Genomic DNA, 144,179 nt, shown 5'->3' with positions numbered 1-144,179 from the left:
TATAGATAACAAAATTATTGTATTCCTGCCTTCTATTATCTTTCTTCATTTTTAATTTTAAGTACAAAGATTTCTGTTGCTGTGTTTTAATCCATACATTCTCTTTGAATTAACCTTCTTCCTCTATCTTTGGCAGCATCTCTCTCTCTTCCAAGGATTTCAAAATGTTTATTAAATTCTTCACGTTCCACTCTTTCATTAAGACAGTAGTTGCCAGGAAGAACTGCTTGCTTTCCTGTAACCCAAATGGGATTACACAATGCCACTCTCTGGAGGTGTTAATAGTTTGAAGATACTTAGTTCTTAAATTAAATAAGACAACAAATTTATAAATATTTCTGAATGTTCAGTTATCCTCTTGAAGATTAAGACACATCAGCTCTGTGAACCTCAGCTTCCTCATCTCTAAAGTGACGGGGTTAGAACACACAATCTCTAGGGTTTCTTTTAACTCTAATATTCTGGATCTTAGGCTGTGGGATCAGAATGCCTCAGTTTGAATCCTGATTATTTCTCTACCACTTTAGGAAAATTACTTAACCTATCAGTTAATGAGGATAATAATACCTGCCTAATAGGTCTTACTATAAAAACTAAATAAGTTGGGCTTCCCTGGTGGCACAGTGGTTGCGAGTCTGCCTGCCGATGCAGGGGACACAGGTTCGTGTCCCGGTCCGGGAAGATCCTACATGCCGCGGAGCGGCTGGGCCCATGAGCCATGACCACTGAGCCTGCGCGTCTGGAGCCTGTGCTCCGCAACGGGAGAGGCCACAACAGTGAGAGGCCCGCCTACCACAGAAATAAATAAATAAATAAATAAGTTAATGCATGTAAAGCACATTGGACAGTGCCTGGCACATAAGTATCCTTTAATAATTATTCAAGTTATTTTATAATATTCTCATTTTATAAGTACATATTCATTTAACTTTTCATGTATTTATTTAACAAATATTTATTCAACACCCTACTACTTTGTATAGGTATTGGGGATAAAAAAAGTCACATAAGACATTATTACTAGCTTCAAGGATCCTAGGGTCTCATGGAGAAGAAAATCATGTAAACTTATAATTACAGTTCAATGCAGTGAGAGCCTTAATAGAAACAAGCTTGGGCATGTGGGGGGTGGTTTGAGGGAAGGCTTTGGGGATGGATGAGATCACGTCTAAGTTAAATCCTCAAACATGAACTACAGTTAACCAGAGTTAGCAAGGGCACAGGGCAGCAGCTGGTGTAGGGACTGAGGGATGAAAGGAGTGAGGAGGTCCACATAGAGGATAGAATATCTTGGGCAAAGACTCAGCATAGAGTATATAGTGTGGTAGTTGGTTCTGCATGTCTGGAGAGGAGGACGCATGTGGCAAGTGGCAGACAAGCTAGTGAGGTAGACAAGCTGGTAGCTAGGGGCCAGCATTTCAGAGAGGAGTAGACGAAGAGAAATCTGGGGAGGAGACTGAGAAGGAGAAGCCCGAGCTGGAGAAGGAGAATCAAGGACAGCATGCTCAACTGCCTAAGATGGAGCAGAAAGATAGTTACTTTGTTCCTCTTTTTTCTGCCTTCCTTTGGATTAAGTGTATTTTTTATGTTTCTGTTTTAGCTCCACTATTGATTTATTAGCTATACTCCTTTGTTTCGCTGGTTTTCCAGTGGTTATTCTAAGGCAGGGTTGACAAATCTTACTCTAAAGGTCCAGAGAGTAAATCTTTTAGACTTTGTGGGCCATACAGATATGAAAATAAATGGGCTTGGCTGTATTCCAATAAAACTTTATTTATAAGACAGATGGCAGGTCAGATTTGGCTCACAGGCTATAGTTTGCCAACACCTGCTCTATGGTTTACAATATACATCTTTAACTTATCACAACATACCTTTAAATAATATTATACCACTTGAAAGTATCTTTTAAGAACTATGCCACAGTTCACTTCCATTTCTCTCCTCTCTTACCTTGTGCTATTGTGGTCATATTGTCATAAATGTTACCTGTACATTTTATAACCGCCATAGTACACTGTTATTGTTTTTGCTTAATGTCAATTATCTTTTTTTAAGGATTTTTTAAATGAGAAAAATTATTATTTTTTATTTCTGCACATATTTACTATTCCTACTGCTCTTCATTTCTCTACCTAGGTTCAAATTTCCATCCAATATCATTTTCTTCTGCCTCAGCTGGGATGGGGATAGTTGGAAGTGTTAGAGGCTGATCAGACATTTGTCTCTTTCCTCACGTGTCTCCTTCATTTGGCTTCCTCACAGCAGGGCAGTCTCAGGGTAGTCTGAGTTTTTACATGAAGGCTGGCGTCCCCAAGAGAGAGTCATTTCAGAGACCCAGGAAGAAGCTTCTAGATATTTTATTTCCTAGGCTTGGAAGTTATGCAGTTCCATTTCCATCGCAATCCATTGGTCAAAAAGTGAGTTACAGAGTCAGCTCAGATGAGGGCTATGCTGGCCTTGAGTTTATCAGGTGTATGGTTTGTAGGGTAGGGGTTGAGGGTAAGGGGAGTGGTATATCCTTAAAGACAAAGTACCATAGCTCAGGGACAATAAGGATTATTGTCTTCAGGACTGTCGAGGAAGACAATTCGCTGAAGAGGTGGGACTTAAATAAGGCTTTGATGGATGTGTAGGTTCTCCCTAAGGAAAGAAAAGTGCTCATGGTGAAATGAGCATATCCTCTCAAGAGGATCTGGATTTGAATCCTGCCTCTTCCATTTACTAATCATCTATCTTCAGGTTCAAAACCTTACTGGTTAGTTTAAAGGTGGGGTTGGGAATAGTGAAAATATAACCAAAAAGCCTGGATTCTAGCAGGGGCACATTAAAAAAAAAGCAGGGGGAACTATTATTATTACTCATGAAAGGATGGTATTCCAAGCTGTGTAAAAATGAGAGCCAAAACATATACAGAAGGCATAGCAAGTGAACTCCAACACTGTCAGTGTGTTCAGAACAAGTCTGTTCCTTTATATATACTGTGCATTTTTTCCCCTGGTTGCTTTTAAGATTCGTTCCTCAATATGCAATGTTGTTGTTGTTTTTTGACTGCTCTCTTCTTTTTTTTCATGGCTTTCAAGATTTTTCTCTTTATCTTTTTTTTGGCAGTTTCGCTATGATGTGGTTTGGCTTTCATATTAGTTTCCTATTGCTGTGGTCACCAATGATGATAAACTTAGTAGCTTATAATAACACAAACGTATTATCTTACAGTTCTAGATGTCAGAAGTTCAAAAATGGGTTCTATGGAGCTAAAATCAAAGTGGTGACAGGGCGGCCTTCCTCTAGGGGCTCTAAGTGAGAATCCATTACTTGCCTTTTTCAGCTGCTAGAGACGGCTTGCGTTCCTTGGCTCCTGGCCTGTTCCTTGTATCACTTTAACCTCTGTCTCCACTGTCACATCTTCTCTGACTCTCTCTTGCATCAATCTCATAAGATCCATCGTTATCATATTGAGTCCTCCAAGATAATTCAGGATAATCTTCCATCTCAAGAACCTTACCTTGCAAAGTGATGTAAGGTAACATATTCACAAGTTGTGGAGATTAGAACATGGATATCGTTGGTGGACCATGATTCTGCCTACCAAAGTGTTGTTGTTTATTTCATGTTGAACATCTTCCATCTATGGGTTTATAATTTTCACTAAACCTGGCAAAATACGTTTTTTTAAAATTTTTGAATTTTATTAAATTTATTTTTTTATATACCAGGTTCTTATTAGTCATTAATTTTATACACATCAGTGTATACCTGTCAATCCCAATCTCCCAATTCATCACACCATCACCCCACCACTCCACCGCTTTCCCCCCTTGGTGTCCATATGTTTCTTCTCTACATCTGTGTCTCAATTTCTGCCTGCAAACCGGTTCATCTGTACCGTTTTTCTAAGTTCCACATATATGCATTAATATGCGATATTTGTTTTTCTCTTTCTGACTTACTTCACTCTGTATGACAGTCTCTAGATCCACCCACGTCTCAACAAATGATCCAATTTCATTCATTTTTATGGCTGAGTAATATTCCATTGTATATATGTACCACATCTTCTTTATCCATTTGTCTGTCGATGGGCATTTAGGTTGCTTCCATAACCTGGCTATTGTAAATAGAGCTGCAATGAACATTGGGGTGCATGTGTCTTTTTGAATTATGGTTTTCACTGGGTATATGCCCAGTAGTGGGACCGCTGGATCAAATGGTAATTCTATTTTTACTTTTTTAAGGAACCTCCATACTGTTCTCTATAGTGGCTATATCAATTTACATTCCCACTAACAGCACAAGAGGGTTCCCTTTTCTCTACACCCTCTCCAGCATTTCTTGTTTGTAGATTTTCTGATGATGCCCATTCTAACTGGTGTGAGGTGATACCTCATTGTAGTTTTGATTTGCATTTCTCTAATAATTAGTGATGTTGAGCAGCTTTTCATGTGCTTCTTCGCCATCTGTATGTTTTCTTTGGAGAAATGTTTATTTAGGCCTTCTGCCCATTTTTGGATTAGGTTGTTTGTTTTCTTAATATTGAGCTGCAAGAGCTGCTTATGTATTTTGGAGATTAATCCTTTGTCCATTGACTCATTTGCAAATATTTTCTCCCATTCTGAGGGTTGTCTTTTGGTCTTATTTATGGTTTCCTTTGCTGTGCAAAAGCTTTGAAGTTTCATTAGGTCCCATTTGTTTTTGTTTTTATTTCCATTTCTCTAGGAGGTGGATCAAAAAAGATCTTGCTGTGATTTATGTCAAAGAGTGTTCTTCCAATGTTTTCCTCTAAGAGTTTTATAGTGTCTGGTCTTACATTTAGGTCTCTGATCCATTTTGAGTTTATTTTTGTGTATGGTGTTAGGGAGTATTCTAATTTCATTCTTTTACATGTAGCTGCCCAGTTTTCCCAGCACCACTTATTGAAGAGACTATCTTTTCTCCATTGTATATTCTTGCCTCCTCTGTCCTAGATTAGTTGACCATAGGTGCATGGGTTTATCTCTGGGCTTTCTATCTTGTTCCATTAATCTATGTTTCTGTTTTTGTGCCAGTACCATATTCCCTTGATTACTGTAGCTTTGTAGTATAGTCTGAAGTCAGGGAGTCTGATACCTCCAGCTCCGTTTTTCTCCCTCAAGACTGCTTTGGCTATCGGGGTCTTCTGTGTCTCCAAATTTTAAGATTTTTTGTTCCAGTTCCATAAAAAATGTCATTGGTAATTTGATAGGGATTGCACTGAATCTGTAGATTGCTTTGGGTAATACAGACATTTTCACAATATTGATTCTTCCAATCCAAGAACATGGTACATCTCTCCATCTGTTGATATCATCTTTAATTCCTTTCATAAGTATCTTATAGTTTTCTGCATACAGGTCATTTGTCTCCCTAGGTATGTTTATTCCTAGGTATTTTATTCTTTTTGTTGCAATGGTAAATGGGAGTGTTTCCTTAATTTCTCTTTCGATTTTTCATCATTAGTGTATAGGAATGCAAGAGATTTCTGTGCATTAATTTTGAATCCTGCAACTTTACCACATTCATTGTTTAGCTCTAGTAGTTCTCTGGTGGCACCTTTAGGATTCTCTTTGTATAGTATCATGTCATCTGCAAACAGTGAGAGTATTATTTCTTCTTTTCCCATTTGTATTCCTTTTATTTCTTTTTCTTCTCTGACTGCTGTGGCTAGGACTTACAAAACTATGTGGAATAATAGTGCTGAGCGTGGACATCATTGTCTTGTTCCTGATCTTAGAGGAAATGCTTTCAGTTTTTCACCATTGAGAATGTTTGCTGTGGTTTTGTTGTATATGGCCTTTATTATGTTGAGGTAAGTTCCCTCTATGCCCACTTTCTGGAGAGTTTTTATCATAAATGGTGTTGAATTTTGTCAAAAGCCTTTTCTGCATCTATTGAGATGATCATATGGTTTTTATTCTTCAATTTGTTAATATGGTGTATCACATTAATTGATTTGTGTATATTGAAGAATCCTTGCATCCCTGTGATAAATCCCACTTGATCATGGTGTATGATCCTTTTAATGTGTTGTTGGATTCTGTTTGCTAGTACTTTGCTGAGGATTTTTGCATCTACATTCATCAGTGATATTGGTCTGTAATTTTCTTTTTTTGTAGTATCTTTGTCTGGTTTTGGTATCAGGATGATGGTGGCCTCATAGAATGACTTTGGGTGTGTTCCTTCCTCTGCAATGTTTTGGAAGAGTTTGAGAAAGATGGGTGTTAGCTCTTCTCTAAATGTTTGATAGAATTCACCTGTGAAGCCATCTGGCCCTGGACTTTTGTTTGTTGGAAGATATTTAATCACAGTTTCAATTTCATTACTTGTGATTGGTCTGTTCATATTTTCTATTTCCTCCTGGTTCACCCTTGGAAGGTTATACCTTTCTAAGAATTTGTCCACTTCTTCCAGGTTGTCCATTTTATTGGCATAGAGTTGCCTATAGCAGTTTCTTACGATGCTTTGTATTTCTGCGGTATCTGTTGTAAATTCTCCTTTTTCATTTCTCACCTTATTGATTTGACTCCTCTCCCTCTTTTTCTTGATGAGTCTGGCTAATGGTTTATCAATTTTGTTTATCTTCTCAAAGAACCAGCTTTTAATTTTATTGATCTTTGCTATTGTTTTGTTTCTATTTCATTTATTTCTGCTCTGATCTTTAAGTTTCTTTCCTTCTGCTAACTTTGGGTTTTGTTTATTCTTCTTTCTCTAGTTCCTTTAGGTGTAAGGTTAGATTATTTATTTGAGATTTTTCTCGTTTCTTGAAGTAGGCTTGTATAGCTGCAAACTTCCCTCTTAGAACTGCTTTTGCTGCATCCCATAGGTTTTGGATCATCGTGTTTCCCTTGTCATTTGTCTCTAGGTATTTTTTGATTTCCTCTTTGATTTCTTCAGTGATCTCTTGGATATTTCATAACGTATTGCTTAGCCTCCATGTGTCTGTGTTTTTTACGTTTTTTCCCCTGTAATTCATTTCTAATCTCATAGCATTGTGTTCAGAAAAGATGCTTGATATGATTTCAATTTTCTTAAATTTACTGAGGCTTGATTTGTGACCCAAGATGTGATCTATCCTGGAGAATGTTCTGTGCGCACTTGAGAAGAAAGTGTAACCTACCGTTTTTGGATGGAATGTCTTACAAATATCAATTAAATCTATCTGGTCTATTGTGTCGTTTAAAGCTTCTGTTTCCTTATTTTCATTTTGGATTATCTGTCTATTGGTGTAAGTGAGGTGTTAAAGTCCCCCACTATTATTTTGTTACTGTCGATTTCCTCTTTTATAGCTGTTAGCAGTTGCCTTAAGTATTGAGGTTCTCCTATGTTGGGTGCTATATATTTATAATTGTTATATCTTATTCTTGGATTGATCCCTTGATCATTATGTAGTGTCCTTCCTTGTCTCTTGTAGCATTCTTTATTTTAAAGTCTATTTTATCTGATATGAATATTGTTACTCCAGCTTTCTTTTGATTTCCATTTGCATGGAATATCTTTTTCCATCCCCTCACTTTCAGTCTGTATGTGTCTCTAGGTCTGAAGTGGGTCTCCTGTAGACAGCATATATATGGGTCTTGTTTTTGTATCCATTCAGCAAGCCAGTGTCTTTTGGTTGGAGCATTTAATCCATTCACGTTTAAGGTAATTACTGATATGTATATTCTTATTACCATTTTCTTAATTGTTTTGGGTTTGTTATTGTAGGTCCTTTTCTTCTCTTCTGTTTCCCACATAGAGAAGTTCCTTTAGTAGTTGTAGAGCTGGTTTGGTGGTGCTGAATTCTCTTAGCTTTTGCGTGTCTGTAAAGTTTTTGATTTCCCCATCTAATCTGAATGAGATCCTTGCGGGTAGAGTAATCTTGGTTGTAGTTTCTTCCCTTTCATCACTTTAAGTATATCATGCCACTCCCTTCTGGCTTGTAGAGTTTCTGCTGAGAATTCAGCTGGTAACCTTTTGAGGGTTCCCTTGTATGTTATTTGTCAATTTTCCCTTGCTGCTTTCAATAATTTTTCTTTGTCTTTAATTTTTGCCAAATTGATTACTATGCGTCTCAGCGTGTTTCTCCCTGGGTTTATCCTGTATGGCATTCTCTGAGCTTCCTAGACTTGGGTGGCTATTTCCGTTCCCATGTTAGGGAAGTTTTCAACTATAAACTCTTCAAATATTTTCTCTGGTCCTTTCTCTCTCTCTTCTCCTTCTAGGACCCCAATAATGCGAATGTTGTTGCATTTAATGTGGTCCCAGAGGTCTCTTAGGCTGTCTTCATTTCTTTTCATTCTTTTTTCTTTATTCTGCTCTGCAGCATTGAATTCCACCATTCTGTCTTCCAGGTCACTTATCCATTCTTCTGCCTCAGTTATTCTGCTATTGATTCCTTGTGTAGTTTTCATTTCAGTTACTGTATTGTTCATCTCTGTTTGTTTGTTCTTTAATTCTTCTAGGTCTTTGTTAAACATTTCTTGCATCTTCTTGCTCTTTGCCTCCATTCTTTTTCCGAGGTCCTGGATCATCTTCACTATCATTATTCTGAATTCTTTTTCCGGAAGGTTGCCTATCTCCACTTCATTTAGTTGTTTTTCTGGGGTTTTATCTTGTTCCTTCATCTGGTACATAGTCCTCTGCCTTTTCATCTTGCCTATCTTTCTGTGAATGTGGTTTTTGTTCCACAGGCTGGAGGATTGTAGTTCTTCTTGCTTCTGCTGGAAAATACTTCTTCACAAAAATTTTTTTTTCCATTTTGCAGCCCATCCTTTCTTTTGTGACTCCAATAAATGTGTATGAGACTGCTCAATGCTGTTCTTCAGGGCACTGATGCTCTATTCATTTTTTTTCAGTCTCTTTTCTTCCTTGAGGATAGTTTCTGTTGCTGCATTTTCAAGTCCAATAATTTTTTTTTCTTAGTGTTAATCTGCTGTTAATTCCATTGTCGACTGAAAAAAAAAAGCACAATGCAAGAGTTGTGTGTAAGTTTTATTTGGGGCAAAATGAGGATTATAGCCTGGAAGACAGCCTCTCTGATAGCTTTGTGGAATTGCTCTGAAGAAGTAGCACGGAGGTCAGTATATATATGATTTTAGCGAAGGGGAGCTATGTGCAATTACGCTCATATTTTGGCAGAAGTTTGCTTCTTGTCACAAGGAGCAGATGTGTCTCCATTAATGATTTTAGTGCTTTTCTAGATATGAGAAGATGCAAGAAATTGGGCTCATAAAGTCTTCTCCAGAAAACATCTAACTATCTGAAGGCCTATTCTGCCAGTTTTTCCCAGAGCACAGGGTGCCTCATTCCTGATCTCTGCCCTGAACTCCTTTCTGAAGGTCAGTGACTTCAGTGGATAGTGACCTAATCCTTGTAAAGGCAGATGGCGAGTGACAATTTTTCGTCTACACAGCGCAATGTATTTTTCATTTCAGGTATTGTTTTCAGATTTCATCTCAGATATTGTATTTTCATCTAGAAATTCCACTTAGGTCTTTCTTATATTTTCAATTTCTCTTATCATATTCATGTATTCATGGAATACATCTACAATAGCTGTTTTAATATTTAGTCTGTTGATTCTAACATATGTGGGATTGATTTTCTCTTAGCTAAGGATCATATTGTCCTGCTTTTCGTATGTCTGGTGATTTTTGGTTGGATACCAGACATTGTGAATTTTATGTTGTTAAGTGGTTTTGTTTTTGTTTTTCTTTTTGATAACCATTGATGAGCTCTGTTTAGGGACACAGTTGAGTCAGTTGGAATGAGTTTTAATCATTTTGAGGCTTGCTTTTAAGCTTTGATTTGGACCAGAATGGCCTTTGGTCTAGAGCTAATTTGGTCCCACCACCAAGGCAATAGCCCTTGAGGGGTCTACTCAATGCCTTATGTATTAGGACATCTTTTCATCTGGGCTAATAGGAACATGACTTACTCCTAGCTATGCATTAATTCCAGTGATGTTTATGCTTATTCTTTTCTGTCGGTTCATTCCGTGGCCTCGGGTAGTTTCCTCACATGCACGCTTACTCAGATCATTACTCAAATGAAGATATGAGGAAGGCCATTTGCAGATCTATGGAGCTCTCTCTCTCCTTCTCTCCATCACCATGCCCCACAAATTCTAGCTCCCTTGGCCTCCTTGAACTTTCAACTCATGAAAGTGCTGGGCTGTGTTTGGGTTTGCTTACATGTTCTGCAGCCCCTCCAGGCAGTAAACTGGGTAGTCATAAGCGTCCACTCTTGTAGATTATGAGTCCTGTAGTACTCATTGTTTAATGTTTGAAAACCATCATTTTATATATTTTATCTGATTTTCTAACTGTTGAAGGTGGGAGGGCAAATCTAGACACTATTGCTCCATCATGGCAGAAAGTTTTCAGTATTTTTTTAAAGTATAAAAACAAATACATATTAAATATATATGCTTATTTAACAAAACAATTTATAAGCACTTACATAGCCACTTCCTCAGAAATATTTCTTAAGAAAGGAACTACATCGGTAGTGACTTCTACTGTCCTTAATTCAATAATAGCTGTGTCCGTAGATCAAAGGCCAGTCTCATGCAGCAGGCAGTATATCAACAGCCTCACTCTTCCTCTCCAATCTAATGAAATTCAGAATTTGAGTAAATGGTTCACAATAATCTCTTAACTGCCCATCCTGCTACCCCTCGTTCACTCCAGTCCCTAGGGTTGAGTTTCCACAGTCCTGTCTGTTCACTGTGACCTCACCTGCCATAAACACAGCTCATTGGATTAGAGCTGGGCCAATCAGTGAATAGAAATTGGAATAGAATCTATCTGTCTATCTACCTACCTACCATCTATCTATCTATCTATCTAAAGAGTAACGTTTGGAAAAAAAAAAAAGAGAAACGTTTGCAAGAGACTAAGGGTGACAAAAAAAAGATTCGGGGTCTGTGTGGCTAGACTACAATATGTAAACTCTGGAGCTGGGAGATGCTACATTCTGTGTGGAGCAAGGTAAGTTATACACAGGTACATAGAGAGAAGAATGTAGCAGATGGACAATGGGAAGCAGAGATGGCAGAACACGTCTTGGTGATGATTTTCCTGTTCTTGATTCTAATTCCTTCTTGAATTCCTGCCCATGGGTCCTATGATACCCTTTTGTACCCCACTCTTTTGCTAAAACTAGTTTGGAAAGATTTGTCACTTCCAACAGAACTGGAATTTGGGTTGTACAGAGCCAACCACTGGGCTTCCACATGTCTGAGTCTCCTTTGCTGCCAGTCAAATCTGGCAGAAGCTCTTTCTACCACTATGTGTTTCAGTTTCCAGGATTTGCTTTTTTTTATCTGGTCCTGCTACCCTGTCTTCCCCTTGCCAGCTTCTCCTGGGTCACTAAAGCCCTGCCCCGAGACTTCAGTGACTGCAGCCCCACTGCCTGGTCTGGGGACTGACCTCTAGGATAAGCCTGTCTGACTCAAGGATCACCCATCCAGGATTCCTGGCTCCTGTGCTCCTGCCTGAGAGGGACCTACTGAGTCACACTGAGGAGGATGCCATTCTTCCTGCACACCTACACACAAGGCCAGACCCAAAGGTGACAAAGATTTTCCTTCTGACAAAGCTTCTGGGCAAAGCAGGCTGCCATACTTGGCAATATTCTTCTTTCCAATCCAGCCAAAATCATGGGAGGACTTTGGCAATGAGGAAGTACGTATCATTAATCACATCTCCCCTTTTCTCTCAAGACAGCACCTAGCTAATGCCAACCTATATAAAAAGGTGTAATTGAACACATTAATAATGAAGACTGCATTATGCTATTTTTCAGGGTTGCAGACACACTGAAAACTGGCACATTCAGAATAAAAATGGACAAGTGTTGGCTCCTATATCTTGAGTATGTATTATTCCTAGAGCTCATTTTTTCTTTCACACACCCATGTTTTTCTCCAGCTGATCACAAATTTGCTAAGCCCTGACATAAAGCAAGTTTTAGCAAGAGGGTACATGAAGAAAGTCATAGTGAGTTATTAAAACAGTAGAGGGAAACCTAAATATTGCTGAACAGGTCATAAATGAAGCTTTTTTTTGTAGTATTTTTTAAAAATATCTTTATTGGAGTATAATTGCTTTACAATGTTGTGTTAGTTTCTGTAGTACAACAAAGTGGATCAGCTATATGTATACATATATCCCCATATCCCCTGCCTCTTGAGCCTCTCTCCCATCCTCCCTATCCCATCTCTCTAGTTGGTCACAAAGCACCGAGCTGATCTCCCTGTGCTATGTAGCAGCTTCCCACTAGCCATCCGTTTTACAATAAATGAAGCTTTAAAATGGGTAGTTAGATAGCCTAAGAGTACTGATTAGAGAAATCAAAAAGAAGATTCCATTTGAATTTGGGTTACAACAATCAAACTATTTCACGAATTTACCCAAACTCCATAGATAAGAACATCTTTTAAAGAAGAGAAGCTTTTTGTGTCTCTAGTGAGTTTCAGGGATTTTTGGGGTTTTTTTCATTTTATGAACTAAAAAGCCAAAATAAATTTCTTCCCTGTAATAATATGCCTTTCCATCCAAACTAGAAAGATACTAAAATAAAAAGTATGTTATAACCAACATTTTAAAATGACTACTTGTCCTCAAATTCCACTTAAGAAAACAATAAGAAAAAACAGCCATAGACAATGTACAGATGCCTAAATATAAGTGACTAGTAAATACTGTATATGAAAATATACTCAACCCCCATAACAAAGACTCAAATTGATATCACAACAGGGTACCATTACTTTTCCATCACAGCAATGAAAGGTTTTAAAAGGATAGTGTTTGATGCTAGTAAATGTACATTGAAATAGTCACTTATATATTGCTGATGGGAGTATAAAGTCATGCAGCCTTTCTCAGAATAAATTTGGCAATAGGTATGAAGAATATTAAACGTGTTCCTACCTTTGACCTAGGATTTTCTCTTCAGAGATTCTATCCTAGGAAATAATCTGAGGTATATGTACAAAGGTTTATGTATAAAGACAAAGGTTTATGTACAAAGATGATTGTAACAGCAAAATTTATAAAATCTTTTATCTGCAAGTACCAGAAACCCTGACACAAGCTGACTTAAATAAAGAGGAAATTTATCTCACATAACAGGAAATACAGAGGAGGAGGTAGGTTTCAGGGTTGTGATTCAGTGGTTCATCAATGTTCACCAAAGAACTAGGTTTCATTAATCTCTTCTGCAGTCTTCAGAGCTGGCCAAAAGTAAGATGGCTGCACATCCACAATTCACAATGGCCTCAAGAAGAAGAGAGTCTGTTACTTCTTATGATTCTGTCTTAGATGTCAGAAAACTTCCTCAAATCTCTCCATCAGAACTTCCCTTCACATCTTATTGGCTAGAAGTGGCCATATGCCATTTCTGAACCAATCACTGGGAAAGAACTGTATTATTCTTAGACCAATCAGGTCCACTCCTGGATTTTGTAGTGGAATTATTTCTCTTTGAGGTGCAAGGTTACATGGAGGAGAAGTATATTCCTGAACAAAATCGTTATTCTTTTTTGGAAAATAGGAAGGGCAGCCAAAGGTGTACATTGTATATCTAAATGAATTAAACTAGTGGTTTGGTAAAATAAGTTAGAGTGCATTCATACTGTATGGTGGATGACTGGTCATTTTATGTATCTGAAGAATGTTTAACATAGGAAAATTTTCATGGTTGTTTTCTTAGTCTGCTGGGGATGCCATAACAAAATACCACAGACTGAGTGGCTTAAACAACAGAAATTTATTTCTCTTAGTTCTGGAGAATGGGAAGTCCAAGTTCAAGGTGCTGGCTGATTTGGTGTCAAGTTAGAGCTCTCTTCCTGGCTTGTAGATGGCTGCCTTCTTGGTGTGTCCTCACATGGCAGGGAGAGAGAGAGAGCTAGTGTCTCTTCTTATAATGTCACTAATCTCATCATGAAGGTCCCACTCTCATTAATTCATCTAACCCTAATTGCCTCCAAAAGACCCCATCTCTAAATATCATCATATTGGGGATTAGAGCTTCAACTTACGAATTTGGAGGGGGACACAAACATTCAGTCCCTAACAAATGTTATGTCAAAAAAAGATTAGAAAACTACATATATTATATCTATATGATACATATGCATATATGTGTTAGCATATACAGAGAGAGATCAGGAAGAAATGATAAAATGTTATCTGTGGATTTCTCTGTGAATAAGATTATTGGTGATTTTCACTGTCTACTCTATTTTGTATAGATATATATTTCTACATGGGTACACATAAAAAAGAATAAAAGTCACTTATAAAAATTCCACTCATATTTGAGGTTAATGGCAGCTCTAATTTTAGTAAAGTCAATCCTCCACTTGTAATTTATCACTGTATATGGTATTCTGATATTTCTGAGAGTGTTCTCTTTGTCCATACTTGTGCGTTCGGTCTATAAAAGACCAAGTGTGCTGGACTTTTGGGTCAAAAAGTCTTCAAAGCCACTTTGTTTTGACTGTTTACACATTACTCAGTTGAATAGCTGTTCTGTTGTTTGACTATTCACACTACCCAAAGATTCAGCTTTTTTTTTTTTTTTTTTTTTGCAGTATGTGGGCCTCTCCCATTGCGGAGCACAGGCTCCGGATGCGCAGGCTCAGCAGTCATTGCTCACGGGCCTAGCCGCTCCATGGCATGTGGGATCTTCCCGGACTGGAGCACGAACCCGTATCCCCCGCATTGACAGGCGGACTCTCAACCACTGCGCCACCAGGGAAGCCCTCAGCTTATCTTTGACACCAGCACCTGCTATACTTGTGATAAACTTTTGGGCAGCTGTCTACTATTGGAGTTTGATGACATCTGTTTCTAAGAGTACTGATTGAGGTCTATGGTGAAATACTCATTTACAAGTCCATGGCTCAATGACCCTCTGACTAGCTACTGCCACACTAACATACCTGAATAAGCAGGACCCTTCCATTCTCAGACTGAAACCAGCTCATTCAACCTTATCATCTGTGTCTACCGTCAAGGGACACTGGAGGAGCTGAATAGAAAAAGTCCAAGGACTGGAAAAGAAGCCCTTTATGGAATTCCCCCTAACAGACAGGTAGGATGATGAACCATTTCAGCTTGCACAAGACTAAGAGGTTTCCTAGGATGTGGGACTTTCAGTTACTAAAACCAGGCAATTCCTGGGAAAGCTTGGACAGGTTAGTCTCCCTAGTCATAGTTCCATAACTGGTCACATAAGAGAGACACATCTAGGAATCATTGAAAAATGATTTGGGGAGCTTTCATATTGTTTTTTTGTTTTTCTCTGTTTTCTTATTAAAGTCTCTCTTGGAGCATTCCAAGCTGTTTCTGTTGCACTATCAAGAAATGGAATTTTTTTTTGTCACTTTTCAACCAACAGTCAAGGGAAGCAGAAAGACTCAAGAGGCTGGGTGCAGTGGCAGCATCAGGAAACCCTTAGGAGGCAAAGAGAGAAGTACTATTGTCTAGGGATTCCTACAGGAACCTTGTCCATTGGAAAATTTCTTTTTAAACAAATTAAGGATTTGAGCATAAGATCTAAAACCCAAATTTTCATTCAACTTTATCCTCGCCTTTCAGTTTTTGAGATCTGTTGTCATGGCAACATCATGAATTGAGTAGTTCAACATTAATGTTTGTTGATGTCTGCTATGTTATTTAAAACTGCAAGGTTTTCTAAAAAAAAGTCTTCAATTTTTATCTCTCAATCTTTTCAGAAATCATTCCATGGACTTATGATGCTTATTCCTGATGTGAACAGCAGATCCATATTTAACACATAAATGATCTCTAAAAATTTTATCATAGGTTTCATCCTCATGTACAGAGATTATATACAAAACTATACCTTGATTACTGTAGCTTTGTAGTATAGTCTGAAGTCAGGGAGTCTGATTACTCCAGCTCCGTTTTTTTCCCTCAAGACTGCTTTGGCTATTTGGGGTCTTTTGTGTTTCCATACAAATTTTAAGATTTTTTGTTCTAGTTCTGTAAAAAATGCCATTGGTAATTTGATAGGGGTTGCATTGAATCTGTATATACGGTACTGGCACAAAAACAGAAATATAGATCAATGGAACAGGATAGAAAACCCAGAGATAAACCCACACACCTATGGTCAACTAATCTATGACAAAGGAGGCAAGGATATACAATGGAGAAAAGATAGTCTCTTCAATAAGTGGTGCTGGGAAAACTAGACAACTACATGTAAAAGAATGAAATTAGAACACTCCCTAACACCATACAAAAAAATAAGCTCAAAATGGATTAAAGACCTAAATGTAAGACCGGACACTATAAAACTCTTAGAGGAAAACATAGGAAGAACACTCTTTGACATAAATCACAGCAAGATCTTTTTTGACCCACCTCCTAGAGAAATGGAAATAAAAACAAAAACAAATGGGACCTAATGAAACTTCAAAGCTTTTGCACAGCAAAGGAAACCATAAATAAGACCAAAAGACAACCCTCAGAATGGGAGAAAATATTTGCAAATGAATCATCAAAGGATTAATCTCCAAAATATATAAACAGCTCATACAGCTCAATATTAAAAATACAAACAACCTAATCCAAAAATGGGCAGAAGACCTAAATAAACATTTCTCCAAAGACATACAGATGGCCAAGAAGCACATGAAAAGATGCTCAACATCACTAATTATTAGAGAAATGCAAATCAAAACTACAATGAGGTATCACCTCACACCAGTTAGAATGAGCATCATCAAAAAATCTACAAACAAATGCTGGAGAGGGTGTGGAGAAAAGGGAAACCTTTTGCACTGTTGGTGGGAATGTAAATTGATATGGCCACTATATAGAACAGTATGGAGGTTCCTTAAAAAACTAAAAATAGAATTACCATATGACCCAGCAATCCCACTACTGGGCATATACCCAGTGAAAACCATAATTCAAAAAGACACATGCACCCCAATGTTCATTGCAGCACTATTTACAATAGCCAGGTCATGGAAGCAACCTAAATGCTCATCGACAGATGAATGGATAAAGAAGATGTGGTACATATATGCAATGGAATATTACTCAGCCATAAAAAGGAACGAAATTGGGTCATTTGTAGAGACGTGGGTGGATCTAGAGACTGTCATACAGAGTGAAGTAAGTCAGAAAGACTTACTTCATACATATATCACATATTAGTGCATATATGTGGAACCTAGAAAAATGGTACAGATGAACTGGTCTGCAGGGCAGAAATAGAGACACAGATGTAGAGAACAAACGTATGGACACTAAGGAGTGAAAGTGGTGGGGGAGGGCTGGTGGTGTGAAGAATTGGGAGATTGGGATTGACATATATACACTAATATGTATTACATGGATAACTCATAAGAACCTGCTGTATAAAAAAAATAAATAAAATTCTAAAATTGAAAAAAAAAGACTATACCTTATTTTTGCAGAATTACACAAATAGATGCATTCTATGTGGTATGTTATATTCTGTCTTATTCTTTTTTCACTAAATGTGATTATCAGAAAGGTCAAAAAAAAAACTTAAAAAATAAAATCCCTATATAGCTAACAATAGTACACAATCAAAAACTTTTAAAAATATGTGAGTAAAAAGCATATTTTAAAATTGAATGATTATGATGGTTTCCAATACTGGGTGCTACTGAAAAGAAAATGTATTTAATATTTAAATTTACTGCTCCATCTTGACAAGTTCTTTGAATACTACTGAAACTAAACTGAAAGGATGGTGAAAGTCACTCGAATGACTTTAGGCTAATGAGATACATTTCCTTTGTTTTCCTGAATTAGCATGTGAATGCAAAACATTAGCATCTTAATGCTTTCGTGTCTGTTGACTGAATCCGCCTATTCTTTAGGATGTGTGGCAGGAAAATATGTTTGAGAAATTAACTGTGTTATTTTTCTTTTTATTTCTTCTATTCCTGTTGCCTCCATCAGGCTAAGTGTTAGTTTGATTAGACGTGAAATGTGGCAGAGAGAGAACTATCCTGGTTATGTAGGCGGACTGGCTCACAAGCCACTTACAAGTAATATTCCTGTGCTCCAAATATGGCATAGAAGCAGCAGAGAGCCTTTGGTCTTGAAGGAGCTGTGCTAACCAGCACAATGGACCATTCTGCCATAAACTGGGCAGGTGGACAATTGATATTCAGAGGGGTGCCTGGAACCACAACTCAACTGCTGAGAGGTAGGTAGGGGTTGGAATGAATCCTGGAATTGAGAAGCAAAACTCTCCAAAAAGACTGTGTTTAAATTTCCTGAAGGTAAGCAAAATGGGGACTGACCAAGATAGGCTTAATAGTCCCCTCAGCTTGACTAAACTTTAGACAAGCTTGTTCTTGACTATAGGTTCCTGACCAACTTTTTCCTAGAGCATTTACTTTAGAAAACTTGCAGTTGTAAATCTTTTGTCTCTTTGTAATGTAAATTTTATACAACCCAGAAATGTCTTTCTGAAGAACAAGGGAGCCATCCCTTTGAAATGTAATTCATCAAGAAAGATAGAGGCCCTGTCTCATAGTCTCTGGGGGAAGGTAGGATCCTAACTTTGAAAAGTGACAATTAGTAAATCTGGATGGTCTAATCACAGTGACCAACTTCCCTAAAGTCCCCTGTACTTTTCCACTAGCTCGTCCCAGCATTTAAAAATCCTCCCACCTTTTGTTTCAGTGGAGTTGAATTCAGTTTCTCTCCCCTATTGCAATTGTGTTGAATAAAGTTTTCCCTGACTGTTTTACTGGTCTGGCACAATGTTTCTTTTTCTTTTCTTTTCTTTTCTTTTTTTTTTTTTTTTGCGGTACGCGGGCCTCTCACTGTTGTGGCCTCTCCCGTTGCGGAGCACAGGCTCCGGACGCGCAGGCTCAGCGGCCATGGCTCACGGGCCCAGCCGCTCCGCGGCATGTGGGATCTTCCCGGACCAGGGCACGAACCCATATCCCCTGCATCAGCAGGCGGACTCTCAACCACTGCGCCACCAGGGAAGCCCACAATGTTTCTTTTATAGGATTCGAAAGTAAACAATTAAGCTGTCATATAAAAATTTTTAAATTTCATTTATTGGACAGCTCAGTTTGTGACATAAGACTTAAAAATAGAAACATTTCTGCTCTGTAGCTGTTTCCTGAAATCCTGGATATTTTGTATATTGGAGTCAGATTCAAAAATAAACTGTTTCCTTACATACCTGCTTCCTTTGGAATACTATTTCCTGTTCTTCTTACCATCAGAGATGGTTACTGTTTCTTCCCCAATTTGAACATTTATATTCCCTTCTGGGACATAAAAGTTGTTCTGAAGATTGGAAGTAGGATCTGTAAACTGAATAGCATAGAGCCTCGTCCTTGATAGACGTTCAGCTAATGCAAATAAAATTGTATTCTTTCATCAAAAGGCCAATACATACAATAGTCCATCAGAAAAGAAGGGAAAGTTTGAATTTTAGGACTTATTTTTCACAGCTTGAGAAGCAGATATAAAACTTTAGTTTTCAATTATAAATAACAGAAGAGCAAAAATGAAGACATTAAATAGCAAAGACTTTCAAAATCCCACATAACAAGGAGTGGTCTAATAGTTTTCTACTGTTGCTGTAAATAATTACCACAAGCACAGTTCCATGGGTTCGAAGTCTGTGCACAGCATCTCTCAACTGGGTATGCTACTCAGGGCCTCACAAAACTGAAATCAAGGTATCGGCTGGATTGGGCTCTTATCTGGAGGCCCTTGGGAAGATTCTGCTTTCAAGCGCATTCAGGTTGTTGGCAGAATTCAATTCCTTGGGGGTAATAGGACTAGGTTTCCATTTCCTTGATATGGTCTTCTTCATCTTCAAGCCAACAGTGGTACACCAACACATCCTTCTCATGCTTCAAATATGACTTCATCTTCTGCTACAGTTTGAGAAATATCTCTACTTTAAAGAACTCATGTGACTACATTGGATCCACCAGGATAATCCAGAATAATCTTCCTGTTTTAAGGTCATCTGATTAGTGACCCTAGTTACACCTGCAAAATCCATTCTGCTACATAAAGTAACATATTCACTGGAGTAACATCAGGGAATAACGATCATGGGGACCAAAATTCTGCCTACCAAAGATAAGTTTGGAATATATTTTGGAGGTGGAGGTGAAAAGATTTGCTTCAAAAAGTGTTTAACATTTTATTTAATGAGACATTTATCCCTTATTTAGAAACTTCTTAAAGATCCCCCCCCCATCATTTCCTAGAGTACTTGTATTCATTAGTCTACAAATATCCTGTTTGAGGGCTTTTGGTGTGCAGAAAGCGGGGAAAGACAACTGTCATTCAAAAAAAATTTGAATGTGGTCATAGGAATTGTGGTTTGTGAGGCAAAGACATGATGAAATTAAGGAGGAATTTGTGAGTGTGGAAGTTACTTTTTCCACTGTTCTCCTTCCATTTGGGTATGTTGGCATGAACAGGAGTAGAATAAATGAATGAAGAGGTAGGTGATCTGGGGCTTGGGGTAACATACAATATGTGAGGAGGGGAAATAAGAAGTATATCATAATAAAGAAGGTAAAATGACAAAGAAGACCCAGAAAGTCCTAAGTAGGAAGAGGCCAAATAAAGGTAGAAACCACGTTAGTTCCATACAATGTCACTGATTAGCTAACCACTTTGGAAGAAAAATTATCAAGGTTCATACATTTTGAAAAGAAACCATTTTCATAAAAGTCAAATTTCACTACCTGGAATCAACCTTCTCATTTCCTAATGATATTCAATTACTTATCAAGATCCTTGATGACACTGTATATATACATACATACATATATACATATTCTTTGGTGGGAGGGCTGCTGTTTTGGGGGAAAACTAGCTCAAGTGGAGATCAAGTAGATCGCTTGATAAACCTAAAGATAGGAATATATGCAGTACAAAAGGGTCCCTCTGAGCGTGCTCTACATTCTCTCACAAGCCCACGGCCTCTGCAAAAACATCCCCAACAACCACAGAAAATGCACATCTTATTCTGCTGCTCCTTTCTGCAGACACCGATTTGGTTTTTAACGAGGAACGAACTTGCACTCATGATCCAAATTTTAAAGCTTCTAGGTCACTGTGTAAGAAACAGATGAATAGGTTTGGCTTTTCCTTGCTTTGGATCAGCTAAAACAATTATGCCCTCTAGCCTCTGAAATCTGTACTGCAAAAGCCATTTTAACAGTGGTTGCTTCAGCTTTATCCTCCTCAACTTTTGTTCTTGAACTCAAAAGTCAGCAAAAATGTGATTCAGATTCACAGAAACTGCTCCAGGTGAAAGTAAAGCAAACAGTCTCATTTGGCTGCATAAACATGGCTATCGAGCAGTTCATTTGCCTTCCTAACTCTATCAAAAAAAATTTTTAATTACTTTTATGCTATACTTTTATGATCATATTTTTAAAACTTTACTTATAGGAAAAATACTCCCTAAAATATTGCCAACTGGGAAGTTATCCACCAGTTCCTAATAAAGGCACACGATTAAACTCATAATGACAAATTATGAAAGTTGCCTGCCTGACCTTCATTAACCATCTGGCATTTAGGATGCTGATGTTTAAAAAGCCATCTCAGCACCTATAAAAAAGGCTTTGATTTGATCGATTTCCGCTTCTTCTTTGAGGCCATCAAGCAGGAGTTCTGAGAACACTTTCTGTTTGTTTACTTGTTCCTTTGATCCCTTTATGTCCTGTCTGCACACAATGGTGCACCTCACATTGAAAGAACTCGTAGCTCAATGGAACAGGATAGAAAGCCCAGAGATAAACCCACGCACATATGGTCACCTTATCTTTGATAAAGGAGGCAAGAATATACAGTGGAGAAAAGACAGCCTCTTCAATAAGTGGTGCTGGGAAAACTGGACAGCTACATGTAAAAGAATGAAATTAGAACACTCCCTAACACCATACACAAAAATAAACTCAAAATGGATTAAAGACCTAAATGTGAGGCCAGACACTATCAAACGCTTAGAGGAAAACATAGGCAGAACACTCTATGACATAAATCACAGCAAGATCCTTTTTGACCCACTTCCTAGAGAAATGGAAATAAAAACAAAAATAAACAAATGGGACCTAATGAAACTTCAAAGCTTTTGCACAGCAAAGGAAACCATAAACAAGACCAAAAGACAACCCTCAGAATGGGAGAAAATATTTGCAAATGAAGCAACTGACAAAGGATTAATTTCTAAATTATACAAGCAGCTCATATAGCTCAACATCAAAAATACAAACAACCCAATCCAAAAATGGGCAGAAGACCTAAATAGACATTTCTCCAAAGAAGATATACAGATTGCCAACAAGCACATGAAAGGATGCTCAACATCACTAATCATTAGAGAAATGCAAATCAAAACTACATTAGAGAAATGCAAATCAAAACTACAATGAGGCATCACCTCACACCAGTCAGAATGGCCATCATCAAAAAATCTACAAACAATAAATGCTGGAAAGAGTGTGGAGAAAAGGGAACCCTCTTGCACTGTTGGTGGGAATGTAAATTGATACAGCCACTATGGAGAACAGTATGGAGGTTCCTTAAAAAACTACAAATAGAACTACCATATGACCCAGCAATCCCACTACTGGGCATATACCCTGAGAAAACCATAATTCAAAAAGACACATGCACCCCAATATTCATTGCAGCACTCTTTACAATAGCCAGGACATGGAAGCAACCTTAGTGTCCATCAACAGATGAATGGATAAAGAAGATGTGGCACATATATACAATGGAATATTACTCAGCTATAAAAAGAAACAAAATCGAGTTATTTGTAGTTAGGTGGGTGGACCTAGAGTCTGTCATACAGAGTGAAGTAAGTCAGAAAGAGAAAAACAAATACCGTATGCTAACACATATAGATGGAATCTAAGAAAAAAAAAAGTCATGAAGAACCTAGGGGTAAGACAGGAATGAAGACACAGACCTACTATAGCATGGACTTGAGGATATGGGGAGGGGGAAGGGTGAGCTGTGACAAAGTGAGACAGAGGCATGGACATATATATACACTACCAAACGTAAGGTAGATAGCTAGTGGGAAGTAGCCACATAGCACAGGGAGATCAGCTAAGTGCTTTGTGACCACCTAGAGGGGTGGGATAGGGGAGGTGGGAGGGAGGGAGACGCAAGAGGGAAGAGATATGGGAACATATGTATATGTATAGCTGATTCACTTTGTTATAAGGCAGAAACTAACACACCATTGTAAAGCAATTATACACCAATAAAGTTGTTAAAAAAATAAAAAAAATTTTTAAAATAAAAAAAAATAAAAGAAAGAACTCAGCAGCAGTTCTCAGGAACAGGAGTTTCAATGCCTTTATCTTGGGCCACCTTTAACAGAATTTCATCATTTTCTCTTTGATTTTGAACAGTGCATATATTTGCACACACTAACAGCATTCTGGCAAGTCTCCTTCATGGATTTGGAATTCAGATTGGTTGTCAGGTTTTTGAAAATACCTTCCTACCTGAATTGGATCATGGCTGATTGCTCTGATCAAGTGTAGTACATATTAAGGAGAGAAAAAAAAATATTGAGAAGAGACCTTAGTCAATCTAGTTTTATTTCATGGACAAAAACAAATAACTGGTTTATTTCAGTGAGGCAACATTAAGGATTAAACGCTTCCAGCAATCAGTTTCTGGGTGTCTAAACCCAAATGACTGATCTTATCTGGTTATTTTAAAGGCTACTGAGAAATAAAATGAGAGTAGTTTGGGAGATCTTCCCTGGTATAGAGAAGATTTGATTCATAGCAATAGCTATGTGTACCCGGATATTTTGTGTTACACAAACTTCTGCATTTGACATCTCCACCAGAGGGAACAAATAAATAGATGAAAATCACCTTGGAAACTTTAAGAGCTGAAACCATCTTGGAACTTCAAAAGATCTTATAATTTCAGAAGTGGAGGAATGGTATGCTCAGGAGCAAGGCTGCTTAACGGATCCCCCAAAGCCCAGATGACTATCTTCCCGTGACTTTTTCTTAAATTTTCATTATTTTACATTGCTTAAAATTCTCACCAATGAGAAATTCATTTGATTAATTAATATCAAAGCCTCTTATAAGGATTGCAAGAACTTCTGGGATGGTTAAGGTAATATCTGTCATTCAGGAAGGTATGTATATAACTGGGCAGGATTGGTTTAAAAAATCTTTGGGACAACAAAGGATATTTTGTTTAAGTTTTCAAAATCATATTGCATGCAAGGAAATTCAGTATAAGTCCTGTTTAGGAGGCCTTCCTCTCTAGCATTATAAGCATTATATAGGAATCACAAGTAGCCTGGTGTTGGGCTCATCAGAACTGCATTGAGATCCTTATTATTCATCATTACGTGGTTTTCTGCTGATCATTGCATCTGCTGCCTCTGCACCCAAGTCAGCCACTGGGCACAACTATCAACCACTAGACCCCACCACCCCTCCACTTCTTCTACTTATAGCTGGGTTCTTCCCTCTTATTCAATTAACAGAGCCCTCCTTCTCTTAAAAAAAAAAAAAAAAAGAGTCAGGATTTTGAAAATAAAAAGTTCTTAACCTTAAGGCTCCAGACCTTCAGGATACTTGCCCTTTTGAGCACTTGCCCTCTTCATTGCCCTGCTCCAGGACTAAGAATTAGGTAGAATTTCTCTAAGCTTCATGTCTTTCCTCTCGAATGCCATGGCCCTCTCACAGGATGCAGAGCTTAGACTGACACTGCTGGTCCTGACTAGCTCCACGCAGGTAACCTCTGGGCCTCCACTCTCTCACTTATGAAATGGGCAGCCTTGCAGGATTAGCTATCTAAAGGATTAGGTATCTAAAACTCCTACTATGAGTCTGACCCATATTGGTTCTGTGGCAGTATTTTTCTTTTCCTTTAGCAAGATGTCTCTGAAGCTCTAAATTACCCACTTATGAAAAAAATGGAAACATAAACCCACTGTAAATTGGGTATTACTTGTAATGAGCAAGGGTCTTACCACATTAACAGTGATTCAGAATCAACCTGTAGCACAAATTCTTCCTGGTACTCCTACTGAACTACTTTTTTTTTTTTAAACAATTCACAAATTTTTGGTAGATTTGATTCATTTTAGATTTTTAAAATATTATTTTAATAAAATTCCTCCTTAATGGAGAGCTTATCCATTACTGATAATTCCGTGAACTATTTCTTTCAACTCCAATAGGAAAACATCAGGGAAGAAATTTTGCTTCCTCTTCTGTGTATAATGAATCTTTTCACATTTCTTCTAGTTAATTTCTTAAAAAATTAAAATGAATGACAGCTTGAGCCATGCTTCTCACATTCATCTGTGGCGTTGTGTGGTTAACAGTCCAATCTCACATTTACATGGGACCAGCTGTCAAAGATGGCACCACAGGGAATGCAATATAATTTTAAGACATGTTGCAGAGTCACATATGTCCATAAATCTAAATCCACTAGAATGCTCATGGGAACACAGTCATCACCAGATTTGAAAATAAATCCTTTATTGCTTTCATTTTGAACTTCACCCTTTACTTGACTCAAATTATTTTTATCAGATAATGGATGAGGGCCCTCATAATGAGCGAACAAGTTTCTGGGAGCAATCGCATTTGCAAAACTTCTTAAAATTCTTGTCAGAGCCCAGTCTGAACATAACCAGGGCAACTGTCTCTGTTCCCTTGAAGAAAAACCTTCTTGTGGAATGAGCCAATTCTACACCTTGGAAGAGTTTTTCAATACACAAAAATTGAGGGAAATTGGGCATGTTCTACAAACCTCTCTGAGCCTCCAGGACCTCATCTGTGGGCAGAAAATATTTTCATATGGGAGAATTAGACAAGATACAGGGAGGAAATGTGGTCAATTTATTATGCCCTCAATGGGAGTTCCTTCCTCCAAACTTGGACCTTGGTAAATCACTGCTTAAAATCAGTCACCATCAACCTCCTCTCATTCCTGTAGTTCCACCCCAGAACCCTCCTCATAGGCTGCCTTTCCCCACCCTGTATCACTGTAATTGTCTAACATCTCCAGTTCTTCATAGGGACCCCTAAGTGATACTGAAGAAAATCCCATGGCTGGAATTATAGATTCATGATTCTGGCCTCAGAAGAACTCCTCTGTCAGCCTTACACATGGCCCAGAGTGTTCTTGTGTCCATTCACCACTGGGGGCTAGTTGCCTCATTCCCCATCATGGTCTCTACTATCCCTCACTACCCATTCTCTTTCTCAGCAGATGATCTTTCCTCCTATGACACTAAAAAAAGAGAGACCCCAAGGCAGGTGTTCAACTTCTCATTCCTCCTCTACTCCCATCTGAGCTCTGTTCCTCACTTATTTTTTTTCCATGTCAAGTGTATCTTCAGTCTTGCCCTCTTCAGTGACTTCTCCTCTGCATATAAATGTGACCAAGCCTCTCCAATCCAAAAAGAACTCCTGTCAATCTCCTCTAGCTACCTTCAACCCCCAGTCTTATTTCTCTTTCACTGCCAGTATTCCCAAAAGTGTGTCCTGGACTTATTGTCTCCATTTCCATCCAGTCTGTATTCCACTCCTTCCATGTAATCGATGCTGCTATGATTAATGAGTGCATTAATTCCATTCCTAGGAATGTTGCTAGGCACTGGGGATACAGTAGCAAACAAGGCAGATACGATTCCTGCCTTCATGGAACATAAAGTATAGGAGGTGTATCAGATTGGGACTTTTGAAAAAACAGTTGTCGAGACAGGATTAGATGTGCAAGAGATATATTGAGGGAAATGCCTGGGCAGGATACAGGAGCTGGCATAGGCAGGGAGAGCTCTTAGATGCTGTGCAAGTAGAGAAGGAAGGAAGGGTTGGATGAGAAAAGTCACAGGCCATAGCGAAGCTCTAAGAAAATCTCAGCTGTGCTGATGAGACATCACTGAGAAAAAGTTTCCTGTTAGAGAAATTGTGTTGAGCAGGAGTGGACTGGCTCTCCTACCACTGCTGTGCTCAGTCAGTGATTGGAGCAGCCTGTGGGAAGTGTGTCTTAGTGCTGCCAGGGGCAGCAGGGAGAAATTATCAGGAACTATGTTCCTTACAGCAGGCTGGAGATCTGGACAGCCCTTCTCCAGGACTGCCATATAATGATAACCATGCTCTCCTTCCTTCCATTCTAAATTCCTCTCACCCCCAGATATCTCCTTTGCTGGTCTTGTTGGCTTACCTAGTGGTATAACCCAAACCCTCATACCTGATGGGTCTGACATCTTGGAAATCATACCCTTCTCAGGCCAGGGTTGTTGCACATGCCTGTTCATAGAGTTAAAATTGTGCCAGGAGTACCAAGAAACAGCCAGGTGGACGATCTAGGTTCCACATATCTTTTCTGCCCTCATTTTGTCAATACAGCTCCTACCTCCTTCTGCTGGTTGGGGTAAATTCTCTCTGCCAAGATGGTGACTCCTCTTCTCACCTGCTGATCCTTGGACCTGAGGATCTAGCAGCAGTCATAGTTGGTAGTTCACAGGGACACTTGCTATGCTTCCTCACAAGAGTGTGCCCCTTTGGTGACCAGGCCCTCTAGCCCTGCAGAGTTCAGAATTGAATGGGGGAGAAGCACAGGGCTCCCCAGTAGGTCTTGAGAGTGAAAATAAGTGGGGCCACTTCTGTGCCTACTTCTGGTTCCCAGATGTATGTATTCTTCCTATGGAGACCATTTAGAGGTCCTCTGATGCCAGCCCATGCTTGTAGCATGCTGTGCCTAAAGATGGTACTTCAGATGTGCCTTCAGAAGGTTGTTCCAGTATTCTGTGAGGCTGGCTGATTCTGGATGGGACAGTGGGTGATAGAAACTGTGTTCTTTGCTGAGAAGTGGTTCCCCTGATTGGATGCCATGTTATGTGGGATTCCATCCAATGGATCAAGCATTCTGTAAGCCTCAAGACAGGGATGCTGCCTGAGGATCTATGAAGAGGAAAGGCAAACTCATATCCAGAATAGGTATCTATCCCTCTGAGGGTGCACTACTGGCCCTTCTAAAGTAGAAGGGTCTCAATATTGTTCACCTGCCACCAAGTAGATGGCTGGTTTGCTTAAGGAGTAATGCCAGATTGAGGGATCAACACCGATTTGTTTCTGTTGCTCACAGGTTCAATATTCAGAGGCAGTGGCAGCTAGATCAGCCTTAGCAAACGGAAGTACACGTTGTAGATTCATGTGTAGCCTTCATCTCTTCTACTGGGTCATCGTTCCCGTTCTGCGGTGCCGGTAATGAAAGCTGGCTAATGCCAACTGCCTTTTTTTTTTTTTTTTTACTTGCTTGTTCACTGTCTCTTCCATAGCAGATATTTTCTGCTGGGCATTACTGTGGAAAACAAAAATCCTCATACTTTGTACCCGCTACCATTTGCTATCTATTTGTGTCTACACCAGAACTTCTTGTCTCTGATTTTCCAGTGCTTTACCTTTTAGGCTCCTGGTTAATGACGTGGTTAGGTCATTGGTCACTGCTGAGGAATCTATATATATTCTTGCCTTGAGTCACTTTTTATTACACACACAGTTGATGATGAGACATATTACTTGCTCACTGGGAAGATTCTGCCTCTCCATTGTGTTACAGAGCCATCTCTGAATACGGCTATATACAATTGCCGTTCATTTTTAGTTTGTACCCACATATTGACCTGATCCATATGCAAACCAAGCTTAGCTGGTCATAAAGGGCCCTATAGATAGTCATAGATGTGATCTGGGACAGGGGTTCTTGTACAACTGCGGTAAAGGGCTAGGCTACCTGTTCATGCAGCTTATTTGTGCCCTCTGGTCTTGCTTCTGCTTGTAGATGTTAAGTGGCACTGATCAACTTTGCCCCTTGGGATACCATGCTCTTTTAATTTTCTCCACCACTTCCTGGATCACATATCCTTGGTTGCCCCTCTATCCTTGCTGGTTGTTATGATAACTGTGGCCTTCTGGCTTTTAGTGGTTGAGTTCCACTGACTGGCCGCTATTACTTCACTTCCCATCATGAGTCCAGTTCTGTGATCTCCCTGGCCTGCAGACGAGGCCGCCCCTGAACTCTTGAATGTTGCTGGTGCCCCTCTCATCAGCACATTCCCAATGGCCTTGGTATCTTTGGGGCCCCTCTGTGGAATATATAATCCTGCAGTAGGTCTTCTGGTTTCAATAATATATCTACTTTAGCATCCCACTTTCTTTAGCCTTTTTATTCCCTCCTATATTATGTGCAGGGCAACTCAGGCATTTCTACTTTGTCTAGCATAGGACATTGTGTTTTCCAGGCTTCTAAGAGCCATCATAGCTGAAGGTTTGTCCATCCCCTTGAGTCCTTGCCAGGGTGGTAAATCCTGTGTCCTGAGAAAGTGTCTCAAGTTACTGAATTTTTGTTTATCCAGTTTTATGTTGTGATTCCCTTGATCAAGTACCCCCCCCCCCCGCCCAAATTCAATCCTAGAGGAAATCCCCCAGCTCATATATAATACATGCTGATTAATTCTTGCAGCTCCTTCAACAGAAATCTCTTTCCTTCCTTCTTAGGTACAGTAAGTCCCCAGTCAGATTATGTGTGGTTAATCCTAGTAATTAGCCTGCAGCCAGAAGTGCTGGTAGAATTAACTCCTAAGGGGGTTATCTATTGCTTTATGGGGAAACGAGCTCAGCAGAATCTTCCTTCTTGGGGCTTCTAGCTCTTCCTCCAGAGAGGTGGGCCACTTCTTCAAGCTCTAATATTTCAGGGAGCTCTACAAAGAAGTACCCACCCAGATGTCCCCATTTCACATTTCAGGGTCCCAGGTTTTCCCAATTTCAGTCCTTACCTTATCACACATACCTGCTTTGGCTGAGTACTTAAATATCACTAGAGTTCAGGAACCTCAACTACTGGATCCTGATTTTGCTCCTCAGCTATGATGCTTTCCCTCTGCAGGATATAAAGGCCTCATTGTAAACTACCAGGTAAGCGCTCACTTTGACCCTTTAACTGTTAGGAGCTCTTGGTTCCTAATTATGCCTCTGTGAGGCTTCAATACAACTTAGTAGTAACCAGCCAACAGCACTGCAGGCCGTGTTCTCCCCATGGTTTTCAGATGCCTGTACCATCTCATCAATGAGGGCATTCCCCTCCACTGAATGCTTCCCAGATCACCACCTTCCAGCATCAATCCAGACTTCTTTTCCAACCTCATCTCCTGCCATCTGTCTTCTCTCACAAGCACGTTAAGTTCCTCATCATACTCCAAGCATTTTTTTGCCGCATCAGGCCTACATTACATGCCTTTGCCGACAGTGTTGCCTCTGCCTACAATTTCTGCTTTTCTGTACCTCTGTGACTCATTGTTCAAGTTCATCTCAAGCATCACCTGAGAAAGTCATAGAATAGACATGCATTTGTTTTACGGTCAAACAGACCTGGGTTGTAATTCCAGTTCCACCACTTACTGCTGTAAGAATCCAGCAGCTCCCTTGGTATGTAAACTCTTCAGTTGGGGCTCAGACTGCAGCGATTACGAGTCTCCTGGTGCACCACAGAGTGCAGTGCCAGGCTATGGTGAGGATGCAGTAAGGTGCCCATATGGGGTGCAAATGGAGCTGGACTGGGGTTTTTTGAATGCATCCAAGGACTTCTAAACATCAAACTACCTCTGCAGGCCATGGGAACCCTAAACCAGTGAGAAGAGTTGAGGTAGTGATTGCTGGAATGAGTGGTAAGACGTGGCGCGGTTGACTTAGCAGTTAAGATACTGGAGCCAAGGGGATCTAGACTCAAATCCTGACTCTGGTGCTCAGTTGTATGACTGTAGGCAATTTATTTAAGCTATCTGAGCCTCAGTTTCCTCCTGGGAAACCTGGAAACAGTAAATGTAGCTCAGAGCATGGTCATGTGGGTTGACTGAGGGAACGCATAGAAAGCATCCAGTACTCTGCTCAGCATGTTATAGGAACTGGCTGGATGTAAAAATGACATTGATTAGTCCCCACTGCTGTCCCAGGTGAGGATCTCTTTTTAGGACAGAGGACCCATCAGAGATGGTGAAAGGGATGTAAGCGGAATCCATGCACGATGAGCCCAGCTGGCCTCCTTTGTCTTTAAAGCTCTTTCCCCTTCCTTCTTTCTTGACTCTTCTCCTTTGTATTCGGTGCTCCATTTCTGCCCGGATTGCTGAGTGCAGTCCCTCCCAGCTTGTGCCCAGTGCTTTGAATCTCATTTACTCCCTCACCTCATCAACATTTACCTGTTCTGTCCCCCTTTGATTAGGGCCTTGCTGGGGAGCCACCTAATTAATCTGGGGAAGCAATTAAGGGCAGGGCATTAGTGGCTTGTAATGTTCCGTTCCTCTTAGGGCATCTACTGTAAATTTAATAGGGGTCTCCTTAACTCGATGCAAAGGAGTGACTAATGGGCTAATTTCAGGACTCTTGCAAGGTCAAAATCCAATTGGAGGACTGAACAGGAGAGTGAGTGCCAGGCACTGGCTGACAGCAGTGCTCTCCTGTTCCTTGAAGTCGGTTCACTTCGCTGAGGGAACAGAGCTGCTTCAAGGAGCACACCACGCTGAGCTATGCAGTGGAGAGGGCCCAGACAGGAGCATCTCTGAGCCACTGCTTTGGATTGGGGCCTTTCTTGCCAGGACTGGAGGAGAAGCCTCTTCTCAGGTCTTCCTGCTTCCTTGAATAAGTCTCTTTCTAATTTTTCTTCCAAACCACTGGTGGAGGACCTTTAGAAGATACCATTCTAAGGATGTCATCCTCTTGCTTAAAAATCTGTTATTGGGTCCCGGTGACCTTCAAAATATAGTCTGAACTCTTCAGCCGGACACAAAGCCCTCCTGCCTGGTCTCTGCTCCCTCCTCCAGGCTCAACTCCTGCCATCCCCATCACACATTCACATTCCAGACCAATCAAATGACTTGCTGTTCCCTAAAGTCCCCTGGACCCACATTTGCAGTTCCCAATGCCCAACTCACCTCACTCCTACACCGCCACCATCTCCTCTTTCTCCTCCTCCCATAGATTGCCCCATGGGCTCCTATTCATTTTTTCAAGACTCATCTGTTATTACATCCTGGTAAAGTCTTCGCTATCCCTCACCCTCACTCCACGTTGGCAGACTGAGCTATTTTCTCTTCTGTCCTACCAAGTGTACCTCTGTGATAATATTTCCACTTTTAAAAAGTTACTTGTTTTACACTCCAGAAAGTAGGTGTAGCGGAAACTTACTTCAACATAATAAAGGCCATATATGACAAACCCACAGCCAACATCGTTCTCAGTGGTGAAAAATTGAAACCATTTCTACTAAGATCAGGACAAGACAAGGTTGCTCACTCTCACCACTATTATTCAACATAGTTTTGGAAGTTTTAGCCACAGCAATCAGAGATGAAAAAGAAATAAAAGGAATCCAAATCGGAAAAGAAGAAGTAAAGCTGTCACTGTTTGCAGATGACATGATACTATACATAGAGAATCCTAAAGATGCTACCAGAAAACTACTAGAGCTAATCAATGAATTTGGTAAAGTTGCAGGATACAAAATTAATACACAGAAATCTCTTGCATTCCTATACACTAATGATGAAAAATCTGAAAGAGAAATTAAGGAAACACTCCCATTTACCATTGCAACAAAAAGAATTAAATACCTAGGAATAAACCTACCTAAGGAGACAAAAGACTTGTATGCAGAAAACGATAAGACACTGATGAAAGAAATTACAGATAAGACAAACAGATGGAGAGATATACCATGTTCTTGGATTGGAAGATTCAACATTGTGAAAATGACTATACTACCCAAAGCAATCTACAGATTCAGTGCAATCTCTATCAAGCTACCAATGCATTTTTCACAGAACTAGAACAAAAGATTTCACAATTTGTATGGAAACACAAAAGACCCCGAATAGCCAAAGCAATCTTGACAAAGAAAAACGGAGCTGGAGGAGTCAGGCTCCCTGACTTCAGACTATACTACAAAGCTACAGTAATCAAGACAGTATGGTACTGGCACAAAAATAGAAATATAGATCAATGGAACAGGATAGAAAGCCCAGAGATAAACCCACACACCTATGGTCAACTAATCTATGACAAAGGAGGCAAGGACATACAATGGAGAAAAGACAGTCTCTTCAACAAGTGGTGCTGGGAAAACTGGACAGCTACATGTAAAAGAAGGAAATTAGAACACTCCCTAACACCATACACAAAAATAAACTCAAAATAGATTAAAGACCTAAATGTGAGGCCAGAAACTATCAAACGCTTAGAGGAAAACATAGGCAGAATACTCTATGACATAAATCACAGCAAGATCCTTTTTGACCCACCTCCTAGAGAAATGGAAATAAAAACAAAAATAAACAAATGGGACCTAATGAAACTTCAAAGCTTTTGCACAGCAAAGGAAACCATAAACAAGACCAAAAGACAACCCTCAGAATGGGAGAAAATATTTGCAAATGAAGCAAGTGACAAAGGATTAATTTCTAAATTATACAAGCAGCTCATATAGCTCAATATCAAAAATACAAACAACCCAATCCAAAAATGGGCAGAAGACCTAAATAGACATTTCTCCAAAGAAGATATACAGATTGCCAACAAACACATGAAAGGACGCTCAACATCACTAATCATTAGAGAAATGCAAATCAAAACTACAATGAGGCATCACCTCACACCAGTCAGAATGGCCATCATCAAAAAATCTACAAACAATAAATGCTGGAGAGAGAGTGGAGAAAAGGGAACCCTCTTGCACTGTTGGTGGGAATGTAAACTGATAGAGCCACTATGGAGAACAGTATGGAGGTTCCTTAAAAAACTAAAAATAGCACTACCATATGACCCAGCAATCCCATTCCTGGGCATATACCCTGAGAAAACCATAATTCAAATAGAGTCATGTACCACAGTGTTCATTGCAGCCCTATTTACAATAGCCAGGACATGGAAGAAACCTAAGTGTCCATGAACAGATGAATGGATAAAAAAGATGTGACACATATATACAATGGAATATTACTCAGCCATAAAAAGAAATGAAATTGAATTATTTGTAGTGAGGTAGATGGACCTAGAGTCTGTCATACAGAATGAAGTAAGTCAGAAAGAGAAAAACAGATACTGTGGCTAACACATATATATGAAATCTAAAAAAAATGGTTCTGAAAAACCTAGGGGCAGGATGGAAATAATGATACAGAAGTAGAGAATGGACTTGAGGACATGGGGAGGGGGAAGGGTAAGCTGGGACGAAGTGAGAAAGTGGCATGGACATATATACACTACCAAATGTAAAATAGATAGCTAGTGGGAAGCAGCTGCATAGCACAGGGAGATCAGCTCAGTGCTCTGTGATCACCTAGAGGGGTGGGATAGAGAGGGTGAGAGGGAGACACAAGAGGGAGGGGATGTGGGGATATATGTATATATATATAGCTGATTCACCTTGTTATACAGCAGAAACTAACACAACAATGTAAAGCAATTATACTCCAATAAAGATGTTAAAAGAAAGTTAATTGTTTTATATGTATCATCCCACAGTAAATGAAAGCTCTTTGGCCATTGGGAGCATGTCCTGTTTGTTGGAATCCTCAGCCTCAGGGATTCAAGGTGATCAATAAATGTGTTCTGATTGAGATGAGTATGGCTATGGATGAGAAGAATTTAATTTGTGTTCTGTATCTATCACACATTATTGGGCAATTTATTTAATCTCCCAGTGCCTCCGTTTCCTATTTTGGCAAATGGGAATAAAATACCTATCTATGAGGATAGAAATGAGATTTTATGTACGTGAGTGTCTTGCCCCATGCTGGGCACAGACAAGGCTGCCCCATTGGTCTGCTGCCCCCACCTTTGCCCACCTGGGGGTATATCTGAGTCGAGTTGCTTGACAGTACTTTTAAAGACACATCCCCAGAGTCACAGCACAAAATCAAGAAACTCTGGGAGAAATCCAGTGTTTGCTGAGCACCTTCTGTGTGCCTAGGCTTGTCCTTGACACTTTATACACTTTTCCTAAAGCTCTTTCTTCAGGTGTCTGACTTGCTATTGCATTGTACTTGGAGAGTAATAGTGGTTGTTCAATGAACATTTTAATTTAAGTGAATTGAATAGAACCTTATTTACATTGATTCAGAGTTTGAGGACCATTTTCTTCTGCTGTACCTTCTCAGTAACTAAGTTACAGATTTTCCTCAGACAACTACTATTATGCTGACAGATTTATATGCTGTTACTGCTGATTGCTTGAAAGAGATTAGTCCTTCAGAATGGAATAAATGTATCTGGCTCTCAGTTTTTGCCAGCTTCATGAGTAAAGAATTTAAAGAAATAAATCTCTATTGTAAACTGACATTTTCTCCACCAATAACAAATAGAGAAAGAGAGAGAAAGAGAGAGAGAGAGAGAGAGAGAGAGAGAGAGAGAGAGAGAGAGAGAGATTCCTATATGTTTATTGATACATAGGGAGATAAATGTCTCCTCCTTTGATAGCTATTCAGAGCATACTACTAGCCTGGAATTTTGGAATAGCTTACTTGTTAAATGCTAGGAGGATCAAGTAATTGCAAGGGATTCAATTTGCAATAGAATGTCAATCTTTGAGACGTATTGTCTGAGCAAATAAACTGACAAGAAAATCTTTCAGGAACCAGAACCAGAAGACTTTCTAGATGTAAAAGGAAAAATCTTACAGTGAGCTTTTGGTTACAGAGCAGTTTAAAACAAAGGGAGGTGACAATAAAACATAATTTCCTTGGCTTTGCGCAAATTCAGTTCATCAGTACCTGGGTAAGATTCTTTCAGTTCTTCACTGTCAGATATGAATTATAATATATGCTTTTATTTATTGCTTACAGAATGTTGGCTCTTAAGAAATGTGTACCCAGAAGGGTACATATGTAATGGTATTTTGCTGATGTTTAATTTGTATGTGTTTATTTATGATGAAGCAATTATTTATAGAATACCTCATAAATGCCAGATAGTGCTTTAGGCACTGGGTATATAGCAGACAGCAAAATATCTGCTATCACAGAGTTTACCTTCGGAAGGCTGGGGCTGGGGGTGGATGAAGAAAACATGGTTGTTAAATAAATTAATGAACAAGGAAAACGCCAGAGAGTGAAAAGTGCTAAGCACAGGGAACATAAAAGTCCCTACAGTGGGAATGAGGTTGGCATGTTGAAGGAAAAAAAGGCAGGTCTACATGGGTGGAGAGAAGTGGTAAGTACATGGCAGGAAGTGAGATGAAACAGTAGAGTTGGAAAGTCTAGGTACTGAATTTGCATTTTATTCTTAGTGCAATGGGAAGCTGCTGGACGTATTTTAACATGAGTAGTGACAGACCCTGAAGAAAATTTAGAAATGTGGGTAGAGGACAGATTCCAGTGAGTTGAGAGTGGAAGCAAGATTTCTAGTTAGAAGGAATAGTTCTTCATCAGTGAAAACACGGTGGCGGCACAGACTAGGGAGATACTTGTGAAGATGGAATGAGTGAAAAGATTCTACATATGATTCACATTTGGCTTCAGTTTATTAATTGCTCATGAAACTTTTCCAAATGAAATTTTAGGCAGGAGAACAAACTCCCATGAGAAATGAATCCAATTATGTCAAAGAAGTGGCAAAAGAACTAGAATATCTTGGTCTTTTTGACATTTAAATACTAAATGTAAGCCAAGCTCTGTGATTTATGCTTTATCTCATTTAATCCTCATTTCAACCCTATGAAGGAGGTATTATAATTATTTCTATTTTATGACATGAGGAAACTGAGGCTTAGAGATCCAAGGTCACACAGCTGAAAAAAGGTATAGTTAACAAACAATACAATTTAAAAAATGAGCAGAGGACTAAATAGGTATGTTTCCAAAGAAGATATGCGGATGGCCAATAGGCACACGAAAAGATGCTAAACATCTTTTCGTGTGCCTACTGTAATTATCAGGGAATTGTAAATCAAAACTACAATGAGATATCACCTCACACCTCTCAGAATGGCCATCATCAAAAAGAACACAAATAACAAGTGTTGGCGAGGATGTGGAGAAAAGGGAAACCTAGTGCACTGTTGGTGGGAATGTAAATTGGTGAAGCCACTATGGAAAACACTATGGAGGTTATCCCCAAAATTAAAAATAGAACTACCATACAATCCAGCAATTCCACCCCTGGGTATTTATAGAAAGAAAACAAAAACACTAATTAGAAAATATATATGCACCCCAATGTTTATAACAGCATTGTTAACAATAGCCCAGATATGTCCATCAACAGATGAATGGATAAAGAAGATATGGTGTAGGGACTTCCCTGGTGGTGCAGTGGTTAGGAATCTGCCTGCCAATGCAAGGGACATGGGTTCGAGCCCTGGTCTGGAAAGATCTCACATGCTGCGGAGCAACTAAGCCCATGCACCACAACTACTGAGCCTGAGCTCTAGAGCCCACGAGACACAACGACTGAGCTCACATGCCATGGCTACTGAATCCTGCACACCTAGAGCCCATGCTATGCAACAAGAGAAGCCACGGCAACGAGAAGCCCGTGCATCACAATGAAGAGTAGCCCCTGCTTGCCACAACTAGAGAAAGCTTGCGTGTAACAACAAAGACCCAACACATCCAAAAATAAATAAATACATTTATGAAGAAAAAAAGAGGATATGGTGTACACACACACACAGAGGAATATTACTCTGCCATAAAAAAGAATGAAATCTTGCCATTTGTGATAACGTGAATGGACCTAGAGGGTATTATACTTAGTGAAATAAATCAGACAGAGAAAGACAAATGCTATAAGCTTTCACTTATATGTGGAATCTAAAACACAAAACAAATGAATAAATATAATAAAACAGAAACAAGTCACGGACACAGAGAACAAACTAGTGGTTACCAGTCAGGAGAGGGGTGGGAGGAGGGGTAAAATAAGTGAAGGGGATTACAAGGTACAAACTACCAGTTATAAAATAAATAAGTTACAAAGTTGTAATGTATAGCACAGGGAATATAGTCAGTATTTTATAATAAATTTGTGTGGTGTATAATCTATAAAAATATCAAATCACTCTTTGGCACACCCAAAACTAATTTAATATTGTAAGTCAACTACACTTCAATTAAGGAAAAAAAGTCCTATAAATACTTTAAGAAAAACAGTCCTATAACCTAGGACTGTTTCTACCAAAACCAGTTTAAAATTTAGCTACCAACCTAAACTGCTTTTCAAGAATGAAATGTATGTGATTTTCTGTAAATATCTAGGACATTTTCTTCATAATTTTACTAAGGGCTCTAGATTCTACCACTGAATAAATATCAGGGTAAAGCACATGTAACTTGAATCTGTGGCCATGACTTTGGAACAAGATGTAACAGAGGATCAAGGAGTTGCCAGGTGGATTGTATGTTTCTCATAAGTTCTAACTTACGAGTTATGGTGGGTACAGGTACCTCAAGCACTTACAGGACAATCTTCATGAGTTGAGAGTTGCTGAATGACCCAAGTTTGTGTTCTAATTTTGAAATCCTGTTGATTCTACTTCAGTGCCTCTTAACATTGTAGCCCTTTTTCTATGGCCTCTTTCAATACCTTCCTCCAGGCCCTTACCTCCTGGTGCCTAATCAGATTAATATTGGTAGTGCTTTATAGTTTACAACACACCTTTTCGCATTATTACCTCAACTCTCATGGCATTGTGAGTCAGATATCATATTTTGTTGGTTTCTTGCTACATATACCTTTTTTCACATTTTAATATATTTGAAATTGTAATAGGTTTTACTCTCAATGTCAACTTACAATTGTTATTGGTATAGTAGTAGTGGTGTATTAACAGAAGATAGCAGTAGTGGTGTATTTGTCATTGCCTATGCTAGCTCATTCTGACATATTTTTCCTGGTGAAATAAATGTAATTCACTGTTCTCAACTGCTAGCTCCTAATAGATTGTTCAAGGAAGGAATATGAGGTCTGGTTATTGCCTAAAAACCTTCTATTGAACAAACTGGGATATTTGCCAGCAACAAAATTTTCAGGGTGAATGGGGCTTTAAAAATTGCAGAAACAGTAGTGGAGCATTCTTAAAAATATGGCATATCGCCAATGCATCCATGGCACAGAGGATGGTGCTATATAGATAAAACATGCGTGCAGACTACTTTGAAACAAACAGTGATCCAGGTGAGTTGCACTATGAATGTGAAGAAGCTTTAGGAATACCTTACCCCAGAGATTCTCAAACTTTCTCGGTTCATGACACTTCTAGGGTCTGAGTACTTTTTCATAGCACCCCCAGGCTACAAGAATTATCTAACGGTTTCATTTTTTTTAAATGCTTTGGTTCAACAACTTAATAGCCATTTGAAAAAATAACTTTTAATTTCACTCTTAAATAACTAGAATTACTTACTAATGGTATGCATGTGCTTTGGAGGCAGTACACAACTTTCCAAACCCTGGAATCAAATTGGACACTGCCATCCTCATTTCCTGTTCCATGTTATTTTTTTCAGTACTTGCTTTTTTATCGCAGCAACTGCCAATAACCCAGATTCACAAAATACGACGTCATCAAAAGGAGTGTAGCCTGATCTAATGTTGAAATTATAAATAACTTTGAGTTCATAGTTGGTACCGTGTCTAACAGATGTCAAGTATGACTGTGTTTCCTTTGAAAATAAAACCATCCCGTGGTACCCCTGTTAGTTCACTCCTTGAGGAACCACTCCTTGTGGCTCCTTGAGGTGGCTTGGTGCATATTTTGGGAACCATAGCCTTAGTCAATCCTTTTGGCTCATGGTTTATTTTTATGAATGCATAAGAATAATACATAATAGAAAAGTAATGTCTAAATTAGTATATAAGAGCAATTCAATACGTATAAAATAAACATTCCAAAGCAATAAGAAATCATTTTTTCATAGTTCTATTGACAGAAATTTTTCTTTCTTTGGGATACATAAGTGATTCTTATAACTGGTGGCATCTTAGGTTCTATTTTATAGATCAAGCTAATAAGGCATAAGATTCTGAATTGATCTCCTAGCCTCTGGGCACTTATGCTGTGCTGTGTTGCTAGATTAGTTACCCTAACTCAGAATTTTCATTGACACTTCTCCCTGTCAAAATATTCAATAATTTGCCTTTGCCTATATGAGAAAATCTGCATTTCTCAATGTGACAAGTAACGCTCTCTGCAGTGTGTTCTAATCTACCTACCTCTGTAGCCTTAGCTTTACCTTTCAGAACGAGGAGACTCCCAGCCTACATCTTCTATCAATTGGTAAAGCACTTCTCCACTCCAGGCCTCAGTCTCCCCATCTATAAAATAAGAAGTTGGATCACATCATTGGTTCCTAGATTTAAAAAAAAAAAATGTGGAGACTGACATAGGGTTCCCAGTGTTTTAGTCTGCGATTAAATTTGATATTCATACAGTTAGTCTATCTTAATAGGATTGTGTTGCAAATAAAGTGAATTACAACTTAACATGAATACAAAGAAAACACTGAATAAAGTTAACTATATAAAAAACTTAGCAACTGGAGTTCGGAGAGCTTCTGGGCTGGTGAACACATGGGGGTGCTGGGAGGGAGGCACACCTGGAGAGGGCATGGAAACTGTACCCCTTTCCCCATACCTTGGCCTGTGAGCCTCTTCCATCTGGCTGTTCTGAGTGGTATCCTTTTATTAAAAAACTTGGCAATCTAGTAAGCAGAAAAAACCAAAACCACTCAGTTTGTCTTTATTGTTTTTACTTAGCTTTGTGGACCGTATAGACTGTTGAGCACTGGTTCTTAGGCCAGTATTCAGGACCAATCAACTAGATTCTTTCTACTTAAATTGAAGCCTTAGACCAGGAACATCACATCACCTGGAAGTTTGTCAGAAATGCCGAATCTCAGGACTGGCAGAATAAGAGTCTACATTTTAACGTGATCCCCAGGTGATTCGTATGCACATTAAAGTGTGAGAAGCCTTAGACTCAATGCTATCCAGCAAGAACATTCTCTGTCATCTGTCATCCCCTTGTACAAACTTGACACAGCTGCCAAACCCTGGCTTGCAATCTGACTTGCATCTAACTATCTCGTATCGTACTTCCGCGTTTCTTATTGCTTGGACACCTCCACGCCTTCCTCCTACCTATTCTTCAGTGGTTGGCTCAGGTTCCATCTTTGCTTCTCTGTCCTTTAGCTCTGTCAGATTTTAGGCAAGTTGATTTTCCGATCTGTCACAATTTCCTCACCTGTAAAATGGGGATAATGATGTCTATTTCATTAGGTCGTTGAAAAGATGAAATGAGTTAATACATGTACACTTTGTACAACAGTGCTTGGCATAATTGGCCCTCAGGAAGGGGTAACCGCTATTGTTGTTGTTCTTGTTCTCTTGGGAACAGTAATGCAGTGTACCATACAGACAAAAGTCCCCTGCCTTGTGGGGTATACTTTCTAACCGGTGGTGCTAAATAAGTGCTTGTTGGGTACTGTAGTCACATCTTGACTTGCCAGGCAGTTACTGATAGGCCTGGTGGGTCCCAGAGATTGCCAGAAAGCTAACTATGAGATTTTTTTTTTTTTTTTTTTTTGCGGTACGCGGGCCTCTCACTGCTGTGGCCTCTCCCATTGCGGAGCACAGGCTCCGGACGCGCAGGCTCAGCGGCCATGGCTCACGGGCCCAGCTGCTCTGCAGCATATGGGATCTTCGCGGACCGGGGCACGAACCCGCGTCCCCCGCATTGGCAGGCAGACTCTCAACCACTGCGCCACCAGGGAAGCCCAAACTATGAGATTTTTGTATGCTTATGATATTGCGTTTTGCATTATGGCTGTTTATGTAGGCATTTCTTACTCATCAAATGCTGTGCCTCGCTTCTGTGTATAGTCCCTTGGCTCTTGACACTTGGTAGGTATGCTTAGTGGATGGAAGGCTTTCAGGAAGCCTCTCTTTCAGACCTCTCTTTGTCCTTCCCGTGTGAGGCTGCTGTGGTGAGGGCTGTCCAAGTAGCCAGCTTGGATGAAGGTGTTCCTGGTTCCAGTCAGATGCTGTTCTCTCTGCATTACACTGCTTATCTCAGCTGTTTAATGTGGACCTCTGTATTTCCAGCCTCACTCTCTTTGAGTTGCCTTGTTGCAGATGTTGACGGCTTTAGGGTAAACTTCTAGCTAGAAGGAAACAGTGCCAACCCACAGGCTGCTGCTGAGTGCACAGGTTTTGTGTCCACTGTAGTACAACATACATCCATTCTCTCTGACTTCCTGTAGTGTCAGATGGCTATTGTAAAAAGATCTTGGAAACTTTTGATTTAAATATAAAAATTCTCTGTAAAGCAATTTCAGGGAAATGGAGAGCTGCCATATGGTTCCTTTTGGCTTTCTCTGCCCCCAGCTCTCACTGATACCCATTCTTGTTCAATTAAATCACCAGATTTCTTTTGGCAAATCTAAGATAAATACGCTTTGTCCTCTTTCTACCACCCCCCTTTGATAGTGTCAGGGCTGGTGCTTTTGTGAATCAATTTCCTGAAACCAGGTCAACGTGAGCAGAGAGGACTTGGAAACCAAGTTCCTCTGGTTCACCAGAACAGCTCAAAATCACTTCAAACTGGGGTCGTCATCCTCGCTGGAGTTTCATCACCGTTTTGCTGATTAGCTTCTCTTTCTATAACAAGCCCTATTAAAGCTGCACATCTCATTGAAAACACCCATGTTCTCTACACCCTCAAACCTACCATTTAAATCCAAGATGCTTAGGGAGATCATTAATTCAGACATTTGACTGAACAGAGCCCTTTATTCCTTTTTTTCCCCCCCAAGTAGCAAGTTATGCTAAGTACAGGGTAGAAAAACTCAATAACTCATGGAAAAGGCATTCATTTTACTTTTAAATTTCAATCACCAGGGTGAAGGGTCAGGAAAGGCCACGACAGAAATTCTTGCAGAAGAAAATCTCCCTGTTGCCCCGCAGCCAGTCATCTTCCTGCTGCATAAATCATTGCATTCTGTGGAATGTCAGCTCCAGCTGTAATCAGAGTGCCAAAGAGAAGGGCTTTCTTCAGGGCTTCCGACTGTGACAGTTGTATTTATTTTGGGTCAGCCTGATAGATGAACGGCCCTTTCAAAATAGCACGATTCATTAAAGAGTGGTTCCTACATATGCTCTCGGGGCTGGCCTGGTCCCGCTGTGGGAATGAGGAATCAGTGTTGCTGCACGCGGCCGCACCTGCAGTATACACAGGCCTCCTGTTCCCCTCCAAGGCCACCTGTGCTGGCTGTCCACGTCCTCCTGCTTCACTCTTTTGGTGGGATACCACAACATTTAAAGAATAAAGAAGGTGTAGGCTCTTGACTCTAATCCGTAGCAAATGAAGAAAGCAGAAAATCTCGTAAAGCGAATTTTCTCAAGTAGATATTCCTGGACTTCCTTAGCGCTTTCTATTCTTTTCTACCCTCTATACAGTGAGAGGATAGAGCCTGGCCTCAGACACACACTGGGCTCTGGCAACCCTGTCCTGCCTTTTGCATCTCTTCCAGATGGCACCATTTCCTTCTCATCCCCTGTATTTCTAGTTCACTTGCCGGTCTGTGCTTGTAACACTGTCCTGCTCCTTTCCCCTTTACTATTACATGCCAGCCTCTCTCCTACATATCTCTGGTGACAACACACCCTACACACACCACACACCCCTAGGTCCTCACCTTGGTGGAACTAATGCTAACGGTATCCTGGTTTATTTGTGAAGGAGGAGATAGCAGCTCAGAGGTTTGGAAGCTCGCCTCAGCCTCCTTTGCTGCTGCACACCCAGGACCATGAGAGTCTTTGCCATGACAACGGCCTCACTGTGCTCACAGTGAAGGTGAAGGAAGTCACCTCACTCTTCCATCTGTTCAGTTGCTGTGACCTGTGAAAGTGAAGACTGTCCATGGGAACCTCACACTGAGCTTGTCCATATGCTTCTAGGGAAGGTAGTATGGAACAGGGCCCATGAGGAATGGAGTAAAAAATTCAAGAACAGAAAGATGGAATTCTTATCCAGATTTGAACTCCTTCCTCGCAAATTATTTTCCACTAAGACACAAAATTGGGTAAGTTAAACACATCATTATTGCTTCTGCACGACATGTATTTAATCTTCATGGCAACCCTATGAAGTAGGTATGGTTACTAACTTTTTTTTTTTCAGATGAGGAAATTGAGGATTCAAAAGGCTAATAATTGGGGCTTCCCTGGTGGCGCAGTGGTTGAGAGTCTGCCTGCCGCTGCAGGGGACGCGGGTTTGTGCCCCGGTCTGGGAAGATCCCACATGCCGCGGAGCGGCTGGGCCCGTGAGACATGGCCGCTGAGCCTGTGCGTCCGGAGCCTGTGCTCCGCAACAGGAGAGGCCACAACAGTGAGAGGCCTGCGTACCGCAAAAAAAAAAAAAAAAAAAAAGGAAGAAGACTAATAATTTGGCCACAGTAACTGTGATCCAGAGCAAAGTTCTTAGTTCCGTGCTGGAATGGCTTCTTTCACAAGAACTGCTGGAATGAATGTGACAGAGGTAAGCGGGGGGAAGCTGATAAACCACAGAGGAGCAATTTTGACAACGATAAGCTAGAGACTTGGGAATAGAAAGATTATACAGACCAGCTAACAACCTTGAAGGGTTAGAATATATATGAATAATGAAAAGTAAGACAGTGGAAGGAAGAAATGAAACCTTTCAATTATTAGGGAAGAGATCAAGAAAAGAATCAGCTGATCACACAAACAATCTGCCCTGTCCTCTTTCCTTACCTCTGTTACCTCTCCATGGTGACCACCTGGGCAAAACCCCAGGTCCTTGACTGCTCTTCAGTACCTGTCAGGACCTCACACACAACCAATGGGTGTGAACATGGAAACCAACTCGACTGGTCATTCTCTGCTCCCGGATTGCTCTTGTCCTATGCCCACCTTACTGCCTCCTGGGATTACCTTGATGTTTCCCATTGTTACCTTTATGGACCTGGCTCTGCTTCTGGATTTTACTCATTTTCTTTTTCAGCAATTATACTGGATCCTCTTATATCTCATCTGTCTTATTTTTTCCTTCATCTTCGTGCTAGATCATTCTGGAATACCTCTCATTATGCTGCTTCTCTGCATAAAAATGTTCGGTGACTCTCCATGGCTGAATCAAGTGCATATTCTTCAGTTTGGTTTCAGAGCCCCCAAGATATGGCCCCTGGTGGGGACACCTGCTGTTTTTCCTTCCCAGAAGTCAGTTCGTTTTTTGGTAGGTGTCTTTAAGATTCCTTATGGGGACCCACTCCCCATTCCCTCGTCCATGTGGATTGGCTGGCAGCGATCCCTCTTCTTGGCTCTAGGAGTGGACATATGACACAGTAATGGGTTCAGGGATAGGCAGAAATGACTTAAATCAGACCAGTGCATCTCTATTCTGAGTCTTTTGGCTGAACAGTTGAGAAAAAGAAGCTCATTTTCTGTTGAGCCTGCTAGAATTGGTATGATAAAAGACTGAAGCTGCCAGGAGCTAACAGGTAAAACATGATAATGAAACCAACAGAGAGAAAAGAGGTGACATTTAGAGAGCAAGGTGGGAGTGCCTGGATCCACCTATGACTGAAGCCAGAGCACCCCTTGACTTTCCAGTTGTGGGCCAATTTCTGAGCTTCAAGAATCCTGAACCTAAAGAATTCTGACTAATACAGCTTTCATCTACCTTTTCAAGCATCTCCTCTTACCCCTCTACAATTACGCCAAACTATCTGCTCTTGTCTCAGAGCCTGATGACTGTATATTCATGCTTTGGCTTGTGTGGCTCTTTCAATGTGGAACACAATCTGTAGCCACCTCCACCTGCTCATTCTTTTAAGGTCTCTTTCAGATGTTACTTCCCATCTGGTATCTTCTCTGCCCTCCAGCCACATAGGTTCTTATTCCCATTTGAATCCCACTCCCCACAGTGAATCTTCTTTGTCATTAAATATTCAGCATCTTTCACCAGTGGCGCAGAGTAGATGCTCAATAAACTGGTGCGACTTGGATCAAAGAGAAAAGGAAAATGGAGGGCTTTCCATGTAGAAATGAAGCTAACATTTGTTGCAGTGAACTGACTTTAAGTCCTGAGAAAAATAACAGGAAATAGCTTTTCTCCTTCCTACTTCATACCTGGCTTTTGTTTCTTCCAGAAGATAGGTAGGCAATTCCACTGCACTTCCTTTATCACACAAGCAACTGTAAACTGTAATTTTGCAGCATAAAAGCACTTTAAACCTGTGGGAAGCAGCAGTATTTCTGGTTATAGGAAGACACTTTACTTACTTTAACATTGGTTGCTTCCTTTTACATATAGACTTTGTTGTTGTTTTGTTGTTTGTTTTTTTCTCAAAGTCAATACTGTAGATTTATTTCACTAGCAATGTCAGTATTTCTGAGGCTATTGTATTGCTTTCTTCTTCAGAGTATTGCAAATTCTTTGAGCCTTGTGAGTTTTACCATGACACTATTTGAAAGGAATGTTCGGTTGTATTCAGTGTTTATATAGCACCTGACAGTTTATCCTCTGAGTGATTTACAGCTCCTCTATGGATGAGGAAAATAATGACACTGCAGTCTGGCAGAAGAGGGGCTCTTTCTATAGATGCTAACTGGAGAGGTTAAACAAGAAAAATCCTTGAGTCTCTTGTCTATGTGGTGTCAAAGACTCCTTTTTTACCCCACAAGTTAAAATAGTTACTTTGATGTCATATAAACACAACCTATAGAATCAGATGTTGAATTCAAAAGGAATCCTAGGACTTAAATCTAGACCTTTTTTCCCTTTATTTCCTCACTGCCATAGGCTACATATACTTGAAGAGCTTCTTTACAGTTAAGCAGAAAAAAAATCTGGGAGGTTGTGTTTGCCTTGGTAAGTAGCTTAGAAAAGGAACTTTATAAAGTCTATGCCTTTTTCCAACTTCCTGCACTGATATTTTTGGTGTATGGGACTTTTATTTTCATGAAAGGCTAAAAGCCAGAAAAGCATGCTGGTCAAGACCGTCCTTAAAAAGGATTCCCCAAAGCCCTATCTTTCTTCTACTGGTCCATTCATCTACTTATTATCTCTGCTTTTACTACTCCGGCTCTTTCCCACCAACTTCTCTGCACTTTCCTCTTTTATATGGCTTCTATTTATTGCCCTCTCATTACTCGTGATTATTCATGACTTTGTTGTCTCTCCTTGTGTATTTCACCTCCTTCCCAAAACGAATGGTTCATTCTAATGCCTTAAATTCAGAACTCTTGAGAGAGATCTTTTTAGGCAAAGCTCACCTGTTGGCCCCCTAAAGTGTTTCCAGCCAGTAGGTTTATTGATTGGCTGCCCTTGTTCATTCACCTGGGACCACATGCAACAGTGAGGCAACTTTTGGGAAGATCACGTCTTAAAAGGTCTGTGGGCATGGCAAACATTCCAAAGCTTGGTCCATCCAGGACAAGCCAGCTCATAATGTATTGCTGATGTATATGGCTATATACACCTAGAAGAGCATATAAATGATAAAGGAGAGGGAGGATTTCTACATCCTTAAGGTATCAGGGGACCTTATCAACACATTTCAGAGAACTATTTAAAGGTTACTCAAAGGAGATTTCTTTTCTGAAAGGGTAAAAGAAAGGAGGCATGTCACATATTACTATGGATTTATCCCTCTTTGGCTATCTTTACTGTCATTTCTATGGGACATGGGGGAGAAGAAATAAATACAGGTTTTCAGTCAACTTTCTGAACCAAAACCTGGCTTCTGCATTTTGATGGGCTTAGTTCACTTTAACATCATGTGCATCCTTGAAAGCAATATGTTTTCACAAAATAAACATTCTTACTGCTCTGGTATTATAGCAGCATCACAGTGAGCAGAAAACTTTAAAAGAGGTGAATTTTAGGAAAGGCAAAGTTCAACCACTCCAGCAGAGAACTGAGTCAATGGACTAATATTTGCCATCACTATCTGGAAGGGACTCATTCCCTGGAAACTTTGCTGTGACTGACCATCAGTGGATTTTTCCTGATATGCTTTGTGCCTGGTAAAGAAATGAAGAAAACTAATTTCTAGAGGGCTGAATCATATTTTCAGGATGGGCTGAAGTTGGTAAGAAAAACTAGAAGCTCAGCTTAGGTGGGCCAGCAAGTAGCATTTGTTGTCTGGTTGACAGTCTTTTTTTTTTTTTTAAGTCAGCAAGTGATAATGATGGCATCATAACAAAGTCATGGAACAAGACTCAGCAAAATCCTCAAAACAAAAAATCAGTAATGAACGTGAATGCTTCTTTTCTTCATCTTTTATTGACATTTTTCTTTTCCTCAATGGTGTGACAGGCTGTACCATATCATCTACACTTGCTCAGCTGGTCTTTGCTCTAAAAGATGGCACATTTATCAGGCAATTAGCAGAGGGTAAATTTTTAGCCTTTGGTGACAGGGCAGTAATTTAATTTGAGTGAAGATAAATAACCAGTTTGACATTGAAACCTATGATCTTGCTTCTAATCCTTGGACCTCAACAATTGATAAAATCAAACAGGCCACCAGAAGGATTGACTTACTTACCTGCTTAGATATTTACTTACTGACTAATTTCTGTTGTGTGTTCAGTATTACAGTGTGTTTTAGGAATAGGGGGTGGGGTGGGATCAGCAATCAAAAAGTAGAAACCCCATTTATTAACTGGGAATCTAACTGGGTAGAGAAAATACATGTGAAGCAAATTGTAAGGTAGAATGCCGGTGGTTCTCCATCTTAACTATACATTGTAATCACTTGGGGAGCTTTAAAAATTACTGGTGCTGAGTCCTACCTCCAGAGAACTGGATCATACAATGTACTTGATGGTCCAGTGAAGACTGTAAGTCCCAGTGTTTGGTTCTTGACACTGGGGGCACATCTAGAATCATCTGGAGGACTTTTAAAAGTCCTTATTCGCAGCTCAAAAACATCAGAATCTCTAGGGATGGGACCTAGCCTCCAGTATCTCTTTAAGCTGTCTAGGGTTGACAACCGTATCCTTAGAGAAATTCATAGCAAAGGAAGGGAAATAATGTCTGGTACCGTCAAGAAGATCCCACAGACAAGAGCAAAGGACATTCTGACACAAAAGAAGGTGGCATACTTTCATGTGAGGGAGAGCATGGGTAAAGGCGCAGAGCTTGAACTGAGGCTGGTGGAGGCTCAGTTGGAACACAAGCTGGACAACGGTAGGATGCTCTTGTTTGAAAAAACTGCAAACACATTTGGAGAGACAAGGTAAATTGAAATCAGGATTTAAAAGTCAGGCTGCGACACTTACTAGAATGGCAAAGATCCAAAACACTGGCAACACCAAATCTTGGCAAGATGTGAAGCAATAGGAACTCTCATTCATTGCTAGTGGGAATACAAAAAGGAGCAGCCACTTTGGAAGATAAATTGGCAGTTTCTTACAAAATGAAACGTATTCTTACCGTACAATCCAGCAATCGCACTCCTTGGGATTTACCCAAATGAGATGAAAACTGTGTCCACACAAAAACCTGCACATGAATGTTCATTGCAGCTTTATTCATAATTGCTGAAACCTGGAAGCAAATAAGAATCCCTTCAGTAGGTGTACAGATAAATAAACTTTGGCACATCCAGATAATGGGGTATTATTCGGTGCTAAAAAGAATGAAAAGCCATGGAGCATCTTAAATGTATATTACTAAGTGAAAAAAGCCAATCTGAAATGGCTGTGTAATGTATGATTCCAACTGTATGACATTCTGGAAAAGGCAAAACTATGGAGATAGCAAAAGGATCAGCGGTTGCCAGGGATTGGAGAGGAAAGAGGGATGAATAGGCAGAGCACAGAGGATTTAGGGGAGTGAAATCATTCTGTATGTACTACAGCGGTGGATACATGTCCTTGTACATCTGTCAAAACCCAAAGAATATACAACACCTAGAGTGAACCCTAGTGTAAACTATGGACTTTGGGTGATAATGATGTATCAATGTAGGCTCATCAATTTTAACAAATGTACCACTCTAAGTCAGGATGCTGATAATGGGCGGGGAGGGGGGCTATTTGTATGTGGGGGAAGGAGTATAGGGGAACTCTTTTACTTTCTGCTCAATTTTTCTGTGATCCTAAAACTACTCTAAAAAATAGCCGTTTTTCTTTTTTTTTTAATGGAGAAAAAAAGCCAGTATGGGGAATTGAAAGTTTAGACTGGAGGCAGTAGGGTGTTTCTGTATTTCTTGAGCAGGGAATAGTGATGAGAGCAATGTTTTAAGAAGAACACCTTGGCCACAATGTATGGAGTGGATCAAACAGCAAGGGGCTGTGGCAACAATACAGATGCTAGATGAGGAGAGAGGGTTGAAGATTGGCGATGATCCGAGACTCAATGTGAAGGAAACCTTGGTGACTGACATCTCATCTTGAGTCCTATGACTCTCTTTTCACTATTTTGATAAATAAAAGCAGTGTTTGAAGCTATCTAAAAGGGAAAGGGAAAGTATGAAAAAAGAGTTGAAATGCGCACTATGCTCTGAAAATCTGTTTTTCAGAGTGAGGCTAGAAGGCAGCATATGGGAAGCACTTGAGTACATTAAAAAACCACCATGTGAATTATTTTAAAAATCTAATTTGCAAAGGCCATTGGCATTGCTTGGGTGCATTTGTAAATCAGGCAGTCGCTTAAGTCATCTTGAGCAGCTAAAGCTATAATTTCCATGAAAAGGCTCAAAATATTAAAACATTAATTGAAAAAGAGCACTTTGAAAATCCTGTTTGCAGAGTTCATTCAGCTGGGCAGGATAGGGTCGGGCCAATTTTTCATCTGCAGTATAGGCTAAGCCTTTTTGCATGATTGCCCTGGAAAACAAATCCTTCATATGGTAAATGAATGACTCCTTGGTCTGTTTGCTTTATTAAAGGCTATTGCAGTCCTTTTTATTTATTATGCTCTCAGTTTCTACTAAACTCTCAAACTTGAATGTAAAATGTCCTGTGTTATTTAATCTACAAGCTATTGTTTACTCCCTCATCTTATGAAGCCAGGGCTGGCAGACTCAGCTTTTATTATAATAGCTGTAAAGTGTCTGTGGCATCTGTGACGAGAATCAGCCTAGCAAGACAGGGTTCTGCTGTTCCCTGCTCTTCTCCTGTAGGCTGGCAATTTGGGGTAGTGGGTGCAGATGCTCCCTCAAGCACTCCCTCCCATCCCCCAATGTCTGCTGCCAAACCTTAGTCACCTTTACAGAACAGAGGGCGACTCAATGTCAGCAACTCACACATGCTAATCTTTCCTCTGAGGCAGCTGACAAAAACTCTGCTGGGAACAGAAGAGTGACTCTGGGCTCCCTCTCTGAAGGTCTTTGCTGATTTCAAGGTCAGGTAGGTAATGCACATGGTGTCTTATCTAGAGTAGACACTACAGAGTCTGGAAGGAAATAGAGAAGAAGGAAGAGGAAAATTGCCGTGCCTATTCTGCTGCAGGTACTTTACATTAGCACATTTTATTCTCCTTCCATCTTATGAGAGAAGACACATTATTTACCTCATTTTATAGGTTAAAAAAAAGAAAGCATCGGGATATAAAATCACCCACAGGCAGGGATGCAGATTAGAAGTTATCAGCAAGTGGCAGAGCTGGGGGCTAACCCCAGGACTGCCCAACTTCACAGCCTGAGTACTTTTCACCCTTCTGATTTTTGCCCTGGTTCTTTTGCCAGGCCTTCTTGGACCCCCCAGTGCTCTGTGCCTCCTCTGTCTGTGTGACCTACTCCTGCATTACTTCTGAGGTCCTTGCCTGAATGGCACAGCCCAAGGTTTCACCCATGGAAAGCTACTTCTCTGTCCCTCCCAGACTGCAGGTCAGCTGGGAAGTTCTTATTCTTGTCACACACACGATTTTTGTCAGAGGTAGGCTTAATTTAGCCCGTTAAGCACCTTCCCATTAGGCTTGTGGCTTAAGTGAAATGTCAAAATGTGATGTCTAATATTTTATGAGTAACACTGATGTGCTACTTCTTTGATCCCTTTTCATAGCCCGTGTTACGACCATCTGGACACCTCCTTCTCTTGGAGTTTTTGGGATGGCAGCCAAAGCAAGTACAGAATGCTGAACAGATCAATATAGTTAAGCACATTACCATAATCCACAGACATTAAAACATCAATACCTCATTCCCCTGACAAAGCTTATATCAAACAGAAGGCTCGATGGCACAGGAGACAGATTCATTAGGCTTTCGCCTCTGGGAATGGGTTTCCACACAGCTTAGGTCACTTGAAAGGAAGAGTTTCATGGTGTTAACTTTGCCAAACTTTATTTATTGGCATTTGGGCTCCAATCACAATCCCAACGGGATAGCAGCTTTTCCTTACAAAAGGGGCATTTTCCACATTTGTCGCATCAAACACATGGTGTCAACACAGGAATTCATTTGAGCTGTGTATCCTGTTCTATTAGGTATCCTGTTCTATTAAAAAACACCTGCAAACATTAGACTGCAAAGCTTCACGTGTAACCCCTTCAGTATGTTTAGCCAAGATGTGAAGAATTTTAAAAATCAATATTACTCGGGCAGCTACTGTGTGCCTGGCACTATTCTAGCACTGGAGATGCAGTCAGGGTGCTCCACAGACTAGGAGCTTCCCCTCGCAGAGCTTACACTGTAGTTGGAGAGACAGACAAGCAAACATAGACATAAGGTAATTTCAGGTACCTGTAGATGCTATGAAGAAAGGAGATGTGGAAATGTAAAGTGGGACACATAAGGCAGAGCAGTGACAGAAGAATTGCCGAGAAGCTAGATCCATTATGTGCAGAGAGAAGTCATGCAAAAGTTAGGAAGTTAGGGAAGAAGTATCCTAAATAGAAAGAATAGCAAGGGCAATGTCCTGCGGTGAGAATGAGCTTAATTTATATGAGGAATAGAAGTAAGGCCACCGGGAGCCTTAAAATCAGAGAAATTGGCAGTTAGATCATGCAGAGCCTTCCTGGACACGCAAAAGACCTGGGGTGTCACTGGAGGTTTTAAAGTAGGGAGGTGACATTATTTTTAATTTTATTTTTACTTTAATATTTATTATCATTATTATCTATGATTCATTTTTTAAATAAAAATTGCTCTTGCTATGGCAGTGATTCTTAACAGGGGGAGATTTTGCCCTCCGCCGCAGGGGACATTTATCAATGTTTGGAGCCATTTTTGGTTGTCACAACTGGAACGTGCTACTGACATCTAGTGGGTAGAGGCCAGGGATGCTGCTGAGTATCCTATAATGCCTGGGACAGACCTCACAACAAATAAATAGGCAGCCTAAAATGTCAGTGCTGCTGTAGTTGAGAAACCCTGAGCTAATGGTATAGAGAATAGATTTTTCGGGAAGGGGGAAAGAGTGGAAGCAGAGGCCAGGGCAGGAACCCAGGAGAAATGATGGTTACTTGGACTAAAATGGCAGCAACAAAGTTGGAGAGAGGTAGAGTGATTCAGGATATATTTTGCAGATAAAGCTGACAGGACCTGCTGATAAGTTGGCTGTGGGAAGTTAAGGAAGGGAGTCAAAGGTGACTTCTAGTCTGAGCAACTAAGTAGCTGGTCAGGTCATTTACCTAGATGGGGAAGAATAGGCAAGAAATAGATTGAGAAGGGAAAGTTCAAGAGTTTTGTTCTAGGCATCTGTTAGACAGTGGAGATACCAAGTGAGCAGCTGAATAGAAGTCTGAATCTAAAGGTCAGGGCTAGTTATGAAACCACGGATGGTCATTAGTCAAATCCATTTCACCTGACTTCGCTCATCAAGGTTGTCTTCAAAAGACTTGCCTCTCCCCCAAGCCCCACGTAGCCTAAACAATAAGAAGTTTGCAGTCAGCTGTGTCTAGTTCCAGCTGAGCTGGTTAAGACTGGTTACAACCACCAACTCTCCAACTGGGCATGCGCGAGTGTCCAGTTTGGTGACCTTCTGACGTCAGCGGGCCAAAAGCTCCACCCTCAGAGCCTGGCAAATGCCTCAGTTTTTTAAATGTGCAGAGACCTGTAGCTTAGTTACCCCCGCACAGGACAGAACGATTACCACACCTTTTTCCAATCACCTTTCCCCACGCTCCCCGTGCCTCGGACCACCCTGCTTCGTATTCTTTATCCTATAATTACCCCAGCCCTTTGCTTTGGGAGAGGCAGATCTGAGATCTCTCCTGTCTCCTCGCTTGATTGACTTGCAAATACATCCTCTCTTTGCTGCAGATTTCGGCATGTCAGGGCTTTAGCAAATCGAACCTACTTTAGTAACAGTTATCATTATGTAGATAGTACTTAAGGTCTTGAGACTAGATAGATAACCTAAGAAGAAGGGGTGACTGGGAGGGGCAGAGGGGAGAGTGCTGATCTCCCCAATATTTAGGGGCCAAATTATAAGGTGGAAGATCCAGAGGAACGTGGTATCCTGCAAGACATGGTTGGGGGAGTGCGGGTGGGCAAGAGGTTTGGAGAATGGAGGTGTCATCTATGTTGGATGTTTCTGAGAGGTCACATAAAATCAGAGCCCAAAAAAACCCCACAAAAAACAAACCAAACAAACCCCCAAATTTGGCTGACTTAATTTGGCCAAGGGAGTGTTGGCACAGACTAGAGTAAGCTTCTGTGAAGTAGATGGGGTTGAATACTGATTGGAGTGGGTTATAGACAGCATGGGGGTTTAGGAGATGTGATCAAAAATAGGAATTCTGGGCTTCCCTGGTGGCGCAGTGGTTGAGAGTCCGCCTGCCGATGCAGGGGACACGGGTTCGTGCCCCGGTCCGGTAAGATCCCACATGCCGCGGAGCGGCTGGGCCCGCTGCGCCATGGCCGCTGAGCCTGCGCGTCTGGAGCCTGTGCTCCGCAACGGGAGAGGCCACAACAGTGAGAGGCCCGCATACCGCAAAAAAAAAAAAAAAAAAAAAGGAATTCTTTCAATAAATATTGCTGAAAAGAGAAGCAGAGAAATGGGATGGTGGAAATGGGATGGTGACAGAATTCCAACTGTAGAAAAAAACTTTTTTCTTACTAGAATCCCCCCTTCCCTTTTTTTGAAAGTCCCAAATTGTAACATTTACTTATGAAATTAACCAATAAGAATTTAAATGAATAATTTCATGGTTTCCTAGGTGTTGGTATATAACACACGTGTTTTATTAAAATTAGAACTCTATCTTGTGAATGAAGTAAAAATAGATTATTCTAGAACCACTGAAGAACCACTAAAACTTCAGAGAAGTGGTTTTTCTAAGAATATATTTGGAAAACCACTACACAAAATTAATTTTAACAACAAAACTTCATGTACCAGTCAAGGCAATAATTTTTTACTCTCTATAAGTCCTTTCTCCTGAGCCTGAAATTATAGCAAGATTTTAATCTTGGCTCTGTCACTTCTTAGCTCTTTGGGCAAGTTGCTTCATCTCTTGAAACATAAGATTTCTCATTTATAAATCAGTAGGGGTTAGTGTGAAGATTAAATGAAATAAAATATGCAAATCGCGTGTGTCCTGCATGGGGCCCATCTCCTTTCCTTCTGGCATCTTTACTCCAGGACTCTCTCAGACTAGCGGTGCAGTGACTTTGTGCTGCAATATTATATGTGGCAGTGCTGGTCATCATGGGGAGCTCCATTTTTTTCCTCTCATCTCACCTTTGTTGTCTTTTCATCTTAGCTAGTACACAGCCCAGAAGGCAACAGACTTTGCATCCACTTGCTGCCTATTACCCTTGAAGCATCTCAGTGACATGAGAAACAAAGCAAGATTTGTTTCTGAGACATTGTAGATAACCAAATATGGAAGCTGTGACTACTTCAAAGGAAGAATACCACCAAATTTTTGGTTTAGGGTTTTGCTACAGTCGGACCCATAAGCAATTACCTTTCCCCAATCCTCCAACCATAAATGGAAAATTCTTCTAAGAAGGAAAAAAAAAACCCAAAATAAATTAATTTTGAATTATTGTATATAATTATAAAATAATTTTGAATTATGTATACAAGTAGAAGTGAGAAAGTCTCTTAAAATCTAAAAAAACTGCCACTGACTTAACATTGAGAGTGTTGAAGAGACCTGTGAGAAGAGTATTGGCAAGCGGAAGTGGCAGAGGTAGACGATGTCCTTTGTTAAATACAGACCACATTTCAAGTCAGGTTTGAACCCTATGGATAGACTGAAGGGTGCATGTGACCTCAGTGCCAGTTATAGCTGTTATCAAGTTTCACACACTTGTCTCTTTCAGAACCCAATTCCCCACTACCACTCTGTATCTCTTAGGTTGGAGCCTGAACTTCCTAAAACAACATCTATGTGAATATTCTGAGATGTGCCTCATGAATGGGAGATAATACCCCTGGATTAGGGTAGAGAACTGTCTTTGAGATTCTGGCCTATGTCCTGCACCCTTCCTGGGGCAGCTTCCACTATGAATGAACCCTGTCTTCAAACATGGAGCTCACCTGGGCTTTTGAAAATATGAAAGGCTCTTACTATCACACCAGTCAGCGCCAATGAGCACTAACCTAGCCTGGTGGTGGTTTCTGCCATGCAAATGTCTTCTATGTAAATTGTCTTATTGGGAGCTTTCAAACTCATGGGGGTGAGGAGTGGTTACAGAAAGTCCACAAATGTCCACAATGTCCCACATTATCAGTATCTTCAGTACCAGATTTCTGGTACAGAAAAACTCCAAAAGCTCCAACAAAGACTGCATTCATTCTTCAGGAGGTGCTTCTCCATTTTTGTCATATTTCACTTTCCCTTAGTGTCATGTTATTTGCCTGGGCATAATTTTACTTTCTTTATATTTTTAAAGTTTCAGGTTGGGTGGATTAATTTTTAACCTTGAGGTAAAAGTCAATTCATAGCAATTTAGCAGTGTCTAGTTTAGTGATTCGCAGGATTTTCATACTTAAGACCCTTTAACAGGTTAAAAATGTTTCCTGATCCCCACATTGTAGGAGCAGAACATTTAGTATCCACTGATTGAAAAATTACTTAATGACAAAAGCAGAAGCATTTGAACACCTTGAAAAAAAAAACTGAACAATTTCACAAGTTTGAAAGACAGTAGTGTACTATACTTGAGTCACATCAATCCTTCACTTTTGGGTAGTCATTAGTATGAGGATGAAGGAGCTGATCCTTTAATTCAGTGGCTGCTCAGGAATTTGTGCCCACCCTTTCCCCACAGTTCTGCACCTCCCCACACAGACTTCCTTGAGATGAAACTGAGCAGGAACCCTGAGAGGCCTTGCCAGAGACAGACCCCCAAACTCCCATGTCCAGTACCTGCCTCTTGTGTGTAGAAAAGTTTTAGCCTCCTAGGCCCTCCTCAAGTTCCAAAGAGCAAATTTAATCAGAGAAGTGAGAAAATGCAGAAACAAAGGAAAACAGTCAAGTAAGACAAAATAATAATAGTTTAGTCATAAAACAAAGTCAAGGACATTTAGTGCCTCCTCAATGGCTACAGGTAATATCCCGAGCCATGTCCTAGCTGTTTTGCAGACACTAAGACCCCCACTAGGTGGAAGAAGCTAACTGCATGATGACCATGAATACATAGCCCCCAGACCAGCTGGAGCCTGAGGATTGGTAATGCTGACCCCTGTGACCTCACCATCAACAAATCAGAGAACCGTGCATAAGCTGATCAAGCTGTGACCCTGTCCCTCACTTTATCTTTAAAAACACTTCCCTAAAAGCCATCGGGGAGTTCAGGTCTTCTGAGCATGGGCTGCTTTTTCTACTTGCTCGGCCCCATGTTGGACACCTTGCAATAAATGCTGTCCTTGCCTCCACCAAAACTTAGGATCAGTAAATTGGCTTTGCTGCACATCGGGCAAATGAACGCAAGTTTGGTTTGGTAACAGAAGAACTGATATCTTTCTTAAGCAGCTTCCCAACTCATAGCACTCACTTAGTTTGGGCCAGTACACATGATGAATCTTCTGGTTTGACTTGATTAGATCCTAAGATAAAACTATAGCATTTTGGAGCTAGGAGGCACAGTAGAGGTCATCTACTTTTACCACTTTAATTCCCAAATAAGCAGCTTAAGGCCAAGGCATAGGACTGGCTCGGCCCAGGTCAGGGAGAGTAGGACAGAACCACGTACACATAGCATTTTGGCCCTGGCCCTGTCTGGGCCTTGTGTGCGGGACAGCCAGGCCTGCATCCTGAATACTGGCTACTCCCTATGGCCAGAAGATTCTCCAACATGTCAGGCTGTGCCCTGCTTTTAGCTCTCTACTCATGTAACTTTTGCCCAGAACCTATCTCTCCCCACAATTACCTGGCAGAAATTTAGTTCATTTTCGAGACTCAACTAGAGAAAATCCTTTCCATGAAGCATCTTTAGACCCTCACAAGTCAAATAAAACACTGCCTCTTTTTCATTTCTACTGTAGAAAGAATAATAACAATGGCTAACATTTATTGAGCACCTACTATATGCCAGTCATGTTTACAAGTTATATTTCCGTTAATCCTCCTACAACCTATGCCATAAGAACTATTATTCGTTTACAGTTTGTAAAGGAGGAAGCTGAAGCTCAGAGAGATTAAGTAAGTTTTCAGAAGTGTCAGAAGTGAGACGTCTCCCCTGGCACTGCGAGTCAATTAACTGCTGTGCTAAGTTACTATATTGTACAGTGGTTGTAGCATAGCACTCATAACATGGAAGTGCACTTATGTTTGATGTACATCTGTCCTTCCCACTAGACCATGAGCCTCTTAAGGGAAGGGCTTTTTTCTCCCCATATCTAGCAGTTTCTGGCAGAGAGTAACTTCTCAATACATAATTGCTGAATGAATGCATGAATGAAAGAATCATTTGCTATAGGTGGTTCTTAAAATGCAAGTCCCAAACAGTCCATGAATAATGATCATTTATAAATGAGAGGGCTGGACTAGTGATTTATCTACCTGAATGATGATTTCCCCAAATAGATGTTACAGATTATTGGCAAAAATGTCAGATAATTAAAAGGCTTTCTATATTAGGTCAGTATGAGAACTTCCTATTTCTCTCTCTCTTTTTTTTTTTTTCTTGCTGAGGAAGAAATTGAAAGCTAGAGAGAAAGCAGGGAACAGTGGAAGTAGTGTTAGAGTGGGGGTCAGGAGTGCTGGACCCATAACCTGCTCTGCCTCACCGCTTTCTTTCAGACTCCAGCAGGTGAGAGAGCCCGCCATTTCTAAGCAGGGATGTGCTTCTAAATGCTCCCTGAGGCCTTTTCATTGCAAACATTCTGAGATTCTAATATTCGCCAGGTGGTGTGTGGGCTGATCCAAAATGCAAGTCAAATGAAAAAGCTCTGTCACTTTGGACTTCCCCAGAATATATATATTCTGTATCACAGATTTGAAACTGCGTTTTAAAAGACAGAAAATGAAGACTTAAAAAAAAATGAAATTAAACCTATGCTTCTTTTCCACAGGCAAGGTCCTCAAAGATTTTGTGTTTGTGATGGTGAGAAGAACTAGAGAAACTCTCACCTGTAAGTGGTCTTCAGACAGAAAGAGCTGGAAAGATGCTGTGACCTTGAGCTAATCCCCCAGCCCATTTTGGTCTGCCTGTCAGATGGAAGGGTGGGGCTCATTGAAGGGTTTCTTCTAGGGCAAACGTTCCATGATATCACATACTCCTGGAATCAACTCATGAACTTTCTTCACACCACCAATATGGGTGGGTACTGGATCAAAAGCCCCAGTACTACATGTTACCACTTCTTCCACTGTGTTTCTATTAATGCTCTAGCTTTGGCCACATCTATCATCTCTCCATGACTGTGGTCAGTTCTAAGTCACTTGCTTCTTCTTCTTCTATTTTTTTTTTTTTTACTTTGATCCCTGCCTACACTATTTTTGGATAACTGTAAATTATCTAAGGAAATGCCAATTCTCACTTATGTCATCTTCTAGCCATTAATCTTGAGATTCCCACTCATCTCTTACAAAGAGAAATACAATATGTATGCGCTTAAAATGTGACTTCCTTTGGGAAGAATATCCTTAATATCATAAATAAATGGTTTATTTGGTTTGAAATTAAATTTTTTTTATTTTTAATCTTTATGATTTTCTCCTGAAATCTATTTTGCTTTAAAATCACAGTAAAAATTAAGTGTTTGAAATTAACTCTGAATGCTCATCATTCAATTAATAACAGAGACTGACATCATCAGTGATAAACTATGAAGCTCACAGTGTACAAACTTCTGATATTTTTGGACAAGTCACATCAGCTGCTCTTAATATTATGAGCTTCCTTTTATCCTCTACACTTTCCTTTTTTAAACTTGCTAGATATATTTACAGAACATCACATTTTCCCCACAAGCTGTTTCAATTTGCATTTTTCTCAATGACTAATCTGACATACCAGATAGGAGATTCTTATTTTTTCCATCTTAGTAAATGCTAACCAAGTATTTTGTTCTGTTTTCGTGAATTCTGAGAAATCTAGCAATAATAGACAAGAAATAAATAGTCCAATGTCTGTATGTTCTTGTTCTCAAGATGGCCATGTTTTTGAGATTATCCTTTTTGCAAAATGACAGTCTATGTTTCCCCTTCAGTAACTTTGCTGTAAATGGAAAGTCATACAAGAGTTGCCAGAATCAATGTTTTAGATTCTTGTGTCTCTCAGAGGATTCATGGTGGTAATGCTGTATACCATGTGTTTCTATTTGAAATTATCTGAGCTTCTTACTTGTAGTTATGCTGCAAAATGGTGTGATCCTGAGTCTACTCTTCTTCCAAAGCAATACATAATTTTATTGCCTTGTTTTTCAGAAGAATGCACTTTTTTATTTCTAGGACATTGAGAGATTATTCCATTTCTCCGTATTTGTACGAAGAAGAAGGAAGCAATTATCCATTTCTACTTCTTCTCTGTTACATTATTTGCCAAGCGAATCCTCTTTGTGCTTCCAGTGGACATTTGTCTCCTGGTTATTTATAGTCACCTAATGATCACTCTTCAGGAACTCTTGTCTGTGTCCCACATGTTTGATTGCAACAAGGCAGTCGGCTGGCAAGAAATTTCAAAGAGAAACCCCTCAAAAACTGGCTTCACGATTTTCCACATTTATTGCTGGTTAGAAATAGGACTTGGGAAGTACAGCTTTACTTCATTTTATTGCACTTTGCAGATACTGTTTTTTTACACATTGGAGGTTTGTGGCAATCCTGCCTCAAGTAACTCTATTGGTGCCATTTTTCCAACAGTATTTGCTCACTGTATCACATTTTGGTAATTCTCACAGTACTTCAAACTTTTTTATTATTATTACAGTTGTTATGGTGATCTGTGATGTTACTACTGTAAAAAGACTACAGCTAATGAAAGGCTGGATGTTGGTTAGCATTTTTTAGCAATAAAGTATTTTTTAATTAAGGTATGTACATACTATAGTCTATCGTATAGTATAAACATAACTTTTAAATACCCACTTGGAAACCGAAAAATTCCTGTGCTCGGCTTATTGCAGTTATTTATCGTGGTGGTCTGGAACTGAACCCACGAAATCTCTTGGTATGCCTGTATTCATTCTGCACTTGTCACCAACAGCATATATCAGGGATTTATCATGAATGGAGGCATCCCCATGTGAAGGTTCCTAAATATAGTCTGTGTGTGTAATTGTACTTTTGCCATTGGTGTTTACATACCTTAAATAAATCTTGCATCTGGCTGACAGGATGATTCTTCTAGGAAACTGTCATGACTGTGGCTATAGAAACCACTAAGTTCAAAGAGGAGCCAGGAGTTGAGGCTGAGGGATAGCAAAGATTGAGAAGGAGAAAATATTTCAATTTTCAAAAGGAATGAGGCAAGTCAATGGCATGACTTACTGGTAGCTTTATTTCTGAAAGTCATAAGGTTTCTTGAGAAGTTAGGTGGAAGGACTCCAGACTGAGAATAGGGGTGAGACAGAGATCAAACAGAAATCTCTAGACAGAGAAATGAGTAAAATCCATTTCTAAAGCTAGAGAACTCAAGACTAACTTATCTATTCAGTAGCATTTATTGAGGATATATTGCATGTGAGTCAGCAATTATTATACTATTTGTCCACTTCACTACCAAACAGATTGTTCCTTTGCTGGCACTGCTGTCTTTAGTGGACAGACAGGTATTATTGTGTCTCCCTAGAACAGTACCCCCTCCCCTTCTTTTGGGAAGTGCTCCTCACTCATTTCAACCACATGACTCTGTAGAGAGATACAGATGATCCTCTTCTATCAGGAAAAGTGGGCACCTGCCCAGGTTGGCCCAATCTTGTATCTCTTCCCCAAGGCCACAGTGACTGTGGTAGAGCTTGTGACCTACGTGAAGCCAATGAGAGCACTTATAGCTTCCAGCATTCCTCAAGATTTGCATACTTGGAGTTGGCTGGGCAGAACTCTCTTTCATATCTGGTCAGGAAGTTATCAGGATGTAAACCTAAATCTGGCCATCATTAGAGCCTGGAAGGACATAAGGACAGCTGGCCTGGAAGACCAAAACTGACTTATGGAAAGAAGCAGAGAAGAAACTTGCAGAGAGACACACACACACATAGCGATTGTCCTGTTTGGCTTTTGAGTCCTATATCCAATCATCCCTGGAATCAGATCCCAGCTTTTCCATGGTGTGTTATGTGAGCTAATTCATTCCTTCTTCAGATAGTTGGAACTGTGTTTCTGCACCTTACAATTGAGATCTTGAGAATCCGTGGACATTTCTGCTTTAGGTAAGAATATGGGGGGCTTCCCTGGTGGCGCGGTGGTTGAGAATCTGCCTGCCAATGCAGGGGATACGGGTTCGAGCCCTAGTCTGGGAAGATCCCACATGCTGCGGAGCAACTGGGCCCGTGAGCCACAGCTACTGAGCCTGCGCCTCTGGAGCCTGTGCTCCGCAACAAGAGAGGCCGCGACAGTGAGAGGCCCGCGCACCGCGATGAAGAGTGGCCCCCGCTCGCCGCAACTAGAGAAAGCCCTCGCACAGAAATTAAGACCCAACACAGCAGCATAAATAAATAAATAAGTAAATTAAAAAAAAAAAAAAAAAGAATATGGGGACTTCCCTGGTGGTCCAGTGGTTAAGACTTCACCTTCCAATGCAGAGGGTGCAGGTTCGATCTCTGGTTGGGGAGCTAAGAGCCACATGCCTCGTGGCCAAAAATCCAAAACAAAAAACAGCAGCAATATTGTAACAAATTCAATAAAAAGTTTAAAAATGGTCCACATCAAAAAAAAGAATATGGAAAAGACTATCCAATTGCTGTCACGACCATCCTAAGAAGGGAGTTTTAAAAAAGGGTTAGAGAGATAATGTGTATGTTGGAGGCAGAGAAGGTGTAGGGCAGCAGTCCCCAACCTTTTGGTCACTAGGGACCGGTTTCGTGGAAGACAATTTTTCCACGGACCAGGGTGGGGGTGGTTCGAGTGGTAATGCGAGCGATGGGGAGCGGCAGATGAAGCTTCACTCGCTTGCCTCCCCACTCACCTCCTGCTGTGCGGCCCAGTTCTTAACAGGCCTCAGACTGGCACCAGTCCACGGCCCAGGGGTTGGGGACCCCTGGTATAGAGAATTACATTCCCAAGGCTTGGCCCCAGGAGAAATCATCAAGCCCTCAGTAAAAAGGCAGGGAGAAAGCTACAAGCCAACACCAAGAAGAGGCTGCTGGTTCACCATTCAGACACCAGATTCGTCCAGAGCTAGCCTTAATGATGAATGTCTTATCATGCAACCATTGCTAAAGCACACACTCAGGTTTATTTTCTGAATCCTGATCTGATATCATGTAGTTAAGGAGTCACCCTACTCAAATATATAGCATTTAGCGTTTCTATCTTTTAGGATTAGGCAGAAGCCAGATACTCAAGAGAAGAATATTCAAATCTTGAATCTCTTGGAAGAGGCAGAAACAATACAATGGAATAAAGGTTAAAAAGCAACAGCAACAACACATTTTAGGCCTTGTTGTATTGATTTAAAGAAAGTAACTAAAGGTAAGTAAAACTTCAATGGAAGATAAGTAACTATAAGTAACTGGAACCCCAACTTGAGCTTGGAAGGGGGATTTATAGCTTATATCATTTATGTTTGGGGCTTCAGGTGAGCTTTCATCAGGGTTGCATGTCTTTCTCTGTAATTCTCTTGGCTTTTCCAGCACTGCTAGATTCAAGCTTCCAGAGAGGGCAGGGCCTCTCTTAGAAAACATGTACTTTCTTCCCTGTTTTTGTACAAGCCCTCTTAAGCCTAAGCTTGCCTTTTTATTTTAGGATCAAATTGAAGACCACAAGGCATTCTAACCTACTGAATTTTTCTTACCAGTTTTTCTAGTTCTATATCCTCATTACGCACATGATCACCATCCTTATGTTTAACCAATTGTTTTGCTATCATATGACAATGATTGCCAATTTCCCAGCCTAGAATAAAGTACATTCACTACCTAATTTCCATTCAATAATTCTCACATTTTATAGTCTGTTACTTTCCACACCTTATTTCTGGGAATAAATTGTGTCTGTTAGGATGTATTTGACTGAAGGGAATAGAACATGCAGTGTGGTTTAAACATCAAAAGTGCTTTATCGGTTCGTGTGATAAACAGTTTGGTGGTAGGACAGCCTTCAAGCATGGTTTGATCAGGACTTTGGCTCCACTTCTCTGTAGTGCTGGCTCTGCCCTCCTACTGTGTTGGTTTGGTCCTCAACCTGGCTTCCTTCATGGAGTGAGATGGCTGCCAATGACTAACAAGGCTACATGTTTCTTGTTTACAAATAATGAATTTCTCTCTAAATTTCAGTTTTTCTGTCACATCAGTAGAGAGACAGCAGCTCTGGTTCATAACTAAGTTGTACTTAATAGCTTCCACATCTCCATGTATTAACTCAACATGTACCCCTGACAAAATGTAATCCCCTCATGTAATAAGGAGAAAGGAAATCTCAGTCCAGCTATCAATTTTCACAAGCATTTTATTTCAGAGTACTTTATGTTAAGAAGGTTTTTCTCTTCCCAGACTCAGAGACCCATTTTTCTTTTCCTCTTGCCCTCAAATAGAATAATTTTCTTATTTCCAGATTGCAGTCTGAGAGCAAAGAGGATGCCTCATTGTTGGTAAAAATGGGAAAACCCTGGGAAAGGGGCTGTGCCAGGAAAGAAACACTATTATGCTACTTCTTCCTTCATAGCTCTCTTCCTGCTTGTAGAAGTGTCAAGAGAAAGAGGAACAAGTGCTCCTTCAAAGGAGAAACAGCTGTTGAGATGAGGTTACCACTCACCTTACACATACACCCTGGAATTTAGAGATCTGGTTGCACTTCTATGCGAGCTCTGCAGAGGGTCCCTGGACACCACTTTGTATCCAGCACAGTTGTATTTTAGACTCAGCCCTTGCTACTCTATTCCTTTTTGCTAAAGCATAGCCCAACACATGGTTTTCAAGTAGAATTCAAACCACTTCCTTAAGAATGAACTCGGTAATAGAGTAGTTCATATGTAAACCTGGGTTTACTTTATGTCCAACTACATGTTTAACTAGAAAGAAAGCAAGTTATGAGGAAGATGTAGTCAGAGTGGTACGTAGAAACCTGCCAAGGCAGGAATCCAACCCTCCTGCTCTGTGTCTGTGAAATGTGCAGAGGTGTACAGAAAAAGGCCTGTGGGAAGTCAGGGGAAAAGGCTCCCTCCTTCTTAAAAGAAGTTCTGGGAAATTCTCAAAAAGAAAGAGCAGAAGAAGGGAAATTTGGAAGAGACAACACAAATAATTCAGAAGTTGCAGCGAACTAACATTGGATTTGGTGGTTCAAGCTCATAATTCTTCCCCCAAATGCCATTCTTTGGGACCATACATGGAACTATGTCTTAAAGCCCAGCCTTTCCCCATCACAATGCCCTTGTTGAATTTAGATGTCACAATCAAGCAGAGTACAATCTGATGCCAACTCAGCCGTGACAACAGATTAAAGACTACACATTTACAGCCTGAAGTAATTCATTTTAGGGAGGGAACTGCCGGATTGGAGACAGCTGGAGTTTAGTTAATGACAGCCAGTCTAAATTGCTCAAGGCTCTGGTGCAAGGGCACCTGGGGTGTCTCAGAACAGCTCTCACTTCTCACCCAGGCAGCTATCCTGTTTCCCAAGCTGCTCAAATGCCCAGCAATTCGACCATGTGATAAATACAAATTAAACTTCTGGCTGTTCCAATCCTTCTTTATTATGAGCACTGGGGAGGAGCCAGTTTAAGGGAGTAAGCATTCAAGGGCAGAAATAGTTATTGTGTTATCACTGTGCACAAAAACAGGTGGATGCAAATTCCTCACTTTATTGCTTCGCTTCATTTCCTTCCACCCAGACCTCCCTCTTTCCATAACCTGTTTTGTATTCTGCTGGTAGATCTAGATCACCAAAGAAAGAAAGCTAAATTGTTTTTAGATAAAAATGTCATCTGCCTCGCTCAAAATGGGAAATTCAATCATACAAATGACTGTACAAATGACTGTGGAGGCTGGTTCTCCATTTCCAATGTGGTGTCACTTAGAACGAGATGTTCTTCAGCAGCTGTTGTGCATTATTATGGAGGCTGAAAGCCCATCCCACCAATCATGGCAGAGGATACCCAAAGCTGCAGCTCCTTCCCTCAAACAAATTACTTCAGGCTATAAAATCATAATTGTCAACAGCCACCAAGAGAGCAGACTGCATTTGAGAAGTCCAGTGCACCAAGCTTCGAGTACAGGCCAGAGACAGAACACAGGATCAGCGACTTGCTGTGTGGTCTGGGAACAAACAAGCACTTCTCACAACTGTGACATCCCCTGTGAGGTTAAGGTATAAAAGGTCTGAGAGCCATAAGAGGGGAAGGGGCCACAAAGCTTGGTGACATGTCAGCTGGCTTCAACCAGATTTCTACCTCTTCATTCCAAAAGAATATTTCCCTGTTATTACTGCTCTTCTCTGCTGAATAGTGCTTTTAGGTATATTCAGAGTGTGTTTTTAAGATCCATCCCTTTTATTAGATCAGCTTAAAGACAACCTTTGTTTATGTAATGCATATACTGTACATCCTCATGATGGGACTGCAAAGGACTAATTATTAAAGACACCTGTCAGGGAATAAGTCAGTGAAAATGCACAACACATTCATTCTAATGTGCTCAAGTAACTGTTATCCCCACAAGAATGGGAGAATAAATTAAAGTACATTAGCTTCTTTATTTGGCAACCACAAAGATAGTGAAAGGGAAGGAAACAAGTAGGTGCTGAGTGCCCATTTAAGGCTAGGCCTCAGTATAAGGGATTTTCACATACCTTAGCTCATACAGTCCTAGAAAACCCTGTTACATACGAATTATTATTTCCATATTTACAGGTAAGGCTATTGAGGCTGACAATATGTAAATTGCCCAGGTTTCTACACAGAGAGTGAGTGAACTAGAATTTGACCTGTCTGACTCTATGCTCTTTTCATTACATATTTCGTCTTGGGGTATGACTTAATGAAAGCAGATTTCAGTAACCCTTTCCCACCTTGAGCCTGCTCAATTTTTAGAGTAAGAACTATATGGAAATATTATGCCTTTGGGGAGCAAATTACTCATACCTCAAGTAATGCAAGTTTCCATTCTGTATTTTCACTTCCACGGCCTTCTCTTCCCTTTTCCTATTTGCATGAGCATGGGAATTTGCAGCAGAGCAAAACAGCAGTCCTAGGAAAAATGTGGTCATATCCCTCTAAAAACTACTAAAGTGATAGTCCAGGAGAACCCATATAATTTCTCCCTCATCAAGACGTACCCTTCCAGAAAACAAATACAAACAAACAAACAAAACCAGACAGGAAGATACACACACACATCCCTCCGAAAAATTCTGCCTGTGTCTCCTAGCCTGGCTTGTGAGTTCCTTATGGATAGAAATCATTGGCTTTGGACCTCGTTGTGAACTCGGAACCTCTTATGGGAAGTGAATGGTGGTTTGGCTGGCTTGGCACTGCATAAATTGTTGGTGTCGATCTGAGGGTTTGTCCTGAGGGTTTAGAGAGCCAAAGGACAAAGCAAGCTAGCAGACGCTGCAGGAGACGGGCAGACAAAGGGTCAGAGGCAGGACTGAAGGTACAGAGCCAAGACGTTAGTCTGGGGGAAGCAGAGATTTAGACAAGGGGAGGGCAGAAAAAAGAGGAGAGACAACTACTATGAACAGCCTTGAAGAATCTGTAAACCTTCCACTTCGGGACCGCTCAGTTTTTAAAGTATAGGACATGTGAGGTGGGTGTTATGTGGTAGAATGGACAAGAATCTAGGATGGAGATTCATAAAAATTATCCATGAAACAGACGTGGGTTTCATTGTTGTTATCATATTATTTTAGGTCCGCTCTCCCCAGTCCCAACAACTAATAACTCCATTCTTCCCCGCAAAGAAAGCATTTTGTCTTGTCCTTTCTGTGAGGATAACCCTACTGGACCTCTTCCTGATGTATGCATGAGGTTGTACTTCTATCTTGCATATTTTCTTACCTCCCATTTCCTGCCATGTTTTCTACTATCTATATTATTGCAAATGTGACCTGCAAGTTTTTACATTTCCTTCTTAATTCTACAGTCATTTATTTGCTTTTTTTCCCATAAAATTCCCTAAAAAATATTTATAGTCTGTGGAAACAGTAATATTGCCTGTAAATTAAAATGGAGATGCTCAGCACATCAGCATTCAGAAAACCTTCTAGCCATGGAGCCCAGTGGGAACCTGTCCTCATATACAAACTTACCCCTTTAGGGTTACACAAAGAAGAATCTGGTACTTAAAGAATCCCCCTGGGGACTTCCCTGGTGGCACAGTGGTTAAGAATCTGCCTGCCAATGCAGGGGACACAGGTTCGAGCCCTGGTCCGGGAAGATCCCACGTGCCACGGAGCAACTAAGCCTGTGCACCACAGCTACTGAGCCTGTGTTCTCGAGCCCGCGAGCCACAACTACTGAAGCCCGCATGCCTAGAGCCCATGCTCCACAACAAGAGAAGCCGCTGCAGTAAGTCTGTGCACCACAAGGAAGAGTAGCCCACACTCGCTGCAACTAGAGAAAGCCCCTGTGCATCAATGAAGACCCAAAGTAGCCAAAAATAAATAAATTTATTTTAAAAAAAAAAAGAATCCCCCTGGAAAATAAGTAAGCACATCTATAAATTTGCTTTGCAATACCTATGTAAGGGACATTGTGATTCAGCCTTGAATAATAAAACATTGAAGTACAAAACATTGTTGGGACTTCTGCTGTGCTTAAAATAAAATTGATGCAATTTTCAAGCTAAAATTCAGGAAGTAGGTAGTTATAATCTAAAAGTGGGCTTGGGTTGGGATGTTTCCCTGACTCTTCCCCTCAGTAGAGAAGAGTAGCACTTGGAGTTATCTTTTCTTGGCCAGTGTACTCACTCTCTTCCAAAAGAAAAAAAAAAAATTCTTTAAATAAAAGTACTCAGAAGGGAGTATCACGGAAGCAGAGGAACAGTCTGTCAATCCCTCTATTCTCTCTGTGCAGACTTTTTCAGAGAATGAGAGGGAGGTGTCTTGACCCTGGGGTCTGCAACCAGGTTGGTTCCAGCAAATCTCTGAAACGATGCTAAGTTCCATTTGGGCAGAAAACCAGGGGGTGGCATTTTCTTTCCTCTATAACTCTGGAGCTTACTTTGATTGAATATCTCAAATCAATACAAGGCATGTCAGACTCTAAGTTTTTTTAGGGTTAAAATGTGTCTGAGAATACATTCTTAGCATATTGAGCCAGAATTCAAAAAAAAATATCTTCTTTTGAATTCAGAAAAACTCCCAAGGTTTCTTCACTACATCCTCACACAGTCCCCTTAGTGGGCTTGTGGTTGGGCCGGTTAAAAGCAAATCTGAAAGCTATTTCCACTAATGCATCTGCTCTAGGCTGAGAGACTAAGTATTTGCTGTGTTTCCAGATCTTTCTGGTCTCTTATGGTTTGGAAATCAGAATGCACAGCTGCAATGTGGCAGTCAAAGCGCGGGAGCTGATCATTTACATTCTAACACACAGAGATTTCCTAGTCAAAGTTACTTATAAATCAAATAGATGTCATTTCATAAACACCCCCCAAACAACTGTACTCCATTACTGAAATGGGAAGCAATGGTGTTAATGGGTAGCTAAGGACTAAAATCAATTTAACTTACAGGCACTCAGCTGCTACAACAGTTGTGAACATGTCTGAATGTTAATAAACACTGATTGGTATTAATATCTTACAAGACTTTAAATGTGGCTGGCATGAAATTCTTATTCTAATGGATAGAGAAGCTTGTTGACAAAGATTGATTCTTTTTTCCTTTGTCTAAAGAAATTTTCCATAGCTTTGACAGTATTATCATCGGTTTCACAAAGATATTATGGCATTTCTTGAGTTTTAGAGACTATGACATAATACTCTCATGAAAAGGGAGAAAGTTGAACACTCCTTTGTCACCCAGAGACAACACCAAAATGATACCAGGGGCTGCAAGTGGAATGTGAAAATTAGGAGAAAGACAGAGTGATTATATGCAGACCATGATTATATAGAACAGCTGGGAATGAGGGGCTGTCCCACAGAGAAGGTGACAGCAGCCATGACCTGCATAACAAAAGGTAATGTTAGGACATGGCTCCACTTTTGTTTCCTTTCAACGAAAGTGAAAAGGAACAAAATGAAAGGAAGTGAAATGTATTGACTGGAAATGCAAAGGGATCGGATTTTAGCAAGTTTCATGTGAACTCTGAACTCTAATTTCTTTCTATTTTTTTCATCATTATCTGCCTTGACTACTCTGTGACGCAAAATGACTAGACTCAAGAATGGAGAGTTAAAGTTAGGGATTAATATGGATCAGTGTATTTTACTTGAATAATATCTATTATCTAGGATGGTTATATATTTTAACAGCTTTATTGAGGTATAATTGACAAATAAAACTTGTATACATTTAAGGTGTACGACTTGACATTTTGATATATGTATACACTGTTAAACGATCACCACAATCAAGCTAATAACATATCCATCACCTCACATAGTTACCATCTTTTCTTTTTTTCTGGTGAGAACACTTAAGCAAATTTCAAATATACAATACAGTATTGTTAACTATAGTCACCATGCTGTACACTAGATCTCCAGAACTTATTTATCACAAAGGTGACAATGCAGCGCAGTGGGGGAAAGGATTATCGTTTCGGCAATTAGTGCTGGGTAAATTGGATGTCCATATGAAAAAAAGAAGAATCTGTATCCCCCCAAGGATATACAAAAATAAATTCTAAGAGGGTTGCACGTTCTAATTGGTGAAAGGTTAACGTTTTAGAAGAAAAGACAGGAGACTATCTTCATGACTGTGGCACAGGCAAAAATATCTTTATGAACCTAGTGGCAGGGCAGGAATAAAGACTCGGACATAGAGAATGGACTTGAGGACACGGTGGGGGAGAAGGGGAAGCTGGGGCGACGTGAGAGTAGCATTGACATATATATACTACCGAATGTAAAATAGATAGCTAGTGGGATGCAGCAGCACAGCACAGGGAGATCAGCTCGGTACTTAACGACGACCTAGAGGGGTGGGATAGGGAGGGTGGGAGGGAGGCTCAAACGGGAGGGGATATGGGGATATATGTACGCATATGGCTGATTCATTTTGTTGTACAACAGAAACTAACACAGCATTGTGAAGCAATTATACTCCAATAAAGATGTATTAAAAAAAAGATACACAAGGCATTTAAGTATATTGAGAAAAAATTGATAAACTGAACTATAAGATTAAGAACTGTGTATCAAAAGACACCATTACAGGAGCAAAACTACAGCCCATGGTATGAGGAGAGATATTTGTGATACAGATAACCAACCAAAGACTTGGAAACATGTTACGTAAAGAAAGTCATAAAGAAAAACACAGACAATACAAAAATAAACTTTTACTTGAACAGGGAATATCCAAATGGCCAATACACATATGAGAATATACTCAACTTCACTGGTCACCAAAAACATGCCAAGCTGAATTCAATGAAATAACCTTGTCAAAAAGTATAGTCTTCTAACAAACTTATGGTTACCAGAGGGTTAGGTGGGGAGAGATAAATTGGGAGATTGGGACTGACATACACACACTACTATATATAAAATTGATAACTAATAAGGACCTACTGTATGGCACAGGGAACTCTACTCAGTACTCTGTAATGGCCTATATGGAAAAGAATCTAAAAAAAGAGTGGATATATGTACATGTATAAGTGATTCACTTTGCTGTACACCTGAAACTAACACAACATTGTAAATCAACTATACTCCAATAAAAATTTTTTTTAAGTATAGTTTTTTTACCTTTTAGGATGTTTAGTTATTTGATGTTCTTTCTCCTATGTCTCCTTGTTAGTACATATGGTCAACTAGCCAAAGATAACAGGTAGGTCTTGTGTTAGTATCTACCTGTACTACATGGACAGGTAAGGAAAGTTGCATTTATCTCCTTCTTGGATCATGTGTATAACTATTCCTCCCACCCAGCCTTCTGACTCAAAGCACAGGGTCTACACAGTACATACATCTTTGCTTTATATGTGGGCTTATATGTAGGAATACACCGTGTCTTTATCTGGGTGCTGATTATACAGGTGTGCTCAATTTATAAAAATGCATCCAACAGCACACTCATAATTTGTTTACTTCTCTGTATAAATGTTGTAGCTGTTATACTTCAATAAAAAAGTTTTAAAACTCAAATAACACCTGAACCCAAATGTTAACAGGTCCTCACTCTTTGCTACACCCTACAGAAAAGTTGAAAGACTATTAATACAATTGGACGCACATATACTCTATACCTATATTCACCAGTTGTTAAAATTTTGCCACATTTGTTTTCTATCTCTTCTCTCTCCCTCTCTCTATCCACATACACACACATTTTATCTCTACCAGTTAAGAGTAAGTTGTAGACATTACTACACTTCACTTCTAAATTCTTCAGTGTGTATATTCTAAGAACAAGGACATGAACCATGAAAGTACTACATAACCACAATTCAATTATCATATTGAAAAAATTTTCTTATGTAAATTCTGTATTCAGATTTCCTCAATAATGTCATGTAGTTTATTTGTTTGTTTAAAGAGCCAGGCTCCTTATAATTAGTTGTCAAGTCTCTTCAGTGACCATTGCTCTCCTCTTCCCAGCCAGTCCCAGGAGGCAGGTTATCTACCCTCTCTACCCACAGCATCCCCTTGCAAGCACCCTCTGGGGTCTGAGAGAGGAGCTATGACATCCTTGTGTATGAGATTCCCAGAGGCATTCTGTTCTTATGCTTGCTCACCCTCTTTTAGCAATTCATTAAAAGTGACCTGAAATCTTACTTGCTTGCATAGTGACCCCACCTTCCTCGGTGCCCTGCCTCAGGCAAACCAGGGCTCATGTACTCTCTCTTCCTGAAGGCATCCATTTTTAACTCAGATTTCATGATAGTTGGACACACTGAAAACTTAGCTCTTAAATGGGTTCAAGAAAAATGATTTTATAAAATATGCAGCATTTGCCTGTTCCTAGGGTAGGAATGACACTCCTTCCAACTTTCCAGATCCTAAGAAGAAGCCAGAAGGTCACTCTATTTTTAAAATTCAATGTATTATCTTTCACAATTATTCTTTTTGATGTTCAAATTGTCCCAGATTCCAAATTTGGCCAGTCACAATGTCCTCAAGCTGGCTCTTGTGACTTTTTGACATGTTGTCATTTGTCCTTGAGCATTTTCCTTCTAGCAGAAGATCTTCCAGCTTGCTTTGTGTTTTCCTTGCCTCAGGCCTGGAGTCAGGTTATTTCTCCATGGATATTTGGTTCCTTTTACTGAGGAGTAGCAATAAGAAACCTGAGCACTAAATGTGCACATTGCCACATGCATCATTATTTCTAAATAATGTCATTTCAGTGACAAAGTGAAGAAATAAGAGGGCTGTTTTTAATCGTGAGTTCGTATTGATATTACCTATTCCATTTCAACACCACCTCCATTCCTTATTGTATTTCAACTCCCTCAGTGAGAGTTTTGGTTCCAAACATTGATATATTTAATCATTTACTCTATTCTAAAATAAAAATAAAATTATTTTAGAAGCACTATACTTATACTACTACCAATAACAAACCAACTAAAATCCCAGATTCCTTTGCAGTTATGAGTGCATATACTGTATACATATAATGTACTGTGTTCAGATGTTACTTGATGCATATTTGTGCTCGTTACAAATTTGATATGAAAAATTTTAGGTTCATTTGTTTTTGTTTATATTCAATTTTAGGTTTTTCCCCTCCTTGTTATAATTATACTGTTTTAAATATATAAAACATTGACTTGACTCAAAGGTAAAACTTATATTAAAAGATATATTCAGGGGCTTCCCTGGTGGTGCAGTGGTTGAGAGTCCGCCTGCCGATGCAGGGGACATGGGTTCGTGCCCCGGTCCAGGAGGATCCCACGTGCTGCGGATCGGCTGGGCCCGTGAACCATGGCTGCTGAGCCTGCGCGTTCGTCCGGAGCCTGTGCTCCGCAACGGGAGGGACCACAACAGTGAGAGGCCCGCGTACCGCAAAAAAAAAAAAAAAGATATATTTAGAAGGTCTCACTTCCTTCCCTATTCCTTCCATTCTGTTCTCATTCATCACTTGTGGGTAATCAGTTCAGTTCTATTAGTTTCTGATTTATGCCACACCCTTCACCCCCCTACCACACACACATTTTCCCTTCTTTACTTGAACTAAAGATCAGCAGGATATTGAAGAAGATTTTCTAGCAGTTATCTTGGTTTATAGTGCAAATTCGTTTGCAAGAGAGGAAAAGTTCTAAAAAGTTTTTTTTTCATAAGGATGACAACTGACTTGAGAGATCAAAAGCTTATTGAAAATAAAATCTATATGCAGAGAACGGCATTCTCTTATATCATTTGTCAAATATAATTTTTTTTTTTGGTCGTGCCACACGGCACGTGGTATCCTAGTTCCCCAACCAGGGATCGAACTCTCGCCCCCTGCACTGGAAGCACGAAGTCCCAACCACTGGACCACCAGGGAAGTCCCATTTGTCAAATACAATTTTTGGTTGCATAAAAGTATAATAGGAAATATAATTGCTAGATAAGAACTGTAATAAAGATCAATTAATTTCTTACACTCTTGTTGCTATTTTTTCCTTCTTCTCTTTCTTCCTCCTTTTCTCCTTTCTTTTCTTCCTTTACTACATGGATACTGGACATCCTTCTATGCATGGGGGTACAAAGATGAACAGTACAGATGAAATCCCTGCCCTTAAAAAACTATTCTATTTGGAGAGACAGACAGTGAATGAATTATAATAAAGCAGTGTAGAAAGATAGGCTGCCATTTCCCCACTTTACTGTTGGGTGGTAACAGCAGTTTAGGTGATGGATATACATCAATAGTTGCATTGTGTTAATAATATCTCAGTATCCATAGAAGTCAGGAGAAGGTAATTAATGGTATGAAATTCTCTTCCTTCCCTTTGTTTAACTGACCAAATTTGCTTTGATATAATATAGTGGAGATGGGAGCGTTGGGAATAAAGACTGTAAAACAGAAGCTCCTCTACAAACCAACTTTCACTTAGGAATTTGGAGAGATTAAGCAAAGCTGTGTGCTTGTGCAAGAGTGTCATTATCAGCCCCCTCTGTAGAAAATGGGGTCAGCAGTTGTGTGGTGATACAGTGTTGGTTGTTAACCCATAGCAAGTTTGTCACATTTGTGCTTTGTTTCCAGATCTGTTACAAACCGTGTCAAATTCCGTAAGTGCAAAAACATAGTAGTATTGAATGTGTTTAGAAAAACAGGTACATGATTATGATGGAAACCAAATTGATCTTGTCTCTACACAAATATACTTTGTCCCTAGACATGTTGTCCTCATAGGTAAATGGACTTAGGATCAAACTTGGAAATCTAACGTGTACATAAGTATAGGAGCTTCTGAAGTTAAAAACATGGGAATCAATCCCATGTCTTTTAGATAGTAGCATTGGGTTCTAAAGTCATTTGTGTAAGTCAGAAATCCCCTGTAGTCAAAACAGTCTTTGAAAATTTCAAAAATGGTTTGTGTATGTAACTTTAAATAGTGATTTTAAAGTTTGAGCACTATTGAGTTAGTCTTTGTAAAAAGGCGGGAGGTGGGGGACAAAAATAAGCTCTAAATGCTGATGTCTTAGCATTAAAATCATTCAGCCTTTAAGATAATCATTAAATCTCTGAATGTAATAGAGGAAGGAAGGGGATTCTAAACTGCTTTTGCGTATCTTCAGATTGACTTCATGTTTCAAAGGCAATAAGCACAGTTATTTTCACACTTGTTAATTTGTGTGTTGTTTTGAGGAATAAATGAGGTATGTATGTGAAAGAACTTGGTCCAGGGCTTAGCACATGGTTGGTTCTCAATAAATAAATAGGAACTGATTTGAGCCTAAGATTTGCTTGATCAGATCCACATGAATATGACTTTAAAAAGTAATAGAGAAATACTCAGCTGCCTGCTGCCTGTCATTTCAAATATGCATTTCTTGGGACTCTGCTAAACTGTTGTCACAGTAACGCCTTTGGGAATTGGTCTCAGGGCCCCTTAAGTGGGATCATGCTCACCCAGGGTATAGGTTCTCAAATCAGTATGAAAAATAAATGCATTTGGACAACATGACTAAAGTATAGATGTCTTCTTATCTGTAGTTCAATGCACAATTCACCTTCTCCATTGTTCCTGAATATCTCTGTACCCTTTGCATTCTCCCGCCTCCCATTCATTAGAGCCCATGGAAACTTGCTGTTCAGTTTTCCAGCATTTTTCCTCAGTAAGAATATGCAGTCTCTAGGAGAAATTCCTTGGTAATTATTTTAATTCCCAGTAATGAGACAGAAAAAAATAATAACACCTTTTCTTAATTTTACTCACTTGAGTATTAATTAATTTGGAAAGCAGTGTGTGTTTTTCTCTGTACATGTTTGGGGCTAAATTAAAATTAACCCCTAAGGGGAAATACAGACTGCTTAGAGAAGTGCTTTTCTTTAAATATTTTTATCATCAATTTTTGTAAGGAAACTGCAAATATATTCTCCTTATTAAAAACACAGACAGTACAAAAGAATATAAAGTGAAGATCATAATCCTTACCACTCCCCCCAAATTCGAATCCACTCTCCAGAGAAAACCAAGTGCTCTTAACAGTTTTGTGTGTAACTTTCCATACTTTTATCCTTTTATTCATATATGTATAGACACACATAAAAATATCTAGTATTCCTTTCTTTACCTTTAACAATACTGAAGTTAAATAACAATGTATTATAGTTCAACTTGCTCTTTTTCTATTAATGATGTATCGTGGTAACCTTGCCCTATGATCCACCCCACTTCTTTAAACTTGCTCCATACAATATTTCATAGTAATGCATGCACCATATAACCTATTTGATGTATATCTGTTTCTAGTTTTCACTGCTACAAATAATGTATCAAACAACATTACTGTTCCATTACTGTGCACATTTGTATTTTTCTAGGATAGATATCTGAGAGTGGACTTTCTAGGTCATAGGTAAAATCAAAAGATTTTACTAGATACTACAAAACTGTCCTCTATTAAAGGCTTGGTCATTGTGCACCAAGAATGCAAGAGAATACCTGCTTCCCTTATACCCTTGCCCTCGGTGGATATTCATTTTTATTTATTTATTCAGATAAGATAGAGGATAAATTACACCTATTTATTTTAATATGCTTTGCTCTCATAGCTAAAGAAGTGAACCATTTTTAAATTACCTTTATTAGCTATTCATTTATTTTCTTCTGTGTACTATTTGTGCTTTGTATGCATTTTAATGTTTGAATATTTGCCTTTTTCTTAATGAGTTTTAGGAACTCATTATATAACCCTGATATTGTTTTGGGTTGTATGTTACTCATCTTTTAACTTTAAGATGTCATTTTGTCTTTCAGAAGTTTTAAACTGTTATATAGTCAAATCTTTCATTTCTTTATGATTTCTGACTTTGGGGTATTGTTTAAGAAAGTCTTCTCAGACTTCCTTGGTGGTGCAGTGGTTAAGAATCAGCCTGCCAACGCAGGGGACATGGGTTCGAGCCCTGGTCCAGGAAGATCGCACATGCCGCAGAGCAACTAAGCCCACGCGCCACTACTGCACTCTAGAGCCCGTGAGCCACAACTACTGAGCCCACGTGCCACAACTACTGAAGCCCACGTGCCTAGAGCCCATGCTCTGCAACAAGAGAAGCCATGGCAATGAGAAGCCCGTGTACTGCAGTGCAGTGTAGCCACCGCTCGATGCAACTAGAGAAAGCCTGCGAGCAGCAAGCCTGCATGCAGCAATGAAGAACCAATACAGCCAAAAATAAATAAATAATTTTTTTTTTTTAAAAAAAGAAAGTCTTCTCCACTCCAGCGTTGTAAAAATATTCTCCTATATTTTCTTCTAACACTTTTGTAGGGTTTTATTTTATATAGACAATTCCTTAATCACAGGAATTTCTTTTGGTGTACAGAGTAGTCATCTTCCCTTTGTCTTTTTCCAAATGGATAACTAATTGATTCAACTATTACTAAATATTCTTTCCTCATGCATTTGAAACATTTCCCTTATTTTATACTAAATACCCCTATATACTTGGATTTTTTTTGGAACTTTCAAATCTGTTCTATACATACATTTGTAAATGGCCCCTCAAATACTGCCCTATTTTAATTGCTATAACATATAAATTTTTGATATCTGATGGAGTATGTACCACACTATTCTCAATTTTTAGGTTTCAAAATTCTTTGTATAGCTATTATATCATACTTGCTAATTTTGTTATTTCAATACCCTTGTTTATTTTTCATCTATTTTGTCAACTATTTATGAGAGGAGTAAGTTGACATCTCCTATTTAAATTATTTATTTATTATTTATTTTTATTTATTTATTATTTATTTTCTATTTATTTTTTATTATTTATTTTTGGCTGTATTGGGTCTTCATTTCTGTGCGTGGGCTTTCTCTAGTTGCGGCGAGCGGGGGCCACTCTTCATCGCGGTGCGCGGGCCTCTTACCGCCACAGCCTCTCCTGTTGCGGAGCACAAGCTCCAGACGCGCAGGCTCAGTAGTTGTGGCTCACGGGCCCAGCTGCTCTGCGGCATGTGGGATCTTCCCAGACCAGGGCTCAAACCCGTGTTCCCTGCATTGGCAGGCAGATTCTCAACCACTGCGCCACCAGGGAAGCCCTAAATTGTTTTTTTGACTTTTCTTTGTAAACTTAATGATAAGTTTACATATCAGTGATTGTCAGCATATTTCAAATCTATTTTTTCAGATGCATAAAGTTTCCTGTTATAATGACTTGGTGGATAATAACTTCTTGTTCAATTCAAATATCACTCTCTTTTTCTTTTAATACATTTTATCTTTCAAATCTATTGTTACACTTGTTTTCTTTCTTTTATAGCATTTGTCTGGAATATCTGTTTTTCTTTTATTTTTTAAATTTCTTGTGTCATTTTAAGTTTGTCTCTTGGTTAAGAGCATACAGTTGGTTTTTTCTTTTTTTTTTCTGTAACCCTGGGTTATTTTACTTGGAAGCTCATTCACTTTTTTGTATTATACTTGGACTCTTCCCTTTCATCTTATGTTTCTATTGACCTTTTAATTATTCTTTTTTTCATATTTTTACCATTTATTGGCTTAATTGCATTTTCTCTTTTAATATTTCTGCTAATAATCTGAAAGTCAGTCATACTGATTCTACTCTTCTAGAAGTTGTTTTTATATATTTAATGGACATATTTAAACAACTTATTATTATTATTCTGGGATAATTTTCCATGTGCCCAATTTTCTGTCCTCATTCTCTCTCTCCTTCCCTCTCTTTCTCCCTTACTCCATTTCTCTTCTTTTAATTTGTATTCTAGGATATTTTCTAAACTTGATCTTCTAGATCACTAATTTTGTTTTCAGCCTCATCCATTTTATTGTTAAACCCTTCTATTTATTTTTTTTAATTACAACAATCATGTTTTTAAGTTAAAATAAACTTTTTGTGCTTTTTTTTTAAATGCGGTATTTTCTTATTTAATGGATAAATATCCTCTCTATTCTGAGAATATCAATATATTTTTTAAAACGTTCTTTTCTGGTCTCTGAATTATCTTTGCTTTCTCAGAAGTCATTTGTTCTCTTCATCCATCTCAGACTTGTTCACGCATTTGGTATTCTTGGCTGTCAGGGTACTCTTATGACAGAAAAAAATAGGTCAAAGTAATAGGTAGTGCATTAGCTTTCTATTGCAACTGTAATAAATTACAATAAATTTAGCAGCTGAAAACAACACAAATGTATTATCTAACAGCTTTTGTGCATCAGGAGTCAGTGTGGGTCAGCTAGGTCCTCTACTCAGGGTCTCACTAGGCTGAAATGAGGATGTGACTCATAGTTGGGGTCTCATCTCATCTCAGGGTCCTCTTCCCAGCTCACTCGTTTTTGGCAGAATTCAGTTCCTTGTTGAATAAGTGAAGTCCTCATTTCCTAGGTTACTTTCTTCAGGGCAACTGTCACCTCCTAGAGCCTTGCCAAATGCAGTTCACATGATTGTTTACTTCTTCAAGGACAGCAGGAAAACATCTCTGCTGCTTTGAATTTCCCTGACTTCTTTTGCAGGCTCACCTGATAATTCCAGGCCCACTCAGTGTAATCTCCCTTTTGATTAACTCAAAGTCAAATTATTAGTAACCTAATCATGGGAGTGAAATCCCATTGTATTCCTAGGTTCTGTCCACATTCAGGGGAAGGAGATTACACAGAATGTGTACACCAAGGGGCCGGAATCTTGGGTGCCATCTCAGAATTCTATCAGAAGAGGCATAATTTTTTTCTGTAAGTGTTGATCTGTTTCCCCTACAGGCTCGCTATTTCTCCTGTAGGACAGTGAACTGAAAATTAGCCAAGTGGAGTGGGGATGGAAGTGTGTTGACTCGCTGGTTTTACAAGTTATCCAAAATAAGGAAGCTTTACATGAGGAATGAGGGTTCTTAGGACATTTTATTCCAGGAGAATGACTTTTTTCTATGGGATATCCAGGAACTATGAAGTCTGTTCTTCTCTTAATGTCCTACACTCAACCAGGAACTTTCTTAAGTGTTGCTGAGATGGATTGCGCTGGTGGTCTCACTGGCCCTGCTGTTCTTTGCTCATCTCTCTAATTAACTTTCCTAACAGCTGTCCCAAGACTCCCTCCTGATCTTGCTATTTAATCAGAGTTTGCAGTTTTTCTGGATCTGTTGTTACCTCTGTAGCTGCTGTTGGTTGTGGTGGTGGTATGTGTGTTTGAGGGTATCTTTTTCTCCATTTTTGTCCCATATGCTTTCTATCTTCCAGGAATTTCTCACAATCTTTTATCTGTTGACAGCATAATTTTAAAATTTGCTTTCTCATGCTGCTAAAGATTTATTCACCATAAAATATATTTTCTATATTTAAAAGGGATTTGAGGTAGGAAGGGAGGTAAATACATTTGCCCATTTCATCATTTTGCTCTAATTTCCAATTTTGATGTTTTTAACTTTACAAAATCAAGATTTTTTTGCAATTAGGGTTAACTGTCTACACGTAGATAATTTAATAAAGCTCTCAAGCTGTTATCCTTACCCTTTGCTCTTCTAATCTTTACTCTTCCCTCCTTAGTTCTCCAAGTATGAAGGACAGAGAAAAGGCAAATATGAAAATCAAATACTACTTTTCCTTCTGTGTTTATCCACTGTGAAAAAGTTGATTTTGGTTGAAATTTCTGGCTATAATGAAGGCTTTGCATTATTAGTGGATTCTCTCCCCACCTGAATACCCAGTGCATGGATAATCAAGGCACTTCATTGCCTTCAAATGATGAGAACATTTTCATGAAATAGGCTTATTTAATAAGCTATCAAAAGCAAAAAGAGGGCCTCCCTGGTGGCGCAGCGGTTGAGAGTACACCTGACGATGCAGGGGACACGGGTTCGTGCCCCGGTCCGGGAAGATCCCACATGCCGCGGAGCGGCTGGGCCCGTGAGCCATGGCCGCTGAGCCTACGTGTCCGGAGCCTGTGCTCCACAACGGGAGAGGCCACAGCAGTGAGAGGCCCGCTTACCACAAAAAAAAAAAAAAAAAAAAAAAGCAAAAAAAGAGTGGAATCAAGTTAGCAACTTCTCTTAGGGAGCTAATGTGGAAAACACGGAGAGAGCCAACCTCACAGAGAATGATGGAATTTCCTAACTAGGTAATAAAGTGCAGAATGTCTTATCAAGAGATAACACAGCATGGTTTAGCCCATGATTTAAGAGAGAGATCTTAAAGAATCAGATTTTGAAAGGGGCGTGTAAGTATTAGATCAAACAACATATATAACGTGTGTGTGTGTGTGTGTGTGTGTGTATATACATATATATATATGTGTATATATAGAGAGAGAGAGAGAGACTAGTCCAACTCACAGGTGGTCAGATTTTTAACTCAGTTTATAGTTATAGTTTTTAACTCAGTATACAAGTATACTCAAGTATGATGAGTATACTTGTATGTTAAAAGCATATAAGAAACCAGAGCATAAATTCAGGCCCTGAGAGAGTAACAGTAACTGACATATAGGAAAAGGGAGAGCCGTTTCACATGACTTTCAGCAGAAAGTAGTATAAAGGGAATCAGAGGAAAAATGTTTTAGAGAAAGCCAGGGCTTGCAAAATGGGCCAGGTGAAAAGAATATTAATTCTAATATACAAGGCAAGCATTCAAGGGTGAAGGACTCGAGATTGTAATCCATCCTTTTCTATGCCAGATTGAGTGCCATCCATACCATGCCAAGCAAACCTTCTATTTAGGGCCATGAACTCAGTGGAAAATTGAGTAACATCTCTAAATTCTATTCACTTCCTTTTCCAGTTCATTAAAGGCATTGAACTAGACCAGACCCAATATGGACCCTTGCAACACCCCACTACACATTGCTTTAGACTTAATTATGCTGTCATTAATCATTTGCCAATTGTTTATAATCATCCAAGCATTTTTAATATAACTAGATTCTTATTCAAGCCTGTTTTAAATTAATTTTGTAAATAAGATTTGGAGGGCTCAGATACAATGATCCATTGGCACCTACATCCATCAATTAGGCAGCATTCTCCCTCTCTCCTCCTTGGGGGTTGTCCTGGTAGGATGTGCCCTCTATGCAGATCTGGCCTTCTGTTAGACATAGTTCTTCTGTGCTCTGGTTGCTTACAACTTTTCTCTTTCAATAGCTGCACCACAACTTTTTAATCTGTCAACATAACAACCAGATGATGCTGACCCAAATCATTTCTTATTTCTTAAAAACTGATTACACATCTATTTTGTTCCTTGTTCATTTTTCCACCCACCACGCTCCTGTCTGTTTTCAGCAATATGCCTTAGTTTTCCATTGGAAATAACTTGATGTATTTCTTTAACACTGTTTAAGTATTTTATGCTTGGATGTGTGTCACAAACATTGCCATTTTGGTTTTTTTAAATTTTTATTGGAGTATAGTTGATTTAAAATGTTGTGTTAGTTTCTGCTGTACAGCAAAGTGAATCAGTTATATATATATCCATGCTTTTTTAGATTCTTTCCCATATAGGTCATTACAGAGTATTGAGAAGAGTTCCCTGTGCTATTCAGTAGGCCCTTATTATCTATTTTATACATTGCCATTATGGATGTATTAAATGTTTTATAACTTTCTCAGACTGCTTTTTTTAAAAATAAATTTATTTATTTATGTTTGGCTGCGTTGGGTCTTCGTTGCTACTCGTGGGCTTTCTCTAGTTGCAGCGAGCAGGGGCTACTCTTTGTTGTAGAGGGGGTTACTCTTCATTGAGGTGCATGGGCTTCTCATTGCAGTGGCTTCTCTTGTTGTGGAGTACAGGCTCTAGGCATGGCACACAGGCTCAGTAGTTGTGGCACACAGGCTTAGTTGCTCCCCGGCATGTGGGAGCTTCCCGGACCAGGGCTCAAACCCGTGTCCCCTGCATTGGCAGGCGGATTCTTACTCACTGCACCACCAGGGAAGTCTCTCAGACTACATTTTGAAAAGAGCTATTTTTCTTAATTTTTTCTACAGACTTAAAAATATGGTTCCATACTCTCCTTTAAAAATAAGTTTTGTTACAGGTTCTATTTTTCTGGACTCAATCCTTTACCAGCTCTCTGTATCTTTCTTTATTTTTAACTAATAAAACCTAAGTTTTATATGTACATACTTTAGAATCAAATAGTTCTACAAGGTTTTTAATGAAAAAGAGAAGTCCTCCATTCCCACTCCAGCATCTACCTCTCCAAGAGATATCACATTTAACTCTTAGCTGAATTTTGGTATTTACCTCCAAGACTTGAAATAATGTGCTTGAATTTTTATCATTAATTTTTATTTTAGACATTATTGTCTTCCCATTATAAAAAATAGAGTTTGGCTCCTTTTCCTCCCCTGATCCTACCATTCATGTGTTCCCTTTCTTTTACCTTGTCCTCCCAATATGACTGTATCATAATTTTGTTAGGTTAATAAGTATCAGGTTTTATTTTATTATGATTACATAAATGCTGTCCATAGTTGAAATACATGGCAAACTCTGGTAACTTATTCTTTCTTGCACAATTTTTTCTTTTCTTTGGAATTAATGATTGTCTTGATTTTTAAATTTACTTATCACTAATTCATCCCCTGGCTTGCCATCAGTTGTCAAAGGCTCCTCTCAAGACTGTCAGGCTCATTAGCATTACCTCCATTTTAGCTTGCTAAAGAAGGACCTTACAGAAACTTCTGACATCATCAATCTGGAATGGTAGTTCTCCAGGTATGATGCACAGCTCTCATCCTGGGATCTCCTTTCACCATCATCCTGGCATTCCTTCTGTCTCCTATTCTATTGGCTCTCCTTGTCCCTCTATCCTATGTTTCCCTCTTTCTTGACTTAATTTCCAAGAGCCCTGAAAATACAGGAATGGAAGAGGATGCTTTGAGGGACTCGTATGTCTGAAGATGCTTTATGTTACTCTTACACATTGAGTGGCTGGAAACAGATACCTAGATTAGGACCGTTTTCTTTGTTTAAGGCATTACTCTATTGCCTTCAAGCTTCCAGTATTGCTAGTGAAAATTCTAAAATGTTCTGATTCCAACTTCATTAGTATTCTAGGTTCTTTAGTATTCCATATTGCTAGTGAAAATTCTAAAATGTTCTGATTCCAACATCGTTAGTATTCTAGGTTCTTTAGTATTCCAGCTTCTAACGTATTAGAATGAACTTTTTGGCCAGCCCAATATTTGGCCGGTTTCTTTTTCATTCTTTCTCTTTGTGTCCTGTGTCCTGAAATTTCACAGTGATGTACTTCAATGTAGATCTCTTTTTATCCATAAGTATTGCACACTGCGTGCCCTTTCAACCTGGAAATTAAGTTGTGCTATTCTAGAATTCTTTCCTCACTTACTTTGTTGATTATTTCTTCCCTTCTATTTTTCTTTCTTTCCTCTTTCTGGAACTCCAGTTATTTGAATATTAAAACTTACTAAATTAATATTCTAATTTGATTTTCATTTTGATCTCTTATTTTTCATCTTTTTGTTCTTCTGCTCTACTTTCTGGGATATTTCCTTAATTTTATCTTTCAATTCTTCTATTAATCTATTCACTTTTGTTATATTTTCAGTTTCTAATAGGTTTTGTTTCTAATATTTTTTTCTAATAAGTTTAGTTTCAGGTTCTAATAGAACTTCAGTCCTGTCTAATTTCATATTTGCATTATCTTTTGTTACCTAAATGTGTTTTCCCCAACATTTTATTATGAAAAATTTCAAACATATATAAATGGTGAAAGAGTAGTAAGATAATAACCATATATACACTACTCAAATAAATGTTAACATTTTACTGTAATTTGTTTTATCTTTTATAACTTTTTGTCAAGACATTTGAAAATCAATTGCAGATATCATGTCACTTCACCCCCAAATTCTTTGGTGGGTTTAGGGCGATAAGCTCATCCTTACTTGCCCAGGATTTTCCTGGTTTTTAAAGTGAATGTCTGTGTCTTGAGGACCCCCTCCAGTCCTGGGCAAACCAGGACCCTTGATCAGCCTAAGTGGGTGACTCTAGTAATGACATTCCCCTATGAAACCACTGTACCATTATCATACCTAAGAAAAATAATGGTAATTCCATCATTATATCATTTTAATTCTGCTCTACATTAAATTTATCCAACTATCTTTTATAATGTGTGTGTGTATTTAGGTCTCTACCCTCTCTGTTTCTTTTTTTCTCTGACATTGACTTTTTAAGAAATTAAACCAGTCATCTTATAGAAAAATGTCTCATATCATATTTTGGTTTTGTCTGATTCTTCTTGATGTCTTATTCCTCTTCTGAAATTATATCCTGCATATTAGCAAAAAGGTCTAAAGTTTAATTAGACTGAGGTTAAATATGTTTGGCAAGAACATTCTGTAGGTTATAACATGCTTCTCAGAGTGTATCACATCAGAAGGCAGAAAATGTGAAGGTTCCCCACTGTTAGTGATGTTAAGATTGAACTATTAGGTAAACTGATCATTACATGATCTCTCCACTAGGAATGAATGTTACTTCCTTTGCAATTAGCAAGTAATCCATGGGATGATATTTTAGAACCCTTCAAATATTCTGCTCCTCACAATCTTTCATCTCATGATTTTAGCCTCCATTGATTATTTTTATTTGGAACATTTTTTCAAATGGTGTTGCAAAACGGTGTTTTTTCTAATTCACTTATTCCTTCTACATCTATTAGCTGATGTTCTTCTGTAATAAAGACATTTCCCTGAGCTGGGAATAAACTATATTTTCTCCTAAAAAGGCTTAGTAAATGTTTACTTTTTTGTCTTTCATTGCAATTTTCAGAGTGAGGAATGGCACTGTTGTCCCTCCGAAGGTGGAAAATAGGGTCTCGCTCTCTCCCTCCTTCTCTCTATCCAATGTGGACTCCTGGATTTTGTTGTGGTTGTTGTTAATATAAAAGATTCAAAAGCTAGTTTACTAAGATTTTTTTTCAAGTTATATTGTATAAAAACGATTGATGGTTATCTTGATGGTTTTAAAATGAACAATTTATTTGATCGCTTTCCTACTGCAGTTTAATAAAGTGTTTCCTGCTTATTTTTTAAAAACCCAAATACAACATCAGATATATTTCTATATATGTTGATATCTATCTCTCTACATGTAGCTCCTTTTCCCAAAATGGAATCTTAGTGGAGGTGTCTATCAATGTCTACCAATCCCAAACACCTTTGCATCTGTTTTTACCATGTGGCCTGTATCATTTCTCTGCTCTAAAGGTCAAAGCTGATTGGACCTGGCTAGTGGGCATCTGTCACAAATGCTGGTGATCCAACCGTGGTCTATGTGACCTGCCTTAAAAAGAATAACTGGGCCAGTAAGAAACCTTTACCAGGAATTTGGAATTGGGAAACTGAGAAACTGAAGCAGTTAGTAGTGACACTGAAGTAGAGGTAGGAAGAGAGAGGCCTTGGTGAACACATTAAGCAAGAGTCACATGAAAGTCAAAGCTGTGGGAGCAGAAACTATGAGAACAACAGAGGAAAGGAAATCAAGTGGGTTTCTGTGCCAGGGCAGTGTTCTCATCCTGTTCCCCATTCCAGGGAACGGCACCATCATGCATCCGGTAGCCCCAGCCTAGTGCAAGACATTGTTCTTGCTCACCTAGAGTAAATGGCTTACCTGCAACCCCTCCAGCCCCTCTCTAAGCCATTCTCCACAAAAAAGTGTAAATCCAATCCTCTCACCACTGCTCCCACCCCATCCTCCACCCCCTTACATTTTATCAGTGACTGCCCATCTTACATAAGAGGGAGACAGAAATCTTCACACGGCTTGCAATAAGGTACCATATAATCTCTCCGCTGCATCCACATGAGCCTTTTATTAGTGCTTTGTTCTTGTGTTCTTGGGCCTTTGTACGTACTGCCCCTGTGCCTGGAACACTATTGCCTGTTTCGTAGACAACTCCTTCTCCCACCTTGCTGAAACATCACTTTTTAGGATACCCATTCTTTTCTTATAGCCTCTCATAGGTCTGTGAACTCCCCTTAATAGCATACATTATAGTTAAATTTTTTCATTTTTATTTTTGTGACTATTTGAATAACACCTCTCTCTCCATTATCCTAGAAACACTAAGGCCACCAAGTCTGGTTATCGTGCACCATTTAATTTCAGTATCTAACACAGTTCTCAACACATAAAAGGGGCTCAGAAAATATTTATTGGGTGAATGAATGAGAAGCAAAGAAACCAGAGAAGAACATGAACTAGTTTCTCTTTGTTTTTCCCCACACCACATTTAACTCATCAATCAGTTGCGTAGAATTGACCTTCACAATGTAAATTCACACCAGAATCTGAACACTTCTCATTACCACCACTGCTACTAGCCTAGTCTGAGCCACCATTAACTCTCACACGGACACTGTATTAGCCTCCTTCTTGGTCTCCCTTCTACTCTAGGCCCCTGCAGAGCAATCAGAGTGAACCCTTAAAACATCAACCCTACATGACACCCTTCAATGCCTTCCCATGACAATCAAAGTGAAGTCTAAACTTTTTATTATAGTCATGAGCATCTACAATACCCTTGCTTACCAATTCTAATTCATCTCATCCACCTCCCTCTTCATACTACCCAGTTACGCTTGCCTTTTTGCTACTCTTTCTACACATGAAATCCATTCTGGCTCCAGTGACTCTGACAATTATATTCTCTTTGCCTGGAATATATTTCCTTGTATTACTTCCTCTGTTCTTTCAGATATTTGCTCAAAAGTCACTTCCACAGAGGCCTTATCTGACATCCTGATCCCCATACTTTATGTAACCCTATTGTTCATTTTCCTTATAGAAAATTTTACTTTCTCAAAGAAAACACAAGTGTAAGTCTGTGAGCTTGGAATAGGCAGTGGTTTCTTAAATGTGACACCAAAGCACAAGCCATCAAAAAAAAAATAAAGATAAATTGGATTTCATAAAAATTTAAAACTTCTCTTTTTCAAAAGGTACTAACAAAAAATGAAATGACAATCCACAGTATGGGAGAAAATATTTGCAAATCATATATTTGAAAAGGATCTAGTATTAATAATACATAAAGAGCTATTACTACTCAATAATTTTTAAAAAACTTTTTTTTTTTTACTAAACGTTACTTTTTTTCAATTTATTTTTCTTTATTTTATTTTTGGCCACATTGGGTCTTTGTTGCTGTGCATAGGCTTTTCCCTAGTTGTGGTGAGTGGGGGCTACTCTTTGTTGCTGTGCATGGGATTCTCATTGCAGTGGCTTCTCATTGCGGAGCATGGGCTCTAGGCATGCGGGCTTCAGTAATTGTGGCATGTGGGCTCAGTAGTTGTGGCTCGCAGGCTCTAGAGCACAGGCTCAGTAGTTGTGGCACACGGGCTTAGTTGCTCTGCAGCATGTGGGATCTTTCTGGACCAGGGCTCGAACCCCTGTTCCCTGCATTGGCAGGCAGATTCTTAACCACTGTGCCACCAGGGAAGCCCCAAAAAACTTTTTTTAATGAGCAAAGAATTTGAATCCACATTTCTCCAATGAAGATATACAAATGGTGAACAAGAACATGAAAAAATGCTCAATATAATTAGTTACTAAGAAAAGGCAAACCAAAACCATAATGAGATACACCTAACACCTACTAGTATGGTTGCTATAGCCAAAAAAAAGAATAAAAGGAAAATAAGTGTGGGAGAGGATACAGAGAAATTAAAACATTCATACATTACTGGTGAGAATGTAAAATGGTACAGCCATATTGGAAAATAGTTTAGCAGTTCCTCAGAATGTTAAACATAGAGTTACCATTTGACCCAGCAAATCCACTTTTATGAATATACCCAAGATAGTTGAAAACAGATGTTCATACAAAAGTTTGAAAAAACTAAATACAAATTATGAGCACATTAAAAATATCCTGATATAAAGGCATTATTAGCTTTCACAACTTCAGCTATAATTTTCTTTTCAATTTTTAAGTTTTTAAAATAGCTTTGAGGAGGAAGCAAGATGGTGGAGTAGAACGGCGTGCTCTCACTCCCTCTTGAGAGAACACCAGACTCACAACTAGCTGCTGGACAATCATCGACAGGAAGACACTGGAACTCACCAAAAAAGATACCCCACATCCAAAGACAAAGGAGAAGCCACAATGAGAAGGTAGGAGGAGCACAATCACAGTAAAAACAAATCCCATAACTGCTGGGTGGGTGACTCACAGACTGGAGAACACTTACACCACAGAAGTCCACCCACTGGAGAGAAGGTTCTGAGTCCCACATCAGGCTTCCCAACCTGGGGGTCTGGCAATGGGAGGAGGAATTCCTAGAGAATCAGACTGTGAAGGCTAGTGGGAATTGATTGCAGGACTTTGACAGGACTGGGGGAAAGAGAGACTCCATGCTTGGAGGGCACACACAAGGTAGTGTGTGCATCAGGACCCAGGGGAAGGAGCAGTGACCCCAGGGGAGACTGAACCAGACCTACCTGCTAGTGTTGGAGGGTCTCCTGCAGAGGAGGGAACCCAGCCTCACCCATCAACAATCAAGTGGATTAAAGTTTTACTGAGCTCTGCTCACCAGAGTAAAAGTCAGCTCTACCCATCACCAGTGGCTCCCCTCAGGAAACTTACACAAGCCTCTTAGATAGCCTCATCCACCAGAGGGCAGACAGCAGAAGCAAGAAGAACTACAATTCTGCAGCCTGTGGAACAAAAACCACATTCACAGAAAGAGAGACAAGATGAAAAGGCAGAGGGCTATGTACCAGATGAAGGAACAAGATAAAACCCCAGAAAAACAACTAAATGGAGATAGGCAACCTTCCAGAAAAAGAATTCAGAATAATGATAATGAAGATGATCAAGGACCTCGGAAAAAGAATGGAGGCAAAGATCGAGAAGATGCAAGAAATGTTTAACAAAGACCTAGAAGAATTAAAGAACAAACAAACAGAGATGAACAATACAATAACTGAAATGAAAACTACACTAGAAGGAATCAATAGCAGAATAACTGAGGCAGAAGAATGGATAAGTGACCTGGAAGACAGAATGGTGGAATTCACTGCTACAGAACACAATTAAGAAAAAAGAATGAAAAGAAATGAAGACAGCCTAAGAGACCTCTGGGACAACATTAAATGCAACAACATTCGCATTATAGGGGTCCCAGAAGGAGAAGAGAGAGAGAAAGGACCAGACAAAATATTTGAAGACATTATAGTCGAAAACTTCCCTAACATGGGAAAGGAAATAGCCACCCAAGTCCAGGAAGCACAGCGAGTCTCAGGCAGGATAAACCCAAGGAGAAACACGCCGAGACACACAGTAATCAAATTGGCAAAAATTAAAGACAAAGAAAAATTATTGAAAGCAGCAAGGGAACAACAACAAATAACATACAAGGGAACTTCCATAAGGTTAACAGCTGATTTCACAGTAGAAACTCTACAAGCCAGAAGGGAGTGGCATGATATACTTAAAGTGATGAAAGGGAAGAACTTACAACCAAGATTACTCTACCCGGCAAGGATCTCATTCAGATTCGATGGAGAAATCAACAGCTTTACAGACAAGCAAAAGCTAAGAGAATTCAGCACCACCAAACCAGCTCTACAACAAATACTAAAGGAACTTCTCTAAGTGGGAAACACAAGAGAAGAAAATGATCAACGAAAACAAACCCAAAACAATTAAGAAAATGGATAGGAACACACATATCGATAATTACTTTAAATGTGACTGGATTAAATGCTCCAACCAAAAGACCCAGGCTTACTGAATGGATACAAAACCAAAACCCATATATATGCTATCTACAAGAGACCTACTTCAGGCCTAGGGACACATACAGACTGAAAGTCAAGGAATGGAAAAAGATATTCCATGCAAATGGAAATCAAAAGAAAGCTGGAGTAGCAATACTCATATCAGATAAAATAGAATTTAAAATAAAGAACGTTACAAGAGACAAGGAAGGACACTACATAATGATCAAGGGATCAATCCAAGAAGAAGATACAACAATTATAAATATATATGCACCCAACGTTGGAGCACCACAATACTTAAGGCAACTGCTAACAGCTATAAAAGAGGAAGTTAACAGTAACACAATAATAGTGGGGGACTTTAACACCTCACTTATACCAATGGACAGATCATCCAAAATGAAAATAAATAAGGAAACAGAAGCTTTAAATGACACAACAGACCAGATAGATTTAATTGATATTTATAGGACATTCCGTCCAAAAACAGCAGATTACACTTTCTTCTGAAGTGCACACGGAACAGTCTTCAGGATAGATCATATCTTGCGTCACAAATCAAGCCTCTTTAATTTAAGAAAATTGAAATCGTATCAAGTATCTTTTCTGACCACAACGCTATGAAATTAGAAATGAATTACAGGGGAAAAAACGTAAAAAACACAGACACATGGAGGCTAGACAATATGTTACTAAACAACCAAGAGATCACTGAAGAAATCAAAGAGGAAATCAAAAAATATCTAGAGGCAAATGACAATGGAAACACGATGATCCAAAACCTATGGAATGCAGCAAAAGCAGTTCTAAGAGGGAAGTTTATAGCAATACAAGCCTACCTCAAGAAACAAGAAAAATCTCAAGTAAACAATCTAACCTTACAGCTAAAGGAACTAGAGAAAGAAGAACAAACAAAACCCAAAGTTAGTAGAAGGAAAGAAATCATAAAGATCAGACCAGAAATAAATGAAATAGAAACAAAGAAAACAATAGCAAAGATCAATAAAACTAAATCCTGGCTCTTTGAGAAGATAAACAAAATTGATAAACTTTTATCCAGACTCATCAAGAAAAAGAGAGAGAGGACTCAAATCAATAAAATTAGAAATGAAAATGAAGTTACAACGGACACTGCAGAAATACAAAGCATCCTAAGAGACTATTACCAGCAACTCTATGCCAAAAAAACGAACAACCTGGAAGAAATGGACAAATTTTTAGAAAGGTATAACCTTCCAAGTCTGAATCAGGAAGAAATAGAAAATATGAACAGACCAATCACAAGTAATGAAATTGAAACTGTGATTAAAAATCTTCCAACAAACAAAAGTCCAGGACCAGATGGCTCCACAGGTGAATTCTATCAAACATTTAAAGAAGAGCTAACACCCATCCTTCTCAAACTCTTCCAAAACATTGCAGAGGAAGGAACACACCCAAAGTCATTCTATGAGGTCACCATCACCCTGATACCAAAACCAGACAAAGATACTACAAAAAAAGAAAATTACAGGCCAATATCACTGATGAATATAGATGCAAAAATCCTCAACAAAATACTAGCAAACAGAATCCAACAACACGGTAATAGGATCAAGCTCCATGATCAAGTGGGATTTATCACAGGGATGTAAGGATTCTTCAATATACGCAAATCAATCAATGTGATACACCATATTAACAAACTGAAGAAGAAAAACCATATGATCATCTCAATAGATGCAGAAAAAGCTTTTGACAAAATTCAACACCCATTTATGATAAAAACTTGCCAGAAAGTGGGCATACAGGGAACCTACCTCAACATAATAAAGGCCATATATGACAAGCCCACAGCAAACATCATTCTCAATGGTGAAAAACTGAAAGCATTCCTCTAAGATCCGGAACAAGACAAGGATGTCCACTCTCACCACTATTATTCAACATAGCTTTGGAAGTACTAGCCACGGAAATCAGAGAAGAGAAAGAAATAAAAAGAATCCAAATTGGAAAAGAAGAAGTAAAACTGTCACTGTTTGCAGATGACATGATACGAAACACAGAGAATCCTAAAGATGCCACCAGAAAAGTTCTAGAGCTAATCAATGAATTTGGTAAAGTTGCAGGATACAAAATTAATGCACAGAAATCTCTTGCATCCCTATACACTAATGATGAAAAATCTGAAAGGGAAATTATGGAAACACTCCCATTTACCATTGCAACAAAAAGAATAAAATATGTAGGAATAAACCTACCTAGGGAGACAAAAGGCCTGTATGCAGAAAACTATAAGACACTGATGAAAGAAATTAAAGATGATACAAACAGATGGAGAGATATACCATGTTCTTGGATTGGAAGAATCAATATTGTGAAAATGACTATACTACCTAAAGCAAACTACAGATTCAATGCAATCCCTATCAAGTTACCAATGGCATTTTTTATGGAACTAGAACAAATCATCTTAAAATTTGTATGGAGACACAAAAGACCCCGAATAGCCAAAGCAGTCTTGAGGGAAAAAAACGGAGCTGGTGGAATCAGGCTCCCTGATTTTAGACTATACTACAAAGCTACAGTAATCAAGACAATATGGTACTGGCACAAAAACAGAAACATAGATCAATGGAACAAGATAGAAAGGCAAGAGATAAACCCATGCACCTATGGTCAACTAATCTAGGACAAAGGAAGCAAAGATATAAAATGGAGAAAAGACAGTCTCTTCAATAAGTGGTGCTTGGAAAACTGGAGAGCTACATGTAAAAGAATGAAATTAGAACACTCCCTAACACCATACACAAAAATAAACTCAAAATGGATTCAAGACCTAAATGTAAGACCAGACAGTATAAAACTCTTAGAGGAAAACATAGGAAGAACACTCTTTGACATAAATCACAGCAAGATCTTTTTTGATCCACCTCCTAGAGTAATAGAAATAAGAATAAAAATAAACAAATGAGACCTAATGAAACTTAAAAGCTTTTGCACAGCAAAGGAAACCATAAATAAGATGAAAAGACAACCCTCAGAATGGGAGAAAATATTTGCCAATGAATCAACGGACAGAGGATTAATCTCCAAAATATATAAACAGCTCACGCAGCTCAATATTAAGAAAACAAACAACCCAATCCAAAAATGTGCAGAAGACCTAAATAGATATTTCTCCAAGGATGACATAGAGATGGCCAAGAAGCACATGAAAAGCTGCTCAACATCACTAATTATTAGAGGAATGCAAATTAAAACTACAATGAGGTATCACCTCACACCAGTTAGAATGGGCATCATCAGAAAATCTACAAACAACAAATGCTGGAGAGGGTGTGGAGAAAAGGGAACCCTCTTGCACTGTTGGTGGGAATGTAAATTGATACAGCCACTATGGAGAACAGTATGGAGGTTCCTTAAAAAACTGAAAATAGAATTACCATATGATCCAGCAATCCCACTACTGGGCATATACCCAGAGAAAACCATAATTCAAAAAGACACATGCACCCCCATATTCACTGCAGCACTGTTTACAATAGTCAGGTCATGGAAGCCACTTAAATGCCCATCGACAGACAAATGGATTAAGAAGATGTGGTATATATATATAATGGAATATTACTCAGCCATAAAGAGGAACGAAACTGAGTCATTTGTTGAGACATGGATGGACCTAGAGACTGTCATACAGAGTGAAGTAAGTCAGAAAGAGAAAAACAAATATCGTATATTAACGCATGAATGTGGAACCTAGTAAAATGGTACAGATGAACTGGTTTGCAGGGCAGAAGTTGAAACACAGATGTAGAGAACAAACGTAGGGACACCAAGCTGGGAAAACCACGGTGGGGTGGGGATGGTGGTGTGCTGAATTGGAAGATTGGGATTGACATGTATACACTGATGTGTATAAAACTGATGACTAATAAGAACCTGAAGTATAAACAAACAAACAAAAAAAATTGATACTAAACTTTCTTTGGGTTATTTGTGTGGAAATATGTTAATATAAATGTTTCAGACATTACATGAAATTTCTAAAAATCTTATATGTTCTCGTATAATAAGTCATAATTCTAGTTATTACTTTAAAATGTGTATCTCAGAAATAACTGAATTTCCTTGTTAATTGCATTATTATGAATTTTCATCAAATCTTTAACCATGGTCATTTTTAAGTCTTTTGTCATTTACAGACAGTTCTGGGTGTACTCTGATGCTTTTGCAAAACTATAAAAGGGTTCCTATAAAAGGGTTTCACCTTCAAGGAATTCATGGAAAAGACTCTGACAAGTACAGGTTTCTAGTAACTGACTATACTGCTGGACTGAATGAATAAGCATTTTCAGAACTCTAATGGAAAACTGATGAATTCAGAAAAGTGCTAACAAAAGATGAAGATGAAAAAAAATTAATTACATGGGACTGAGTGAACTGATGAGGATGATTATAATTTTTGTGACTTTCTGTTTGAATAAAAAAAAAATCCCACAAGGACTCAGAGGCAAAAAATATACAAATCAATTTTCACTGCAAAGTAAAGGAGCTGTTACAGTGGAGGATTACTGGACTGAATGTCAATATTATGAGTGTGTTTCGTGTTTGGTAATTGCAATCATTGTTGCTTTTGTTGTGGTGATCCATTTACAATGCTTGGTGTCAGTTTATCTCTTGTAAAAATAAAATACAGTGTGTGTGTGTGTGTGTGTGTGTGTGTGTGTGTGTGTGAAAAAAAATTTAAAAAAATAGCTTTGAATGAAAGACAATTATTAAGAATTTTCAGTGAAACAAAAAGCTAAGGTGAAAATGCAGAATAAAATAATTTAAAGTAGCCCTTGGTCATATTTTACTTCCTGTGTTATTGTATATCTGAAGAGAATTGTCCCAGGGCTAGATGTCCTCCCAGATTCCACAACTGTTTTCATGATGCCCTACTGTACTGTGGTTTGTGTTTCTGGAAATCCATAAGAATCCCTTTGTAGCTAAAATAACCCTCAGTTAATTGGACTGACATGGTTGAGTTACTGAAATTAGTAGTCACACAAACCTGATGAGAACAAGTGTTTACCTTCTCTTTTGTAACTTTGTTTTCACTTAATCATATAGTATGAAAAATCTTTTCAATGTCAACATATATATGGATCATTTAAAATGACTACATAGTGTTCCATTTTGTGACTAAAACATAAAATTTTAACATTCTTCTACGATTAGACTTTTAAAGACATGATTATCCTCCCCAGTTGCCTGATTTTTGTTCCATTTTTAAAAATTGAATTCCCAAATAGGTTTTTGATTAGACAAACCCTGAAAATTTTCTTTGGAGAAAACGAAAACCTCAAAAGTGAAAGACCTATAATGAAAGGATTAAAACTAATATTCTAACATTTTATTTTTCTATAACATGCCTGAACATGAACCAGAATTCAGAATTCTATGAAAGACAATTGATGTCACAGTGAGTTCATGTCACACAGCCTGTGTCCTGACTGGTATAAAAGATAGAGCCAAACAATGCCTGGTCTCCCAGCTTTGGCAGAAGATGTGCTTCTAAAGGCTGGGTTTAAAACTTGGATACTACTTATCCATAACAAGGACCTTCTTTTGAAAGTCATATATTTGAGAAGTGCTTAACTAAAATGTTTTTTCCCTAAAATTAATTTTGTTTTTAACTTTTATTTTTCAGTTGACCTTAATCCAGTTACAGGAAACTAGACTCAGATAAGTGTGTACGGTAGTAGAATTGTTTATTCTTCTTTCTTAGCTCACTTACTTCAATTATTGCTAAGCCTGTAAGTATAATACATTCTAATGGCTCAGAGTGTTTGATTGACCAAGTTACTTATTCCAAATAAATTGGATTTTCAGGGGTTAATTTATTTAGGAGGAAAAATGACAGTGAAAGGCATGTGGTTTATAAGGACAGAATGATGAGCCTAAGGAAAGAACTGGGTGGATGTTCTCCAGTATCTCCTTAAATTCTAGATTTCTTTACTCCAGTTATCCTAGTGATAATTCGAAACTTTTTCCCCTAAAATTCTTCTCACTTACAAAATGGATTGGGACAGTCTCAGTTTGTAGGATCAAAATAATAATAATAATTATTATCTGAGTCATTCCCAAAGGATTGTTTTTACCCTGGTTTACAGTGGGGAATTAATTCTGTTTCACAGTGAGTGTATTTTGGGATTTCTAGGTGTGTGGAAGTAAAACTCTGCTCAAGGACGTACCAGTTTTCTAGTAGTTGCTACATATTACTTCATATATCAAGGAAGAGTAATTCTTTCTGATTTTCTTACTCCCTGATTTTGTACCTCAGTCTCTTTCATTTACAATCAACTTTTTTTTCCACTAATGAGCCAACTTTAGGAACCTAGGCTTCCCTGGAAAGGTTTTTCTAGTCTTTTTTTTTAAATACAGAAAGATTTTCAGTTGGAAATTCTTTCTTCTTCCATGTCGAGGAAGCATGTTGAGGTTGCTAATTGACTGGGGAGGGAAGTTACATTCGAATTCACCGTGTGCCTGCACTTCTCTCCTAGATGAATGTGAGTCTATTGATGTCATGACAAAGTTTATTGTCGACATCTTTGCCATCTGCATGGTTTGTACACTCATGCTGATTGCTTTTCTCAGCTTCAAATTTCACTCTTCACTTCAAATTGGCAATGCAAAACTATGAGTCACTGTGGTTTAACAGTTTGAATAACAGCCCCTCAAATAGGATCTCTGGGTGTTCTCTGGTTGAGCAGGGTCTTTTTTTTGCCATAATGGACATGCAGGCTTTGCCCTGTTTAAGGTAAAGAAAGGAGGGGAGTTTGAAAAACAGAGAGGTTAGATTTAAAATCTTGGTTGTCTTCTCTTGATTGTAGCTGTAACCTCATAAGGAGAATGGTCTCAGCCTGGTGATCTGTGAGTCAGTGCAGCTTTGCTATTGTTTTGAATAATTTGACTGAGTTTAATACCAAATGTTCAGTTTAACACATTGACTGAGTCCCCAATCTGTCCTAGGCACTGTAGACTTAGGACACTGTGGGACACAGACAGGAGTCTCTGCCTTGTGTTCATTCAGCTGACTAGGTGAACTTTTGCCTGAGTTAGAGACCTCTTTAGCTATTCTTTCTTCTCATTCATGGTTGCCTTGGGGACACTAAAGTGGTCTATAGGACCAATGGGAAAGCTGAACTGCTTGGAGGTCAGAAGGCACAGATAAAAAGAATGTATAAGTCAGACTACAGATAATTAATTTGAATCTCTTTTCAAAATATTTTCCACTATTTCTGGAGCAGGGGAGCAATTAGTCAGGTTCTTACATTTGAAAGCTCTAGTGCTCCACATTTATGGTATATTTGGGGGTCCAGATTATTCCTGAAGTTGCACTACATCAATGTCACTTGCAGTTAAATGATTTTACACATAAGTAGTCAGATCCTGTCATTTTGCATGCAGATAATTTCTGTGGGAAACATATGCCATATTAAAAATCAGCCTTCGATCTCAATAGATGCAGAGAAACCTTTTGACAAAATTCAACACCCATTTATGATAAAAACCCTGAAGAAAGTAGGCATAGAGGGAACTTTCCTCAACATAATAAAGGCCATATATGACAAGCCCACAGCAAACATCATCCTCAATGGTGAAAAACTGAAAGCATTTCCACTAAGATCAGGAACAAGACAAGGTTGCCCACTCTCACAAATCTTATTCAACATAGTTTTGGAAGTTTTAGCCACAGCAATCAGAGAAGAAAAGGAAATAAAAGGAATCCAAATCGGAAAAGAAGAAGTAAAGCTGTCACTGTTTGCAGATGACATGATCCTATACATAGAGAATCCTAAAGATGCTACCAGAAAACTACTAGAGCTAATCAATGAATTTGGTAAAGTGGCAGGATACAAAATTAATGCACAGAAATCTCTGGCATTCCTATATACTAATGATGAAAAATATGAAAGTGAAATCAAGAAAACACTCCCATTTACCATTGCAACAAAAAGAATAAAATATCTAGGAATAAACCTACCTAAGGAGACAAAAGACCTGTATGCAGAAAATTATAAGACACTGATGAAAGAAATTAAAGATGATACAAATAGATGGAGAGATATACCATGTTCTTGGATTGGAAGAATCAACATTGTGAAAATGACTCTACTACCCAAAGCAATCTATAGATTCAATGCAATCCCTATCAAACTACCACTGGCATTTTTCACAGAACTAGAACAAAAAATTTTGCAATTTGTATGGAAACACAAAAGACCCCGAATAGCCAAAGCAATCTTGAGAACGAAAAAAGGAACTGGAGGAATCAGGCTCCCTGACTTCAGACTATACTACAAAGCTACAGTTATCAAGACGGTATGGTACTGGCACAAAAACAGAAAGATAGATCAATGGAACAGGATAGAAAGCCCAGAGATAAACCCATGCACATATGGACACCTTATCTTTGATAAAGGTGGCAGGAATGTACAGTGGAGAAAGGACAGCCTCTTCAATAAGTGGTGCTGGGAAAACTGGACAGGTACATGTAAAAGTATGAGATTAGATCACTCCCTAACACCATACACAAAAATAAGCTCAAAATGGATTAAAGACCTAAATATAAGGCCAGAAACTATCAAACTCTTAGAGGAAAACATAGGCAGAACACTCTACGACATAAATCACAGCAAGATCCTTTCTGACCCACCTCCTGGAGTAATGGAAATAAAAACAAAAATAAACAAATGGGACCTAATGAAACTTCAAAGTTTTTGCACAGCAAAGGAAACCATAAATAAGACCAAAAGACAACCCTCAGAATGGGAGAAAATATTTGCAAATGAAGCAACCGACAAAGGATTAATCTCCAAAATTTACAAGCAGCTCATGCAGCTCAATAACAAAAAAACAAACAACCCAATCCAAAAATGGGCAGAAGACCTAAATAGACATTTCTCCAAAGAAGATATACAGACTGCCAACAAACACATGAAAGAATGCTCAACATCATTAATCATTAGAGAAATGCAAATCAAAACTACAATGAGATATCATCTCACACCAGTCAGAATGGCCATCATCAAAAAATCTACAAACAATAAATGCTGTGGAGGGTGTGGAGAAAAGGGAACACTCTTGCACTGCTGGTGGAAATGTGAATTGGTTCAGCCACTATGGAGAACAGTATGGAGGTTCCTTAAAAAAACTACAAATAGAACTACCATATGACCCAGCAATCCCACTACTGGGCATATACCCTGAGAAAACCGAAATTCAAAAAGAGTCATGTACCAAAATGTTCATTGCAGCTCTATTTACAATAGCCCGGAGACGGAAACAACCTAAGTGCCCATCATCGGATGAATGGATAAAGAAGATGTGGCACATATATACAATGGAATATTACTCAGCCATAAAAAGAAATGAAATTGAGCTATTTGTAATGAGGTGGATAGACCTAGAGTCTGTCATACACAGTGAAGTAAGTCAGAAAGAAAAAGACAAATACCGTATGCTAACACATATATATGGAATTTAAGAAAAAAAAGATGTCATGAAGAACCTAGGGGTAAGGCAGGAATAAAGACGCAGACCTCCTAGAGAACGGACTTGAGGTTATGGGGAGGGGGAAGGGTGAGCTGTGACAGGGCGAGAGAGAGTCATGGACATATACACACTAACAAACATAGTAAGGTAGATAGCTAGTGGGAAGCAGCCGCATGGCACAGGGATATTGGCTCGGTGCTTTGTGACAGCCTGGAGGGGTGGGATAGGGAGGGTGGGAGGGAGGGAGACGCAAGAGGGAAGAGATATGGGAACATATGTATATGTATAACTGATTCACTTTGTTATAAAGCAGAAACTAACACACCATTGTAAAGCAATTGTACCCCAATAAAGATGTTAAAAAAAAAAAAAAATCAGCCTTCGGCCTTCATAAGTCCTATATGCACATTTTTTTTTCTTTTTTCTGCTTTTTTGGGGTTTTTTTGTCCACGTTGCGCAGCATGTGGGATCTTTGTTCCCCAACCAGGGATTGAACCCATGCCCCCTGCAGTGGAAGTGCAGAGTCCTAACCACTGGACCTCCAGGGAATTCCCAACCTATGTGCACATTTTGGGTGGGCATGAGTCACTTCTCCAGAATTTGCAAATATCACAAAAGAAAAACATTTTCTTTAAAAATGCACATTTTGAATATACTTCGGCTGAAAACAGATTTGAAATATGTTCTTTACCCAATGGACAGTGGTGGGAAGGTTTCCAACATATACATTATTCTTTATTTCTTTTTTGTATACTGTACAAGTCAGAGCCTTGGTGAGCTTCTTTCAATTTTAGGTGATCCATCTAATTTTCACTTTGTCTTAGCGATTACCTGATCAGCTTAGCAACTCTTGCCCTACATCACACATCCTTTTCTTAATAGCCAATGTCAGAAATGCACCTATTCTTGTGTGCACCCAACAAGCCTCATGAAGTTTTATTTATTCAACTTCTTTTTAACCAGAAATTATAATTATCCTTCTTTTGCTAAAGTTATCTCAAGTTTCACTGGTGGGAGTCCCTTCAAGCTGGTTCCTGTGTTCTTTTAATACACCTCCATTAATCTTTGACTACTGATTTGTTATTTGGCAAAACAGCTTGTTCTTTACCTGCCCTACACCTAGAATCGACCATTTTTCTAAGGAGTCCTGATTCTGTTAGTGGGAAATAATATAGAAACCAGAAACTTTCAGAAAATCATAATGGCTACATAATATCCCCAAGAGTCCACTTTGGAAAACGCACAGAAAAGCTGATAGAGAAACCCACATAATTTCTCCCAAGCATACCTAAATACATATAATGAGACATCTGGAAGGAATTGTTTATCAGAAAAATACACTGTTCCAGTTTTCCCTAGTGTCAGGGAAACTCTTCTTTTTCCCCTTCTCCTTTGTGGTAGTTTCAAAACACGTCTACAAATTCTTTGACACTCCTCTTTTCAAAAGATGAAATCTAATTCCTCTCTCCCTGAATATAGGCAGTACTCACTTCTAACAAAATGTGGGGGAAGTAATGCTCTGTGACTTCTGTCTGATCTCTCTCTCAGGACACTTGCCATTGGAACCCAGCCACTATGTTGTGTGGAAGCTCGAACCATATAGAGAGACCACATGTGGGTGTTTTGCCCTACAACCTCAGCTAGGTCCTCAGCCAACAGCCAGGATCAACAATGAGATTGGTGAATGAATAAGCCTTCAGAAGATTTCAGCCCCTGAACATTGTGGAGCAGGGATAAGTCATCCCCACTCACAGAAATCATAAGAGGTAATAAAGGATTATTGTTGTTTTACGGCAAGTCGCTTCAGTGAGCCTGAAATGGAAAAACACTTAACTTCCGCCTGAGAGATGTGCTCAGACTTTCAGAAACACTGTGTTGACCTCCTTTTCAGGAGTAAGGGCAAGAAAAAAATGGCACACCAGTTGGCTTATTTCTTAACAAATTATCATGCTGTTCAGTTGATCGTTCATAACTCCCTTGGTTCCAAGTTTCAAAAAATTCAACCAGAAGTAGCTTATCAAATAAGGACTTATTGCTTCATGTATCTGATGGGTCAAGTGTGGATCTGGCTTCAGAAATGGCTGAATTAAGGAAATGGAACAACGTCATCAGGATCTAGTGTGTCTCCAGTTTTCTGTGGCTCTGCAACTTTTCCATTTCTTCATTCTTATCTTCCAGATAGTGACAAGATGGCACCAATAATCTCACGCCAACAACCTTCCAGGTTTAAGTCTAACAGCAAAAAATTATGCCTTTACTTCAGCAGACCCAGCAAAAAGTCTTATTCTATTTCATTAACTCTGACTGGGTGTGTGTCCATCTCTGAACCAATAACTACAAATTAGGGAATGCAGTGCTCTGATTGGCTAGATGAGTCACTTGAACTTCCCTGAGGAAGTTTCATTTCATGAAATGAAAATGGATGAGATGATTCTGAGAGGAAAGCAGGATTTAGTAACCAAAGAAGGATAGATAGGTGGGTAAAAATAATTGTACAGCAAAGTTCAGTTAAACGTAACATATAGATAAGCTAAAATTTTCTATTACACACTAACAAAACACCTTTTGGAATTTCTTCCCTTCTACCTCCTCAACCCAATGAACAAGTACAAAGAGTATATTGTTCATTGAGGTGGTTTAGCCATTTCATTTTTCCAAAGAATATTTCCCATCAATTTTTTAAAGTTATTTACAAAAAGTGCTATTTACTACTTCTACTCTTAAATACATTGAACACTTCTAAATATCTAGAAATACTAGATATAAAAACTTACTTGTCTGCTATGTACACAGACAGCACTGCTAAATAAAACTCCATGCACATAACAATGGTTATAATTTGAGGTATCTTTTAAATATGACCATTTTGGCCTTAAACAATTCCCTCCTCATCTCCTATTCTCCACCACCAATTCAGTAGACAAGTAAAGGCATGTGTAATGCTTGGAGGTAGCTGAACAAATTCATATCTGAAAGTCATTTACAGAAGACAAGTTTCCCCTGAATTTCAACACAAAGGGTACAAAATGTGCTAATATTACTAAATACTTTGTCATATACTGGCAACTTCTTTAACAACTAGAGATTAGGTGTTGCAAAATTAGGACTCATTTTCCAAATGTGATCATACTAGCCTTTACCTTTTGCAATTTTTTCCCTCCCACTTCCTCCAAACCAATGAACAAGTATAGATGATAGTATACTGCTCACAGAGGTGATTTAACAATTCTAGTCTCCAAAGACAATATTTCCTATGAATTTTAGTGAAAAGGTATTTACAAAGTGATATTTTACTACCTCTACATTTTACACACACCAGGCACTTCTAAATATCTAGACAGATTAAGTGTTTCAAATAAGGACTTAATTTCTCCATTATATACACAACAGTCTTGAATAAACTGCACACATGTAACAACAGTTCTAATCTGAAAGTATCTTCAAAATGTGAATATGCTGGCCTAAAATCCTTTCCTCCTCTCATTCCTCTATCAACCCAGCAGGATATAATGTTCAAATTTTCAGAAGATAATTTTTCCCAGGATTTTTTGTGCAAAATGTACAAAATTTACTGGTTATTAAGTCTAGTTTTGTCATACACTGCAACCTCTTTAACATCTACAAAGACTAGATGTTGTGAATTAGGACTCATTTGTCCATGATACACACAATATACATAGCAAAGTAAAATAAAACACAGGAACACAAGAGACAGTGGTTAATTCTTGCCTCGGTATAAACACTGTGGCATAGAGCTCTACTTCCTTCTCCTCTGCCCTCCCGTGTGTACTGCTTAAAGAGGTGCTTTGGCTATTCCTCCCAAAAAACATTTCATATGAATTTTAACAAAAATATATTTACAAAATGTGATGTGTTACTACTTCTACATTTAACATGTATCATGTGCTTCGTAACATCTAGAAAGATTAGATATTCAAAAAAGCGTTTAAAGTTGTCAACTATACATGCAGTAGGGAGAAACAAAATGCACATAAAAAACAATAGTTATCATATGAAAATGTCCTCTAAATCTGACCAGTCTGGCATAGAACACTTTTCTCTCCTTCTCATGGAAGCAACATGAGTATTCTCTCCCCTGTCTTACCACTCCTTGCTTAGCACGTAACCTGCTTGTGACAGATGTCATCAGTTATCAGATTGTTGCCTGCTTTTGTGCTTAGTTCCCCTTCCCAATTGTTGGCCTTTCTTTGGTGCTCTACCATTAACCTACTGGCCCTTCCACAAGGCTTCACTGCTTTGGCTCCAAGCTAAGTCCCAATTTTCGATACAACATCACAATGGAAATCTCTCTGGACTTTAAATTTCCCTAAGTCCAAGACAATATGCTTGTTTGGTTTGCTTTTTCATAAGTTGAAGCTGAATATCAGTATAAATATAGAATTGAGTTAGTCCTTGAAGGCCACCCTAATTGGATTTGACTTGAAGATTCTTATTATAAAACTCAACCAAGCAGAACTTTCACTCTCTGAAATTCTTAACCTTATAGGAGGATGAGAGGAAGACAAAAGTGTAAATTCAATGACACTTTTTATTTTAACAGGAAGAAAATTGAAAAGCAATCTGAAAATTGGAAATTTCTTATCTTCGTCACACAATCTTTTCTCCTAAGAATCTGCTGTATGTGGCTAAATTTTAATTTACAACATTATATACCTCAATTCATCAGTTTTTTAAAAGGAGTGGTTTCATATTAATATTCAGTTATTAATAATGAAGGAATTTCTATATTATAATTTTGTGAGTCAAAACAAGCAATGCCTTTTTTTTTTCCCCTTGGAAGACTTTCTATGTTAGTTCCATAATCACATTTTAAAAATTTTATCCTCCTCATTTTTTTGGAGTGCTTTACTAAGTAGATCATAGGATGTTTTATCATACACACAGAAATAACTAGCCAAGGAGTCTTATTGTATACAATCATGAGTAATATGATATTTTAAAAAATATCTAACTACTTCTGAACTGCAAATATGCTTTGCACAGTACAGTGATACAAATATGATTTTGGATCTATAGTGGAAAAAATCTTAAATTTACTTGCATTATTCTTTAGGAATTGCATAAAATGCAATAACAGAAATGTATTTAGAATTATTTACTTTTCTTTGTAGTTACATTTTTTTAACAGCTTTATTGGAGTATAATTGCTTTACAATGTTGTGTTAGTTTCTGCTGTATAACAAAGTAAATCAGCTATATGTATACATATATCCCCATATCCCCTCCCTCTTGCATATCCCTCCCACCCTCCTTAGTCTACCCCCCTAGGTGGTCACAAAGCGCCGAGCGGATCTCCCTGTGTTATAAGGCTGCTTCCCACTAGCTATCTATTTTACATTTGGTAGTGTATATATGTCAGTGCTACTCTCTCACTTCATCCCAGCTTATCTCCCCCCTCAGTGTCCTCAAGTCCATTCTCTATGTCTGTGTCTTTATTTTAAGATTCCATATATACGTGTTAGCATTCAGTATTTGTTTTTCTCTTTCAGACTTACTTCACTCTGTATTACAGACTCTAGGTCCATCCACCTCACTACAAATAACACAATTTTGTTTTCTATGGCTGAGTAATATTCCATTGTATGTATGTGCCATATCTTCTTTATCCATTCATCTGTCAATGGACACTTAGGCTGCTTCCATGTCCTGGCTCTTGTAAATAGTGCTGCAATGAATATTGTGGTAAATGACTCTTTTTGAATTATGGTTTTCTCAGGGTATATGAGCAGGAGTGGGACTGCTGGGTCATATGGTAGTCTATTTTTAGTTTTTTAAGGAATCTCCATACTGTTCTCCATAGTGGATGTATCAATTTACCTTCCCATCAATGGTGCAAGAGGGTTCCCTTTCCTCCATACACTCTCCAGCCATTTATTGCTTGTAGATATTTTTACTGATAGCCATTCTGACCAGTGTGAGGTGATACCTCATTGTAGTTTTGATTTGCATTTCCCTAATGATTAGTGATGTTGAACATCCTTTCACGGGTTTGTTGGCAATCTGTACATCTTCTTTGGAGAAATGTCTATTTAGGTCTTCTGCCCATTTTTGGATTGGGTTGTTTGTTTCTTTGACATTGAGCTGCATGTATATTTTGGAGATTAATCCTTTGTCAGGTGCTTCGTTTGCAAATATTTTCTCCCATTCTGAGGGTTGTCTTTTGGTCTTGTTTATGGTTTCCTTTGTTGTGCGAAAGCGTTTAACTTTTATTAGGTCCCATTTGTTTATTTCTGTTTTTATTTCCATTTCTCAAGGAGGTGGGTCAAAAAGGATCTTGCTGTGATTCATGTTATAGAGTGTTCTGCCTATGTTTTCCTCTAAGAGTTTTATAGTATCTGGCCTTACATTTAAGTTTTTAATCCATTTTGAGTTTATTTTTGTGTATGGTGTTAGGGAGTGTTCTAATTTCATTATTTTACATGTAGTTGTCCAGTTTTCCCAGAACCATTTATTGAAGAGGCTGTCTTTTCTCCATTGTATATTCTTGCCTCCTTTATCAAAGATAAGGTGACCATATGTGCATGGGTTTATCTGGGCTTTCTATCTTGTTCCATTGATCTATATTTCTGTTTTTGTGCCAGTACCATACTGTCTTGATTACTGTAGCTTTGTAGTATAATCTGAAGTCAGGGAGCCTGATTCCTCTAGCTCCGTTTTTCTTTCTCAAGATTGCTTTTGCTATTCAGGGTCTTTTGTATTTCCATACAAATTGTGAAATTTTTTGTTCTAGTTCTGTGAAAAATGCATTGGTAGTTTGATAGGGATTGCATTGAATCTGTAGATTGCTTTGGTAGTATAGTCATTTTCACAATGTTGATTCTTCCAATCTAAGAACATGGTATATCTCTCCATCTGTTTGTATCATCTTTAATTGCTTTCATCAGTGTCTTACAGTTTTTTGCATACAGGTCTTTTGTCTCCTTAGGTAGGTTAATTCCTACATATTTTATTCTTTTTGTTGCAGTGGTAAATGGGAGTGTTTCCTTAATTTCTCTTTGAGATTTTTCATCATTAGTGTATAGGAATGCAAGAGATTTCTGTGCATTAATTTTGTATCATGCTACTTTCCAAATTCATTGATTAGCTCTAGTAGTTTTCTAGTAGCATTTTAGGATTCTTTAGGATTCTCTATGTACAATATCATGTCATCTGCAAACAGTGACAGTTTTATTTCTTCTTTACCGATTTGGATGACTTTTCTTTCTTTTTCCTCTCTGATTTCTGTGGCTAAAGCTTCCAAAACTATGTTGAATAACAGTGGTGAAAGTGGGCAACCTTGTCTTGTTCCTGATCTTAGAGGAAATGGTTTCAGTTTTTCGCCATCGAGAATGATGTTGGCTGTGGGTTTGTTGTATATGACCTTTATTATGTTGAGGTAAGTTCCCTTTATGCCTACCTTCTGGAGGGTTTTTATCATAAATCAATGTTGAATTTTGTCTAAAGCTTTTTCTGCATCTATTGAGCTTATCATGGTTTTTATCTTTTAATTTGTTAATATGGTGTATCACATTGATTGATTTGTGTATACTGAAGAATCCTTTCATTCCTGGGATAGACCCCAGTTGATCACGGTGTATGATCCTTTTATGTGCTGTTGGATTCTCTTTGCTAGTATTTTGTTGAGGATTTTTGTGTCTATGTTCGTCAGTGATATTGGCCTGTAGTTTTCTTTCTTTGTAACATCTTTGTCTGGTTTTGGTATCAGGGTGATGGTGGCTTTGTAGAATGAGTTTGGGAGTATTCCTCCCTCTGCTGTATTTTGGAAGAGTTTGAGAAGGATAGGTGTTAACTCTTCTCTAAATATTTGATAGAATTTGCCTGTGAAGCCATCTGGTCCTGGACTTTTGTTTGTTGGAAGATTTTTAATCACAGTTTCAATTTCAGTGCTTGTGACTGGTCTGTTTATATTTTCTATTCTTTCCTGGTTCAGTCTTGGAAGGCTGAACTTTTCTAAGAATTTGTCCATTTCTTCCAGGTTGTCCATCTTATTGGCATATAGTTGCTTGTAGTAATCTCTCATGATCCTTTATATTTCTGCAGTGTCAGTTGTTACTTCTCCTTTTTCACTTCTAATTCTGTTGATTTGAGTCTTCTCTCTTTTTTTCTTGATGAGTCTGGCTAATTGTTTATCAATTTTTTTATCTTCTCAAAGAACCAGCTTTTAGTTTTATTGATCTTTGCTATTGTTTCTTTCATTTCTTTTCATTTATTTCTGATCCGATCTTTATGATTTCTTTCCTTCTTCTAACTTTGAGGTATTTTAGTTCTTTCTCTAATTGCTTTAGGTATAAGGTTAGGTTGTTTATTTGAGATGTTTCTTGTTTCTTGAGGTAGGGTTGTATTGCTATGAACTTCGCTCTTAGAACTGCTTTTGGTGCATCCCATAGGTTTTGGGTTGTCGTGTTTTCATTGTCATTTGTTTCTAGGTATTTTTTGATTTCCCCTTTGATTTCTTCAGTGATCTCTTGGCTATTAGGTAGTGTATTGTTTAGCCTCCATGTGTTTGTATTTTTTATAGTTTTTTTTCCTGTAATTGATATCTAGTCTCATAGTATTGTGGTTGGAAAAGTTACTTGATATGATTTCAATTTTCTTAAATTTACCAAGGCTTGATTTGTGACCCAAGATATGATCTATCTTGGAGAATGTTCCATAAGCACTTGAGAAGAAAGTGTATTCTGTTGTTTTGGGATGGAATGGCCTATAAATATCATTTAAGTCCATCTTGTTTAATGTGTCATTTGAAGCTTATGTTTCCTTATTTATTTTCATTTTCAATGATCTGTCCATTGGTGAAACCGGGGTGTTAAAAGTCCCCTACTATGATTGTGTTACTGTTGATTTCCCATTTTATGGCTGTTAGCATTTGCCTTATGCATTGAGGTGCTCCTATGTTGGGTGCATAAATATTTACAATTGTTATATCTTCTTCTTGGATCGATCCCTTGATCATTATGTAGTGTCCTTCTTTGTGTCTTGTGATAGTCTTTATTTTAAAGTCTATTTTGTCTGATATGAGAATTGTTACTCCAGCTTTCTTTTGATTTCCATTTGCATGGAATATCTTTTTCCATCCCCTCACTTCCAGTCTGTGTGTGTCCCTAGGTCTGAAGCGGGTCTCTTGTAGACAGCATATATACGGGTCTTGTTTTTGTAACTATTCTGCCAGTCTATGTCTTTTGGTTGGAGCATTTAATCCATTTACATTTCAGGTAATTATCGATATGTATGTTCCTATTACCATTTTCTTAATTGTTTTGGGTTTGTTTTTGTAGGTCTTTTCCTTCTCTTGTGTTTCCTGCCTAGAGAAGTTCCTTTAGCATTTGTTGTAAAGCTGGTTTGTTGGTGCTCAATTTTCTTAGCTTTCACTTGTCTGTAAAGGTTTTAATTTCTCCATTGAATCTGAGTGAGATCCTTGTCAGGTAGAAAAATCTTGGTTGTAGGTTTCTCCCTTTCATCACTTTAAATATATCCTGCCACTCCCTTCTGGCTTGCAGAGTTTCTGCTGAAAGATCAACTGTTAACCTTATGGGCATTCCCTTGTATGTTATTTGCTGCTTTTCCCTAGCTGTTTTTTTCTTTGTATTTAATTTTTGATAGTTTGATTATTATGTGTCTTGGCGTGTTTCTCCTTGGATTTATCCTGTATGGGGCTCTCTGTGCTTCCTGGACTTGACTATTTCCTTTCCCATGTTAGGTAAGTTTTTAACTATAATCTGTGCAAATATTTTCTCAGACCCTTTCTTTTTCTCTTCTTCCTCTGGGACCTCTATAATTCGAATGTTGCTGCATTTAATGTTGTCCCTGATGTCTCTGAGACTGTCCTCAATTCTTTTCATTGTTTTTTCTTTATTCTGCTCTGTGGTAGTTATTTTCACTATTTTATCTTCCAGGTCACTTATCCCTCTTCTGCCTCAGTTATTCTGCTATTGATTCTCTGTAGAGAATTTCTAATTTCATTTATTGTGTTGTTAATCATTGTTTGTTTGCTCTTTTGTTTTTCTAGGTCCTTGTTAAACATTTTTTGTATTTTCTCCATTCTATTTCCAAGATTTTGGTCATGTTTACTGTCATTACTCTGAATTCTTTTTCAGGTAGACTGCCTATTTCCTCTTCATTTGTTGGGTCTGCTGGGTTTTTGCCTTGTTCCTTCATCTGCTGCATATTTTTCTGTCTTCTCATTTTGTTTAACTTACTGCGTTTGGGGTCTCATTTTTGCAGGCTGTTGGTTTTTAGTTCCCATTGTTTTTGGTGTCTGCCCCTAGTGGATAAGGTTGGTTCAGTGACTTGTGTAGGCTTCCTGGTAGAGGGGACTGGTGCCTGTGTTCTGTGGGTGGGGCTGGATCTTGTCTTTCTGGTGGGCAGGACCGCATCCAGTGGTGTGTTTTTGGGTGTCTGTGAACTTAGTATGATTTTAGGCAGCCTCTCTGCTAATGGGTGTGGTTGTGTTCCTTTCTTGCTAGTTGTTTGGCATGGGGCATCCAGCACTGGCGTTTGTTGGCTGTAGGGTGGAGCTGGGTGTTAGCGTTGTGGTGAAGATCTCTGAGATAGCTCTCACCGATTGATATTATGTGGGGCTGGGAGGTCTCTGTTGGACCAATGTCCTGAACTCAGCTCTCCCACCTCAGAGGCTCAGGCCTGACACCAGGCTGGAGCACCAAGATGCTGTCAGCCATGCGGCTCAGAAGAAAAGGGAGAAAGGAAAGAAAGAAGGAAAGAAAGAAAGAAAGAAAGAAAGAAAGAAAGAAAGAAAGAAAGAAAGAAAGAAAGAAAGAAAGAAAGAGAAAGAAAGAAAGAAAGAAAGAAAAGAAAGGAAGGGAGGGAGGGAGGGAGGGAGGGAGGGAGGGAGGGAGGGAGGAAGGAAATAATAAATTGTAAAAATTATTTTAAAAATAATATTAATAAAAGGGAAGAGAGCAACCAATGAATAAATCCACCAATGATAACAAGCGCTAAACACTGAACTAAGATAAACATAAAAATCAGAAACAAATCAGTCGGAAAACACAAACCCCAAGTCTACAGTTGCTCCCAAAATCCACCGCCTCAATTTGGGACGATTCGTTGTTTGTTTAGGTATTCCACAGATGCAGGGTACAGGGTACATCAAGTTGGTTGTGGGGATTTAATCCGCTGCTCCTGAGGCTGCTGGGAGAAATTTCCCTTTCTCTTTTTGTTCGCTCAGCTCCTGGGGTTCAGCTTTGGTTTTGGCCCTGCCTCTGCATGTAGGTCACCTTCAGGCATCTGTTCCCACCCAGACAGGATAGGGTTAAAGCAGCAGCTGATTAGGGGGTCTTTGTTCATTCAGGCTCGGGAGAGGGAGGGGTACAGTAGTTATATTTGGAATGCGGGGTGAGCCCGTGACAGCAGAGGCCAACATGACATTGCAACAGCCTGAGTCTCACCATGTGTTCTCCCGGGGAAGTTGTCCCTGCATCACAGGACCCTGTCAGTGGCAGGCTGCACAGGCTCCTGGGGGTTGTGGATAGTGACCTGTGCTTGCACACAGGATTCTTGGTGGCTGCAGCAGCAGCATTAGCGTTTCATGCCTGTCTCTGGGGTCTGAGCTGCTAGCCGTGGCTTGGGCCAGTCTCTGAAGCTCATTTAGGCGTTGCTCTGCCTTCTGTGGGCAGATGGGGAAGGAATCCCCTCTCCTTGTCTCTTGCCTCTTAAGCAGGTCCAGACTTTTTCCCACACTCCCTCCTGGCTAGCTGTGGTGCACTAGCCCCCTTCAGGCTGTGTTCACGCAGCCAACCCCAGTCCTCTCCCTGGGATCTGATCTCCAAAGCTCGAGCCTCAGCTCCCAGCTCCCTCCCACCCCAGCAGGTGAGCAGACAAGTGTCTTGGGCTGGTGAGTGCTGGTCAGCACTGATCCTCTGTGTGGGAATCTCTCTGCTTTGCCCTCTGTACCCCTGTTGCTGTGCTCTACCCCATGGCTCCGAAGCTTCCCCCCACCCACCCCCCATCGCCACATGGGTGCTGAAGGGGCTTCCTAGTGTGTGGAAATTTTTCCTCCTTCACAGCTCCCTCCCAGAGGTTCAGGTCCTTTCCTTGCTCTTTTGTCTCTGTTTTTTCTTTCGCCCTACCCAGGTACGTGGGTATTTTCTTGCCCTTTGGGAAGTCTGAGGTCTTCTGCCAGCATTCAGTGGGTGTTCTGTAGGAGTTGTTCCACATTTAGATGTACTTTTGATGTATTTGTGGGGAGGAAGGTGATTTCCACGTCTTACTCCTCCGCAATCTTGAAGGTCTCCCCTGTAGTTATATTTTTTAAATACATATTTTCCCAATAAGTTTTGTGTGCAAATTTTAACCATCATTTAAATTATTAAATTTTTGCTGTCAGAGGACTGTTCCTTCATCTACTATTTTTTGGAACCAAAAGAACCCTGAGCTAGATAAACTGAGGCTTTGAGCTTTACACTTATACTATGTAAAATTCTATTTTAGCAAGGTTAACAAGAAGAAAGGCATTTTTATCACTGATCAATTACCTGTTATTTATACCTCATGAAAATAGAAAATGGGTTCAGCCCTAGAGAGGGTGACCTCTTTTATTTATCAGTTAGCAAAACCACACGATTCTAAACTGAATGTAATTGTACATATCTGACAAACACATGCACATTCAAGATCTATTATTGTTGTTGTTGTTATTATTGCTAATGCATTCTGGGTCAGTCTTTTCTATTAATGTCTACTGATCACCCTCTTTTTGCTCTCCACATATTGGTTCTCCATAAAGAGGGATGTGTAGTGTTGGTTCCCATACCATGGGGCTCACAAGGTCTGTAGCTGGGCCAAAGACGGCCATCTTGTGCAGGAAATCTAGCAACTCTTGAAGAATAGTGGGAAATAATGTTCAGTCTGAGTAGGCCTCTTGTTTCTATGCTTTCTAGAACTGATATTTTATTTGGTGGATCCAATGATTCCATAAATGTCACAAAGGTTAGACGGAGACCAGAAATATGTATCTTAATTGATCATCAAACATTTTTGGATATAAGTGTCAAAGAGGAATTTTATAACAAAGATAAGTGGCCTCTCCTGGCTGTCCTGGTGGGTCCGTTTCTTTTCTTGCTCCATTTTGGTTAACATTGAAAGGAATTTAAAAGATAGTGCTAATTATCTCTCAGATTCATTCTCCTTTGTTCCTTTTACTTAAAAAATAAAAGCCCTAAGTTTTAGCTTGGCACATCACTGACCAGCTGGAAATTACATGTCTCAGCTTGCGTCGTAGTTACATGAGGCTGAATAGGATGCAGGTTATTGGGATGAGAGCATAAGAAATGTGGGAACTTCTGGTCATGTCCATAAAGAGAAGCCCCTTCCCTTGGGCTCCCTCTTTCCCCCTTCCCATCATCGGGGGAAATGGCAACAAGAGGAGCTGCCTTAGATGTAGAGACGGAAGCTGCATATTAAGCATGGTTGGGCCAACCCAGCAGCCTGGTCTTTGGATGAACACATGGAGCACAGGTTGCTTGCTTCTGAGTTGTTACATGAAAAGGAAAGAAGCTTCTAATTTAAGCTACATTATTTTGGGGTCTCTTTGTTACCTCAGCTTAGCCTGTGTCCTGACTAATGGAACAACGCAGAAAATCTTAATTGCTGTAAGATCCAGCACAGTCATTATCATTTTCATTGTCCTAATGATATAATATGATCACCTGATGTATTCACTAATAAACGTCTCATGTCAAGATTACCATATTTAAAAATCAACAATGACAACATACAACATAATAGGTACAATATAACACATTGTGAAGTTTACGATGACAATAGCAGACATACGTCCTGAGCAGTGTTTTCAAGCCAGAGTAGTGTGCATGTGCAGACTTCACATCTCCTCACCAGAGACTGGAGTATCAGACAGGAGGTGACATGCCTACAGATCCTTTGGAAAAGGCAAGAGTGTAATTGGGAAATGGGAACAGAGAGATGTGGTTAAGTATGGAACCACAAGTTGTAGCTCTCTTGGAAAGACATTTGCTGCTAAGTAACTGGTACTAAAATATATATTGAAACTAAAATTGACAGTTTCAGTGAAACTTTAGGGCAAATATACCACCCACGGAGGGCAAAAAGGCAGAGGAATAACATGCATCATCCAATTTGTTGTGCTGTTAGGTAAAATCCCTCACCTGTTCAGACTGTCATGGAACAGGCCTGTTTTCTGTCACTCACCCCTTTTATCCTTGAGAGAGAAGGCTGGCTAAGCAGAGACTCAGGGCAGCTGCAGGCTGACAGAAATTCCTGGCAGTGAAGCTGTCTGTAGGTTTCTGTGTGCTATTAGAATTCTATTTCCAAAGGTTTTTAATGCAAAAATGGAATATATTAGAATACTTGTATTATTTACTAGTCCTGCTTAGCTACACATTAAAGAGTTTATTCTAGACTCAGGACAATGTCTCTGGGTATTAGAAGTTTCATAGATGTGTGTACTCCCTTGTACATTCCATAAAAGAGGCCAATGTGAACATTTCTCCTTGGAAGAGGAAACAGCCTCAAGCATCTGAGACCTTCCTTGTCACAAATTTACCCTCTCCTGAGAAGTTCAAATCTCCTCTCCAAATATATGAATATGTATAGAGGATCTTGCCTTTCATGCCTGAGTACTTGGGGCATGCACTGCTGAAAACCCCTGAAAAATAGACTTAATTAATACAAGAATATGCCTGAAGGCACTCATATAGAGGCAAATCAAATCACTCTTTAACTTCATAAAGCTCAGCAAACTGAATGTTTCTTGCCCACAAATCTTGAAAATACAAGTTATTTATTTCAGGTGGTCACTTTATAATTCACATTAGTGAGATTATCATATTCCAGCAAGGTCACCGAAATTAGCGCTACTGTGACCCCTCTATTGTGTGTCCCACCAATCATTCAATGCCTTAAGTCACTCTTGAGGGCAAGGCACTGTGACAGGTCCTGCAAGGTGAATGCCTTCACCATTTTCACCATAAAACCAACTGTTACTATGTGTTAGATGTTGCATTGAATATAAAGAATAATGACAACTGGTCATTGCTTTTATGAAACCTAGAAGCTAGTTGAGGAGCAAACACAATTGTGACAGGTTTAACCGTTTTTCAGGTATTTCAAGGCCAATCATAATTAGCAGCTAAGTAGAATGAGTGGTATAAAAAAGTAGTCAAAACTCTTTAACAAGGTGCCCAGCCCTGGGTCAGGGGCTTTCCACTTATTGTCTTACCCAATCTTCTCCACAACCTCTGAGCGATTATCCTCATTTGGGGAAACCGAAGTTTATAAAGGTAAAATAATTTGATAAAAATTCATGTAAACTAGTAAGTGAGGAGTCAAGGACTAGAATCCAGACCTGTCTCCTCCAATGACTTGAGTTTTTAGGGGGAGAAGTGATCTTGAGCAAAGTCTTGAAGGAAGGAAGCTTCGGCCGAAGGAAGAGCAAGGGCCTCCTGAGTTGGGGTCTGAAGGAACCAAGGACTGGAATGTGGAGCCTGAGGCATGCCTGCCTGCCCAGGAAATGCCCTCAATCCTGGGGGTGATTACCTCTTCCTTTTGTTATAACATACGTAGAGCTAAGCAGTTGGTTGTCTCTTCTATACTCACTTTCTAATTGTGAGTTAGTTCAGGTTACAGAAAAACCTGCACACTATAATTCAAATAAAAAGTCCTCAGTTTCTTTATGTAGAAGGGCATCTGGATATTAGCATTTCCAATTGTGCCTTGGAGCCAGGAAGTAGATAAACCCATCAGAAAGTTGACTTTTCATTATGTTCTTGAGCAGATCATTGCAATGGAAACTTTAGCCCAATTAGGGCTTATGCCACAGACTTAAGGTTCCAATAAAGCCACTAAATTTGTAAAGAAGATTCTGTTTTAAACTTGCTGGAAATTTCAAGCTGGTATTTCCCAGGATTTCTAAGATACAGTTGTCTCCAAATTGGCCCTTTGTATTGTGCCCTAGGGCAGCACAGCAGTGTTGCAATTGTGTCTAATTAACCTCCTGCTAAACGCAAAATGTCAGAAAGGTGAATCATCAAACTAGAGCTAGAGGCTGGGTTGTTGTTATTTTCCACAGGGATAGAACTAGCTTTTTTAGTTTCTGAGGCAACTACTCTGAAAGTTGGCAGGATATTAGCACTTTTGTATTAGGATATTTGCATGTCAAAGATGAGATCTGAATATGTCTTAACTTTGATGAGGTCACATTTTAGAATCAGTAGCTGAGAAAGACAGAGATAATTATAGCTGAATACTGATTTAGGGGGGAAGACTTTTTAACCAAGTTTGGTTCCATGTAAAATTCTGTTCTCTGCATAACTCGAGGTGACTAGCACAGCTGGATTTTTTTTTTCTTTATTTAAAAAATCTGGTAGCCAGGTGGAGGAGAGCAAAAGACTTTGCATTATAATTCATTTGGGATAGGCTAAACTATGCTGCAGTAACAACTCCAAAATCATAGTGGCTTTAAATACCAAAGTTTTATTTTTCAATCATACTACATGTTCATTGGGTCAGCCAAGACCTAGCTGGGAGAAGGTTACATCTCTGTGCTACCACAGTTGCCAACTATTTTTCTACTGCTGTGTATCAAACTATCATAAATTTAGCAGCTTAAAATAACACACACACTTATGTCATAGGGTCTGTGGGCCAGAAATCTAAGTACAGCTTAGCAGGGTCCTTGGATTTATGGTCTCTCACAGGGCTTCAATCAAGGTATTAGGGCTGGGAGTCTCATCTGAAGGCATGACCGGGGAAGGATTCACTTCCAAGCTCATATGGTTGTTGGCAAGAAATAGTACCTGGCAGGTTGTTGGGACGGGGGCCTCTGTTTCTTGCCATGTGGACCTCACCACAGGGCAAATGAAAACATGGCAGCTTACTTCAATAAAGCCAGCAGGGAAAAGAATGTGCTTGCAAGGTTGTACTTACAATCTTATGTGATATAATAAGGGAAAAGACATCCCATCACCTTTGCCATATTCTATTAGTTAGTATCAAGTCACCAGACCAGCCCACACTCAAAGGGACTGCACAAGGACATGAATTCCAAGGTGTGGAGGTCTTTTGGGATCATCTTAGGGTCTGTCCACCACTCACCAAGACAGAGAAAAGTAAACATGAGGGGCCAGGCATTGGCCCTTAAAGACACATCACTTCCACTTACATTTCATTGGCCATACCAAGTCATATGGCCATACCTGTCTTAGGAGAGGGGAGATGCAATTCTACATATGCCTGGGGAGAGGAGAAACAATATTTACCAACAACCCCAATGACAGCCATGTCTATGAAATAAAATTACTTTGGGCTCTGTAGAGGGATTCACCAGCTACAAACAGATCAATGCATAAAATAACAGGTTAAAAATTAACCAAATTAATTATACCATTATATCATTGTCTTAGCTTGGCTTCCCCTAGAAGCAAACCCTGAGATAAGAAATTGAGTAGAAGTAGTTTATTTTAGAAGTGATCATAGTGGATAAGGATGTGAAAGAGGAAGGAAAGAAAGCTAAAAATGATCGTGTGGTAACAGCTCCAACTGGGGCTCAAACCCTCTGGGAATACTCCAAAGAGTTATCCCACCTGTAGGATAAGTAAAGTAGGATATTTTCCCTTTAACCCCTGTCTGTCACTGGCTGAGGGCTGTTCCCAGAGGAACAGCTAGCCTGTTCTTGATTGGGTTGAGAGAAAGCATTCAGACAAAGAGTTTTGAGTGCTTGTGATAACTAAGTCTACCAGCATGGTGAGTGATAAACGTTTCTATGGGCCGGATCCAACAGCATCTGCTACAACCATTAGACTTGTGTTGTGTGTGAACTGAAAGTCAAGGGAACTGGTTTCAGAATCAGGTTTTTATGCTAAGTGATTTAATAACTGTGTCATCGAAATTCTGTGCTTCTCTCCTGCCTTGAGCTCAACTCCTAAGTGTGTTTGGGAAAAAAAAGTAATAAGAAGCAAACTCTAAGCTTCTTAGTTGTATATAATCAATACAGCTTTTTAATTACGATTATTACTAATAGTAATACATAATAATAATGATGAGTCTGAAAGGCCATGTTTGCTTTTATAATATGGAGGATTGTAGAGGAAGTGGAAAGAGGAGGGGGGCAGTTTTTTTATCATTACCAACAGCTTTCCTAACCTCTTATCCACAGACGGTTGCTACTGAAGGGGTGTGGAAGTAGTAGGGTTGAAGGCATCAGAGGCTGGGGAACTCTGGAGGTAGTGGAGACACAGGAATAGGAAGATAACCTCATGGGCTATGGTAACTTCTGTCCCTGTGTATTAATTTGCTAGGGCTATAATAATAAAGTGCCACAAATTAGGTGACTCAAACAACAGAAGTGTTTTTTCTCACAGTTCTGGAGGCTGGAAGTCTGAGAGCAAGGTGTCAGCAGGATTGGTTCCTCCTGAGGGTTGTGAGGAAGATTCTGTTCTGTGCCTCTGCCCTAGCTTTTTATGGTTTGCTGGCAATTTTTAACATTTCTTGGCTTGTAGAAGCATCACCCTAACCACTTCCTTCATCTTCATATGGCGCTATCCTTCGGTACATGTCTGTGTCCCAGTTTCCTTTTTTTATGACAGCCAGTGATATCTGATTGAATGACCTCATCTTAACTAATTATATCTGCAACAACCAACCCTATTCCGAATAAGGTCACATTCTGAGGTCCTGGGGGTTAGGAATTCAACATATTAATTTGGGCAGGGGGACACTAATCAACCCATAATACCATGTAATTCAAAATGTTATTTCTTTATAGGTCCAAAATCCAGCCTTCCACCTAAATCCTGACGACTCCATGAAGTCTCTCTCTTTCTTTGTAACCATATAGATGTCTGCCTTTACAGCCTAAAAACCTGCAATTGATTTTAGATGATCTTGCATTTTCCCCTGTTTCACGTGTGCAAATATCTCCAGAGCAAGTTCCTCAAAGCCTGGGATCACAGGAAACATAAGTCCAAGGCAGTATACATTTTACCTTCCCTTAATACGTGTTGACAGAACATCAGGTAATTTACACCCTCCTCCAGACTAAGTTCTAGAAGGGCAGTAGTTAACAGTCTTATAGAACTTTACAAATACACATTCCTGAGCCCCACACAGATCTAGAGAATCATATTTTGGGGTATAGAATCAAAAAGTCTGTATGTTCATAAGCTCCTTTTGTGATTTTGATGCAGCTATACTCACAGGACAGTACTCAGGAACCTCTAGGGTAGAATTCAGTTCCCAGGGAGTCTCTGACCACAGCTTGCCAAGTCCAATATCAGTTTTATGTATTTCTAATTCTTCTGGGGCAAAATAGAACATTATTTCTTAAAGCTCCTAGGCATGATATTGACAGAGATCCATGATTAAATATGTTTGGGAAATTGAGTTAATCAGAGTGAAATAAATTTACTTACTGTAGGACTTTTCAAAAATTTAAAAGGATAATGTACATTGTGAACTGCAGTAGAGAAGGATAGTATGAAACGCTTCCTATCTTCTTCTTTTATTTCTTTTTTGGCTGTGACAAGCGGCTTGAGGGATCTTACTTCCCCAACCAGTGATTGAAGCATTGGGTCACCAAGGAACTCCCTCTTTCTATCTTCTTTTACTAAAGAAAATTTTGTTTTTCCTAGAGTACCTCCTGACACCATTCTTCTTAAGCACATTTTGGAAAATGAAATGAAATCTGGTGCTATTTTCAAGAGGCCTAACTTCCATCTCCAACATATTATTCACAGAAGACCTCTTTGACTTTTTTCATCTATAAAGTTGAGGCAATTTGCTCCAAAATATTTGTAGACCTTGTAAAACTAGTTTACTTATTTTTGACTCACATTTGTCATGTTATTTAATATGAAATCTACTTTACTCTGGTGCCTTTGTTTCTTTCTATCACATTAGAGAGAAACTGAGTTTCCACCATTATAAGGTACTAGGCTAGGCACTTTTGGGGAAACTCATGAGAATGAATAATGACACCTCCCCTCAAGAAATCTCTCAGTCATGTCGGAGAGACAGACATGTACATATATTTTTATTTCTCTCTTCCCTCTGTCCCCTCTCTCTTCATATCTCCTATATTTGTCTCTGGTATTCAGAAGAAATATGTGCAGCAAAAGATGCAATAAAGTACTATGTTATTTCTCTATTTATCTTCATTATCTCCAGAGAGAAAATATGCCAATGTGAAAATCAATGAAAGGTTAACTGTCCCTTTCTCCTAATAAAGGAAATGTTTTAAATGGTTTCTTAGGAAAATTTGGCCTTGGATTCCTTTGTAAGTTCCTTTAAATTAAAATTAGCACAGAGAACAGAATGACAAGCAAATACAATGCCATAGGCAAGTTTGGAGTGACCCCAAAACCAGTTTCTGATATGAGAGAACTTCTGCATGTTGAGTGGATGACATAAAGGGAAAGTGGCTGTGCCCCTGCACCCTGCTGCCTATCTCTTCTCCTTGTGAGATGCTGCCATGTGCCCTGGGGTCATGATTCCAGACGCTGGAGGTTTGGTTTGAGGTCTTGAGAGTAGCCTGCTGAGCAGTGGTTCGCAAGAGATCAGTACCTCCCTTGAGGGTATGGTGGTCAGATTTAGCAAATAAAAATATAGGATGCCTAGTAAAATATGAATTTCAAGGAAATAATTTTTTTAGTGAATGTACATCCCAAATATTGTATAGGATATATTTATATTGAAAAATATTTTGTTTCTCTGAAGTTCAACTATAACAAAGCATCCTGGATTTAATCTGATAACCCTACTCTAGGGAGATTTTTTATAATTTGTGGAAGGAATTTTGTCACCACAGTGATGGAGGGAACAGGGATGCTAGATATTGTGCACGTGTTGACCAATCTTACACAATAGAAAATTGTCCTGTAGCCATATGACTTCTGAATAGCCCACTGGACACTCATGAAAACAAAGTAAATAGGGATAGTTTTAATGTATAATGAATTTAATATATAACAGAGTCTTTGAATCAGAATGCAACAACTATGTAAATTAAAGGATGATTTTACTTTGTTTTGTTCAGTATGTTACCAACAGTTGTTCATCACTCCAGAAAACCATATCACTTGTGGCAACAGTGCTGGTGGTATTTGAGTCACCAATATACCACACTTAAATTATTTGTAGCTGTCACCATCATAGTGATTCTATATGTGTGTGTGTGCATCACCAGATTCTTCATTATTCTTATAATATTGAGCCCAAATTCTTACCTATGAAAATACTGTATTATAAATTCCATTTATTTCTTTTACATTAAAATTAAGGCATAATATATTTTGTTCAAAATATTTGTGGAGATAGATCACATTACCTATGAATTTCATTTCAGAAGAGTAAGGGGAACTTGGGTCTGATAAGTTCGATTTCCACTGCTGAGGGGCCTTGGACCTGTTTTGCCTACCATGCAACGTGGATAGGCTCCGGTGGAAAAAAGAACTTTGAAGGAAGAAAGGTTCTAAAATTTTACAAGAAAAATCAAAATGGCATGACTACGCAAACATACTGCAATCACTTCACCTCTTCCTTTCATATCTCTCTAAATCCCTCTGAGAAACATATTGGAATTTCAATCTTGATTCTGCTTTGAACATTTTTTAAATGTTTTTTCCCCCTACGTTTTTGGACACTAATTACATCACTGCATGTTGGATATACTTCTTTGCATTAATCCAAGTTTTGTTTTATGAATTCTGATAGATCTAAACGGAAAAGAGATTCAAACCCTGAGGCTGCTTAGGATTTATTAATACCAATACTTCCATCAGCATAATGATAATGTTGATTAGAACTTTTAAAAAATCTACTTCTGAGTGAATACTTTGTCTCACCATGTAGAGGACAGACCTAGATCCTGAAGATATCTAAACATAATGATTACAATTCATATTCTAGGCTATTAAGCAATTTGTCTGGCAATTAACTATATGATTCCTTGAACCACTGTTATCATAATAAATAGCATTTGGGTAAAATCAATGTTGGGGATGCTATGAGGCTGTCCTAGACAGAAGAAGGGAAAAAATAGATGCTAGTGACAAAGAGAAGCAACAAAGAGGAAGGACAGCAATGAACCAGGGTGTTCTGGTTATCAATTGCTGTGTAATAAACTCCCCCCCACACAAGTTAGCAGCTAAAAACAACAGCCAACTTAATTATATCTCATAATTTTCGGGTCAGGAATTAAGGTAGGGTTCAGCTGCACAATTTTTCTGCTCCATGGGGCATCCACTAGAGTCACTAAGGTATTCAGCTGGAGGACGGGCTGATCTGCAAGGTTCAAGATGATCTATTTCATGTGCTCAATGCCTTGACAAGGAGGGTTGGAAGCTTAGGCTTGGCTGGGCCCCTTGTCCTCTCCATATGATCTTTTCTGCAGGGTAACTGAACTGTTTACATGGTGGCTTAGGGCTGCGAGAATGTTTCCTGTGACGTAGAAGTGGAAGCAGCCCAGAAACTAGTGCAGCATCATTTCTGCTGTATTATACTGGTCACTATCACAGGTGGTGCATAGACTTAGAGGGAAGGAAAATAAACATCCCCCCTCAATGGAAAAGGATCAAAGAATTTTTGGCCACTTAATCCACCAAATTTGAAAGAAAAAAAGAGGTTGATGGACACACGTTACACCTCCCCAAGATGCAAACTACCATGTCCATGCAGGAAAGACATTGAGAAAAGAGACAGAGGGAAATGGCCCAGTGCAAAATGAACAGTAAGGTCAGCAGAGGTAGTGCTACTGTGGTCCTGGAGGAACCTGACAAAGAGTTAAATTTACAATATCATGAAAGGTTATAGCATCTGTAACATGACAATGTCATGCTAGCTAGTACAAAAAAGTACAACAGGTTAATATTGTGAAGTATTATACTACCCATATTTTATTCCTATAAGATTACTTCTCCAAAGGCGCTCTTCAGAGTGAGGGAAGAACACAGGAAAGACAAACGTTTATATGTTCCCATTTGGACTTCTTCATTAAGTTCATGAAGTCCATTTCACACAAGAGTGTGAGTCAGGTTGTTTAGAGCCAGTAAGGACTTGCAGTTTTAAATGAGCCTGAACTTATGGGGAATCAAAAATAGAGGTTATAGGGCTTCCCTGGTGGCGCAGTGGTTGAGAGTCCACCTGCCGATGCAGGGGACACGGGTTCGTGCCCTGGTCTGGGAAGATCCCACATGCCGCGGAGCGGCTGGGCCCGTGAGCCATGGCCACTGAGCCTGCGCGTCCGGAGCCTGTGCTCCGCAACGGGAGAGGCCACGACAGTGAGAGGCCCGCGTACCGCAAAAAAAAACAAAAGGAGGTTATAAAATGGACCAAAGAATAGCAAGGATAAAGATATGATTGTTTTCTCAAGAACTGTGACATGTTATACCACTTGCACAGTTACTTTTAATATGTGAATACTGCAGAGACAGGAGGCATGTGGGCCAGAGAATTCTTTATTGACACAACCAGATCAACAACCAGAATAATGTTGCAGCATGAGTCCCCCAAACCTAGTCCCACAGGCTTCTCGATGAGAGCCATGGAAGCTTTTAACTCGTGTTGGCAGGGGTGGGGTTGGGTGAAGAATAATGGATTTTCTGTTTATGTACAGGAGAGAAGCTGCCTCTACTCTCCTCCCAAAACAAGAGAAGGGGAAAAAAAACTTTTGTTGCTTTGAGATGAGGATGAAAAGGATGCTGGGATCTTACCGTAACCATCTGGATTGTAAATAAAGTCTCTCCAGGAGTCAGAGAGCCTAGAGTGTTCCACCTAGAGAGGTCTCTGGCTTCATATATTTTTACAGATATATTCCTAGGAGCTAATCTGGGTGCCTATCTCCAGATATTTGGCTTTGGGAGGGATAAGAAAAGTTGTATTATCCTTTCTGATCAGAGCAATTAGCTACATCATTAGGGAACAAATGGCTACAGATCTAATCCTTATGATATGCGAAAATGTGTCCAGGGGAAATGGAAGCCAATATTCTCTATCTTTATATCATTTATATTTCTGTGTCTCAGGAAGCTCGGCTTTTTACGACAGCACTAAGGAATCCAGGGAAGTTTTATTTCCCCACCATGATGTAACAGTGGTTTCCTGACATGTAGGATGGCAATAAGAACACTTGGTAATCTGGGGGGTTCAGGTGGAGGTATATTTACAGGCAGCAAGACTAAGATAAATATGGTGCACAAGTCAATCAATTTTTACTGCTTTTAGCTTCATGTACAAGTAATCTGATCACAGAGGTGTAAGTAAATAGGATTTTCTTTTTTCCTCTCTAACAAGAAGTCTGAAGATAAGTAGCTCAAATCTGTACTCAATCATCAATGTCTCCTAGCTTATAACTGCTGCCTTAGTATGTGTCTTGCTGGTTACAAGATGCCCACTCTACATCCTGGCATCACATATGTATTTTAATCAACAAGGAAGAAGAAAGGCAAAGGCTAAAGGCACATGTCAGCTTTTTTTTTTCTAAGTCCTGGAAACAGTAACTTTTGAGAAGTTTACCCAGTAATTTTCAGTTATTATCTTATTGCCCATGCCTAGCAAAAAGAAGTCTGAAAAGGTAAATATTTGTACTAATAACTTTGATACCCTGAACAAAATTGGGTTTCTTTTAGCAAGGAGGACAGAAGGAAGAGCTATCAGAATCATAACCAGTAATGTCCCCCATCCCCTGATCCTCAGCCTAAGACTATGAAAATCCCAGGGGGTTTGGGAGTAGGCTGAAAGTGGAAGAGATTTCTGCTCCACTTCCTGTCTGGAACTGTGGGAGGAGACTCACTCTCAGTTTGCTAGCATTGTCACAGGATGGATGGGCACGAAGGGTAGAGTGTTGTGTTTAGGCAAAGAGGGGAGCTGGGGACTAAAAGAGGCCCCAGGTGGGGTGAAGAAGATGCAGAAGATATGGACCTGCTCACCAGAGGCTCTGGCAGAAACAACAAACATCAGCATCATATTTCCGTCCAAGCCCCCCAACCAAATGTGACCAGGTACATCAGCAGCAGATGAAGCGCTACAGAGGCTGATCTCTAAAGAGCCAGTGGAGGTTGACGAAGAGCTGAGGCCAGACTATAGACCACATACACTGCCCCAACATAAGTAATGATACATAAGCTCCCCCTGCACCCCGGTACCATTGGGGGGATGGAAAGATAGGCTATGAACTCTGAACCGTATGGCTCTAAACCCTAAACTGAACCTAATTAGCTGAGAGACTAATTTTTAAACTGAATGTGACTAAATTATCTTTAATCTGTAAGGTCACGATTATTTTTCCCACCATCTGAAGAAATGGTAAGTGGGGATAGGGTGGGGTCCTGAGTCATTTGAATTCAATCATAAAGATATAAAAAAGGTACATTTCTACACACTTGAATAGTATATAAATTTAAAATCTTTAATCATGGGTAAGTCTATGATTATGGTGTGAAAGGCATTAAACATTAGAAATAAGTGTCTGACCATTTTTGATATCTAAGTGAAGTGTGATGATGAAGCTAATTCCTCTATTTAGGCAAACATTGACTTAGCCTCCCATGAACAGATGCTGTGCTTTACTCAATGGCCAGATTTTAAGTGGTAAAGTGGAGGTGCAGACTGTCTCTGGAGGGCCCTGAGCATGAGAGAGGGGACCCCCACAAAGATAACTAAAGCAAGACAGCTCCTGTGCATTCAGGTTCTGAGTAAGGAGACTTACAGGGCATGCATTAGGCTGAGGAATTCTCAGCAATTTGTGGGGGAAACAGTGGACAATATTTCTGCCTCAGTACCTAGGTCACTCCTAGAGAAAGGAAGAAAGAGAATGTTTCTCAAGACTTAGCTGTCACTATAAGGAATTCTTAAGAGGAAGCAATAGAAGAGAAAGATGATAAGAAAATAATAATGATTACAAATACTTATAATAGCTATTATTGGCTATAAATTTCTACTCTGTGGGAAACATGAAAATAACAGTTATTTATCATCTTCAGTTCTCACAATGATTCCTGCAAGGTAGGTATTTTTATCCCCACTTTTGCATATGAGGAAACAGATTCAGGGAGATTAAAGGCACTTTTAACCAGTGGTGGCCAGTGAGTCCAATGCCAAAGCAGGGCTCTTTTCACTATACCAGTACATATACGGCTACTGCACAGAACCAGGGAAACAGTCTTTGGTCATTTATCCAAATCCCCTCACTCTGAAAGTGGGGAGAGGTTGTAAGAGACAAGGACTGGTGTTTTGCTCCTTGTCCCTAAATACCCCACCTCCCATTCTTCTCAAAAAGGCAGTGCCCGAAGGTCCCTGTGCTTACATCTGGGTTCCTAACCAACAAAATCTGGGTTCATAAGCGGGAGGAATAGTATCTTAAACAGACAGTTTTGTGGTAACAGCAAAAGCCTCTTGATTCCTAAAAGATGCAGTCAGTCTTCCCGGTATGAACACAGTGAACTTTCTGGAATTCATAACCAATTACATGTGCATTGGGATTTTTCCACTACATTCTTTGAGATACTCCCTCTCAACCTCATAATAAGTGATGTCACCCCTGGGGGGACCACCAGGGAGCACAGGGATTTCATGTGTCTTAAATCTGTGTCCAGATATAGTGTAACTAAGTCATATTACAGTATTTATAAATACTTAACTCATTATTTTCTTTGGATGACTGGAGTGTAGCACTAAAAAAAAATCCAAACTTCAATTTTTGGTTTATTTCCCAGAATAGAACTCATTACATCCAAAGCTTTATGAGTCCCTTCTGGAAGATAAGGACAAATCACATCTTACTCACCACAAGGAAAACAACCATTGAAGATACCCTGTGGCTTACATCTCTTATATCTAACTTCCTCCCTTTGTCCAAATTCCTAAGGTTTCCATGGGGTGAAAAGATCGGGGAGTTTGGATGGGAAGGAGAGAATTACAGTGCAGGACAAGAAAGTTTATGTCACTAGCTGACTCAATTTAAGAGGATCTGATGCTTGGGAATTGATATTCCAAATATTTTGAGCTTTTCATATAAAAAAATAGAAAGAATGTGGTATTTATTGACATGTTTCATGAACTAAATTTAAAACTTTGCTGTCAGAGACTCTTGAAGTAATTTATAACTCGGCCCACACTGAAGTATCCAAAAATATGGATCTATAATGGGATAATGTCATCCCTTGTGCTGCCCACAGGACCCTCAAAAGCGATCTTGTAAGAAGGGAATAATCCCAAAATGGCAGGATCAAGCCTGGTCTTGCTTTCACAGCAGGACGAGTCACAATGTTTTAGGGGGTCAAACACACCTGAGCCTGATCTGGGCTGGATCTGGCAGATGAGTTCTGCTAGAAAGAATTTCTGGAGTAAACTGAAGCAAACTTAGCTTGGTGGGACAAGACCAAAGCCAAATGATGGGTACAGAGAACAGATTCCAGTCGCCTAGAGAGGGAATGAAAAGTGCTGGGTGGGGTTTAGGGCAGGATTCTAGTACCAGTAGGACAAAATAAGAAACCAAAGCAAAAGCCCAGTTATAAGCAGTGTACGCCACCAGGGTGAAGGGGAAAGTCTGCAGCCTTGTAAGGCCAAGACCGCCTGGAAGCCATTCTAGGTGCCCAAGACCATGCCACAGCTGGGAAAGATACATTTAATAGGTTCATGAGGTTGGTTCATGGATGGATGAGCAAAGAGATTGCTTCATTCCACAACTCCAAGGGGCATGTGTATGGTACCCCTTGGCACTGCCCAGCAGACAGGATTCAAAGGGAACACAATGTGAATGGTGTCCACTGGAGTCATCCCATGTGGTAGCCCTGAGCAGAAGATACCTAGTCCACACATTTAAGTACAATCCTTAGCCTGGTGCATATAGAGCAGAAGGTACTGACTGTATATTTCCATTTATTTGTGCACATTTGGACTGATTTAGAAATAATTCTAAAACCTCTTGCTCCACGTTGAGCATAGCACGTTGCTGAAAGTGAAGAGGCAGGGAAGCAGTTCTGTTGAAGCAAAATTTATTTGTTGGAGGTAAGGGTTGTGACTTTTGAATACTGATGTGTTTTGTTTCTCACTTTAAATTTTTTTTTTTTTTAGACCGAGGAAGAACAATTTATCTTTTTTATTATTAAAAAAATTTTTTTTCTCTTTTTCAATAGATTTTATTTGTTTGTTTGCTTGTTTGTTTATTGGGCGTGCTGGGTCTTCCCTGTGGCATGCAGGCTTTCTCTAGTTGCGGGGAGCGAGGGCTACTCTTCGCTCCGGTGCATGGGCTTCTCATTGCGGTGGCTTCTCTTGCTGCGGAGCACAGGCTCTAGGTGCGCAGGCTTCAGTAGTTGTGGCTCACGGGCTTAGTTGCTCTGCGGCATGTGGGATCTTCCCGGACCAGGGCTCAAACCCATGTCCCCTGCATTGGCAGGCAGATCCTTAACCACTGAGCCACCAGGGAAGCCCTCACCTTTAAATTTACTTGTACAAGTTTCTCACATGAGCCTGGAAATATTTACACAAGGAAAATCAGCAACCAGCTAAGCAGTGAAGCCAAGCCGGCCTGAAAATTTGAACCCAGGGCATTTCCTTGACAGAGACCACAACATCTGGCTAATGGAGCATGTTTATTTCCTTCTATTGCTATGTCTTCAGAGTGTGCCTGTCTGTCACTCCTCACATCAATAAATTACATTTTTATTCTGGTGTCCAACTCACCTTCCACTCACCCTGGAATGATAAACTACAATCTGAAGAGTTGTAAAGGTTTGCCCAGAAAATAATTCTCACTCAGATTTTCTTCTGGCTTCTTGTCTGGCCCAGAATCTGAGGCTATAATTGATTAAGGTTGGTCATGACAGCACAAAGCTAGAGCTGTGATCACTCAACATCCCTTCATCTGAGAAAATAAATCAAGGGCAGCAGCACCATGTGGCAGGGAAGTAAGGTATCCCAGAGCTATTTCTGTGCAAGCTGGGAGAACAAGTCAGTGTCCCACAGAGCTTGAGTCTCTCAATTTCATTTTCATAATCAGGTTAGCTGCTTTTCAAAGATGCACTGTGACACTCACATAGGGGAAAGCTTGTGTTACTTGGCTCAGCTAAATACGCTGACGGTGAAAGGGTTAGGAAGGCACTTCCCCCTTTTTTTTCCTTAGTGAATTGAAAGGCACTTTGAAAATATATTTAGTGTCTTTGAACTTTTCTGTGCTCACTGCTGGTAGCATTTATAAAAGCCACATGGTGATAGAGAAGCCTCGTTCCCAAAAGCAAGCTGAGATGAGTGAAAATAATGATCTAAATAAATATTCTGTCCTGGTTTGGATGACAAGGCAGGTTGAGATGACAGCGGATCTCAGTTATCAGAAACCTAGGACTCCCCTTTGAGGCCTTCCTCTCCCTCTGTACCCCTTTCAATCCTTTATGAAGCCCTATTGATGTTACCTCCTAAATATCTCTTGAATCCATCCATTGTTTCCATCTCCACCACGAATACCTAGACTTCAGCTTTCCCTTGGACACACACACACCCCCCACTCCCAATCCATGGTCTCCTTTCTCTTATTCCTGTGCTATCATAGTCCGTTCCTCACACGGTAGCCAGAGAGGTCTTTTTATAACATCGATCAAGATATGTAACTCTCCTGAATCAAATCCCTTTATTGGCTTCCTTTCACACTCCAAATAAAATCTAAACTCCTTACCACGGCTTTCAAAGCCCTTGATTATCTGACATCTGCCTCTCTCCATTTTCATTTCCTACAACTCTCCCATCATTCATGTTGGTCCAAACACACTGACCTTTATTCTGCTCCTTCTACTTGGCACTTCTCTCTCTGTCTAGAACGTGCTTCCTTCTGATCTTGACTCCTTTGTAACACTCAGGTAATCTGATTTAAACGTCCACTCCATAAACAGTCCTTCCTGATCACCAATAGATTTTCACTCTCTGACAAATCTGTCACATTTTGTAGATTACTTAATCATTTATCCATTTGTTGTTAACCTCCAACAGACTATAGGCTCCAGAAGAACAAGTAGCTCACCCTTGTGCCTAATTTTAACCGGCACCTAGTAGGCATTCAATAAACATTTATTAAATGGAATGAAGTAAATGAATGAAGGAATGACATTCTGGTTTTAGCCCCTGACTCCAAGGTGCTGGAGTTATTGTCCTAGTTATTAGGTTAACCTGCTGCCCAGTGTTACATTATCTGGCTTTCCTCTCAGACAATTTGATATTTCAGTTATTTCCTGAAAATAACTTGGAGATGCCCCTGATTTGTCCATCTACTGCTTTGATTCCTTGGATACCACTCATTCTTTCACGTTAAGCAAAAACAAGTAATTGTTGCAGAGGTCTCTGTATTTTGCAGCTGCTCTTTTGTAAGATGCACTTTTCCCAAATAAAACAATTTTAAAAACAAAACAAAATAAAAACCTGTCCAAGAGACAATTTGGCATTTTAGTCACCTTCTGACCTATTCTGCTTTGACTGAGTTTGGCTTAAGACAGTGGACTGAGCCTATGTATGGGGGCCTGACAATGAGTACCTATGATCCTTATCCAGGTTTACTAGCTAACAATGGAAAAGGATGGTGCAACAGATTAAAGATTGTCACAAATTCATTGACCCTAATCCTCGGTATATGTCTGGGAGAACATGTCTACTCCCCATGGATCGGGGTGTGTTCTGTGATTGCTTTGGCTGAAGGAATACATTGGAAGTAGTGTTACTGGCAAAGCCCATCAACAATTCCCAGGAAATAAAAATCGGATTTGGGTAATAAAGTCTAATTTATTTTCCTTTGTGCTTAGTCTAGTTTCACTTGCACACAGGGTACCACGTGCAGAGGCCTTGCACCCAGCACTTCAGACCAGAGTTCCTGGTGCAAAATGGCTAAGCTTAGCACTGTAGCTCAGCAGACCATGTGCAAAAGCACTGTACATGACACTGCAATTCAAGATGCCCTAGGGGCCCCCTTCATACCAGACCCCTCCCTCAGAACCCAGTCCAGCAAGTACATGAAGCAGGAATCATTACCAGCAAGGGCCCAACAACCTGCCAGGAAAAGAACACCCTTTGAGACAAGTTGCCCATGGAGAAGGAAGGTTCATCCAGATACACACCCTATTTACCACTTGTGATCTGTATAACTGGGAAAGTCAAAGTAAGTGTTGAGGAAAGATCCAGAGAGGCTTCTGAACCTGATTAGGGGAAACTTTCAGACCCATGACCCCACCTGGGCTGATAGCGAGAGCCACCTCAATGTACTCCTAACAGGTGAAGAAAAGGCCACAATCTTTTCAAAAGCCCAAGAGGAAGCAGACAACAAAACAGAAACGATGCAAGTCATAATATTTTCAGATGGGGGAATCAAATGGTGCCGGATAATGAACCCAGCTGGGACCACTGAGACAACGGAGAATGGGGTGGAAGACAGAGACTGATCCATTATAAAAATATGATCCTAAAGGGAATCCAGGCAGCAGGAAAGAAACCTGTCAATTGGAATTGAAGGAAATCCATCGGAGCCAACAGAAAACCCTTCGGCATTCCTAGAGCACCTGAGGGAATGTCTCCAAATCTATACTAACAATGGCCCTGTGTAATCATCAGAAGGGAACACAATCCTGAGGTCATATTTCATTTCCCAAACTGCCCCAATATTAGACATAAACTTCAGAAACTGGAAATAGAACCAGATAACCCTATCTTTGGCTGCGGTTGCCTACTAGGTGTTTAAAAACGGAGATATAGAGGAGGAAAAGTCAGAGGATAAAAAGGCCTGGATGTAAACCCACCTTCTGGCTGTTGCCCTCCAATGTCAACTGGTAGGTACAGGAACCTTGACTAACTGCCCACGGAGCCTCTACTCCAATGAGTGACCTCCGCCCCCCACTGAGGGACAGCAGGCCAAGGAAACTAGGACCTGGTCAGCACACCATATGTAGACAAGAGGGACACTGGAAGAGAGAATGCCCTCCTCACCCCCAAAGGGGGACAGAATTGGCAGTTCCCGGCCACTCCCCTTGAAGGCAGATGGTCCAAATCAATGAAGGATGATGGGCCCAGGGGGTCCTAAGCTGGCACTTCAAATGACCTCTGAGGAGCCCTGGGTGACACTGGAATAGGGAGAAAGCCTGTTGAATTCTTAGTCAACACCAGTACCACTTACTTGGTTCTGAACACAAGATCAGGCAAACTCAGTCATTATGGGGCTATCAGGGAAGGCCCAAGAATAGGCTTTCATAGAGCCACTAGAATGCAAATTGGATGAACAAACTCTTACCCATTCCTTCTGATATGTTCCCAAATGCCCTATAACCCTTCTAGGAAGGGATAGCTGACATAAATTGGGGGCTACTATCCACCTGATGGAAGACAAACTGGAGATTGCCGTCCCCTTAGACAAAGGGCACAAGATGATAATGTTAATGGCTGAGGACAAATCTCCCCAGCCAGAGCAAGTCAACTTCTACAGAGTAAATCCTGAGCTCTGGGCCCAGAGACAGGTAGGATGAGCTGTAGGAGCTGGTCCCATAATAGTCCATTTAAAACCCAGACATACACGGCTCAATAGAAAACAGTATCCTCTCTGTCAGGAGGACTTTTGGGGCATTGCTCCTGTTATACAGGGCCTAATTGACCAGGGCCTACTAGATCATGCCAATCAGGATGTGATATCCCCATTCTCCCTGTAAAGAAACCCAATGGGGAATACCAAATGGTGCTGGACCTCAGGGCAGTCAAGGAAGCCATCGAGGATATACATCCAGTGGTCCCCAATCCCTACACCCTGCTGGCCACTCTACTGTACACTAGCACCTGGCATTCTGTATTAGATGTAAGAGATGCCTTCTTCTGTATTCCATTAGCCTCAGAGTCACAGGAAATTTTTAGTCTTGAATGGGAGGACCCAAACATGCAACAAAAACAACAACACTGCGGGACAGTCCTTCCCCAAGGGTTCAAAAATTCCCCCACCATCTTTGGGGAAACTTTAGATAAAGACCTAAAAGATCTACGTCTGGAGAAGGAACCTTCCTCCAGTATGTAGATGACATTCTGATGGCCAGTCCTACTAAGAGGCCTCTGACAAAAATACTGTAACCACCCTGAACCACCTGGCTGATAAAGGATATACGGTGTCCAAGAAAAAGGCTCAAATATCACAAACTAGGGTGACCTATGTAGCATCCATTTTCACAGAAGATCAGAGAAAGCCATCCCAGGAAAGGAAAGAAGTCACTTGCAGCATTGCCCGTCCTAAAACTAGAAGACAGCTGAGGGGTTTCCTGGGGGATGGCCTGTTGGCCGCATCTGGATCCCTAACTAGGGTCTAATAGCAAGGCCTCTATGTGAAAAGTTGAAAGGAAAGGATGATACTACTTTTGAATGGAACCCAGAATGCAAAGGGATCTTTCAAGAATTGAAAAAGCAATTATTTCAGGCCCTTGCCCTGGCCCTCTCAGATTTAGCTACATCTTTTGATATTGACATTCAGGAGAGAAGGGGAATCACCCTCAGGGCGTTAGCTCAAAAACTGGGACTCCTCACTCAGATGATGGCTTATTTTTCTGAAAAATTAGATCAAACCACTAATGGATGGCCTACTTTCCTACGGGCAGGAGCAGCTACTACCACCCAGCTAAAGGAGGCTGAAAAGTTAACGTTTGGTCAGCCAGTCACTGTATAGACTCCACCAGGTTCAGGCTTTAGTAAGTTCTAAGGGAACAGAATGGCTGTCCCCCAGAAGGTCGATTCAAGGTCAGGCTATGCTTTTAGACAACCCAGTGGCTACCACAGAAACCCGTCACATGCTAAATTCTGCCACCCTGCTACCCACAGAAACGGAGTCCCCGGAGCGTGATTGTATAGAAACCGCAGTCACGATTGATTCCAGTCTCCCAGCCTAGGAAGTAAACCTCTCTCAAATGCTGAAGAGGAGTTGTTCACAGACAGGAGCAGTTTTATGAGAGAGGGAAAAAGGCTGGTGGGATATGCAGTGGCCTCCCAGACCCAAGTCATAGAGGTGGGAAGCCTACGCCCAGGGACTTCTGCCCAAAAGGCCAGGCTGATAGCCTGCACCCAAGCCTCAGAGCTCAGGACAGGGAAGATTTTAAATGTTTACACAGACTCCCGGTAGGTGTATGCCATCCTACGTGCACTCAGAGCTATTTGGAAGGAAAGAGTTATGCTTAATGAGGAGAATAAGCAGGTGAAACATGGCTTAAACATATTGAGACTCCTAGAAACAGTGCAGCTTCCAATAAAGGTGGCAGTGATTCATTGTAGGAGTCACCCAAAGTGGGATGCAGAGGTAATAAAGGAAAATAACAAAGAGGACACGACTGCCAAAAGGGTGGCCCTAGAACCACTAACTTGGCAACTACCTCTCATTCCTCAAAGGCCAGATCCATCCAATTACTCCCCAATCTACACAAAGGAAGAATTAGACAAAGCCTGAAAACGGGACTTCAACAGAGATCTAGGAGGCCATGTGTGGCTAGTTAATGATCATGGGCAATACTTCTTTCCCCAGGCTACAGCTTGTCAAGCCATCAGGGAGGCTCATCAAGGAAATGACTACAGGAGGGAAGCCCTATATAATTGGCCAGTTGAGGTCATGGTAATTCCTGGGATGAAAAGTATAACCAGTTGAATAGTTGAGACACACCCCATCTGCACAATAAACAACCCCAACATTAGACACCCCCACCTGGAGAGGTCCCCAGATAAGGCCCATTCAGACCAGACGAACATATCGTGGGGAAGATTGCCAAAATGATTTCACTGTCATGCCAAGAGTACCGGGAAATTTCAGGTATCTCTTGGTGCAAGTAGACACAACTTCTGGACAGACAGAAGCATTTCCTGCTAGAACTGAAATGGCAGCTGAAGTGGCCAAAGCATTACTGAAAGAAATAATCTCCAAGTCTGGGCTTCCAGGATCCCTACAAAGTGAGAATGATTTAGCATTTGTGTCTCAAGTGATGAAGGGGATAATCAATACCCTGGACATAAAATGGATCTTGAACTCATCCTGGAGACCTCAATTGTCTGGGCAAGTAGATAGATTCAATTAGAACTTGACACAGGCCTGAGCCCAGCTATATCAGGAAACCCAAGAAAATTGAATTAAGTTGTTTTTGATTGTCCAGCTCTGCATGTGGTTAACCCCAAGGAATAAGTTAAAGTTAACTGCATTTGAACTCCTGTATGGTAGATCCATTCCCCAAGCCTGAGAAAAGAGACCCGTTAAACCCCTTGAAGTGGAACAACTCAAGTATGCCCTCAGGTAGGAGCAACCATGAAAGGTCTCACTGAATATGGTAACCAGGTGCTGTGTGCACCCACTGACCTGCCTCTCCACCGCTTCTGCCAGGAGACTGGGTGCACCTAAAAAACCTGGAAAACTGTCAGCCTGCAAGACCCACTCACCCCTAAGTGGAATGGACCCCACCTGGGGATCCTAACCACCCATGCTGCCCTGAATGTGCAGGGGATCATTCCATGGGGACATCACACTCAAGTGAAGAGGGTCCTGAGCCCCAACCTCCAGAAGGACAACCTGGGGCCATGCCCCGCCTTGACCATTTGTGTGAACCTCTGACCTGAGGCTTCTCTTCCAGAAAAACAACGAAAGTGTGACCAGGGAGATTCAGGCCGTGGCAGTGAGCCTCACCATCAGGGCACACTTGTGCCTACAGGGGAAAGACCTAGATATCTTCATTTTTAGGAAAAATTTGACTTGTGACCATTATTCTCTTGCTAATATTTGGGCCATGTATCTTAAATTGTCTGGCATTCTTTGTCTCCGAAAGGTTAGACAAATGGTGGTTATGACGACACACAGACCCAGCAGGAAATAGTTTCAGAAGACTACCTCACCCCTCAGCACCCCTCAATAATGAGGGGCAGGACAAAAGGCGGAGGAGGGATTTGTTACCATTAACAATTCTTGGGAAATAAAAGCAGAATCTGGGTAATAAAATAAAGTCTAACCTTTCTTTCCTTTGTGCTTGGTCCGGTTTCACTTGCTCACAGGGTGCTGCGTGTGAAGGCCTTGCACCTGTCGCTTCAGACCAGAGCCCCTCACGCCAACCGGCTCCTCCCGAAACCTCAGCCCCGTGCGACATGTGCGCAAGCGCTGTGCACGACACTGCACTTCAAGATGGCGGCGGCTGGCCGAGCGCAGGGATACTGTGCCGCCGCTTTGGTCTAGAGCGCGGGAAGCAGCCCACCGGCGCCCGACCTGTGAGAACTCCGCCTCCTCCCTTCCCCAGGGAAAATAAACCTATAAAGCAGCCGCACCTGGGGCCTTTTAGGGGCGAGCATGTACTCTAGCGCGGAGCTTAAACCTCTCTGTTATTTGATCAAAGAATAAAGCTTCGCTTTGCTTGTGGATGGAACTGGGTCTCGTTCACTTGGCAAGAAGGACACTGGGCAGGAGGACCCTTGTAGGAAACCGACCCTGGAGGGTTGTTAACAGTAACACTGTGCCAGTATCTGGGTCCAGGCCTCTTAAGAAACTGGTAGGTTTCACTTCCCGCCGTGGGGAACACACTCTCTTAGAGCCCTGAGCCACCATGTAGGAAGTTCAACTACCCTGTGGAAAGACCACGTGGAGAAGCTCTCAAACTAAAGGAGAGGGAAAGGTGCCCACCTGAGCCCAGACATCAGTCAGCACAAATAAGGCACCAGACATGTAAATGAACCCTTCTTGGACCCTCCAAATTTAAACAGCCACCAAATGAATACAATTGAGTGATCCCAATCAATGTCCCATGGGGTAGAATAATTGCCTAGCTGCGCCCTGCTAAAATTCCTAACCCGAAGATTTTTGAGCTTAATGAAATGGTTCTTGTTTTAAGGAATTAAGTTTTGGGTGGTTTGTGAAGTGACAATAGGTGAGAGGACAAGCAGGTAGATTGACTTTTATCCTTCCAAGAAAGCATGACTCTCTACTCCTTTAAAAAAGATGGTTGTAATCACTTAATGATATGACTGATATGCAAAGAAACTATAATCAATGCTTAAGAACGAGGGTGATGAATGGTGGCTTCACAAATTCAGAAGCAGATTCCTGGCTGTTTTCTAAGACAGCCAATCTAAACCACAAAAATATCAAGAATATCTCCTCAGGAAGACCTGTAAATAAAAAATACCATCATAGTATCTAATTTAATTCCAATCCAATTTTCTTCCAGGCCTGTCTAATGAGTCTACCCCGATAGTGTGTAATGTAGTAATTATAGGTGCACTTTATCAGATGCTGATTCAGGATCCAATCACAATTTCTAGGTTTGTTTGAGGATGTACAGCATTCTCAGAATCGAATCCCAAAGAAACTTCCAGCACCTTCTACCAACCCATCTGCCAAGCCCACTAACAGCAGATAAGAGAAAATGTTCAGCAATTTTTCTGATGTTGTCTGAACCTGATATGCACAAGAATATAGTTTCTGTCTGTTTTAATCACCGCTCTATCTCCAGTGCCTAGAACAGGGCCTGGGACATAGTAGACATGCAATAAATATTTTTTTTTTTAACATCTTTATTGGGGAATAAATATTATTGATAAGATACATCATTGCATTAGAAAAAAATTTAAAAGACTGTTCTGGGAGAGGTATTCACTCTCTAAGTTTATCAGACCACCAGCATCTCTTCAGAGCCTGAGGAATGAACAGCTGCTATTCAGAAGATTATAACACCAATATATTTCACTTTAAAATTTTATAGTATTTAAGATATTACAAAAGGGGAATGAAGAATAACATAACTAATACCGATGTACTACCACCAGCTTAAGTGACAATATATTGCCAACAATGTTCAGTTCACCTAGTGTGGCCCTCCCCAGGTGACTTCCCCACTCTCCCCTGCAATGTAACCATTGGACATAATTTGGTATTTATCAATCTCATATTTTTTTGGTAATTATATGGATATATATCTTTAAGCACCAGTAGTATTGTGTTGCATGTTTTTTTAAATTATCAATTGAAATATAGTTGATATACAATATTATGTTAGTTTCAGGTGTACTACATAGTGATTTGACTTTGCATATATTATTAAATGATCACCACAATAAGTGTACAAACCATCTGTCCCCATACAAATTTATTACAATATTACTGATCATATTCCTTATGCTGTTATGTTACATCTCATGGTTTATTTATTGTGCATATTTTAAATTGTGTGTGTTATTGTACTGTGTGAATTCTTCTGCAATTTACCTTAGTCTACATTTAAGTGTACATCCTTCTAGAAGTTCTACATACATACTTGTGCACACACATATACAGACATACTATACATGCTACTTTGTAGCCTCATGTTTTTCTTTATGGTTTTTTTGTTTTGTGTGTGTGTGTGTGGTATGCGGGCCTCTCACTGTTGTGGCCTCTCCCGTTGAGGAGCATAGGCTGCGGACGCGCAGGCTCAGCGGCCATGGCTCACGGGCCCAGCCGCTCCGCGGCATGTGGGATCTTCCCGGACCGGGGCACGAACCTGTGTCCCCTGCATTGGCAGGCGGACTCTCAACCACTGCGCCACCAGGGAAGCCCCCTTCTTTATGTTTTTTCATCCTAAAATATTTCACGAATACAGAAAGTAATAGAACAAACACCTTTGGACATACCTCAAGAAGTAAAACATTGCAAATATACTAGAAGCCTACTTGTACACTTTTTCCACTGTGTTCACCTCCTTCACTCTCCTTCCTCTCCTCCTCCCATAACCAGAATTTGTTAATTATTTTATATCCCTCTCCAAATATCTAATATTAGTTTTTATTATTTTAAAACTTTATCTAGCATCCTATTCTAGAAAGAAAAAGAGAAATACTGGCTTTTTGAGGGTCCAGGCTTTCTGCAGGGGTGTCAGTTCCAACTCCCCACCTGACAAGGGCCCCATGCCTAGTCTGAGGACCCATTCACAGCCCAGTCTCCAGATTCCTCAGGACTTGAGATGCCCCAGGGCAGCCTGTAGGCATCACCACCGGGGATTTTCTCTCTCTCTTCCTTTTTGACACTTGAGGATTTCCATTGTTTTATAGTGAGCTCACCTATACATTTAAAATGATGTTTATTTTACCTTATGCAGCATTTCTGGGTGTTTGTAGCAGGAGAGTTTTTCAGAATATCTAATCTGAGAAATTTCTGGAGGTAAAAGTCTCAAAATATTTCCTAAATATTCTAAAAATAGTGTAGTCAACGCAAGTATACAATCATCTCCCATAAGAATCTCACAATTTAAATAGCTGACAGATATTTATGAAACACCTGCTGGCTTTTTTTTAGAGGTGTGTCAATTTCATTTAAACAACTCACTTTGTTTCAGTGTTAATGCATTCATATGATGGTTTTTGTTTACATAAATGCATTTTCTATAGTTATAAATAGAGAATAACAACACATGCCTAATAGGTTAAAAAAAAAAACCTAACAAACTTTTCCTTTACTAAGGTAAAAAGAGAGGGAACTCTTTCAGAGGCAATTAGTAGAGTGGTTAAAAAAAAAATGTAAAACAAAAAAAAAAAAAAGGAGAAGAAGAAGAAGAAAGGGACAGTCTCCAAAGTGGTTAGACCAGGTTTAGTGAGAGAGACCATTTCTGAATTGAGTTGGCTAACTCAAGTATGAGAAGGGGACCATTGTCTAATAAAATGGGGTTTTGTGGATGAGAGTACGAGCAAGTATAATTCTAGTTACGGCGAATGGAACTCTGTGTAAACTTGGAAAGTCTTCTTCTAGAACCACACACAGCACAAGTAGACTATTATTCCAAGTGAGTTTCAAGCTTTGAGTTTATGATCGTTTTTATTGGTTGTATGAGGTAGTCTTTATTTTGCTTTGATACTCTTTCTACATTTGAAAATCCTTCCTGATTTAGTAAGCATCCTGTCCATCTTCCATTTGCCCCTCCTCCATTGTCTACCCTTCTCTGCCCTGCTCTGGCCCCTGAAGGCTGATGCACTCACAATGGTCTCTTTTGGACGCTTGACTTTCAGTTGAGTGCAACCAATGAGCAGCCCTGGGATGGGACTGGATGGTAGAAAGAGAATAAGTCAGGTTATTTATTTCCCCAGCACCCTCCCTGACAGGTAGTCATGGACTATCTGCATCCCTCTATCCAAGGCCACAGCTCCTGTCAGATAATATTTCCATACTGTTACCAACTTCTCATTATGGTAATTCTCCCCTCTCTTGCCCCTTCTGGCATTGGGTGGTAACCTATAGGACCTCTTACTAGTAGCCCCATAGGACATTAACACTGCCCATATCTTTATTGAACTCTTCACAAATTATCCAACTTGATTATACCATAAAATTTTTGCTGGAACCCTGACTGATATAGATGGATAATTTTAGTATGAGATGAGACTGAAGAGATAGGTAGGGGAACAATCATACTAATATGATCAGATGTACTTTTTAAAGAGATTTCTCTTGGTGTAATTTAAAAAAATATTGTAAGAAAGCCAGAATTGGTGTGGGTAGATCAATTAGGACATTTTATCAACTGCCCAAGAGAGATTAATTGTGCTTGTCACAGATTAGATGAGGAGATAATGAAGATTACTCCCAGGTTTCCAGCTTGCATAACCAGATGATATAGTGGCTGTAACATGGAGAATGCTGGAAAGAACCAGGCTTTCCAAATCCAAGCAAGTGAGCACAGCAAGGAGTTCCTTTATTTTGATTCAGAATATATTTGGTATGAGAAGCATTTGCCATATCCAGGACAAGGGCAGGTAGCCAGCTGGATGTATGGGTTTGGAGCTCAGAAGAGAGGATTTAAAGATGTAAATTTGTGAGACGTGGGCATAGATCAGTTGGCCTAAGGGCAGAGTAAAGAGTGAAGAGAGGAGAGGGCTGGGAATGAGATTTGAGGAATCCATCATTTAATGACTGGCTAGAGGCAAAGCATGCAAACGAACTGAGAAGGAACAGCCAGAGAGAAAAGTGGAAATCCAGCTATTAAAATAGGTCTGTGTGTAATAAAAATACGTGACAGTCAGACTGATAAGAGTTTTTAACATCCAGACCCATCTCACCTGGTGATGACAGCCTAGGGTGGCAAAGACTCTTTACGTTTCTTTCAAACCTTGGAAAGCTATAGAGACAGTGTAGCTAAAGCAGGATTTAAGAATAGTGGCTCAGACTCAGATAGCCCAGATTTGCATCCTAGCTTCACCATCTATCAATTATGACCTCAGGCAAGTCGCTTCACCTGTTTCATGGTAAAATGGGGATAAATTATTTTTTCACCTTAAGGTTTTGTGAAAATTAGATAAAATAAATGTATTCAAAGTCTATAGCACAGTTCATGACACAGAGTAAATGTTGGACATCATTCTCATTTTTCACAAAAAACCATTAGGGAATAGGGACTTCCCTGGTTGTGCCGCGGTAAAGAATCCGCCTTACAATGCAGGCGACGCGGGTTTGATCCCTGGTCAGGGAACTAAGATCCCACATACTTCGGGGCAACTAAGCCCGTGCGCCACAGCTACTGAGATCACGCGCCTCGTCTAGAGAGCCTGCGTGCTGCAAACTGCAGAGCCCACGCACCCTGGAGCCTGCGCACCACAGCTAGAAAAGAGAAAAACCCACACACCACAACTAGAGAGAAGACCATGCGCCTTAACAAAGATCCCACGTGCCCCAACTAAGACATGACACAGGCAAAAATAAATTAAATAAATAAATAAAAATAAATGGTTTAAAAAAATTAGGGAATACCACTAGGAAAGCAAACAAAATAATAAGTAGAAGAAGCCACCGCCATGAGAAGCCCACGCACCGCAAAGAAGAGTAGCCCCCGCTCACCGCAACTATAGAAAGCCCGCACCCAGCAACAAAGACCCAACGCAGCCAAAAATAAATAAACAAAATAAATGTTTATGTAAGAAAAAGGAAAAAAGATGTTTACCGGAGTTGTTTTCCAGGAACTTGGGGTCAGCTGTGTCTAGTTTGAGCTTAACTGGTTAAGACTGGTTAGGACCACCGACCCTCCACGTGGTCAAGTGTGAGTGTCTGCTAGGTGGCTTGGCGACCTTTTTTTTTTTTTTTTTTTTTTGCGGTACGCGGGCCTCTCACTGCCGTGGCCTCTTCCGTTGCGGAGCACAGGCTCCGGACGCGCAAGCTCAGCGGCCATGGCTCACGGGCCTAGCCGCTCCGTGGCATATAGGATCTTCCCGGATCGGGGCACGAACCCGTGTCCCCTGCATCGGCAGGCGGATTCCTAACTACTGCGCCACCAAGGAAGCCTTGGCAACCTTTTGATGTTAGAGGGCTGAACGCTCCACCCTCAGATCCTGCTAAATGCCTCCATGTTTATACCTGCAGAGGCCCATAACTTAGTTACACCTGCACAGGACAATGATTACCGAACCTTTTTCCAAACACCTTTCCCCATGCTCCCCATACTCCCCATGCCTCAGACCTGTAAACCTGGAAAGTCTTCTTCTAGAACCACACACAGCACAAGTAGACTATTATTCCAAGTGAGGTTCAAGCTTTGAGTTTATGATCGTTTTTATTGGTTGTATGAGGTAGTCTTTATTTTGCTTTGATACTCTTTCTACATTTGAAAATCCTT

General features: G+C 39.7%; 1 long non-coding RNA gene across 2 annotated transcripts; it reads right to left on the bottom strand.

The window, feature by feature from the left end:
• Positions 1–39,734: 39,734 nt before the first annotated feature.
• Positions 39,735–137,693, bottom strand: LOC307183820. 2 transcript variants are annotated; one of them, XR_013827617.1, is made up of 5 exons: positions 137,572–137,693; positions 49,544–49,657; positions 41,222–41,324; positions 40,716–40,782; positions 39,735–40,396 (listed from the first exon to the last, which is right to left on the bottom strand). It is a non-coding gene; the product is annotated as an uncharacterized lncRNA (long non-coding RNA). The 2 variants fall into 2 exon arrangements; XR_013827618.1 differs by lacking the exon at positions 137,572–137,693 and adding an exon at positions 51,362–51,485.
• Between the last annotated feature and the right edge of the window lie 6,486 nt (positions 137,694–144,179).

The sequence above is a fragment of the Stenella coeruleoalba genome (genome assembly GCF_951394435.1).
Source record: "Stenella coeruleoalba genome assembly, chromosome: 3".
NCBI classification, from domain to species: domain Eukaryota; kingdom Metazoa; phylum Chordata; class Mammalia; order Artiodactyla; family Delphinidae; genus Stenella; species Stenella coeruleoalba.
Note: the sequence above shows the minus strand (reverse complement) of the source record. Positions and strands in the feature narration are given on the sequence as shown.